Source organism: Enoplosus armatus, chromosome 24 (assembly GCF_043641665.1).
Source record: "Enoplosus armatus isolate fEnoArm2 chromosome 24, fEnoArm2.hap1, whole genome shotgun sequence".
Lineage (NCBI taxonomy): Eukaryota > Metazoa > Chordata > Actinopteri > Centrarchiformes > Enoplosidae > Enoplosus > Enoplosus armatus.
Genome location: NC_092203.1, coordinates 2935578 through 3056280, shown reverse-complemented (window position 1 = coordinate 3056280; position 120703 = coordinate 2935578). Strand labels below are relative to the sequence as shown.

The following is a 120703-nucleotide window of genomic DNA, read 5'->3' as shown; positions in this document are numbered from 1 at the left end:
TGACGTGCCCGCCACCTGTGTGGGTTGTTTGGCCTCCTCATCCAGACCTCTCTGGTTTTAATTAGCCTGCTGCTGAAGTGTTTTCCTTTTTATATTCTCTGAAGGGCGATGATAACGGCTACAGCCGAGATGGAGGCTCTCTGCTGGTTTGTTTCATTAGGGAGAGCATAATGACCCTGCAATCACAACACCAAGAAAATACCTACCCTAATAATTATTTTCCTCCTAATGGTTCAGTTTATACTCTGCTATGGCTTTTGTCATCAGTGCCTCAACAACCAAAATGATTTAGAATCACCATCTTCATCGTCATCGTCCCAAATTTATTATGAGTTTTTTGGGTAAATTGTTCTTTAGCCAGACGTCACTTGAAGGAATAGCTTGATATTTGGGGAATCACGCTTACTAGCTTTCTTGCCGAGAGTTAGATGAGAAGATTGATACCACTCTCATATGTACGCTAAATATGGAGCCGGAGCCAGGAAGTGGTTAGCTTAGCTTAGCATAAAGACTGGAAGCAGGGGGAAACAGTCAGCCCGGCTCTGTTCAAAGTTTAAAGAATCCGCCTACGAACATCTCTAAAGCTCACAAATTAAAAAGAGGCGTTTTAGCATCTTTCAGCTCATTATTTTGGTTTTACGGCCCGCAACTTTACCGGTTTGGTTAATCGCTGACAAAAAAAGAGGCAAACCATCTGCTCGGGAAATTATGAAGTCAGCAAAGAGACAAGAAAGAGACTGCAGTGACCTCCTGGAAATATACAATTGATTGATTTTCTTTGCTTGTGCATCTTGTTCTGGAAGAAGCCCCTCAGTAGAAAAAGAGGGCTGTACTTTACCCAGAATACAGAACAAATAAAGATAAAAAAGTAGACTTTGTGCAACTAAATTAGCTTTGATGTCTATCTGAAGTTTGTTTACATGTTGGATGTAAGCTTTATTCAAGTCTTGGGTTGTGCAACGAGCCCCAGGTAGTATAGATATATACTGAGGTCAGAGCGCTCAGATATCTGAAAATGATCAGTAAAATGTTGAAATAAATTCCAGAGCAGACTGGCTTTGATGTTTCTCGTGGAGGACAAGGAGTTACTTTAGACTAAACAAAGTGATATACAGACATGAAAAAAACCTCTTTAAATCTGCAGAGGACAAACTATAGGACAAACTATATTTTGTTCTACCTTCTTAACCTAATTTTCTTGACCTTCTTGACCCTTATTTGCCAAACCAATTGGCTGGTTTGCTTCTAATAATGACGCTTTTGTGGAGGGATTAGTAAAGAACTCACTATCACCAAGCTGTTAGAAGTTCTAGGACGTCCTGTACTTAACACGACAGAAGCGGTTATTTGGATCATCAGGTTTCCGTGGGAGATACAGCTGGGTGTCATCGGCGTAGCAGTGAAACAAAACGTTATGGATTATGCGGCTGAGTGGGAGTATGAGGAGGAGGATGAGTTGGTTATTGAGAAAGCTGAATTGGAAAGGTAGGAGTTGAGGCTTTCCAAAGCTGGATTTGGGTCGACAGAGCATAGAAATCTGGTTTTCTGTGTTCACAGCGGTAGGGTGAAGCAATGGGGGTGCTGCCAAGGGTTTATTGATATTTTAAGGTGAAGCAGTACAGATGAAAATAGTGACTCTGGTTTCAGTTTTGAGATATGATAATGGTATCTTGCCTCTATAACTACTGCAGTTTCATAAAATATATCACACAAGAATGAAAAGCACTAAAAACTATATATTTCTATACCTGCTGTGCTTGTCTGACACAGCAGGTATAGAAATATATAGTTATATTATACAGTCATAGTCACAGTCATAATACTAAAAGGGTTTGTATTTGTGTCCATATTTTTTCCCCCTTTGTTCACCTGCAATGTCAAGTATTACGGCGCTGACGTTGAGATAATGGCGCCGAAAGATCGTGCTGCTGCTGAAACATCTGTCATTTTCTATCAACATGTCCTCAACAGCAGAGGTGTGTGTGTGTGTGTGTGTGTGTGTGAGGCTGTGATTCATGCCTTTGTGTGTGCATTTGTGGGTGTAACAAAGCTAATCCTCTGTGTGTGTCTGAGAGAAACATCCTGAAGATGCACCTGCTGCTGGGTAATTCCTCCAGTGTGTGTTCGTGCCCTCTTATATATCTTCTTTTTTTTTTGTTTGTTTGTTTGTTTCTTTAAAATCAGCTTCTCGCTCATTTGACAAAAACTCAGTCACTCACTCCAGCACACGTTACAATACATCTGACACTATGAATAGCTCGTGAAGCCTATTTGGACAGTACACTCATATAAAGCCACTATAAACCTGCACATAAAGACGCTGTATTTATTTGCTGTTTCTCTGAATGCGTTTGATTGTTGCATTTACTGGTTGTATCGTCTTCATTACTCTCTATCTGCCGCCTCTCTAAGTTCCCCACAGATGCTATTAAAATTTCATCTGAGCTTAGCTAATCTAGTGAGGAGCCACAACCATGATACTGCATGGTATGTAGAGAACTGGACTGCAGTCAAATATGACTGGATACATGGATCAAATAAATGTTTTAAGAGTTTAATGTTTTTCTAGCATTGTCAGATAGCAACACATGATGAGGTGATCGTGGGTGTGGGACTACAATATCTGCGCATGGCAACTACGAATGTGGTTGTGGCAAAAAAACTATGTAGCTACATAGCTGTGTGCTAAGTATGAGGCTACAGCCAGGAGACGGTTAGCTTTTTTTAATAGCGTAAATAGAGGAAGCAGAGGGAAACTGTTACCATGGCTCTGTCCAAAGGTAAAAACAATCCGCCTACCAGCACCTCAAAGGAGCACATCTCCCCTTGTAATGTTAATCCTGTCAGAATAGGATTCATTCAGTCTTGGCCGGGTGCAGCGACCTCTCGGAGTCAACCTCACGCTGACGACATGACTCTTGTATCTCTGCTAGCAATGTAGCCTGCTCACTCATACACCTGATATGAATCTAGGACATCATGCGTTCAAAGCGACCTAAAAGAAAAAGTTGAATTATCTGATGGTGTGGACTTATATAAACACTGGCACAGTGTTGACTCAGTTTTTACACTCTCGGGATTAACGCCGATGCCTCTGCCATGTGTTAAATCGTCCAACTCTCTGAAAAGCCCTCGCTTCTCCAGGTGTATCTGAACACCTCGGCTCCTTTCATCCCGGCTGGCAAACCTGCGCGCTATCACATAATTAAATAAGATTTATATCATCACATAGAATAATTCTGTGTGGGCTGATGGTGAATGTCGCTATAGCCAACTTTCCCCCTTTTTTCTTTTTTTTTTTTGCACCAGCCCACTCGCACAGTAATTGAGAAACTGGCATAACCGAATATACAAAAAAAAAAAAAAAAAAAAAAAAAAAAAAAGTGGTGTGGGTGTGAAGATGTCCACGGTTGAGTGGCCAAATACAACCCACTCAAAGCCAATTGTGAAAGTACTCATCAATAAATTTCAGTGGACATTTGTGACACAAGTATAATTGGCTTTGCATCTGCATGAAGTCAGATTTACATATATGATGAAAGATTGGTGACAGATTGGTTGCATTTCACTTGGCTACACATTTTCATTCACTTATTTTTAGCGCTCTGGTGAAATCATTTTCTAACTAATCTGACGATGACCCCCATATTTTTTTTTTTTTTGAGTAACATTTGCACACAATACATTCACGATATCAAAAAGAAAGGCACATTCATTGTGGCCATGGTAATTACACTAACTGCTCTTCAGTGTATTAATAGTCCTAGCTCTTTGCTAATGATCCTGCACGAGGGAGGGGAGGCCTCGAAAGAACTTACATCACAGCCTTGGCTGAAAAATGTAAATTGAAATGCCAATATAACTTTGCAGAAAGGGAACTATTGTGTTTTGCTGCTAATAAAAGGTTTCTCCTGCCTTCCTGATTTGATTGGACTAATTTGCTAGCAAGGCACTCGACAACCTCCGCCTCCGCCGAACTACTCTCCAACTTACACCCAAAGAAATCGCTTCCAACACTTCAGGCTCAAGTTAAACTTGTTTGTTGGCCTCTGAAAACTTATTCCAAACTTTTGGAACCAAGTCTGTATTTTTTTTATTGTTGCTAGTTTTATAATTACAGCTACAAGGTGATAATCATCTAGTGGCAGAAATCCCAGATCTGGATCACAACCAAAGGCGAATCAATTGTCGCAGAGTCCAAAGCCAATCTGTCCACCAATATCCACTGAAAGCAGATCATACGGGTTTGAGATACCCTGCTGAAAACATAACCTTTTTCGATGTGGATATAAGAGCTCGGTTTGCTGCTGAAATATACTATCAAAGCTGCAAACCTGTAGCTCTTTTAGATGCATGATGATTTGCAACATGTGCAAGAAGGTGCAAGTGGATGGGGCTAACGTTCCCTCCTGGCATCCATAAAGCATTACACACGGTCTAATGTGAAATGCAGGGAGGTCGAGAACAGAAACAAAAAAGTTATCGGGAGGGTGGAGATTTTTCTAAGAGTTGACATGCCAGGAATTCACAAAATGTTTGACTGGGAACTATAAAAAGACTGCTTTAGTAGATGTAATCCAAGCATGTTTTGCCAGCTGGAAACCCGCGACCACATAGAGGACAGGCTGTTGATATTTCCCTGCAATGACTGAAAAGTGCCCCGATTTATTTCTTGCAGCGTGTCCAGGCATGCTGTCACATGATCTTATTGACTGTGCGGCAGCGTAGGTAAACATCAAGTCAACCAAAAGGAACCAGTGTTTTCAGCTCCGGACCTGCGACGAGGGCACTTTGGCAGATCCCCTCGCCGACTCCGCGGCAGCCGCATTGATGTGTGACAAGATATCCGCCGCTGTTCAGTCGCTCATGCCGCGTGTTCAAGGCATTATGGGATGTTGTACCGACGAAGCAGAGGGCTGATGGAAGACAGTCGCAATCGCCCTCTTCTCATTAGATGCAGGGCTGTCTGAGCTCATTAGGCCGGCGGCAGTGCAGTGGGGATCTATTCTCCTGAGGTGACCAAAGGTGCTTACACAGACCTTCCAAGTCTCAGTAATGATGCCCCAGACCTGTCACTCTTGTCACAAGACTGACATGACCTTTTTCTGGCTCATGCACTGAAAGAAAATAATAAAAAAAAAAAGAAAATCCTAATTTCACACGATGAGGCAAGAGAAGAACTATTTTACCCCCCCCACCCCCAAGATTTGAAAATCCGCCCAGTTTTGCATCAGCGCGCATTGTGAAACTTTCCAAGCAGTTGATCCACTTTTCACAAAGAGTCAACAACAGACTACTTCCTGTGAATTTATTGGCGATTTAAGTGATTGCGATTCAGGTTTTAATCTCAGCACAAAAGGCAGACCTTGCCATTAAGACCTATATAATACAGACACGCTGAGCAGCGACGGCGCGGCTGAATAGATGTCTGGAAGCCATCTATGAAGGATGGCTGATCAATGGCCGCAAAAATGAAATGGGAGATGAAAAGATGTCTTTTAAGGCTCATGAAAAGGGAACTTGTTGGAGGGCGTTTTGTTCAGCTTTCCATTTTTAACCTCAATCATCGGAACACAGCGCACATGAAAGGGGGAAACGGTAATGCTGTGGCCTACTGTGGCTTTCTTCCTCTGATGTCAAGTGCCGCCTGTACTCTCTCTGTGACTGTATGTAACATCATAATGCATGAGCTGTGTGTTTAGTTAATGCTGCATACATTTATGTCTTAGCCTCAACTGCTTTTATGCATTCAGGAGACTTTTTCCATTGAATGCTCAATGTTTTTTTTGTTTATATGCTAACACAGACCGCTGTAAAAGCGCAGAAGAAGAACATCTTAATGATAACAAAACATAAATGAAATTACATCAGTCCTAAATTGCATTAGGTACAGATGCCTTGTAAAACGACATGGTCAGATCCAGTCCTCGCAGGGGCCTTTCCCAAACAAAGCCTGATTGTAATGGGCCACATGAAGCGCCAATTTTGCCCCACACGAGCTCCGACATACAAATGAGAGCGAGCTACAGCGAAGACATACATTAATCCTCGCCAGATTGGGGACTGTATGAATTATGCTAAGAACCTTATCTGTTATTTCCCCTGATCTCCTGCTGGGCGAATTGATTGCGTTTTTGGTCTTAATCCGCAGCATGCCATGCATCTTGGGAGACAAACCAGGGAGCCATCTTGAATAAATAGAATTTGGACTTGACAAAAGCCACCTCCAGCTGAGCAATGAGAAAGCATCCTTTTACCACCGCACATCCCCTACTATGCCGAGTGACATTAGGAAATGGCCAGCCACGGTTTACATGGAATTGCTGTATTGATTTTCTGTTTCTCGCCTCGGCTAAGGTTTCTCTTGGAATATCATTTGCGTGGATGACACTCATCAGGATGGATAAACCCATTTTTGGAAAACTCCTTCTGCTGTGGCGGTCCTCAAGAAACATCTCTGTGCAACCAGAGAGGGTGTTTTAATGAGATTAATTAGATCGCTTATGAGTGATGGTCCTCCACCAATTACCTGGGCCATAATACTGTTTTCCCCCACCCAGGGCGTCGCGCTCTGCCGAGCGGTGCCAGCCTTCTGCAAGCGCAAGGCTGCAGCAGGAAATGATTAATCATCTCATCACCATCCCAAGAGATAATATGACAATAAAGACAAAAGCCTCTCATCGGCTGTGGCTGTTTAAAGCCAAGAATTGCTTCCTAAACGCCGACTCCGGAGTTCAATTAGACGGTGCGGGTGCAGCCTTTTAGAATGCAGGCCCTCGTTGTTGTAACACAACGCCACAGAGGTCTGACTTGAGGTCCGTTCCTTCTCTATAATGAGGCTCTGCAGTTCACATTCCACCAAATGACAGAATATCAGAGGTGCTTTGGCAAGACAGAGACGGTGCCGTTCCTGTTTTTCATTCCTGAAGGAGAGCGGCGGGGGGTACGGCCTCCCTCGTGTCTATTTCCTTTCCCTTGCTGAAGGGCAGGGAGGGTCACAGACACAGAGGGATCACAGTGGAGAGTGTGGCAGCCAGGAATCAAACCACAGCAGGATTCAGCCACGGATTGGAGAGCCGGCGGCTGCACGCAGAGCGCCGTGCGGGCTTTTATTGGCCCTTCTCCATCACACCTGTCACACAAGATTGGGTTTGTAGAAGCGCTTCCTTCAGCTGAAAAGGCCAAAGTAGATTATGGGGGCAGGCGAGGTTGAAATGGAATAACCGATGGAATGGCGCCAAATATAACGCCTTCCTGTCTGAATGCAAATCACGATTGAATTATGAATGATTTGTGTAGTTTACTGTCAAGTTTTGCCTGGTTGGAACAGCTCCTTTCAGACATTTCCATGTCACAGAGCCCTAAAAAGACACCTTTTGTCACCACATCCTATGGGGAGATAATATTGAAAATGAAGCCTCCAATTACAATAATCATTCTCATACATAATGTAATGTCTGTAATTAGAGAAATTCCTATGGAATTGAGTTACAGCGCTATTAATCTATTTCTCAATTTGCTATGGACCCCCAGGAGCCCTGAAAAGGCCTCCCTGGAGGTCCTCTGACCCACATTGAGAAGCACTGTTGCAACTCTGATGTTAGCATGTAGAGGACATGCATTGCTCTTCGAATGATCCTCTCTTCTTTTTGATGTTTGCGAGAAGATCAAAACCAACAACTTGCCCTCTTTGAGTGATCCAGTCTCCATGACTCCATATATCGTGTTTCACTGTGTTTTTAATGGTTCTTGGACAATGGAGCCCTGTGGCACAGAGGATATGATACACACACGGTATTTGTCAGCAAAACCTATTCATTGCTGCGTCTTTTCATGGGATGTGTTGACAAAAAATATAAAATATAATGTGCAGAATGTCACCAAAAATCCATGAGATTTCTGACGGGTTCACTGCTGTGGTGTTCTTGCACTGCACTTTTTAATTCCATTTGTTTGGACTTTCTTCAGATGGCGCTATTTTTCTTTTCTTATCTCATTGTCTTTTCCTTGTGACTATAATGTGATTTTCTAATTATATGTCATTGTTTCCGCTAGATATTTGCCCAGCTAATTTTGGCCATGTGACGTTCAGAGTGTGCTGCGTTGCCATGTAACCCGCTGAAACGTCTCTGCAGAGGTGGCACCGAGGCAAAAGACGCTGATTGGAAAAAGTGAGTTTTTGCTCTGAAGCTGGCTTTAAAAGAAGAGGGGAGGGAGGGGCGTGTTGGACGGAGAGCAAACACGCAAACCTAGGCGGCCATCCGTCTGTGTTTGATTCCATCTTTATTACTGTCATCACCTGCGGAGGTAATGTTTTTCCTCTGGGCCGATAGGTTGTCCAACGCAAACAGTGTCACGCGGCTGCATCGCTGCTCTTTACCCAGCAGCCCCTCTGGGTAGAACACGAGACGGCTTCATCTGGACGTCTGACAAACACACACACCACTTCCTCTCTCTTCCAAAATACACACACACACACCCTCTATTTGTGTAACGCGCGGAAACACACTCAGCTACACTTTTACACTACTTTCCTTCCTCACTCACTTTCTCTCACACACATGCACACACACCTTTTGGGTGTAATAAAACAGCAGATCAGAGTCATTGGCTGCTGACAGGGACTGACACTGAAACCTGCTGTTGTTGGAAGGCTGCCTGGGAGATGTTCATTACTCACAAAGCTTGTCGGTTTGGACAGGAGAGGAACAACGGTCTTATTAAGTGGAGACCTGGAGCAGCCGTAGGGGAAATACACACACACCCACGCTCGCACCCACATGGGCTCCGAGAAAGTTTGAAGCTGAGGCTTCAGCCGAGCGCCCTGATAGGCTGAGGGAAGTTGGGGCTGCCAGAAAAATGTAAAACTTTCCAGTGACGGCGGAATGTGCTGAGTTTGGAGTTTGACACGGCTGACAGACAGACAAATCGTGACATGACGACATCTGCGGAGCCTCGGCATCGAGAGGGGAAGTAAAATTCCGCCGCAGAGGAATGTGACGGCCTCATTTTCACAGGAGCCTGCTGATATTGATTGGAGTTTCTGATGTCTGTCTGGCTCATTGTATAACTCTCACAAGAAGAGATTCAATATTCCCGACATTGCTGAACCTGAAGCCTTGTTTCCATAGTAACTCTGCTCTCCGTCTCTCTAAACATAGCCCTCCTGACTGACTTAAGCCCTGTTCAGATCATCAAGCACAGCTGAAGAGGAGGTAGATGCGTGGACATGGACAATAATGTTCCTGACTCGAGGCGATGAAACGATTTGCTAGCTTGTCAGAACAACCAACGTCTTGGTGTATTTACAGTCCAAACCGTGGTTAAAGCGCCAGAAGAGCAGAAGAAGACGACATGAAACAAAATGAAAATAGGTTTTTATTTCACCAGGGAGCGTTCATCTATCTTCCGAAAAGGAAAATTCACAAGGCGCCACTTGTTGAGGGCGCCAATGAGGACACTTGGTTGCGTGGAATTTTAATCACAAAGCCCCCCGATTCATCTCTCACCTGCTACTTTTCACCAAGTTTGCAAAATCTTAAAATAGCAGCATCTCTCTAAACAACCTGCTCCATTTCAGCCTCGAGCAAAAGGGGGCCGTCATAAATCAAAACTGCCGCACTTGTGACGGTTCGGGGACGAGAGGGGAGTTGGCTGAATTTGCATTCGACGCAGTCGTCACTGTGTTTTTTAGGTAGATCTCCACAGTTACGGCAGATGGACTGATGGACTCTGCTGATATCATCGAAAAGCGAGGTAGAAGAAAAGAAGGGATCTTTAAGAGATTCAAAGGAAATCCGGCCTTTCATCCTAATCAGGATGTCAGGGTGAATGGCATCTCTGATACTTCAATGTGAGTTTTGTCACTGAAGAATCATGAGGCATCTTCATCCGCGCTGTCACCAATCATGCCAGCGAGGATTCAGGAAATTTTACACCTATACAACCATTACTAAACCTTCATTTCATTTCTTGACGAAGAACCTGCTGATGTCTGACGCAACCTTGGAGGCTGCAACACTCTTCCTCATCCGGCTCCGTTCTTTGGCTTGCTGAGCCGTCCTCTGTGGACGAAAGATAGAACATGATGTAAGAGTGAAATGTGCAGTCCGCGCTGAAGAGGAAAGTGAGATCAATATATCGAGCATCTCTAGATTAAAGTGTCTGAGCAGTGGCATAAACAGCGAGAGGATCCCCTTATCAGAAGGAGCAGTTCCTCACATCAGTTTATACACGTCAACATATGAAGCGGTTCCTTCCAAACTGACACCCACTCTGACAAAAATGCTTTCTGGCGTGAAAGTAAAGCTCATTTTAAGGTACAATGAAAGCTCTATTTTATGTTGAAACCTCTGCTCTCCAATCAGTTCTGTCTTTAAGAAGTGAATTGTCTGTGATTATGAAATATTGACTGAAGGAGAATGTTCCCAAGACAGATATATAGCCTTTTACAACAAACGCTATATATCAATATGTCGTACAGCCACACCATGTGATGTTATTACAGGCAATAAATATCTTTGTGAGGGATGGTATGACTTTTGATCAATGTGTTCGACCATGTATCACATTACTGCCAACTCATGTGATCCTCAACATGAGTGATGGGGCTTGCTTTTTATGTGGGGATAAAAGGAGAGGGTCCATCCACAGTGCACCTTAAATGTTAGACAAATTGCTTTTGCCCCTTAAGCCCTTTGGCTCTCAAAGCAGGTGTTGCAGTTGTTATGGGTGCAGCGATGCGGAGTGTGTGTGCACGTACGGCTTTGTGGCAGACGGTGCAGAGCGTCTGCAGGTTATCCAGCGAGCACTGTCCTCCCCCGCTGTAGACCGGCCGGATGTGGTCAACCTGCCAGAAATCCCCTTCGACTGGAGCGCGGATCATCTCATTCAGCTAGAAGCACACACAGAATGAAATAGTGAGCGTCTCAGCGCACTGACTACCCTTGGATGTTTTCTCATACCGCTCTAAATTGCCAAAAACAAGCTGTGATTGCGCTGCCCTCCCAAACCATCCATCTATGCTAAAGTTAATTTCTTGAACTGTTGTGATGTCTTAGTAAAGCTCTGTCTCTCTCCGAGTACTAAAGTTACCTAAATTGTTATTTTTTTCAGCACACACACACACACACACACACACACACCTATCCACACACACACACAAAAACCCTTCGTATTAAACAAATCTCTGCACTGCAGGGACACACTTCTGCAATGCGCTTCACAATAAAAGAAGATAAAAACGACTCAGGGAGTACATGACAGCGAGGCACATAAATGGCAGAAATCTACAACAGGAAATAATGAAAAAAGGGCCTCTGATAAAGGTTTAAAATGCTGAGATTAACATAAGCCTGTATGATTGTAGGGATAAGACCAGTTGATGAAAACAATAATTACACCAAAATCAATGACAGAACTTTGACTTTCTATTATCCATCACCATCGGGTGCCACGGAAGCTACGCGAGAGGCTCTTTGTAACGTCTCGTCCTGTTTCGTCTTATTTTGTTCATGTTTTATGTTTTGTGTTGCACATTTCCTGTTTTATTTTATAGTGCTTACCTCTCCTCTTGTTTCCCGCCTTCGTGATTACCTGCCCCCGCCCTGATTAGTTTCACCTGGTCCTCATGAGTCAATCACCTGTGTGTATTTAAGCTGTGTCCCCCCCCCCCCCTTCTGTGCCAGTTTGTCTTTGTCCTTTGTGCTAAGCGGTCCAGCGATTGTCCTAGTGTTCTTTGTATTTTGACCACATCTTTAACCTAACTCTAACCCTCCTGGATTATCTGCATTGTTTGACCGCTCAACCGTGTACTGAACCCCGCCTGTTTCAGTAAAGACTGAGTCTCAGTCGTTCTTTTTGGGTCCTCTCCTCTGAGAAACCAGTCGTTACATTACATTATTACTACTTAGAAGGCAAAGTCACAGATAAAAAAACACCTACAACTACTACAAGACAACTACATTGCTTTGCCTCTTCAGAGAGCGTGTATACATTAAGAAACAAGTGTTGTAGGAACATCGAGAGAATGTTAAAATGCTAACATGCTCAACTAAGACGATAAAAACGGTGAACATAACCTGCTACCAAGCGTTAATATGTTAAGATAATAAACATTAAATGCTAAACATTAGCATGTTAGCGTGCTGACTTTAGCATTTAGCTCTCAAGACAGTCTAGCATGGTTGTAGACTCTTAACGGATACAATTAGCCTATTTTGTTTAACCAGCAGTCTAAAACCCAAAGATATTAATATAAAACAGAGAAAAGTAGCAAATCTGCACATTTGAGACGTTGGAACCAACAATCTTTTTTCATTTTTGCCTAATTAATTACTTCAGCGATTCATTGGTTAGCAAAATAGTCGTCAGTCAACTTTCTGTTGATTGGTCAGTCATGTTGACCTAAATATATGAATATAGGACGTTTCTAATTCACTTATTAAATCTACACTCGTCTCTCAGGAGGCAATGTTGATAAAAGGAAGCAGAGGAGTTGGATTTCGAAGCTTTGAGACACAACAGAGACTCTGTATTTTATGTAGTGCTAATGAGCTACTCGTTGGATCTTCCTGGGACCTGGATTGCGACCTTTGTATCTTTATAGGACCTGAATACTGAGCTCCAACGGAGCACAGAGGAAACACCGGGAACAAAATGACCTGGAAACTGAACCAGCATGTTGCTTGCTGGTTTTGTGTTTTATTTTATTCTGAAAAAAGTGATGAGATGGAAAGACAGACAAACAAAAGAAAGGAAACTAACACAGAGAAAACTGAGCAAGCAAGTGGAAGAGCAAAAGATGATTGAGAGAATTAGAAGCAGAGAAAGGGAAGCCTGATGGGAAGAGTTCAGGGCAAAAAATCCATTTCCCTGCTTTGAGTGCTACTCTGACGACATTAAGGCAGCGAGGTGGAATTGATCCCAACAGATTTAAAGAACAGGCCTGCTCACGGGGCATAGTTCACGTCTCTCTCACACACTCATACGCACACACTCACAGTCTCCAGTCAATTGAACCTGCTTTTGTGCCAAAACCATGCACCTTGCTACACTACAGACCCCACTACTACACACACCACAAATTCTGCTCACAGGCAAAGAAAATCCACACACCCCAAAATACCAATACACACATGGCAAAATGCTGTACACATACTCGCACATACCAAAAGAGACCCCAAGGTACACGTAAAGACCCACATAGACATGTACACACACCAGGAACACACACACACACACACACACACACACACACACACACACACACACACACCAGAACCCCCAGTATGAACCAAAGAATGAGCCTATAATCTCGAGGCTCCTCCACCGCTGCGCCGTCTTATCATGTGGCTGAGTTTGTTTCCTCTAAAGCTCGGTGCATCGATCGGTGCTGATGCTGCTGCCGGCGGCACTTGGAAGTGGGGGGGTGAGTCTGTGTGTGTGTGTGTGTGTGTGTGTGTGTGTCGAAGGTGGGGGGCTGGCTTTGCAGGATAACAGCCAACCAAATCAAACAGGCTTACTGGTCGAGGCCTGGCACTGGGAAAAAAATCAATGGGCCCAGCAATCCATTTACTGGGAGCTGGCCCCCTGGAGTGCAGATCAACCTGTGTGTGTGTGTGTGTGTGTGTGTGTGTGTGTGTGTGTGTGTATGTAGGTGGGTGGGATGTACTTGGCGCTTTTATTTTTGCACTTACACAAACACACAGACAAAAAAAATGGCTTTCCTTGTCAGTTATTTAGCTCACACCAGGAGACTGATGTTAAGATGATGTGAATGTTGTAGCGTTTTTTTAATACTGTAGGTCGGATAAAGTTGTTACTTACTTACAATGCGCTGAAGGTGTTAGCAAACCTTATCACACCTGAACCCTGAGCCCCTGAAATCATCTAAATCCACCTGATTCTCTGAAGACAAGTCCCATCAGCCTCAGCTATACTTTGTGTTTAGTGCTGATTGCAAAATGTTAGCATGCTAACACGCTAAACTAAGATGGTGAAAAATGGTAAACGTTACATCTGCTAAACATCACCATGTTAGCAGGCTAGTTTAGCAGTTAGCTCAAACCCCGACCTCACAGAGTGTTAGCATGGTTTATTCATCAGAGTTTATACTAAGTTAAGTATTTGTCCTGCCATTGGTGTTAATGATGATTTGACCACGTATTGTTTGACTGTTACCTAGCAGCCAATGGTAGATTCATGTCGACAAAGTTTATTTCCTGCTTTGTTGAACTTTGTGAGGAAAAAAGAAAGATATGGATGAGGGATTCTCCGCACATCAGCCGACTCGGTTGCTTGTTGCTGCACTGTATTAAAAAAAGGTCTAAATATAACTGCGTGCTCCAAACTTCATCACTTCAGTAAAATGGAGTGATATTTTTATATCTGGCTTTCACTGAAATATCTGTCAGAAAACACTGGCTTCCTCTGCTCTGTTGGTCCGACCTGTTTGAGTGACAGTTGGGCGAGCCAAGTGTTCTCCAGCATGTCCTTGCGCTGCGAGGGCGGGGCGTCGTGGACCTTCAGGAACAGGTCGTGGGCGTGGAGGCCGCAGTGCTGACAGATGCCCTGCTCCGCCTCCAGCACCCGCGAGCGCATGTATGTCTGGCTGGAGCGCAACTGGAACTCCTCCTGGCACCTATGGGTGGGGAGACACAAACAAATCTGAACTGGAATCTACACTCCTTAACTATTACAACACTAACAGCTGAAATCCTTTTTTTTTCATAAACAAAAGAACGTTGTTGTGGTATTTTTTCTACTGTAGTCATCTGCTGAGAGGAGCACCGACATCATTTGTAGAAAATAACACCGTGGTGAAGTTTGATAACAAGTAAAGAGGAGTATCTCACCTTGACTGACTGACCTGAAATTGGCCCTTGAAAACCACTTGAGGAAATTGAATTTCTACTTTAAATGGGGAGGGAGACTAAAAGGATGCAACGCATTTTTCAAGTTAAAAGAATTCAGTTGACGGTCTTATTCAGCGTGAGACTGGACCAGTTTTCCTATTTTCCATTCAAAACAAATGCATATTTCTATTCTATTCAAATTCATATTGCTGTTGAACATGCAGTCATTATGAATTGATTGTGAAAATATGACAGGAAAGGATTAGGAAAAGGACCATTATAACTGTAAGAGCTGCAGTCGAATCTATCAATCTATTTTGGGCATCAGAAAACAGTATTCTTTCTGCAAAGCAAAGCCAGTAGAGCAACAAGGTGAATTTGCGTTTGTTTTGCACAAATAAATCTTACGAGCTCTGACTATAATTGAATTTTTAGGTGCCAGATGGGTGGGCTTTGGCATAGAAGACAAGCAGACACAAACTATTTGAAAGTTAATTTAATATGCTTTTCTTTGATTGACATCGTACCAAAGACGGCCTGGATTATCCCCTTGCAGTAAACCCCACCCATCTGGTGCTCGGAGGAGGGAATGCTAAGATTTACATGCATCTGCTATTTGTCTGCTACATACTTTTTATAGCTTTTTTTGTGCAAGACCTGGGAAGGTCCAATTTATCCCTTAGAGTTCCCACATTTGCACAAGGATGCTGATAATTAATGTGCATCCTGTATAAACTGCATGTTTGTAGCTTCTACACTGTACATGTTTAATACCTGTGGCTGCAGAACCGAGTGTCCCAGGCCACACCGGTGGTAGAGCAGGCCTGCTGGCAGGACAGACACAGAGGGACACCCTCACTGTCCACTGCCTGCAGGTAGCCGGACTCTGATGATGGCTGCTCCTCCACTGTCTTACAGGACTCCTTGTCCTGCCTGCAGAGACACAGATAGAGAAAGAAATCTCACTCAATATCTCACAAGACAACAACATCCCCTGAGTTTGTTTGCATATGAGATGTTATATGGGAGCTGCAGTTTAAGTTGAAGCACTTCAAGCAGTTGAAGTGTCAGTTAAAGTTGAAGCACCGAAAGGGTTTGGAGTGTCTATTGAATACAATTATATAAAATGAGGTTCTGTTTACTTGTCACGAGGAGTACTACACAGCCTGTGGGAACAGTTGTATAATGGTGTCAGTAGCCCTGGAGAGAACTGAGAAAATAACCTTGATGATGACATGTGGGTTATCTTGAGTTAGGCCTTAGAACCTGAAATATTTGACTGAAAATCTGTTACAAACTGGAGGCATGGAGTTTGAAAGATGAGGGCATTTAACAGAAAGGGAGTCAAATAAGAGACACGATGTGCTAAAAGTCAGGATATCTCAGCCCCTGCTGCTTCAATTTTGACCATTCTCAAAGTCCAACAACCTTATGGACTAGATCGCAAACCTAAATCGATGAAACATCCCTCTAATTCAAATAACAGCCAGTATTTAAATAATAGCCAAATGTCAAATGAAAGCTGGGAGAATGGCCTGCACAGCACTAATAAAGACCAGGTAAATAACACTGGGGGGATGGGGTAAAAATACTACATGAGAAAACAAGACATCATAGTAAAATGTGATCAAACATACTTGTGAAACGGTGGCATTCAGGCCTAAAAGCCTATTTCTAATATAAGCCTGTTTCTAATAAAACAATAGATCTCTATTTGAAATGTATGATAGCTCTGTCCAGTGCACATGCTAACACTTTAGCATAAAGTATGTTAAGCAATGCAATTCGTAGGTAACTAACATGACTCTAAACATGATGAAAGGTGAACAGTTACTTAAATGTTTTGACAAGAAACGACAAAACGCAGTACTCTGAACTATGTTCAATGTCACAAGATAAGGCACATAATGGCGCAGAATAAATGTATTCTTTTATGTCTTTTTGATTCAGGCAGCACGGCTGCTGAAGATTTTTTAGCCCTTTGTGCACTAAACTTCAAAGAGAAGTTACCTTGACCGGTGTGACAGACATCAATCTGTGAACCAACAGCCACATTCAATGTAGAGCTCGCTTCTCTCAAGACATTTCAATATATATTCATCCAATAAGAAAAAATCTTTGTGTGCTGAAGATGCAGTGTTGATGGACATATGGCTGGTGTGTGTGTGTGTGTGTGTGGGGGGGAAATGTCTACATACTGTGTGTATATACATGATGGTGATGTATCTGCAGACCATTTCAAGTGTGTGTATGTGCATGCCTGTCCTTTTGGCAGAGGACAGCGGGTTTTGGGCATTTGCCATGTTGTCCCAGCAGGGTGCTAGAGCCACGTTGGAGGGGACAGATGGACTAAATTCTCTTTCCCCATGGTTTACAATTCAGACAGACAGGGAGAGAAACAAAGAGCCAGAGATACAGAGCACTACAGAGAGAGAGATTTAATAATTGAAATGGAGAAGAGAAAAAAAAAAACCCTCTAAAAAAGGAACCTTGCGGCTTCAAAGTTGAGAAGATACCAAAAAATTGGAAGTACCAAGAGACAAATGCTGTGCCAGCAACATCTAGTGGGTGAAAGAGAGACAGAAATAGACCTTCTACTGGTGTGCCCGAACTGAATATGGTGAAAACATGGTACTTTTGAAAAAGATGTAACCCAGAAATACATGGTTTGCTCGTAACTGTAAATGCATTAGCCAGAAAAAACGCAATCAAATCAAAGAAATCAAAAATAATTCTGTTTTTAACATGATTTAAAATGAATTATTACACCTACTTTTACATTTAGTACATTTAGCTTCAAAGTCATTTAAATTCATATATGCACAAAGCAAGCGGGCGTGTTGGCAGCTCTACATCGCAGCATGAGGTAACTCATACTTCAAACCCCGGAAATCACGCAACATGCTTTCAGCAAACGGCACACAGCCTGCTAATGTTTACCAGCGAGCTGATGCTTTATACCAAAAGAAAGCAAAGGCGCGCGAGAGAGAAAGACATCTGACACTGGTGAGTCCAGCTGTCAATCCATGGAGCACTTGCTCACTGTTAATCAGGAGGCTGATTCTGTTTTATACATTTTGATTTGTCGCATCCTAAAAATCCAACGCATCTCAGTTTTAACATTAGTAATATCAAAGCCAAACACCTGTGATTTATGGCACATGGCAGTGTTGCTGTTTTACCCCACCGCTATGGCTGGGTATCATACCGCAACACTTTTTTGTTGCCAACTGAAATGTGTCTGTAGCGGCAGGTATCAATTTCCATAGCAATGTTAGCTTTTGCTAATTCCTCTAACTGCACACAGCTGCATGGTGTACAAAAGCACTAATCCTGGATGGCACCTTTAAGACTTCATGGACTACACACAGGCATTTTGTATGGAACACCAGTTGCTGTGTACATGTGAGAAAGAGTGTGTGTTTGCTGCAGGTTTCCATAGTGATACTCCCTCCTGGGGTGAGCTGGCCGTTGCATCTCACCCAGTAGATCGTATTATGGTCTATATTTACTGTACTAACACACTCAGCGGGTCTTTGTGCCTTCTCCCACAAGGCAAATACAGATCTCCATGGAGACAGCTATGGGAAGGAAAATGAAAACACACTGAATCCCAAAGAGGAAGCCAGAGAACCTTCGTGTACAGCATCATCTTTAAAAACTACAAACAAGACTGGACATGATCTATGAACTCTCAGTTAAACCTGTAAACTGTTGGTGATGTAAGAAACCAAACAAATATACAGCAAATGCATAGTTATCAGCGATATCTAGAGCTGAATCTGACATTTACGATTGTATACTTATCTGTTGTGTAAAACTTTGAGTTTCAAGACCTGAGGACAGCTTGACCTCTCCTGCCCTGTACATCCACCCACGTATCTGTCCCTTCAACCTACCTCTCTGAAGCAGGTGGTGACTTCCACTTCGCGAAGTTTTCCTTGGTGACCAGTCGGACGCTGCCTCCCTCCTGCTGGGCCTTGCTCAGGGAGGCCTGGGCCACCTCGTCTTTACTGAGGTACCTGTGAAAATGGGATAAACGGGGCAGTGAAGGACTGGAGGATTTGTAGACATTATATAACCAGAGCGCTCGATGAAGAGAGCTGATTCATATGTAGAGCATGGGGGAGTAGGTGCAAGAACATAAGATTCAGAAGCCGTGTTTCCAACCAAAGTACCCGGAACTTTTAGTCCCAGGAACTAAAAGGTTCCTTCAGCCTGTCTCTCTCTGTACAGCATTAGTACCAGGTAAGATGGGAAAATTGATGTTGCTTAAGCACATCTGTAATCTCAGTCATCTGGTCGGGACTGCGGTGATCCTGGGACTCACCCACATCCATGTTTCACACGCCATCACCCACAGAACTGGCACAACTCAACAAGCTGCCTCAGTGCAATGCCAGATGTGCGTTTATATTTTTCTTGGCACCAAACTGTGCTTAAATGCACAAAATCTTACTTTCATTGCTTATATTCTATTTGTCCTCTTCTCTCGCTGGATCCTATTACTATTGCTGCTGCAGCAATCTAATTTCCCCACAGGGATCGTCAATCATCTAATCTAATCCATCTAGCCCACCACTGGTTTTTATGGCCCTTGTAATACAGATGCTAGGTGTGCAAGTCGAAAATTGCATGAAACACATGTCAATCTGGACAGGATTAAAATGACCCCAGGATGTCAGAGCTGACACAGAATACAGGAGAGGAGGAGTTGGAGGGGGGGGGGGGCACTTGTTTGTTCTGGATGGAAGAAAATTGCTGTGGTCTTGAGAGAAAAGTGACCAATCACCAAACGTCCCCAGGTAACATTAAGGCTTTCCACAGAGGAATGATGCGACACTCTAATGGTCCCCACAGAGCAATTATCCTTTCTCTTTCCTCCTCTACAGGGAGGTCAGAGGTCGGACTTGGCTACTAAACACCAGTCCTGCAGTTGGTAGAGACTCAGCGTCTTGCTCAAAGACACTTTGGCAGAGTGGATGTTTGCCGACTCTGGGAAGTGAACCAGCTGCCACTTCACTATGTCCCCATTTAACAAAGGACTTTATATTACTTTGCAAACCAACAATCGGCCGCTTGGACGGCAGCTTTAAAAAACAAGGGTGAGGTCAGAAAAGAAGGATAGAGAGGCAGCCATTGCATGGCATGGTGACGGAGCTATTTACTAATTGTTATGTAGATTAATAATCAATGTTGCACATTTGTTGTGACAGTTTTGTCAATTCTTGAATGTAGTTTGATGAAACTTTATTGCTGGCAGACAAAAAGTAGCACTGCCACCTTTGAAACAAAATCAATAATTGGAACAGCTCCTAGACCTGTAAGACATGTCGAAAAATAAACGCAACACTATTTAACTACCTACATGGTAAAAGACAGGTAAAACCTGCCTGTGGTTATATGTAGAATTAACTATTTTGACTTTATAAATGTTAAAAGCATCTCGCATCTTCCTGAAAGGTTGCCACTAGTATCAAAATTCACAGAAACAATATTAGATGTTTCAGCCAAAATCTCTCTCCCTATGGGGTCATGGCCTATCAAAGGCTTAAATAATATTGAACATGAATAGGTTATTTAATGCTACTTCAATGGCTACATGATGTGTTTCTATCCCGACTGAGATACTAAAACACCCTGCTATTTAAACAGGAAGGTGTTGCCACTGTTAAACTGTGCTTTTAGTATTTCTACTCTGCCCTGCAGCCTGCGCGGGGACATTTTAATGCATTTCCACCACCTCCATCTGGACAGAATACTTTCTTTGGGAGGGAGATGGAAAGAAGGTGGTGGTGGTGGTGGTGGTGGGGGGGGGGGTAAAGGAAAGATGGATGACAGGAGGCAGAAAGTGGAGGAGGGGGACACATCAAAGAGGAGAAGTTTCTGTGGAAGCTGAGGGGAGATGAGGAAGAAGGTAAGTCTCCATCAAACACATGAGCTTCCTTTGCTTCAAACAGTCCCAGCACAGAGGCTGGATGAAATGAGATACCTTACACTAAACAGGAGTCCAACTGCGCTTCTGGGAGAGTGTGGATGTGTGTGTGTGTTCGTGTGTTTTTATGCAGCTAGGTGCTTGGACAGTATTTCTGTATACTAAGGTGACTTCTGCGCCTTCCTTATGCATTATATTTGTGTTTTCGACCACTAGCCGTGCTGCGGAGCAATGTTTATACAAGTGGGTCTCTTTATTCTTTATATCGTGCACACAAGATACAAACAGCAACACACATTCCTACATTCCACAAAGGCAGAGAAGAAGAAGCTGGCACACTTGGATGTAAACAATGAAGTTGACCACTTCCATGTCTGCGTGCCATGTAAGAAGCTAAGGCTAGCAGCTGGCTAACTTAGCTTAGCATAAGACGGGGAGCAGGGGGAAACAGCTAGCCTGGCTCTGTCCAACCACAACAAAATCTGCCAACCAGCACAGCTAAAGCTCATCAATTTAACATCTTGTTTATTTAATTTGTACAAAAACTGAAGTGTAAAAACGTCAATTCACGGTTTTACAGGGGGTTATGTGCTGGACTATTTCTTGGCCGGGAGCAGTAAATTAAGTCTCCGCTGGTTGCTTGGTAACTGGTTGGCTGTTGGTGGTAGCTTCATATTTCCTGTACTGACATGGCAGTGGTGTCAATTTTCCCATCTAACTCTCAGCAAGAAAGCAAATAAGTGTATTTCCAAAAATGTCAAACTACAACTTTAAGATAACTTTCTACAGTTTTGACAGCTACAGGAAATTTAAGCATGTTACAAAAGGTGTTGGAGGTTGTAGCAGCTCTCACAAAACACAGCGGTTAACTGCGTTTTCCTTCATTTATCATGACATGGTTTTGTGCTGGTGGCCAGTTGATGCACAGCTGCAGGAGGCTGTGGTGGCAGTGGGTTGCTGACAGTGTACCTGCAGAGCCGCAGACAGTAGGCCCGGTTCCGCCCAGGCCAGCCTGCGGTTCAGCTCCGGGGGCCAGACCCTGCTCGACTGTGTGAAATCAAACTAACGAGCTAATGCTCCAGTCTGGCCCTGCTGAAGCTGCTTTGATTGATTGCTGTTGTCCTCCACCGGCCTCAGTGAGACATGGATGGTACAGTAGCAGTCTATTCAATGTCGGACGAAACAAATTCCCAGCTGGTTTATTGGAAATGACATGCACTGCAATGGTCCACCTCAGAAGAACCCAGGAAGAAACATGGAGCCACAATTTTTTTATATATAATATATAATATAATATATAATATTATGAGGACTATAAACATGCTGTATTTTTAGCTATAATCTTTAAGCTTTTAGTCCTGGTTCACACCTGTGGCCACTTGAATCCTACACAGGAAAGGCGGACTCCGCCAGTATCAATTAAAGCTACTATATAGAGAGGCAATTACAGAATGCAAATACGTGCAAATAAAAATGCTGGCCATAAATAGTGTCAAAAATGAACTCTGATATGTTGAAACCTTTAACGATTATTACTTTAAAGTGGCAGCTGAAGTTCAGAGGACCAGTTCAGCCTGTGGAAACAGTGGCTCAAGACAAACAGAAAGCCTTTGTTACAAACTGGAGGTGTGGAGTTTGAAAAGTGTGGGTGTTTATAGGGAAGGGAGGATCTAATGAGACGCAATAAAGTTGCATAATGGGAAGTGTAGGATCCAGTGTTTTTTGTTTTTTTTTGTTGTGGTGTGACTCATTCTAGGGGCTCAACGTCAGGATATGTTGGCCTCTGCTGCTTCAAGTTCAATCTTTATGGAAGTGCAATACTGAATCGCTGTATGTAAGCTTTAATGTAAGCTGCCATAATGACGTGATGCCAAAAAGCGCTCTACACACACACACACACACACATATATATAACGAATTTAATTTTATCCGCTTATGCAGTGTTGTACAATCCAACGTTTTTTCGTTCTTGCAATCCGGGCAAGTAATATCTTCCACTGATTTTGTATATGATTACTGTGTAGTTTGTGTTTCCTCTTCTGTCCTCTGTAGCCCTGCCCAGGTGTGCTACATCTGATTCGTCAATGAGGTGCACCTGGCCTGGGAAGGAAGTGCATAAAAGCTCCTGTGCATCAGAAGGGAAAGGCTTTTGGCGTGGGGACTGCTGGTCTGTGGCTGCTGTGTTCTGACTTTGTGCTTTTTGGTGAAGTGTACATAGGCACAGTGCTAACTGGATTAAAACCCTCTTAACTCTTCTAAAATCACTGTAAATCACCGTGAGTGGCTTGTGATGAAAATAAAAATATCCACTGTATTGGAAACCCAGGCAAAGTGCATTAAGTTGGAAGCGGCTGAAAACTAAGCATCTCAGTGCTGCGAAGGTGAGCCGTGATCGTCCCGCTGAGCCGAAGCTGGAGCTTGATTGGTTCTGATTAGTGAATAAATCAAACAGGTATCAAATCAAGCCGGGCCAATTGCCTCCTACTCACACCTTGATTAGGTTCATGCACCCAAACACGTTCCCCGGTTGAGAAACACTCTCTCTCACTTACACACACACACAAACGCCCGAGTCTACCCTGTAATTGGCAAACTCTCCCTGCCTCTATCCACGCCAGCTGTAATTAGTGTGCCAGCAACAATGCTTGTTTGTCAAAAAACACACATGTACACATACAGAGTGCTCATCCTATCCTCTCTTATGCCTCAGCTGACACCCTTTGATACGCCCACACACGCATGCACAAACGCACAAATGCTTTTCAGCCTTCCATGACGCCTTGGGGCAGTTAGTATTTACAAATCTGCTTGTTTCTCTGTGAAATCTCCCACGTTGCCTCTCGGTTTCTGACATAATGTTGGGAACGAATTCATCTCACTGTTTCCACCATTTTAAAATGTACACTAACTGGCACAACGGGTTGCACCAGCTCAAATGATTTCTTACTGATCAGCTCAGAGGGGAAGACATATTTATTCCCCTGTTATAGTTTACAGATTTATTTTCAATGATAACGGGGGAAGATCTACTTTTTAGGAAAAAATGGTTAAATGTTATCAGGCAGGGGTATTAGGCAGATTGACCAATCACTGCCCTAGGATTTAGCAAATGGTCAATTACTACCAGAATGTTTAATCACAGCTAAGTTATTGAAAGTCAAAGTAGCACATTTCCTTCAAGAACATATCTCCAGCTAGAATCTGACCTCTTGGTGCTCGAGTGAGGGCGTTGGGTGGCGGCCAGCTGCTGCAAGCCTAAAGTGGGGCTGTGGAAGAGGAGGCCGCTGCGTCGAAGCAGTTTCTGCTTCATAGCTGCCAGGCTGCTCCACTCCTGTACGAACCTCAGTACCTGCAGGGGGAGGGGGGGGGGGGGGGGGGGGGGGGGCACACGACACCTCACTTCATATTCAATTTCAAGCTTAAACCAAAACTGCTACAGCCTTCATCTTCATCACAAATTGATAGTTTGGATATTGGAGCCTCTTTTAAGAGCAAAGTATTTTTTTAGTTTTTCAATTTTGAAAATAGACTTGAGATGAAAACAAACAATCCAAACCTGCAGAGCACACACACACACACACACACACACACACACACACACACACACACACACACACACACACACACACTCACTAATACACACAAAGAGACAGTTTTCCAGATAGCTGAATAAAACCCATCAAACCAAGAGAGAGCTGTATGTGCTTTCAGCCAAGTCAAGGATTCAAAGAAAATCCACTGGCAAAATAACAAAGCACCAAGGCCTAATGGGCAATTTACCTACGTATATTACACTGGAGGAGTGTTTCTTTTCCACAGATGATACCCCCTCTCACAAAATGATTATTTGAGTGAAGGTAAAACTCAGTATGCATTATACAGACAGTTTTCACACCCAACCTTGCTTTGTTGATGAACTAGCAGTTGAACTGTGCATATTTTAACAGAAATTGGACTTACTACTTATTAAAAGCAAATGTTAAACAGCAGCAGATCAAAAGCTGGTAAAACACAGCAACAGAAAGGAAAAAAGATACACACAGGGCAGTAGGATGAAAAGATATGGCTTGACCTGAGGATGCAAATGGAGGTTTGAGCAATATGATTTTTGGGCTTGCGCACACCAAAAGAAGGCGTAAAGGGGTTAATTATAGCTTGCTTGGATTCACTCATTTGGACAACAGAAATGTGTCCAGCATATGAGGTTGATATTCCTATGGAAGCACTTGGGAGTGGGCCGAGGTTTGAATTTAGCCCAGGAGGAGATCAGGGGTCAGAGTACTGCAGTCTGGAACGGATGTAATGTCACGACTGATCAAGGGAACCCTGCTCTACATATGCCGGATTGTCTGGAAACTCCTGACAGGGGTACAGATGAAGACTCCGGACGAGCTTTAGAAGCGTCCTGAGACGGCGACTGTTTTGCAAGGTCGTCAAAGGTTAGCCGAAAGTCGAGCAGTCGAATCAGATGTCAAAAAGTCATGACAGAGGAGGAGAGTGGGATGGCGTGTCCGGCTTCTCCAAAGGTCAGATGGGTTAATAGGTGGGCATCAGACGCTGTGTGGGTGGAAACTGGGAAGCGCTTTGATTCATCACTGTGAAGCTAGACAAAGTTTATCACGCTTTTCTCTCTTAAAGGAAAAGGCTGGTGATGTTCTGTACTGGTCTTATTGAGCTGAGTAGTCGGTAGAGAAGTTGGGAAGAGAGACGCGGTGGCGCATTGTTGCTTTTTCATCTTTTCATGGCTTTTGCTGACAGTAAGAAACAAAGAATAAGCTTTATCCTATAAGAGGCATGAGCGCAGAATTGGGAGGATGACAGTGTCGACTCTGCAACCTAACAATTAATAATCATCCTCTCAGAAATGTTTTATTTATGTTTCATTCCCTTGAAAGGCCCTATTTTGATGAAATAGAGCTTTATAATAGTTTCTCCTAGATTCTTTAAAGAAAGGTTTGCTTGGGCAGCCTCTCTCTGGTTCTGCCGATTGTCGGTGAGTTTACACACCACTGCCTCCCCGTCCAGGCCGTGTTGCAGCCCACATTAAACTGCTTGCTTAGTATTGATTTTGATGGACAATTGGAGTGTAACAGGGCGTAAATGATGGGTCAGAGGATGGATGCAGCTCACGCCTTCGCTTTACAAACCAACATAAACAACGCGACAGGCGGGGCGTCTGTCAGCGGCTGCGTTACTGCCACGGCAGATTGCAGGATTTAATATTAGCCGGTTGGCGTGCGGGGTCGTTTGAGGCGATGATCCGTCTCCTTTAACGACCCTCATAAAACGGCACTTTGTCTTTTTCCGCCGGTCTCCTCGGCTGCCCAAACCCCCAAACCGCCCCCTCTCTTATTTCCTCTCTCCATCATCACCCCCAGCCCCTCCTCCTCCTCTCCCTCTATCCCTGCAGGCCCTGCAGTCCCCACTCCCCCCTATCTGTCGGGCTCCCGGTGCTCTTCCTTCTCATGATCAGTGGCGTCATTAGACTCATATGGCAGTAACACACACGTCTGATATCTGTTTAATAACCCCCGTCCAGCCTTGCGCCTCATCTTCACTGGGTCAGTGGAATTGGGGAGATATCTCTTCCGACTGTGATATCAAACTAAGTGATCTTAGTCTAAAATTAAGGCCATCCTTAAAGCAGCCTATGGGCTTACTGGCTGAAAAAACTTTCAGCTACGCTCTTGAGCACGTGTAGAAGTTTCTACAAATCTTAGAAATTGTAGAAAGTCATAAGGTTGAATTTTCCTCGCCTTTCTAATCAATCAAAAGGAGGGAATATTGGCGCATTTTAAAAGCCAACTGCAGAGGAATTCCCCTTTAAGGCGTTTTTACAGTAATGACACATTAAGTAGGTACGTCTCCCTCGTGGAAACACATGCACACCCACACACATTCATGAATATCAAAGCACATGCAGGAGACACGCACACAGACAGCCTGGCGGGAAGGGCAGACCTGCATTCGATTTTCCCGGCATCGGCTGAAGGCCTCGGGCAAGTCGTCCCAGTTGGTGAGCTTGATGTCCAGAGGGACGAAGCTCAAGTTCAACGGAGTACCGTCCTAACAGATGCGGAGACAAGAGAGGCAGAAGACAGCCTTAAGCGAAGAGATTTGTTGCTACTGATACTAACATGAATACCACCATCACTCTCACTAGAGCTACTAATATCAATGATCAAAATCTTTGGCCTGGCTAATAATGATGAATAATGTCCATGAGACGTTACCACCCAGATTACACCTTTCTTTCACTTAAATTTTGTGATATCTCGCCAGGCAGGTGCCTTTTGGTTTTATTTGCCCAGGCTTTGAGATATCTGCCACCACCCCAATACAATGGAGGTCAATGGATTTTCATTTGTGGTGCTCATTACTCTAGACAATCAACAGAGCACGCTGTCAACTGTTTATACAGGGACTATTTCTTCAGTAGAAAGCAGTTCCAAAGAAAAACGTGTTTCAGTCATGTATGCACAAATGCCCCAAAAACATCACAAATACTGCCGTTGAATGTGGTCAAAAGGAAATAGACAATAGTTCTGGCTGAAATGCCGTCACTCTCACTCACAAGGCAGAGAGAGATATCCATGAAACACACTCAGCGGTTCTTTGAAGCAGTAAATGGTGCTCCAGTGCATAGTGGCACCTCTACGCTACACACAGTCCCTTCATGGTTCTTTGGAGGTTCCTGACGGGCTCCTCGTGTTTTCCTGCCCAAACAGTTGGTGAGACGTGGGATTTGTTGTTGAGTCACTGGCGTAACCAAAGCAAACAAACACAACCAACGCACGTTGACTTGCTCGCTGCGCTTCTGAGTGAATGACGACGCAGCGGAGTTGTTGCTTCACTTGCCTGACAAGAATAAATGTCAGGGTATTATTGTAGTTATATAACTTCGATACAAACCAAGGAGGAGGGATGGATTGCAAACGAGCCTCACTGATGCCATCAAATAAATGTTTCCTTTATGTGTCAGAGAAAGTGGGTGTCTTTCTGTTTTCTCATTAGCTACAACAGAGGAATTTCTTTTCATGCTAACAGAGGCAGAAGTTTACGCTGTGTTACCCTGTACTAGCAGGATACAGTCAAATAGGGTCTGTATCCTACTGTGTGTGGTTGGATCCTCTCCCAGTGCATACATTTGTACAGAAATAGCTTATTTTCAAGTCAATTTATTGCAATTATTTGACATTAATTATTGTCTATTTTCATGTTTGAGCTGCAATATTCTTTTCTTTAAGAGTCTGCTCAAATATTAGCGTCAGAAGCATGTTTTGGCATGTTGGCCCTGTATGGAACATGCATGACAATAGCAAGTGCAGCACAAAAACTGTCCCTCTATGATTAGGAGCCTAAGAACCAGTTGCAATTAGTTTCATTGTGTACTGTCGCTCAATCTGTATCAAACTACAGGTATTTTCAGGCAAGCAATGAGATTTTTAATCACTAACTCGCAGAACTTGAATCCAATTACATTCAAGTTCCATAATCTGTCCACACTTTATTGGTTGCCATGGTAATTCTTGTGGTAACCAAGGAGCTCGTTAGTGATCTCTCTTGTTTTCTCCCCTTTATTCTAATATATGTACACTACTTTGAAGATAATGCTTCTCTTGTGACAGTATGCATGCATTAGTAACAAAAATAATGAGGATTGTGGAGAGTATATATGAAAAAACTGCATATACCTACAAGAATGTACCTTGCTGTTATTATGGGTAATCATACTGCCGCAGCTTGGAGGCAACTGCATAATCATTGTAAAAAATAACCACAATAAAGAACATTTTCCCAGCTATTACTGCTTCATTAGCACTAACTACTGACAATTTGAAGCCCGAGAAGCCACTTACACTCAGTGTTAACTTCACTCAGACAACAGTGATTGCGCCGAACACCGGGACCATCTAACATGAAGAGGCTGGCCAGGCTGTCGGAGCCGCAGGAGAACGGAGACAGTTTAAAGGTTAATACCTGCCGGCGGCCGACACATTGGAGACACAAATCAACATTGGGATGTTTTTTTCCTGTGCTGTACCCTCAGTGCACAGAGGCCCGCGTGTAAAACGTTGGCATGTACGAACTTCTTGCTGTTAAGAGCACAGAAGCCCCTTATTCTGGATATTAGTAATGTTAGCATGAACGTCCTGTGGTTTACCACCAAAATACATTTGAATAATAGAAGAATGATATAGATACTGTATATAGCAGTGGTTAAATGTCTTGTGACCCCACAGATTTGTCTTGTGACCCCTTTTGAGGTCCCGACCCCCAGGTTGGGAACCACTGGTGTATATAGTCTATAAATATGGCCCTGATGATTGTGGATTTTTATGGTATCATTTATATTTAGTATTTCAGGGGGTAGTCACATATGCCAACACAATGAGGACCACAAAATATGGGCAGTCACAGCAAAGGATTTCAAACTAACTTCAGCACGACATAATGCATGTCTGAATCATCCTGACGCGGTAAACCCCCGCCCATCTGCTACTCCTGGTGTGGACATGAAACAAACCACCCACCCACCTGAGAGCAGGGACACTGAATCCTTGAATAAACAACTGTTTGATGTGTAGAAAATGGACATCAAATTCCTAATACACTCAGTATTTCTCATTCAAACCCCGGTGACAAATCTCCCTCTGATTGTGCGCTGAGCGGCCCCCTGTGTGAATTCTACGCCTGGTCCAGGATTATCCCGATGTGACAGCTTTCCAGCCAAATTCCTACAGTTTATCATTTAAACGACAGCGGGGGACATTTATCTCGGCGGCTTATCGCCTCAGCCACGCGCGCATGACACTTGTCTATTGCCGTCAGGGTGATATTCCATTGGTGATTCAGTTCAGCGCTTTGGTCTTTCTCTATGTAAAACCCTCTTGTCTCTTATCTACGTTTGTGGCGAAGGGATCTGATCCCTCATGAATGAAACAAAAGGGTGTTAAGTATCACAATCCGATCAATGCAGAGGTCTGCTGGCAAGTGGCCCTCAAGACGAGTGCCAAGAATGCACAGGAGTATAATCAGAGTCAGAGCGGGTTAAACTGTAGTTTGTCTTAGTCTGCTGGGGTGCAGGAAGTGCCAGAAAGTTCAATGACAAAAGCAGAAAGAACATTTTACTTGATTATCGGAATGAAATACCTGAAGTCTTCATACAAAAGCCCCCTGCGCTTTGTTTAAAATACAACATGATTGGTTGTTTAGTGTTATATATCTTGGTCAGCTCTTTCAAAATGAACCGACTGGAGCTTGTTAGAGGATATCTTTATGACTGATACTAACACTTCTTCCCTCAGCGGTCTGCGGTGCTCCGTCACGGCAGCCATTGTTGGTCATCGCTATTTGAACAGAGCAGCAAGGTGTACAATTGTTTTATATTTTGAGCAATCACTTATTTCATACTGTTAGACCCATACTTGGGTCAAGAACACAGAAAACAGTAATATTAAAGGAGTATTTATCATTTTTATAATAAGATAACCCTGACGACATCACTATGACATCATCAGGGTTGTTTTCTCAGACTTGTCAAAGCTCCTCAAGAACCACATAATATATTATACATATATTATAGAGCTATTTTCACAGGTAGTATTTCCCATGACTGGTAAACTGAGCTTGATGTGTAAAATAGGCGCACTGCTCCTTTTTAAATGTATGTAAATAGGTGAAAAACATTTGCGCACCAAATATATTAAATAAAATGTTCAGAAGACTGCCCTCCTAAGTGCTGGGAAATACAGACTGTAGATAAAAGAGGAAAAGTTGGAAGACGGCTTGAAGATCCTTATTAAATCATATCGGTAATCCTTTGGTAATTCCTAAACCTTTAATTTGTATTGAACCAGAGAATATGAATGGATTTGAAGAGCTTTGCTTTCCCCTTTTACCACACAAGAGAAAAAAAACAACGTGAAATGGCTCTTGCTCCTCTGGTAATAGAGAGGAGGGAATCAGGGCTGGTAGCATCAAGGTTATCCAGTAATAGTGTTTTTTTTAATGCTGTGCTGAAACTATAATGACATTATAGCATGTTTTTCAAGGCTAAGTTCATTAAAGTTGGTTTCCGTCGACATGCAACTTGTAACTGGAATCATTTGTAGCTCTGTCAATCCTCATTCATTCTTCCACTTTGACTTTCTTAATGTTGTCTCCAACATCTGTCCCGTTTGCTAATTGGCAAACACTTATGAACTGCACGTCTCTCATGCCTTACTTTTTTAAACTGTATTGTTGTTTGCAGCTCTCTTGATAAAGAGATCTTGATCCCAATGAGACTCCAAAAAAGGGAATTAATTGTGCTTTTGTTCACAGTTGAATATGGCAGGAACAAGCTGGTAAGGAAGCAAACATCAAGTGGATATCAAAACTCTACATGCCCTTTCAGTTTTACTTATTCTTACTGCCTTGAGACCTGAAATAAAAGTTATTACATCAGACACTTCTGACTTTCATTTAAGTAAAAAGAGCTCCTGTTTCCTGACAGTTAAAGGTGCACAGGATAGGTTTGCACTTAAGTATCTTCAAACAGCTGCTAAAAAAAGGAAAAGTGAAGGGTACTGTGGATGTGAGTTATTGATTAAACTGCGACTGCACCATCATTTCACAACATTGACGGGAAAAAAGAGAAGCCAGAAAAAAAAAATCATTAGTAAAACACCTCTGGTCCCCTTACGAGCTTGACCAACCGTGATCCAATATGCTCACACAGGCTGCCGTACCTTGGAATAAAGATATATTCGGTCTGTGTGCTGGCTGGCGCACAACTGCAGGCCCGGGTAGACGGGATGGGCGGCCCCGGCGTCGTCTCCATCATCGCCCTCGTCTTCGTCATTAGCATCAGCAGCAGGAGACGGACGCGCCGCTGCTCCCCGGTCTGCAGGGAGAGAGGAAGAGGGCTGACTAATATCTCGCTGAGTATTTATTATTGGTTCATTATTGGCTTTCGCTGCTTTATTGGTGCCTCTGTTTGCTCCTCTGGTGATGCAGCGACTAGCCGAGACATTAAACTCCTGCAGCTTCTGAGACTCATTACGCCGAGCGCAATATTGAGAAGATATGACATTTGTAGCAGATCATTCAAATGTGTATGCATATACAGTACATGTTTGGAAAAAAAAAAGAAAACGACCTTATATTTAGGTTTATTGCTTTCAAACATTTGATTACAGAATCTGAAATGAAAACGTTCAAGTAATTATCTTTGACATTTTCATATGAGTAGATAAAGTCAATTTAGCTTTTTCTGTCACCAGTTGATATAACAACCAGCCCACATGTGGAGGTCTTAACGCTGACTGCTTCCCTGTCTTTATGTTTGGAAAAGCAGCAAACGCAGATTGTTTTGAACGGACAGAAGAAGAGGAATTTTGCAGCACAGACGAAGATGGCTTTCTAGCACCAAAATGTTGCCAAAATATAAAAATGACTGATATCTCCAATTATGCTTAGTTTAACATTTTAAATGTCTTGTCAATGGTGAGCATGGAATAAAACACTCTAAACTGGACCTGGTTATTGGTCTTAACTTAAGTATCTGAATAAATGTTAAAATGATCCAAAATGCCGAACTATCCCTTTAAAGTTGTGGGATACTGTGCGGCTAACATAGAAGGCCCATTCCTTTGACAGAAACCTCCCCAATTTATTTCCCACAAGTTCACTCAAGAATTTGCTGTACGACAGGATGGAGACGCAGCTAGAGAGCGAAAGAGAGGGAGATAAAATGACAGTCACAGATGGAGAGAAACGGAGAGAGAGAAGAGAGAGAGAGAGAGAGAGAGAGAGAGAGAGAGAGAGAGCAGGTCATTAATGTCAGCTATGTAGCTCGCTCATCCTGCCAGCATCTAGCAAGAAAAGGTCAGGTGGTGGAAATGAGACCGCTGCTGCTCGACCACGCTTCATTTAGACAATGACCTATAACACTCTGATAATACTTGCCTTAAATCACTTCGCGTGGCCAGTTGTCTGCCTTGTCTGTGTGTCTGTGTGTGTGTTCGTGAGAATGTGTGTGTGTGTGTGTGTCCATTTGGCTTGCTAATGGGGGAAAATACTGACACAGGCTGATGTCTGCGACAAGAGTGCTTCCATTGAACAGGTACCGCCATGTACCTGCACCGGGTCTCTGGTGCTTATGGGACAAGAATCGGCTTTTGTACTGGAACACTAAAGAGGGTTGAGGGACAGAGGAACATACCGGAGCAAAGACGCCCCTCTCTGTCATGCTCTGAAGGTGGGCCAGAATCAAACAATGTTTGGGTCGTCGACCTGAATGAGCGCAAAATGTGAACATCATGGTATCGTGACATGATAGAAAGTCATATTACAACTACTTAGAACTGATATCAGCAAGATATTAAAGGCCCTGCAAACACCTCTTCTCAATCAGCTTCTTATTACGAGTGATGGGGTCCGACATGAACACATCGCGAGTGAGAGCAGTTTTGAATCAAAATGTAATGACAGTTGTGGGTTGTTTGATAAATAACACTGTCAATGACGCTTACAAATCAATTCATAGTTATGTTCCACCACTGATTTGTCAAATATTTTTTGATGCAATGTGAATTTTTAACCCTTGACTTTGTTAAAACCTTTTCTTTGTGTCAAGGAGAGATCATCCTGATAAATCCCTTCCTCTCTCTGACCTATCCTGTACAATGTCCATATCTTTCATTTTTATGTTTGCCGTCCTCATAGGTGCAATTTCCCCGGGTCTGGTACACGCCGTTCTGATCTCACCCCGGCTTCAAGCTGGAATGGGCCACTTTGTGTCTGAAAATACCGAGACGACCAGACAGGAGCATCGCGCAGCGCTACAAACCCAGGACCAAAACATTTTTAGGACACTAGCATTTCACAAAATCCCATCTATCTGTCCTTCTACCTCTGTAATGAAACCCAGCAGCTCTGCAATGTGCACCCTATATTTGTTCCCCCCTAGCCCCTTCCCCTGTTTGCAGTGGCGGAACGCGCCAGCTGCATTAAGTGGGCCATTTATACGATGGGGGCAATTCATCTTACAAAGCCGTCTTATTAGACTGTCACTTACACAGTATGAACAGTGCCTTCAAAACACCCCAAGGGATTTATCTGTTATTTTACTGCGAGAGAAAGAAAACAATGCCTAATTGGACTGAGTCATCTCATCTTCTGCAGGATCGAAACAAAAGATATGAAAAAAAAGAGTCGAACTGCGCCCTTCAAGTATGAAGAGGTTTTGGCGAAGCTGACGCTGCTGCAACATTCGAACTGACAGCCAAAAAAGAACGTGTGTCCGTGTTTAAACGTTTGGGTCATGCAGATAGACGGAGGGACAGACAGTGAGGAGAGGGAGACGGAGAGGTGGTGGAGGAGTGATTGCCTGTCTGTGCTCTGAGGAAGGTAATCTCAGAGCAATCAAGAGGTGGGGGCGGCCGACAGCTCTGCGGTTTGCCTTCTAAAACCACAGGCAGGTAGAGGAAAATCATTAGGCAACGATCCTGACCCCATAGGTCACTTTTATTGGACAACCGCTGTGCTTCCTACTAAACCCACGCTGCCGGAGACAGACCGGCAACGGCATGTAACTAACAAACTGACTAATCACCAATGGGTCAGACAGACAAACAGCGAGACAGAGAGATAGAGAGACAAATTGACAACAGAAAGATCGACGGCTACAAAAGAAAGATGGACAGACAGATGTCTATCTAGATAGCTAGCTAGCTAGTAAGCTGGGGCTATAGACAGACAGCTAGACAGACAGATAGATATCTGACTGGCTAGATATATTTAGCCAGCTAGCTAGCTAAAGAACAACAGAAAGATGGACAGACAAATAGCCAGATAGAAATGTAGACAAATAGATGAGAGATAAGACAGATAGATATTTATTAGTCATCTCCAGGGAAAAGCACACGTCTGAAAGGGGAGGTGGGGGGCCAAGTTGGCATCCAGCAGTGTGTCTTTAATGCTGCCATTTCTGATCGACAGTGAAGCTTTTATCTCTCCCCTAGAGTCGGTCTAAATGGAGGTGTTTTTTAAAAAAAAAAGAAAGCAGGTCTTTTGGTCACCTTTTAGTATTTTTTCACCCGAGAGTAGGGGGTGGGGGGGGTGCAGAGAGCAGAAGGCACTGCAGGGGAAGCTGCAGTGGGATTCAATCCTAGACCGGTGCACAGGTAGCTCCAGAGACGGGAAATTAACCACTCGACAATCTCTGGCCACTAATAGATGTCAAAGCGTGTGTGTGTGTGTGTGTGTGTGTGTGTGGCTCTGAAAGGAAAGGGACCTGCCAAGTTGCTGCACACTGATCTTAGGATGTTAAAGGGTAATAGGGGTTGATAGCTTGTCTGTTAAAACCTAAATGACTTGTGCAATATTCCTTCCTATGTTAAGTATTCTACAAAGAAGCTTTAAAAACCGGCCTGAACTGCTGCCAGCTCGGTTTCATCTTTCAATAACTCTGACCCAAAATGTCTGCACGCTTTTCTGAGGCAACACCCAGGTCACAGGCTTTTCTTAGACTCTGCTAGTCTGGCAACTTTTTTTTTTTTTAGAGCTCTTCATATTGCACACGGTGTAATTAGTTCTTTGTAATTAGCGCAATTTATTGCTTTGCGTATCCCTTTGAGACACAAGTACTTGAACGCAGAGGTCTTAATTTGCAATATTACACACTGTGTAATTGGGAATTTGTTTCTTCACATCCCTCGGAGACTTGCAGATATGTGTGCATATAACCAAAGTGGACGGGGGAAAGCAGGTTGTGTTTCAAGGACCAGTCGGTGCAGGGAGGGAACTTGTGCCTTTTATGTAATTAGACCTCAGTTCACTTTATTAAAAAAAAACAGCCAATCAGAAGCTCATCAGGTGTCTACTGGACAGTGATTGAACCTTAAACCTTGTGTGTATTTTGGTACTCCAAGCAGGTCTCTTGTTTCAACAAGCTGCACTCTGGAGATTAGCAAGGTTTTACTCAATATCTCCTGCAGCTTCCTGAGTGCAGAAATAGGCAATATCCCCGACTAGATACTAATAATTGTAAGAATAATAATGCCCAGCCCCATATGGAATGAGATATAGTCCCTTATTGGTTTGAAGTGATCATATTAAACAGCATTATATGGGCAGGTGACAATGCGGCACCAGCCAATTTCCCTAGATATGAAAAGGAGAAGATTGCAGGTGGGATTACCCTGTGTGTGGTCAGGGGGGAGGCAGCCGCCACCGCCAGCGACGTTGTCGCCTCGCTCTCCCGCTGATTGTTTGCCTTTGAGCTGCCGCTTGTCCTCCTCCTCTGCTTCTCCTAGTTTCTGTTTGTCTTTCGGAGGCTCCTCCTCCACCTCCTTGCTCTGTTTGCCTTCGCGCGATTTTGGAGGCTGGGCTTTTCCCCGGCTGAGCTCTGGCTCGCTGACGGAATTGGAGAGGACAACGCATGCCTGGTCCCGCTCGGTTGAGGGGGGTCGCTGAGGCCTGGGTGGCTCTGAGCCAGGAGAGAAAAGAAGGACGGGAGCGAGAGCGAGAGAGAGAGAGAGATGAAGATTACTTTATTGGCCGAGTTGCACAGTGTAATCAGACATTGAAGACTTTCATTCCCTGGCGAGATATCCATCATCTGAGGAGTGTGACAGTGTGACAAAATGACTGCTGACATGAAAGTAAAATTCAATATGGCTCATTAGTGGTGTTATTAGCTATCATAAGTCCTTTACCGACTATTTTAAAAGATGTGATTGTGCAAAATGGATATAAGCTGGGATGTCGTGGTTTTTACATGGAAGCATTTATAGTGCACATAGAGAAATCCTTTTAAAATCAGTTTAAAGTCAGTTTAGCCTTGAGACTCTTGCTCAACAGCACTTCAGCAGTGATGCAGAGAGCTGCAGATGGAACACCTGCTGCCCCCCCCTTTCGCCAGCTCTGGGATCAAACAGCCAATATAATTTTCCAGGAGAATGAATTATGTTTGTGTCACATTGTTTTGTTAATTGCCCGCCTGCATCATGTGCAATCAAACCTAAACAAAATAATTGTCAGCGATTGCTGCATCTGTGCAGGCGCGCTCCAGCCGGGCGCCTGACTGTTCAAACAGCTGAAAATGACGGAATGCCAATCGCATGTCTTGCTTTAAAGCACCGGCTTACGGCAACCTTGCAGACTGGCTCTCGAGCTTCTCCTGCACTTCCACTCTTAAACCATTCATGTGATTTTTCATTCATACCAAATGTGGTAAGTCTGTGAAGGTCAAGCAGAAATCTAATCCACAAAAATGTTAATGGATGCAAGGATTACGCTGTTGCCATTCATACACATTATCTAAAATGTAACTTTTAAGTCGTGTTCTGAGGCACTGCCACTCATAAACTGAGCCTTTTGTCGTACCGATGTTTATTATCAAGGTAAAATTGACAGACAGATTAGCTGCTAAAAGCAAGAAGACAACTATCCATTGCCAAATATAAATGTCACTTTCCGTCTGAACAGAACTTTTTCGAGAGAAATGCTATACAATTTATTTTCCCTACTTCCCTAGTTAATTTTAAATCATATCCTTTCACATTATTTGTTGAACTTGAGGTGTGAAATCTAACAAGACAGTAAGTTGTGAGGCTCGGGGACGCAGAGGGCTAATTAGTGATCCTGCCTCTCTGTGGCTTGTTTCTTCAAAAGGCCAGCCTCTAGTCGGCTCCCTCAAATGTCATCTGAGTCTCCGGGCTCCTGGCCCCGCCGCTGCCCCCCTTCGCTAACAAGCCGAGCGAGACCGCGGCGAGACGGCTCAATTTGTGTTAAGCTGTCCCCACCAAGGAAGATGTTAACAGGGAAATCCTACAGGGCCGCGCCTCGACTTTACCAGTCAACCCCCTTGTTTCCCCCCCAATCAGGGCCCCATTATGTCTGTAGTGGCTTGATAAGGTTCCAAAACTGACTCTGGAATCCAGGCACGCAAACACACTACTACACACAAACACATTCAACAAGCATGTGATCCTACGCATGAGCCAGCGGCATAAGCTTATGAGGATTCACATGAAAAATAACACACTCCAGTAGTTGAATAAAACAGGAAAAGCTTTTATTGCAGTCTGCAGGATGCGAAACAGCTGCAGCCTGCGACAAAAGAAGTATCGCGGAAGAGGAAAGTACTTCAGATACTGTATATCAAAGTTAAAGATTCAACTGGACTTTGTTGTTAAATGCTAAAAAATCAGGAGAGGGATAGAGTGCTAGCTGAGAGGTGTAGAGAGCCAGGAGATAACCAAATTGCCCTCTTCCTGTATACATCTCTCACAGTAGGTGCTGAGAGACAAATTGCTGGTCTACCGGTGAAAGAGCTGAAGGACTGAACCGTGCCCACGCTCTTGGCCTGAAAAAGCTGCAAACACAGGAACTCAACATTCAACCCGAAAATGGTTGAACATGAAGCTGTCTTGTTGTTTGCGGGTGCTAAATCAACTTCAGGAAACCGTTCAGACGAACCCACCTCGGATGCCAAACCCTGTCACATAAAGGCGGTTATAATGCATGACAGTTTGATTAAAAACAGTTCTCGATTACTGACGATGTAGCTCAACAGTGATTCAATTTGTGCCGAATTAATGAAAGCTGTTGTTGTTTAACACCTGGAATTTGGTAGGTCTCCCTCCCTGCCGCACAGGATATCATTTTCTGTGGTGAATATGAGAAGTGATGGCTACCATGGCTGAATAGATAAAGCAAAGGGGGCCAACCTACGGAAAATCCATCTTCAATATCGCCAGAAAGTCTAACAAAGAAGACTGAAAGTTATAAAACAACCACAGCTTCCCATCAAAATGTCTCCTAAATTTCTTGCTTTCACAATTTACCATTCACTAAACCCCTTCCTCCGACAGCAACTGTTTCATCGTAGCTTAGCAACCATATAAAGGCACGACAAGACTGTCCAGCTTTGGATTTCTCAACATGACAAAGTGGTGTCCACGGGAGCAATACTCCATATATAAAAGGGTTTGCAGGATGGTGTCTTTTTATATCCTTTCAAAAGGCAAAAACAAAATGGCAAAGGTGTACGGGATGGATGTTTATCTGCTTTAATGTAGTCTTTGTTAGGCGTTGGCACACATAGCTAACTAGCTTATTATGTACAGCAGCAACCTAGCATTACTTTCATATCATTAGCTAATTACATTAGAAAAGTTCCCCTTTAGGACTGGAAAACGTGCTGCATGGGAACCAAGATGCTATATTAGCGTTTAGGCTAATGTTAGCATTGCTGTCATGCTCTTCATTTGGTGTGGGGGAAGTTTGCACTACAGCAACTCCAGCCAAAGCCGTTGCCTAAGATACGGTAAGGTTAGTCCTCATCCTCACTGCTTTTAAAAGTTAACTGCAAGGAAACTTGGTATGAATCTTGAGCGGTAAATCTACCACTTGTCGTTGCAAACTGCATGTGCAGTTCTAAAATGGAAAGCTTTATAGACGTAGCAACAGTAGCTAAGGGAACAGGGGCTTAACAAAGGGTCAATTTGTCACTTTGACATTTGGTAGCCAGCTTCTAACCTGCCATTTCTCTTTCCACAATCGAGCTTCAATGCATCAAATCATAAAAATCTCTTTTCCCTCTCATTTCATGCATCTCATTCCGTTCCATTCTGGTACAAGCGCCTAATCGTACAACAGATATCAACCAATATCCCTCTGCACGCTGACTATTATTCCTCTACAGCTGCTGTCTTGCTGTGTTTTTGCCACGCTGCTCAAATCCATATGCCTTTGATACTTCTTCTGTTCCTTTCCTTTAAATATGAAGCCCTGATGTCCCTGCGTCATGTGTCAGTATTCTGTGACTCTCTGCAGCGTGTCTTAATACCACTGACACAACTTCTGACACAGTGTCACAACTTTCTTTACAGTCATTGTGAGAAACTGTTGCTCTTGGAAGGGATAACATCTCTCATGTCAGACTATAGGCCCTGTCCTGATTATTTTCTTACATTTCCACGAGCTGAGGATTGCGGTGCCAAGCTGAGAGATATCTCCATAAATACAGTTGTTATTTTTCAGCACAGTCTGTCATTTACAAATTTAGCAGGTTGTTAAATTCCCCATCTAGCGCGCTGACACAGCCTGCTGCTGTGAATGCAGAGTGGCGCTTGTGACAAAGAAGAGAGTGTGATTGCTGAATAGTTATCAAGCATCTGCTGCAGCTGAGCATGAAATGGGGGGTGAATTTCTGTAAAAAAATAAAAAAATAAATAAATGTGTGTGTGGGTGAGTGTGTGGATGTGTGTTTTAGTGCTGCTTAAAGGCTGAGGTACTGGTTGTTTGAACTGTGTGTGTTTTAAGTGCACCATCCTCCCTTCCGATGGGCCGAGCTGCAAACAAACCTTTCGCAGAGCCAGTATTTCCACTACATAGAGATCCTATATCAGCATAAAGAGACTCCAGTGTCATTAATGCAGACGTGTGTGAAACTGAATGTGTATCAATATTAAAATATATTAAAGTACAATTGTTAATTACTGTGTATTTTCCTTCCTGACCTCTAAACCTTTATAGTTTCCTTCCAACTACAAGGACTAGTTTTGGTGCTGAGCAGTTATAAAATATGATGTCTTTGAAGGAATGGTTCGACATTTTGGGGAATACGCTTATTCGCTTTCTCGCTGAGAGTTGGATGAGAAGATCAATACCACTCTTATGTCTGTACATTTAATTATATTTGAATTAATGAGCGTTTTCCTCCATTTTGACCTCAAAAACTTTAACTGAATAGGCAATTAACTCCTTATTTATGAAGCAAACAAAGACCCTTCACTGTTATTTCATTTCAGTATACACTATCTTAGTGATGAATGAATCATCTTTGCCACCTGTTGGTGTAGTCATTGATTGTCAGAATGCAAAGATGCAACAAGATCCAAGTGTGTAGATATGTAGCTAAATTACAAGCACTCAATACAACCATAAAATCCAGTGGAACATTTTGCATTAAATGAAGCACTAAAACTAATGCTGCTGAAATACCACTGCTGCTGAAACTGCATCGAACTTTGGGATATATATATATATTTTTTTTTAAAGTCATCTCTGAGCTGATGCATCGCCAGACATTTAAAGAGCACGGACCTGCAGCCTGCCAGGTCATAACGACTTCCCTCCCCTCTCTTTTTGCGAGATACAATCATAGGCTGTCAGAGATATCAGCCAGAGCCAGCTCAACTTTTCCCAACTTTGTGCGAGACGTTTGCAGCAATAGTAGGCGCCTGTTCGCTCTCTCTCTCAGCTTGACAGGTGAGAATTATACTGTGTCCTTGTCATCTGCAGAGAGAGAGAGAGAGAGAGAGCCAGACAGACAATATTCTCCGAGCAGAGCTATTTCAGACTCTGGCAAGCCTGCCTCCATCTTTTGCTATCACGCATCTCCATCTGGTGAAATCTGTAATGCTGTTCAAAAGTATTATGTCAACAGACTGCTACGATTGATATTGACGGGAAGGAAAATAAAGCAATGAATGGATTTCAGCTTCAGGTGCTTCATTTCAAGCAAGAGATGATGGAGTTATTGTCTTTTTCCTAATGGAATCCAGTTTGGTTTTGCAATCAGTGAGAGGAAGTTTGTGAATTAATAAAAGAAAAAAATAGGGGAACACACACACACACACACACACACACACACAGATGATTTGTTATTACTCCTTTCTTAATCCTACCTGACCTGGCGGCAGAAGAAGAGCGCGGGAACTCGCACATCTCGCAGTAAGGCAACATGCTGCTGTTGGAGTAGGTGCAGGCCCCGCAGCTCCACGTCTCGGTGGGGGGGTCGGGCTCCGACAGCTTCCTCGGGGCCATGAAGGAGGCCGGTGAGCTGCCGGGGCCGATCCCCCCAGCCTTCGACCTCCGCTTCCCCGCGAATCGGGACGTGGGGCTCGGGCCGGGCTGTGGCGTCCGCAGCCTCTTCAGCTTGGGGGAGAAGTCCTGGTCGGGTGTGTCGAGGGTTTGGGAGGCGGGCTTCTCTTTTCTCTCCTCTCTCCTCTCAGAGTTTGCTCCACCAGCAGCTGGTGCAGTCGTCTCTGAGGAGACGGAGGGAGATGGTTCCCCATCTTCTGTTCTCTTCCTCTTCTTCTCCTTGCTGGCGCTCGGGGAGAAGAAGGACCGAATGTCGTGCTGCTTCTCTTTCTCAAACTAGGAAACAAAGACAGGTTTCATCACCACAGCACACAGTTAACATTTTCTTACATGAGCGACAGATTTCAATCCACCTGTACAGTAACAGCGCGCATGACAATCATCTCCCTTTTGTTACAATAGTCACAAGGCAATAATTTTACCCTTTGAAATGTTCTGATGCCAGGTTGCATCCTTGTAACACAGGAAAGAATCATGAATTCTACCTGATGACTAATAACGAATCGACACAGAAAAGTGTTTCACTTCTTCTTCTTCTTCACTCTGACAGTATAATCATTTTCAATGGATCATTCATTTTGCATTTTCAAGACTAAAATCCACTGTACATTAGGTGTCATGCAACCTGTGAGTGTGTTTAACATATAATACTTTCTAAGACTAATTTTTCTCCTCATGCCAGACCTCTTACTGACATACGAATCACAGTTTTTCTAAGTTGCTATAAGTGCCCAATGGATTAAACTAAAGATCCTCACATGCAAAATACCGCAGCCCGATTGTCAGAAACCTCTCAAATGTAAAGGTTTCCCATTTTCAGTAACCTGGCATTGTCATAACACCACAATTAGTGATGTGTTCAGCCACAATGTTTCGTGCGGGCAGACGTCAGAGAGAAACGACAGGCCACTCATACAGAAGGGAAGAATGTCAAAGTAGACTGTACGTGTTGTTTTGATCGGAGTGAGGGGGGGGGGGGCACAGAGGAGGAGGCAACAAAGAGAGGACAGAGACAACATGCTGTCTGTTAGTGACATGTAGGGAAGGGCTGCACAACGCCATAAGCTGTTCTTTTTGTCTGTTACAAGGTCAAATATCAATGAAATGCTGTGAGCTGAAAGGCAGGAGTGTTTGGAGGTGATTTACAGTTTGTTTTTTTTAACTCTAAATAGCTCCTAACTGACATGAATGTGTTGTATAATTGTCACAAATAAGGTACTGACTGTGAGTAGAAGTCATAAACACTGACAGAGAGAAACTTGTGAATAAACTGTTGAAACTGGTGTTTGTAAGACATGAGTTTATTCAGTTGGCTTTAGAGGATATTGGACTTTATTATACTGTATGTATGTTTCTATGAAAAATGACACAGTTCCTTAGACTTCTCTCTGCCTTGACTTGAGCAGTGATGAAAGGACATGTCACTCTAAAAACTGACAAACTCTATAAACATCATTTAACCTCGGACAAACATCCAAATCCCAACATTACCCCTAAGATATAATGTTTTTAAGTACGTTTGGTTTATACAAGCATTCACTATCTGGCTCCTTCCCCTTTGAAGGACTTCATTAAGCTCCACTCAGACAACATCAGGGGAGTGACTAGATCCCTTGTTATGAGTGACAGTGTTCTTTTCCCAAGGTCTTTATACAGTATGCAGCTTTCTCTATGACGGCAACCAAAAGACTTGAAACTTTGTGGCAAAACCTCTTCAGATATTGAACAGTGAAGGTATAAACAAAAAGATATTTCATTGTGACTAACATATAAGAGATTGTGCTCATTTTATTTTGAAAATCAGCAGTCTAGCTATATATCTGAACACTTTCCTTTTTTAATGATCTGAAAAACAAACAAAAAAAGGTCAGTCAAATAAAATCCTTTCCTACTGATGTTTTCTGATTAACTCTGTCAGCTGACTCACATGAGTGAAGAACACGTCATCTTTGACACGTCCCGCGTTTCCCTCCAGCGGCAGCACCATCTCACTCGGCGTCCACGCGTCGGCAAAGCTGAGGAACTCCCACTTGTCCTTGTCGCCCTCGTCGGCCTTCAGGTATTCCTTCCTGCCGTTCAGGGTGCTGCCGGTCACGGTTTCCTGAAGGACACAGGGCGTTCAGCTCAACACTTACAGTTCGCTTTTTGGTTCCACCGTCATGATGGCGTGGTTAAGAGGATTTTTCTTTTTTTTTCAACAAATGTTGAAATGTGTTCTGTAATGAGCGTAAGGAAAAATATATTGGAATGATTCAGTTTTAATTACAAATCTTGACATCTGCGATTATTAATGTAAATCCCCAAAGCCTGTTCTCACATGCAAATCAATTTCACTGATGCTTCTAAGTTTATTCATGAATGCAAACGGTATATAAAACTACATATATCAGTAGGCAGACACATGCATCATTGACAACAAAGTGTTATTTAAGCAGTTGCTGTATATGATATGCTTTGAGTTTGATACTTTATTCTACATACAACACAACAGCAACATACAAGTGAGGTCGCATTCAATTAAATTGCTAATTAATTCGGCAAATGTCATCAATGTTTCGTGAGACTGTCGAGAGTTTTTCCAGTGGTCATTCAAATTAAATATGACATCGATGAGTGCTTAACTGGTGGAACGTGAGGTGATGAATCAGAAGCTTAGCACAAATCCTTCCCCTCGTTCGCTGCCATAACGTCACCCACAGTACCTTCCTGTTGAGCATGGACCACATGGCCGTGTCGAAGGTGCCCTTGGCGATGAGGTAGTGCACGTTGACCGAGGACGTTTGTCCGATGCGGTGGGCTCGGTCTTCGGCCTGCTTGACGTGGCCCGGGTTCCAGTAGAGCTCAGCGAACACCACGTGGCTGGCAGCCGTGAAGGTCAAGCCCTGGAGAGGACACACACACACACACACACACAAATAATAGCCCAATCAGAACAAAAATATCTCACACAACCACCTGAAACACTCCAGCCCACATCCAACGAAATTTAATTTGGTGAAATCCTTTTTATTAGCCACTAATTGCCATACAAGTGCTTCAAGCACCTACTTCCTTTGATTGGACTGCATAACATTTCAGCACATATTTGGTCACTCAGGATAATTGATGTCAATGAGTTGATTAAGTTTGTTATTAAGAGTAAAACACATTTTCAGCATTTATTTCTACTTGCACAAACGATGATTATGATTCACTACAACCAACAACAGTAATGATTATTACTAATATGCACCAAATGACACTATTTAGCCTATTTACTGTTGCATTATAGTAATACAGCACTTGTTCATTTCTCCAACCAATGTCCTTGACAGAGTGTTCATAAATTTCATCCAATTAAAAAATAATTTGCAACAATCTCTTTCTGTGGATGAAATTCAAACATTGTGTGTGCGTGAGTACCTGACCGGCTGCCTGGATGCTGAGGATGGCCACCCGTGTCTCTGGGTCGCTCTGGAACTTGTGGACCAACTGGATTCGTTCTGAGGATGGGACGCTGCCGTCGATACGGATATAACCAGCCTGGAACAACAGAGGAAAGTCAGGAAAATATTTACTTTTGGAGGAAAATTAAGTTCACAATGGATGACAGTTGAGCAACGCAGCGACGTCTGCAATGTGCACAGCTGATGGAACACCTGCAGCACAGAAATCTTTGAATAAATCAATTCTGTTTCATTCAGAGGGAGCAAAAATAGCTTTAAAGCTGCACCCTTTTAGCTGATTGTTTTGTTTTTTTCTGGCCAGCAAACAGCGCTCCTATCAATTGTTGTTTCCAGCCGAAGCTGGTAACAGTTTTCGGTGACAGAGCTCAGGAAAACTCAAACTGCCCAAAACCAATGTAACAGCACCACAATTAAAGAAGAGTCATATTAGTCTGTAGGTCAGTTATACAGCAACATCAGTACAGCAAACTTTGCTAACATTAGCCAGCATAAGCCACTGGTCATACCAGACCAAGTAGGGCAGTAGCAGCAAAACGGTTTTGTTATGAATAGAGCAAGGGTGCGTTTTACTGTCACGAATTCAACTTTTCATTTGTAAGAGGAAGAATGTGTTATATCTTTCAAAAGTTACATAGCCTCACTTTAAAATTCTCAGGTGCAAAGTAAAGTTTGACTGTCATCTGAGGTGCACCGGCAGATAACTGGAGGAGATAATGTAAGCGTGGTTGTTTGCGCATTCCATTGAATTGACTAAAGGTTCACACGATTTGCGAGGGATAGCATTGTCCGCCTCTGAAAAGCAGATTTGTGCAGGAACATTAAAGGCAGGGAGCATTTCATTAACCTGTGTACTATACTGTAGATATTTCAAAGACAGACACGTGAATGAACTCGCCACAGAAAACATGAGCAGAGGAGCTGCAATGAATTAGTTTCAGTAAATAAAAAAGCTTTTTGAAAGAAAATGATAGCAATAGTAGAGTATTTTGTAACATTTTATAAAGCGAGCACTGGCCGCGTGTTCATTAAATCTGAACTTGACATTCACTGAGCTGCTAATGCACTGTGGCGACTGCACTCTTTTGATTTGGGTCCATCGGTCCTGCAGAGCTGCTCAGCGGCCGACGGTGGGAGGGTGTGTTTGTGCCGTGCAGCTCCCACGTGTGAATGTAACTGTAACTGCATGAATATGAAGCAGAACCTTGCTGAGAAAGAACACGGAGGTCTGTTTGACTTTTCCTGGAAAAACGAAAGGTCAAATAAACGCGCTCTCGGAGAACTAAGCACCCACCAGGTTTAAACACGATCTCAAGGCCATGAAAACAGTCAGAAATCCACCTGCTGTTTCATCAGTGTTGTTCCGTCTCTTGCATTTCGCATGCTATATTTAGTTGATTTAGTTTTAAACATTCACAACTTTATCAAACAAACCCTCCAACCAGTTCGACGCCAGGTGAGAAATGCATAAAAGTAGTGATAACGTCGTGTGATTGGAGCAGAGTCACTTGTCTCTGCCGAGCTTCTCATCACAGCGCGTTGCCTGTCGTTCCTTTTTTTAGCCCGTCGCTGTTAATTGGTGAGTGCGAACGCACCAGAGAGTGAGCATCTCACCGAGGAATGTGCTATCACACGTCGTACCGCTGCATTACATTCATGCCACACCACCTCGACCCCTGTGACATACACAAACACACAAACACACACACTTGAACTCTTTCACAGGTTGCCGGCGCCGAGCTAAGAGACATCGCTTGCTTGTGATGACTTGTGAAATACACCTTGGGAGATTAGTTGTGGAAGTTTACTTTCTGAGAGAGACAAAAAGTAGACTTTTCTCCGAGAATGAGAAAAAATGTAACACGCTTAGACGATGATTAATATATACCTTAAATTCTTTAACCTACTTTTATTGTGCTTCAGAATATAATTTGTTAATAATCTAAATATTGTACCTGCAGTACACTGTACACCTGAATTTAGCATATACGTGGAAGACATAAATAATTCAGGACTGCTAACATCTGCTGTATAGCCCCCGCTGAAGAACAAGGCCAACTTGTGAGCTTAGAGCTCAGTGCTCTGTCTAAGTTAATCACAGATATGGCAAGAGTTTGACTTATAAACACAGCAGGACTATGGATGAAGGAATAAAACTTAAGCACAGACCCAATTACCTCTGGTTAGCCAGGAAGGGGGAGTGAAATATGAATATATTCTGCACATTTAGTGCTTCCAGGTTACCGTTAATGGGCAATTCAGGTCTCGGTGGCAAGAAAAAAAACTTGAAAATCTTAAATGGAAATGACAGGAATGAACATTTGTGCCAAAATGAAATATCAATCATATAGAAACAGAGCGCCCCCTTGTTTCAAAGTGATTGATAGTGCAAGAATAACACAAAGTCCAGTGCTTTTTAAACCAGAAACCAGATCAAAGCTTTTTAAGAGACTTGTGTTATAATGGCTCAGCGCACAGGAAGCTGCTTCTCTGACTGATCATAGCTGACAAAAGCTAGAAAAAGAGCAAGAAAGAAAATGAAGGGTGAGGTGACATGATGTTAAACTGACAGCTGCATTTGGTTCGCTTACCTTTTCTTGGTTTAAATCTAACTATTCACATAAGACACTGAGAAATGCGCTAGTACATGACATACCAAGACCTTTTAGTGACTGCACTGGAAAATCGCAATTAAATACTGTTAAAATTCTTATGTTTCAGATAGATAGAGCCATCTAGCTAGCTAGATAGAAAAAGAAATAAATACATTTTAATATGATCAACGAGGATATGTTTGCACCACTTCGCCCAAGTACAGCCTCACAGAACTGCTAGCACGGCTGTAGACCCTTACATTTCGTAACGCTCCTGCAGTGGAAAAGGGCTAATTGTGTGTATTGTCCACACCTCAGGAATGTAGATACATCCATACAGTACATATAGAACCAGAGACACCTGCACAGTAACATCAATGTACCATACATATCCATAAGTACATACATCCATAAATAGATCAGTGTGTCCATGTAATCAGCAGGGTATTATGTTCAGAGCTGCTATGGCAGAGGGGACAAGACTTGCAAAGACCTGCCTTAGCATCTTTTATCTGCATCCGGATTGGAGTAGTGTGAGAAATCGGTTGAGGGGGTGACCAGGGTTGTGTGCTATGGTGGGTGCCGTGCGTGATGGCTCCTATTGAGATCCGAAAGGTTGGAGGGAGGGGAGGCCAATGATTTTCAAGGCAGCACGGAACAATTTGTTCTTTTTGGAGACAGGGGGACCATGGATTTAATTATGCTTTTACAAACTCCAGCTTTAAAAACTTTCCTACAAGTGCTGCTGCAGCCGTGGCTTACTATGCCTTTAACACGTTTTAGAGGATCTGTGGACCGCCTGAGGTTACCTTGGCCTCGACGACGGCCTCGGTGCAGGCCTGCAGCATGGTGAGGTGGTGGGCGAACACCAGGAACTTCAGCTGCTCTGCCTCCAGCATCATCTTAATGTAGTCCTTCACAGCTCCCGCCTGGCCGCACACACACACACACACACACACACACACACACACAGATACAGAAATAGACACAGATGAAAGAGAGCTACTGAATCCATCACTTCACTGGTCGACCACACACAGAGGAATCGGCGAGATCAGTGAAGAAGTCAATTAATCACCGCGGCATCCTTTCTGTGTGATCGATTCTCTATTGAATGCCAGGGATCCAGACTTTAAAAGGAGGGAGCACACCGAGCGACTGGGGCGCATTTGTCAGCCCGCAGATAGTGAGAGCAAATCAATACATCGCAACTCGGAGATATGATTGGTGTGTGTGCTCTCTTTCTTTTGGATTTCAGTGGCACCAGACACAAGAAATCTCACCTTTTGATCCACAAGTGAATGAATCTCAGAATTTAGCAACAACTTCATAAAGACAAAAGGAGTTTATATCAAGTTTTAAGACTTGCGATAATAAATATTAGGCTGGTTACCTGTCCAAGTGACAGCTGCGGTCCAAAATTACTGCAGTGAGCAAAAGTTCTGTTCTCAACTATTTTAGAGTTATTTGCTTGGTTTATTCTTATGTAACATTGTTTTTATTCCTGTCTGGCACTTTTTGTTTTATTTTTTTACCTGTTAGTCTTGTTTTATTTATGAAGTCAAATGGTAACAATGCTTTAAAAACATCACAGTCCAAATCTAACAGCATCTCGCTTGTTTCTGCTGGAGCCTCCGACCCTGATTGACAGTGTGAAGCTAACAATCTGAAAAAAGAAAGCAGCACAAGTGCAAGCGAGTTAACTGTACCCCGCAGGTATCCGTATCTATCATTTCGCTGTGCGCTGCTGCCCAGCGATCACACTGTGATGGCTGCGGCCGTTCCAGCCACCTTCAGCAAAGCTGGAGTGGATGTGCTGTATGAGCGTGTCATTGAGTATCCGGGCTCGGCTCATTTCAGAGCCCCGGGCCAAAAAAGCAACCAAGAATAACACCAACTAGTGAGAAATACTGAGGTTTGATTTGAGTCAAACAGAGCCCTTACTAGACGGTTTTGGAGACAGGCCTTTCTCCGTGGTGTGAATCCCACCCCTATAATCTCCACACCTCCTGCAACATGACAACCTCTGCAGCCATCACACCTGCTCTGGTGGGAGAACCTCTGCTTTGCCTTGCTGATAATTAGCCAATGCGCCTGATAATGAATCTCTCCGCCAGGCCTGCCGACCCTGTTCTGATCTGGGGGGTCCTCATTACTGACGGCTTGGCTTCGCTGGCTTCCTTCCGCTGAGTTTAATTAGTGCACAAACTTCTCGGCTGTCTGAAGCGGCCCGTTAGCTTGCTTTAAAGTCCAGCATCAGAGCTGTCCTCTCTGGGTAATTGGGAGCAGATGCTTGGCGGGTAAAGCAATAAAAATACCCCAAAGGCGTTTTGGCAGCTCTGTCGCCAGGCGGACTGGCAGGCAGGCAGGGGCCGTGATGCTCGTCAGAGTGACATAGATGTGTGAATCTATCACACCATTCCACCCCTCCCCATGATCCACAAAGAGAAGAAAGAACGCGCTTTTTTTTTTCTGGAGTAGAGAAAGTGTGTCTGACTCTGAAAAACCAATAGGAGAGGAAATGAGGCTGGGCCGGCAGTATCGGCTTTGAGGTGGGTGAGTGGGCGGGGGTGGGGGGGGGGCTTTGTAATGAAAGGAGGTCCAGTGTTAGGCTAAACTGAGCAGAAATCCAATCAGCAAACAACGCCAAGCGCAGAAAAAGATCCAAGCTTGGAGGCAGGCTGAGCGAGTAGCGCGTCGATGATTGCATTCGGTGGTTATCTCCGGTCTTCGTTAACCTCGGGGCTGCGCTCCTCATGGCTGAGGGCGTCGGGCTAATTGAGAGGAACGCCAGCCCTCGAACGTGGCAGATGATTGGAGAGGGATACTTATATTTGGGGGAAATGTTTACTCATCTACAAATATAAGAGATCGCGGATCTGCCTATTTTCATAGCGTCAAGATGAGTGAGGCTGGAAACTGATCAGAGGTTGATAACTATATTTAAGGTCTTACAAATGTCTCCACTGAGGAACAGGATATGTAAATGCTTGTTAGATTCTCGACACCAGTTGCTCTGACCCCAAACTCCCTCATACTGTATGCATCCAGCCACCTTCCCACATTGCTTATTTCTCCCTCATTAAAAAGAAACGTCACTTCAAACCGAGAGCCGACTGAGTTGCCATAGCAACAACATCACAGAGATGCTATTTCAGTGCGGTGTGTAACTTTGAGATAAGGTGTAATCATGCCAGGCTGGACGCAACTAAATAATACCTCAGTTATAACTCCCTACTTTGTCTAAGTGCTTTCACTGGCGACCATTAGGCTCTGTTACCATGGCAATGCTTTCCCATGAGATCTCACTGAGTGGTCGGCCAAGCGCTCTGAACGTGATGCTGTACCATCAATTCACCATTTCCTGAAACATGAAAATGAATTAAAAAAAAATGGCATTCTTTAGGCAATTTTTAAGCAATTTAAAGCTTGTTCTGGATAATATATGTAGTTCAGCTTTCAGAGGAGTTATAGAAGTTAAAAATCTTTGGAAGCTCAACCACAGGGTGCATTTTCATCTGTCTGGAAAAGTGTGGCAATATGGCGCTAATGATGTAATGGTGTCGGTTTTCTCCCAGTTTGTGTGGTTATGTAAAGCTACAAGGGATGACTCCATTTGTTGCCGGGTGTCATATTTTCATATTCTAGTAGGTTATTTGTAACGCCTCGTCCTGTTCGTCAGTCTGTTTTGTCTTATTTTGTTCATGTTTTATGTTGCACATTTCCTGTTTTATTTTGTAGTACTTACTCTCGTTTCAGACACTTCACTTCCTGCCCTTGTGTGTTTCCCGCCTTCGTGATTACCTGCCCTGCCCTGATTAGTTTCACCTGGTCCTCATGAGTCAATCACCTGTGTGTATTTAAGCTGTGTTCTCCCCTCCTTCTGTGCCAGTTTGTCTTTGTCCTTTGTGCTAAGCGGTCCAGGGATGTTCCTAGTGTTCTATGTTTTTGACTACCTGGTTTTTGAAGTCCTGTTAGAATACTCTGACTTTGTCTTTGTCTCTTCCCTCCTGGATGAGTCGTGCTTTTGGGTCCTTTTCTCTTGTGTACCAGTCGTTAACATTACTGGCCAGATGCAGCTTACTCAATGTGACATCGCAGGGAGATATTTTCAGTTTTAACTCAAACAATAAAAGCTAAATGCTAATATCGGTAGCTCCCAAACCTTTTGGCCATGCCCCCTATTGAAAGCAGGGAAAAAATCATGCCCCCCACTAATTTTTATTATTATTTTCCTTTATAAACTATCTGCTTTCTTGTCAACAGTTACATGAGGAGATTGAAACCACTCTCTTGTGTGTCTGGTAAATATGAAGCTACAGCCAACAGCTGGTTAGCTTAGCATAAAGACTGGAAGCAGCGGAAACAGCGAGCCTGGCTCTGTCCGTCTACCTCTGAAGCTCACTAATTAACATGTTTCATCTTGTTTGCTTAATACAAAAAACGTAAAAACAACTAACTCTGGTTTTTCCAGGGGGTTGTGTGTGGGACTATTTCTTGGCTAGGTGCAGTGATTTACTGAGTCAAAATAAATTACAGTGCCCATGTTGACAGTAATGAAGGAACATGTCACCTAGTGCAACAGTGTGACTCAGTGATGGAGTGAATGAAGCCTTATCTGCTGAAGGTATACTGTGTAATGACATAGGCTGGGATAAAACAAGATACACTCTAGCACCACCTGGTCTCCCATTACCTTGGCAATAGCTGTTTGCTTGTACATCTGTGTGACCAGGCCCATGACCTGAGTGAACGGGTTGTCTGTGGCGACGACCCGGGACCCCAGTCCCTTCATCAGTCTTTCCCACTCGGCGAAGCTGGCAGAGGCCTCCTGCGAGCAAGGAGAGCGCAAAGACAGTGAGGCTGCGTCCTTTATTTCTTCATCCACCCTTCTCCCTCTCTCTTGTTCTCTACTGTTTTTGAGATATAAAGGGCAAAACAATTAATGGTGCTGCTGGGTGTCCTACTTTCCCTGGAAGAGAAAGAAAGAAAGAGGAAGGGTAAAAAAAAAGAGAGAGAGAGAGAGAGAGATGGAGAATTCCCAAGGAAGCCACCCCCTCCGACTCGGCTGCTGTGTTAGGTGGGTCATGAGCATCTCCCAATTATAGCCGCCTTGTGACAAGCCGGGGTCGAAGATGGAGAAGCAGCCGGGCTGGTACAATAAATCAAAAGAAGCCTCGCGTGCTCTCAAGGTGATTGGCGAGAAGTATTTAAGGCGGGAGAGGAGAGCGGAGAGGATCGCAGTGGGAGAGGCGGCCGGTGAGGAGCAGCATATGCTTCCTCCTGCTCACAAACAAGACGTGCAGAGAGGGCCGCGCATTGGTTGTCAACATGTAGGTTGGCCCTGTTTATCATAAAAATGGGACTCAAATGAAACTTAGTCAACGAACAGCCGGATTCGGCACATTCTTTTCTACAATTTGTACAACAATGCAACATATTGTGTAGAAATCTAACTTGAAAAGCGTCGAACGCTTGTGTTTGATTCAATTTTCATGCAGTAACTCCAGTGTGATTTAGAGTGCTTCAGAAGAGTGCTCAACCTCCCCCCTTGACTTTTAAAAAAATTGTCTAACTTTAAACCACTTTGTCATTCGAGGTTATTTTGTGCCTTCAGTTAACACTCTCAATGGAGTCAGTCTGAATTCAGGCTGCAACACCACAGAATGTGTAAAAAAGAAATCCGACAGGAGTGAACGCTGCATATCAAACGATGCAAAACTGCGAACCATATGGCAAAGCTGGAGGAAGAGAGGGTCCGTGCGTGATTAAGCACATACATACACATAAAGATGAGTGTGCGAGGGGGGTGGAGGGGAAGGGAAAAAGAGCGAGAGATGGAGAGAAGCCTTATTAATGCGTGCACACACACACACACACACACATATATTGGAGGCTTCTTCTGCAAGCGAGTTCCACAACTGCATGTTTGTGCGTTCTGGACTGCTACAATGAAAAGATTTTGGTGAAACATGAGAAGCTTTGCACCATTTCGTGAAACAATTTGCATTTCAGTGGCTCCAAACCTCGTCAAAGTCAAGGACGGCTGAATGAATAAATAGTATCACATTGCAGGAGCGCAAAGGAGCGTTTTCCTTTATGTTTTGTCTCAGATGTTTCACGCGGCAGCACCTGCACAAACACAGTTTGGACTGTCTCTCAATGTTTATTTCTAATTAGAAATCTCACATTCAAGCATTTCATTATAAATAAAAAAAAAACCCGAGTGGCTAAACACTCCACCCCTGATGATATTCACCAGACTAACACTGACAAAAGGCCAGGGCTGAAAACGTAAAGGGCAGGAGGGGCATAAAAAGTGTCTGCTGTGGAAGATAAAAGCCGTCATTAGGGAGAAAATGAGATAGGAGGAACGAGGCCGCGCCGGTGAGTGGTCCTGGTGTACATATATATCGTCCGTTAGCAAAACTAGGCTTCAAAAGACAGTTTGTTTGGAGGAAAATAATGTCCACCCAGTCTTTTATGTTTTATATTGTTCATATTTCCGTGCTTGTGGGAGCCACAATGGCCGTCGCTTTGGGTGACTGGCCACTTCATACCTCCCCTTTTCTCCTCTTCTAAAACCAGTCCACTTAGCTGGGAGGATGAAATGCCTGTCTATTCTTCTCAATGGACAAATACCTGTAAAAAAAAAACAAAAAAAAAAACACATTCATCTCACGAACAAATAAAAAAAACAGCTACAGCCAGCGGTGCTTTTTGTTTCCACCCGAAGACAAATGAACTCTGGGTTCATCTAACTTCCCTGAGGATATTACGCATCAAAAGCTGCTGTTTCAGCTAACTTGAGATAAGAGAGCAACGCGAGAACCACTCCGAAACATGACATGAACTTTTCCAACAGTCCTGCACATACGCTTGGTGGCCTAATTGGCACCGCGATGTAGAAACACTGACCATATTTAGCCCCCAATTAAAGCATCCCGTAACATTTAGTGATTGGGGTAAAGAAAATCCTGCATCATCACTTTTCCAAGCAACTTCCTTATTGTTGTGTCATTCCTGGGATGGTGGCTCGAAGCGTAATTAGCGCTGAAAGAGCTCCGGTGTTTTTTTCTGTCCCCGTCCTGCTGATGTGATATAAAATATAACAAAGGCCTCGCAGTGAATGCTTCTAAGTGTGTGTTCTTGTCGGTGCCGGTTGCTCCCAGCAGGGAAGCTAACCCCCTCGTAGCCTTGACACCGGTGACCCAAACACAGAGAGTAGAGGAGACACACTGACAGGCGCACAGGCCAGGTCAAAGCCACATTAGCATTCACGTGCGCACACACACACACACACACACACACACACACACACATCCAGTGTAGCGTGGGAGGCAGCGAAACTGCAACCATAACTTCGGGGAAGCAAAAAAGAGATGCAAACACCTACACACGAAACATGACATTTATTCTACAAATACCCTGGTATCATCTTTACGATGGTGGAGAGGGAACACACACAAACACACACACACACACACACACACACACACAGACCTCAGTGTATCTCGGCTTAGGCTAAAGGAGACTTATTTAATCCTAAAGCAGCATCTGTGTTAGTTTCAACTACAGGCAATATCCAGCGTGTATGAATGGATGAGTGAACTGCAAACATCACACTCATGTGCAGCAAAAGTCTATGATGCCAAAGGAATTCATTTCATTATTGGTAAATCTGTAGATTGTTTAGACTATAAAATGTCAGAAAATAGTAAAAAAAATAAAAAATAAAATGCACATCACAATTTCCCACAGCCCAAGGTGACGTCTTCAAATTGCTTGTTTTGTCCAACCAATACAACATTTTCTTATTCTTATCCTAAATCTCTCTCCCTTTTTTCTGTGTCGGATTCACCAAACTCTCTGACCTGAACAAACTTCTCAGTCTCTAATCTGTTCCGCTCTGTTTGTGGGCGAGCTTCATTCATAAAAAAAAAAAAAAAAAAAAAAAGGTTACCACAAGAGCTGTCTGCAGACTGTCAGCAGACGAAAACATAACAAACTTAGCGAGTGTCAGTGGTCGGAACAATTACAAAATATTAGCACAGTGACGTGTCGTCAGGGCAGCATCGCACTGTAACGGAATTAAACTGGGAATCCTTTGACGTGAAGCTAGATGCTGAAAGAAGAACGTCTTTCAAAAGCAAAGCGGCCCGTGACTCAGGAGGTGACAATCATGGAAAGGGATGAGGGAATATTACACAGTATGTTTAACTGTCAGCTGTTTTAACGCATCTGTTATGTTCCCGCTGAGACTTTGGGTCCCTGAGGTAGCTGAACAACAGAACTATATAGGTAGCCAGGCCGACTTTTTCCACCACTGCATGACCAAAATTATATGACTAACAGATGTATATTCTTTATTTTAGTCGATTTTAGTATCATATCTAGCAGTAAGTGTTTTTCCGGCAGACTATCTGTGCAGGACTCTGGACCGCCCGTGAATTGAGAATATTTGGCATTTTTTGCTAAAACAAAATGAAATGAGACAAATGTAAAGACAAACTAGGCAGCAAAATATCAAATGGTGACGAGTAGGAGACTACATTTCAATGAACAACTCCCTGCGTGGTGAGAAATATAAATACCTGGAGATAACAGAATCTCATTTTACTAAACAGCGTGAATCTGAGGCATCTCCATTAATCGAGATGTCGCACAACCACTGGATATTTGGCTATAATGCTTTTGGATTTGTGCCGGGCATGTGTGAAAATGTTGGAGCTGAAACGATTAATCATTTAGTCAAACAATAGAAAAGTATTTGGGAACTACTTTGATTAATTAATTAATCGCTTTTGCACTGTTGGACGGACAAAGCAAGACGTGATAATGTCACCTTGGGCACAACATTATTTATCAATTGAGAGTTAATCTGTAAGGAAAATAATTGTTAGTTGCAGCCATAGAAAATGTGGAAACATACAAATGCTGAGTGAAATGAATGCCTGACAACGGGCCACATGTTGTGATCTATACCCAAACATGTACCTTTGCAGCCTCCTTGGGCAGGTCGAAGGGGATACGCTGGCGGATTTTGGGGGGCAGCTGGCTGAGCACCTCGGCCTTAAGACGGCGGATCATGATCCGGCTCAGCCGCTGGTGCAGCTCCTCCAGGTTGGACGCCCCGCGACAGTCCCACTGCCTGCGAGGCCCAAAGTACCTACGAGAGAGTGAATGAGGGGTGAAGCTGCGGCTGCTGATGCATTTTATACACACAGATTTCTAACTGAGAGAAACTTCCTAAGAAAACATACTTATTTACAGCAATGCCCTGAAGGAATAGTTAAACACATTTAAACATTCCCACCTGGGAGCTGCCCAGCACTTCAACAGCCTTCCATCGTTTATCGCTGAGCAGCTCTGCTGGAGCAGTCAGGGGGGGATCAGTTTTTTGCTTAAGGGCACTTTGCAGAGCAGGAAACTATTTTGTCTAATGGCCACAGCAGCAGGTTTATCCCAAAACTCGCCGGCAACTTTCACAATTCATCAGCCAAATGGATTTTTAGAATAGAACTGGCCCTCCACACAAAGGCTGGTTATCTGCCATATTGGCTGGAAGTGTGGACAAACTTAACAAGCCACTGCCAAAATGTGCTGTTTCACACTCCGGTATTTAAACTTGTAGTTGCTAAGGGAAGGGAAACTGATTCACTCCTTCTAAAATATTAAATATGTTTGTGCCTGGTGTGGGGATTCAAACCACAGCAACTTTCCAGCTGTGAGGCTGCTTTTCTGCCTCCTGGGCTGCTACCATTTCCCACAATGACTTCACTATTATGAAGGGAACGCAACAGGAAGATTTGTCACATGACTTTACCTGGTGCCCCTCTGTGTGTAGGATGAACTTGTATGTTTGTGTATTTGTCTGTGTGTGTATGTGTGTGGCTCAGAATGGCATTCCCCAGCCACACCAAGCGCTATTATACTCAAAGTGTAATCATTAATGGCGCCGGGCCCATCCCCGACTGCGTTGCCGACTTTGATGGACATCCAAAACAATGCATTTGATGTGTTTGTTCACACATGTAAGCGATCGTCACTGGCAACTGGCAGCCAGTTGGCATTTAACGCTTGGCTTCAGTTGTGGTCTGGCTCTGACAACAAACCCTCAACTCAGCAGCACCGCCACTCCAGACTCAGGTACAGCCCACCTTATCCCAGCAGACACTTGAAAAGAGTGAAAATTAAATGGTGGGTGAGAGCTATTGAAACTCTCTGCTAATTCCACTAAGCGAAGAATTAAGAGTGTTTAATAAGAACAGACCAAACTGAGGTATTACACTTAAAGGAATAATTTGACATTGACAGTTATGTGGCCCATAAGGGGTTTCAATAGACTATATTAAAGAGCAAAACACTAAAGCATAGTAGTACCACCCCCCCCCCGCCACAGAAAATGTAAATCATGTGCACAGTAGCATTAAGATACACCATGTATAAAGTAGAACATTTGGAAAATATAAGGATAAATATTTGTACAAGGTCAGCTTGTGTGTGTGTGTGTGTGTGTGCTGAAGACTCACCTAAAATGGGCGTTGCAGTATTTCTTGGCGTAGTCAGTCCATGTTCCGAACATCTTGGGGTAGAGGGCATCAATCTGCATGAAAAGCTGTGAAATACACAGGCAGGAAAAAGGACCTTAACAGCTAGCTCTGTACGAAACCACACATAAGAGGGTGTGTACCCTGTGTGTGTGTGTGTGTGTGTGTGTGTGTGTCTGTAAGGGAAAGAGAGACAGCGACTCGGGACAAGCCAGAGAGAATATGTGCGATAATATCTCGGTGTCTCATTTTTTAATTAATCTCCTTTTAAGGTTAGGTTAGTCCTCTCATATATTTTCCTCCCGGTAATATTGACCTCCTCTTTAAAAAAACACGCCGTCTGATTTGTCCTATTTGCCATCTTACCCATTAAGTAACACCTTAAAGTGAAACGATTGAAAGAAGAAATAACATATTCTTGCAATGAAGCGCTGAAATAATGAACAATAAAACCTTGTTTACTCTGGTGCGAGCAGCATCTTATGGCCTCATTTTAGCTCATGTTAGCTAACTTTCAGCAAATTAGCAAGTCTTGCTTTAAGTGAGACAACATATTCTTCCTCAGCCTTACTTGGGTTGGTATGACCACTAGCTTATGGTGGCTAGCGTTAGCTAATGTTAGCTAACCTTATATATATATAGACCTATTGCTGTGTAACTTACATTACTATGGCAATTTGCTCAGCTTTTCCACTTGTGCTACTGTGACACCACGTTTCATGTCACTATATTTCAATTAATTTACTCAAGAAAACAAAGAGCAAACAAAGAGCGAGTACCTCACCAGGAGACATGTTTTATCCTGTAGTTGCCACTTGTGACCACAGCAGCCGCTGTTTAGCAAAAGTTGCTTCGTTGGTCACTCATTTGCCTCTGCTTACTTCATGCTAACACTTTGACATACACTTAAATAAAAATAAAATACTATTTAATACACGTAATGACTTTCACATGACCCACTGCTCATAATCTTCACTTTCCATGGAAACGTGGACAGTGAATGCTTCTAGACTTTGTGGTAAGCTAAGGTAACCTGCTGCTAGCACTAGCCAGCGCACAGATATGCGAGTGGTATCAAGAATGTGAATAAGCCTACTGTATTTCCCCAAATACCAAACTATTTCTTTAAATCAGTTATTTTAGTACCACGTCTTGTGTACATTTTACCTCCTACACCAATAGCCATATGTCATTATGATTGCATGCAGTCTCAGTTGCCACAGCTTTCCACCGTGTAGTTTCCGAGAGCTACACGCAATAACTCAAAGTAGCGAGAGCTTTTTTTGGCTTTAAACACAGACCTTACCTGAGCTCACGATTAGTCTACTGTCAAGCAGCGCATCTTGTGTGCAATTTATTCAAGGTCCTGTTGTCCTTTGCCTAGTTTACAAGTCCTGTGTTGTGCAACTGCGTGGTAATGTGTGTCAGCGCCAATTAACCAGGTCAAACCGCTGTGCAGTCAGACTGGGCAAAGAAACGCTAAAATGGTTTGAAAATGAAACGCAACGTGAATAAAGAAAATTGATACGCTGCTAAATAACTGCTGACATGAAAATTAGGAGTCCTCAAAGGATCTGTGCATCACTTGAGTTTCAAACTACTGACAAATTACACTAAACAAGCTGCTGCTCTCTGTCCTCAATAGATGCATGGCATTTTGAAAAGAGCCTTTTCATACAGTAAGTAGGTAAAGAGTGTTTGCATCACAGGCTGCAACAAAGCCCCCCCGAATGTGTGTGCGTGCAAACGTCAGCGTGTCTGTGTGTACGCACCACATCCCTGTCAATTTTCAGTATTTGCAGCAATTTCTGAAGTAATGACAGGTAATCATCAGCAAGGTGATCTGAATAAGCAGCCCCAGTGAGAGCGCTATTCTAAATTCAGCGCTTGTTCAACAGGAGCTTTGCATTTTCCCCCCTCACACTGTTGATATAATAGGTGGGTGGAATGAGGGCACATCATGAACGGTGCAGCATGCCCTGAGCTGTGTGCTAACTCGATGTCAGAGCCACGGTGAGTAATGATGGCAGTGAGGAGACTGGCACAGAGGCAGGGACAGGGCTTATCAGGTTTATGCTGCGGATGATAAAATGTTATATTCAGTTTCAGATTCTAGAGGCAGAGAGAGGGAGAGAGATGATATCTAAAAACTAACCTCACCACTGCAGGGAGGCAATGGCAAAGACAGGATGGCATATAACACACACACACACACACACACACACACACACACACACACACACACTTTCTCGATGATACACCGTCTCGAGATTTCTTACAAGCACCAACTTCACTCCATTTTGGAATTAATTAGCGGCCTGAATTTCATCAGTTAATTATCATGATCGGGTCTAGGCAATAATTAAGTTTTCCTCACAGCAATGTGGCAGTTTGATGACAGTGGGATCCCAGTCCTGCCTCACATAAATATCTTAACGTAGTCAACACAAAACCTATTATGTCAATCCTGGATAACTAATTATGTAGTTGGTTACCAGCTCACTCTGTTAACCAACACGTTTCCCCACCAACAAGTGCCTTTACACAACAGGGACTGAATCTGAATTACATTGCTAAGATCCAGAGTGTGACCTAAGATTGAATCCCTTTTGACGTGTGTATTTTTAGGCTTTTTATGACCCTATTTCTAATTCTAATGTTCATTTTAAATGTCCTTTTTAAAAGGATAAGTCTGGTGATATTCTGTGTTTTTTCTAATTTGTCAACAAGACCCAAATCATCAATGAATGTTTCCTACTAACAAGTATTGTGTATGTATCCAAAAGCCTGATATATCGTATTCCTCTGTGCCATAGAGCTCCATAGTCTATTATAAATAAACTACTAAAAACACATCATTGAGCCACGCTGTTGCACCGGGTGACATGTTCCTTCATTACCACGGGTAAAAAACACGGGCACTTAAGTTTATTTTGATTCAATCCTACAAGAACACCAAATGTGTATGAATCCGCAGCAGAAAATAGTCCACAATAAATGCACTGTTGGCAAAAAACTTTGAAGGAAATTACTGAATCTTTTTTAAAAGTTAAGCTGCATATTTGCGAGGCGTTTTTTAAAGATTTAGCAACAAATGAGGTTGGCGATGAGTGCCACAAACACAGCAGGGAGTTAGTGTTATTATCAATATGCAACACAGATTCAGATAGAAACTAAACTATTAACTAAAAAGAGCTACACTGCAGGTAATGAATAATTATGGGGGAAAATAAGGCTGAGGCTGTCTTGAAGATAATGAGAATTATTCTCCAAATCAACTGTATAATTTGGAAATACAGAAAATAAATTGACTACTAATACATAATTATTTACGAAGCCATCATAATGATCATGTGAACGAGACAAAAACATTGTAAAAGCCAAAAGCAATGCTGCTCCCGAGGCGGGAGAGGATGACTGGAGGGAAAGTAGAGACAGTGCGCAGTGGACACACAGTACTTGTTATTGATACTCTATTGTGTGTTCACGTTGAGGCTGTGGAAAGATTTTCTATTCACCGAGTCCACGCCATCTTCCACGGCTGCAGTGATGGAATATGGCTGCAATCTACCGCTTCAATATATCGTATATAAAAATGATATAATAAATCATTATGGAGAGGGGAATGGCTCTACAAACACTGTTGTCCTGCGAACAGCCATTCTTATTGTCTCTAAATTCAATAGTACCCCCCCCCCCCCCCTCTGTGTGCTTCTTTTTATTACTTGTCTCATTTATTGCAGCGGAGTGTCTGTTCATATCGGGCTTTGTAAATGAAGTTTTTGCAACAAAAGGTTATTGAAATAAGTCCACGGGATCCTCGAGGATAAGTGATGCCGGAGAGAGTTAATTGACTTTTTGAATGCTGGATCAGAGTATAACCTGCTCTGGAGCAAGTTACCATGGCGATCTACCTGCGCTGTCGAGTGAAACACCTTTGCGAGAAGCCAGAGCTGAGCCCCGAGTTAGCTCTGTGGCCTATAAATCTTTCTTCATGAGTGTGGGCTCAGAATCGCATGGATGTATTTTTGAGTGTGTTTTCTTTTATATTTATATTTGTCCACATTGCTCCTGCACCTCCAGCCCGATGTTTAAATTTCATTAAAAATTCAAAGCAGGGTTTTGAATCTGCATGGATCACGTCGTCTGGGATGAAAAACAAAAACAGCTTACTCCACTCAAATTTGTATTCTTTCCCATGTTAGGTATCTCCCCATGGGGCATCAGTCAATTTTCATTTAGTCAGATTTTATTACCTCTTCAGGCCGACCCAGGGCCGGGGTGCCGGTGAGCAGGATGGCCCGCTTGGCGCCCTGGATGAGAGGCGCTAGGATCTTGGTCCGCGCCGCGTTCCTGGATTTGAGGTAATGCGACTCGTCCACCACGACCACAGCGAACCGCTGCCTGGTCAGAGCCTCCACCAGGGGGCGCGCATCTGTGGTGAGCAGGCCGTAACCCAGCACCGTCACCTTACTGCTGCTGATACCCCTGGGGGGACAAGGACAAACACACACATTGAGGAAACAGTATGCAGATCAATCATATGATATTACCACCCTTATGCTTTAAACTGCTTCTCATAGTATCCACCTTTAACTTTGACAAATGGGAATCAACAGCTGGAACTAAACACAAACTCAACATCGGCTCAAATGTTTAAGTGTTTATTGACTCGGCAGCTGAGCCCTCAAGGTGAAGTACAGCAAACCAGACTGTTTAAAAAGGGCCTGTGGACTTGATAAATGTTAAAGCACACAAAGGAAGACGCACACACACACACACACACACACACACACACACACACACACACACACACACTGACACTGCCAGGCTCAAAATGGGGCGGCAGGTTTTTTTTTTTTTTCCACACATCTCTTCTCCAATCCATTCCTGGGCTGTACTGCGCTCTCCACATTTTTCCAGTTTAACGCGCAGCCCTAACACAAACACACAGACACACAGTCACAGATAAACAAACAAACGCAGCGGCGACATTCAGCCGCACGAAACTCAATGAGAATCTCTGAGAAATCAAAAACATTTCCAGCATCTGGCAGCCTCTAATTCTTCGCTTCGCCACACACACACACACACACACATGCATTCCCAAGCTGAAATAAACCTCAGGTGCCATTCATGTTCTACAAAAGAACAAGGGAGTCAAAATACTGAGAGGAGGTGCTGCATAATTTTTTTCTTGCCTCCCCGTTCAGTCATTAACACATCCAGTTCAAGGACACGTTTTCCCCAGAAGGCTTTCACAACCTCTTTGCGCCTCATCTGTGATGTGAGGTGGAGAGCTTTTTCTCCCCTCCAAGTCACAGATATAGAAAGTTTCTTTCATTCAAAAATACTAACTCAAGAGAACTAGGGGAAAGTTGAGGTGATAATGAAAGTAGCTAAGCTCAAGGCTTATTGGTGACATTAGTCCACAAACACACTGCAAAACGCTGAATCAATATAAACAGCTGTAAAAAAAAAAAAAAAAAAAATGAGACCCATTTCTCTGCGGCAGCACTTTTCCACTTCCTGCGCTGAGAAATTTCAGCTCTTGTTCAATATCGCAGACGTTGCCTTGACATGATTTGTCTGTCAGCGCTGTCAAACATCGGCCCAGGCCGGCTCCCCGACACCGAGGGACACTTTGAGATTAAATTGTCAGCCCGCAACTCCTCCGTCTATCACTTTCACACTATGTGGCCGAGTGTGTTCACCTCTTCAGGTAAATTAGTACCACTTGCACGGGTGGAAGCAGAGGGCTGGAGCGACATTGGACACTGCCACACAGCTTGTTTTAAGGACGACTTCCCTCAAGTTCAAATAATGGCTGCAACATTTCGCTCACATAATCCTATGTACGATGAACATAATCCACAGGATTATGTACTTAAACTAAAAGGAGAGTCAATGTTGTATACAACATTATATGTGTTGTAAATGGTCCAATCTTTCAGTGTTGTGTTTGCAGCTCGGTTCAACTGCCCCAAAAATAAGATCATGCAGATTTAAGAAAGTCAGAAAGGTCTAAACCTTCATTTAATATAATAATATAAGATAAAATACGAAACTAAAAGGCTGATGACAACTGGTTTGAAGGGATGAAGGTGGATGGGGGGGGTGACCTACATGGTGTGGCTCTTGTTCTCCACCAGGTTGATGTCTCCGGGCTGCAGCTCGGGGATCCACCTCTCCAGCTCCTCGATCCAGGGATATTTCAGGGACGAGGGCACCACCACCAGGAGGGGCCACTCCTGCCTGAAGGCGTACGCCACTGCGATGGCCTGCACCGTTTTCCCAAGACCCATCTGGACCGGCCAAATCAACACACAGCGAAGGGAGGGGGAGGGGGGGGGGGGGAGAGAAAAACAAGTCAATCGCGCACCGAGTCCGCGGTAAATTGCATATGACGGCCAAGCTGATGTGAGGCCCAAGAGTAATAAGGTCTCAGAATGATTCTCGTGTCAAAAGCGATTAGGCACGTGGGAGTTCTGCACGGGGCTGACAAATTAATTTGGAAGGCATGCGGCGAAGTACCTGGGTACCTCATTTTTTATTTTTTGTGAAAATAGATTTCCTGAGCCAGCGTTGTGTGTGCTTACCTCATCAGCGATCATGCATCTGGAAAACAAAGGAAAAACTTTATCAGATGAGTTTTGAGACAGGGACATTGTTTCGTTGGGCTGCCGGCAACAAAACGTGGCGTTTGTAGTTTACATATAAAGACACCTGCTCCGCTTATTCCGTCTCCCTTGTCCAGCCATTCCTGACTTGTACAATGGTTCACACCAGAAACATCCTCCTGTCACAGCCCGACTTCTCAGACCTTTCTGGCCACAGGAAAAACACACAAAGTCACCCCCCCCCCCCCCCCCCCCCCATACTCAGCTGCTCCTGGATATATTACAGATCTGTCACTTGTAATATAGCTCTGCACTGGCGCTTTGTTTCAGTTTGTTTCACTGTTGCTGCTACTCAATATTTATGTTGTTGTTGTTCCTATCGAATATTTGTCAGATGCAGCGGCGGAGCGTCTGCGGAGAGAGAGAGAGGCGCTCTGCTGTGTTTGGGTTCATCCAACTCCCAGCAAAAGGAAGTAACATGCTGGGCGATGCAGCCGCTAGAGTTTAATTCCTGAAGTGAAATAATAAGGTTTTTTTTTTCCTGGAAACAAATAATAAATGAGGTAAATAATGTAGCCAGCCGTCCATTAAAGACCAAGTTGATAAAAACGACTTATTTATGCAGAAGGGTGGCAGGTTATTAATGAAATCCTACTTCACAAATGAAGCTATTTTTGTTGTATTGAGGTGCAGATGTTATTTTTTTTTGGTTTTGCGCTGATGCACTTTTGTTTTTTTAGACTCAATTTTTACGTGGTGTGTTTTATGTCGGTCTTTTAACATCTTGGGACCGTGTTGCGAATAAGCGTAAGACAAATTTAACGTGCAATCTCTTGGATTGGCGTGTTTTGTTGATCCATAAATAAATCACAGATTAAAAACCAACTGTTCTTGGGCGCAGATGAGTTCATTTAATGCCAACCAGACACTGTACGGATTAAGCCCAATTTTAAACCCATATTGGTCGCCTTCCCCCCCTTGACTTAATTTTAGAACCAACAATCGGCCTGTCAGACATTTCGGTTGGCTGTCTTGCAGCGTGTGCACTTTCCCAGTTTCCCAAATGGCTGCTGTCAAAAGGTGCGCTCATAAAATGCAGTGAGCTTGTTTTAATATAACTGGAGCAGTATTTTACATGTGTGTGGCTACTGTGGTCTTGACTGGCAGAAATAAAAACTGAACTTCGCTGCAGAACAGACCGACTACAGCATCTTCCAGGAATCTGTGGCTCCATATTTTTCTCCAATAGTATCAAAAATCTCCAGTAGCCAACAATCAATCAGGTTGCTTGGGTTTATGTTCAGAGTGAGCACCCATGTACTGTGTTGACAATCGAATCATTAAAGGTGGGTTGAAAGTTTCCTTTTTTTCTGACATTTGAGAAGCGATTTACAGTGATGAGGACATGTTTACAGACAATTTGTCCAAATCTACCTCTGTTAATCCTGATTCTTTTAGTTCACATTTTCAGGAGAGTAAGATTAGCGTGAAATCCAAATAAAAGTAACAGCTCACCTCTTGCGGCTGTCCCTGACATATAACAGCCAACTGGTTCCCCCTCTACACTGTACTCTGTAAAGGAACAATGAAAGCGTGACTCGTGCCTCAGCTGAAGTTGCCTCTGTGGAAAAAGTGCAGATAGATCAACCTCTGCTTCTCTCTGCCCAGTGGAACTGGGCCTATTGTCATGACCTTGCTTATTCATAAATGCTTCCAACATCATGTCAGAGCAAACAGTGCAACAGAGCAGCTCTGAATACCTCAGACACAGTCTCTCATTATTCTTCCTCCTCCCTCGCTCTCCTCCTCCTCCCCCCATCTCCGCCCCATTTCTCTCTTTCAGCTGAGGAACATGATTAATGTGCACCTTGCCACTGGTGGTTTTTCTAATTGCCAGCACACCGGCCCAGTCAGCGCAATGCGCGCACACACACACACACACACACACACACACACACACACACACACACACACACACACACACACACAGGCCCGTCTATGTGTGTGAAAAATGCACACAAAAGAAAAGATATGCAAAAAAGCAAAAATACACGATATATAGGAAGTGCACACACAAATGCAAACAGCGTGTAAATGTGTACACACACACACACACACACACACACACACACACATATATGTGCTTGCGTATGCACCCACCCACACACACACACCCACACTCACACACTGGGGAGGGAGTGCGGCTGGGGCAGGTGCTTGCCATTTCTCAACACATTAATCATCCTCCTTTAAATAACCTGAGTGTCGTCTTGACGGTTTGAGACTGCGAGGATGCTGCAGCGCTGTTGCCTGACAACGGCACGGTCCCCGTCGCCCCGTCTTTCTAATGTTATCTCTGAAACCCACAAGCCCCAAAGTGTCAGGAAATGGGCTCCCCTCCCTCCCTCCCTCCCGAGCTGGCTACGATGATTTGATGGGTTTGACCTCTGCGCGGCGATGTGTTGTGTGGCCCAGTGTCTAACCCCAATCTTCCAGCCCTGTTAAGGTTCCCTTCTGAGGACCGGACCTGTAGAGCGCTGTGGTCAGTGGGAAAAACCTCTCGGAGGTTGGACGCTGCACAAAAGGCTGACTCGAAGGGTGCTACAGTATGCGGCGCTCGGACCCAGTAGGATCTCACACCCAGTTACGAGGTTCAGAGTGCAGTTTTGCTGTATACTGTACATGAACTTAAAAAGTAGCCTTCAGTGGAAAAGGTTTTGGCTTTTTTTCTACTTGTAGGAGGATGTTTCAATAGTGTGCATGACTTTAAAAGGACAAGTTTAAACCCTAGCTATATGGGGCAACCCACAACTTTAGCTTAGTATGTTTTTTTCCTAACTTCAGAACACCCTTCTGTGCACCCAAATCTATCAGAGAGCTCTTTTAATTTTTTTTTTTTGTCCAATGGTGCCTAAAATAGAAAAACAAACTCAAGTAAATAGTTAGTTGCTCTCTTTTCCTAACTTTGTTCCCAAAGTGATTTATTTCCATTTTTCTTACCGTATATTTTTAATAAAAACCTTTTGTGATTTCTCACAATGCGGTGAATGTGATGCGAATATGTTGCATTATGGTATGTTGGTGTTATGTGACTATTCTCTCACAATATGGCCTTAGATGATCCTTTCTTTCTTTTGCTCTGTTTAATTCTAATCCTCGTCCTCCTGCATCTATTGCAGTAGGGTGTACACAAAGATGTATGAATGCATGTTGTGTTTGGCTCTAATGATGCATTTACTCTGAAGAGTTCAGTTTCTTACAATGATAAATTAAGTTACAATACTTGTTTAAAAGTGTTTCCCACCTGCATAATTCTTCTCTCTAACACACAAACTGACCCAGCAGGCTACAAAGTTTATTTATCGTGCGTCGCCTTTGTTCTTCTATAAATACCTCTTCCGTACATCCTGCGTGGATACTGTCCAAATCGTGGACTGCCGTCTTCATAACTCAAAAATATAATACCCTCCTACATTGAAACCTATAACAAATCTCACGCGTAATTAGGGGGAAATGGAATTTAGAGCCCCTTAGAAAGTAAATACTGTAACTGAGGCGCATTGAAGGTGTAGGAGAGACATTTCCTTATTTTTAAGATGATACTGGACCCACTGTCCCCCCCTCTTTACGACTGGTCAGGTACATGCAATTTGTTTTATCCAGGGACTACTGGATCTCACTGGTGGCTCAATTGGTGACTACAAATTCAAATCCAAAAGCCTATATTACAAATTGGGTAACACTGAGTTCAAATGATGTTGGAACGAACTTGTCAGGGAGGGTCTATTCAAATAATAATGGTGTTGCTGTCCAGTGTTTTTGGAGCTTAACCCATAGAGACTAAAAGTCTCTTATTTAATCACAAATATTTAATGTTTTTAGAGAAATACTCAAGATTTGAAACCACGGTAATATTGTGCTGTCTGAGTGATACCCACCAAGCCTCCCTTAAAAAGTTGTAGCGCTTAATTTATCTTACACGGATGGACTTTCAACAGGGACTTAATTACACTCCCAGTACTGTTACTCCCGATGTGCTGCTGAATAGCTGAAATGATTTTATGGCACCACTCTGTGCACACACTTACGGGCCAGTACTGTACATCAACTTGTGTGTGTGCAGAGACGCTCCATGTCTGCGGAGTTTGACCATCACAGGGAGAGACAACACAGCGTGCTTATTGAGCTCCTCTCGCATCAGCAGAGCAGGCCTTATTCAATAAAAGCACAGGCAGTCACTTGCAATAATATTTTGGACAAATCAGAGCAGGGCGGACATACGCTGCGTAACAGTCAGCCTCTTAATGGAAGTGACCAAGAGGTCTTAATGGATGTACTTTTACACCAAATTGATGTTTGTCTCTTCCAATATCTGGGTAAGCCCGCTCAGAGTACGGCATTTCACAGATGTACCCTGGGTAAATTTCTGTTTTAGAATAGCTGATTATATGCAGATGTCAGCACTCAAATGCCACACTTCTGCTCAACTTTCCAAACAATACAATCAACCACATCTCATGGGTTTTTATTGGCATGCTGTTCCACAACTTTCACACATTATCCCTCATCTAACTCCATAAAATTCACTCACCCTCCTACACAGACCGATACAGCGGGCTCCATAAGTATTTGAATTGCAACAACATTTGATGTTTTGGTTCGGCGCTCTTGATGCTCTGGATGTGAAAAGACACAATGACTATGAGGTTTAAAGGAAAAATCCGCCCACGGATCCTCCCACGCTGTTAGATAGCCGACATCAATCTATGATGTGCAGTGCCTTTCAGGAGTTATTTTATAATGAAGGGCTGCCATTTATTTTTTTTGTCTGTCAGCCCACCTCCCCACCTCGTCTAATTCCACTTCAGGTAGTGATATCCTACATTTCCCAGAATTGTTGTACTCCTTCCTAAAAACAAAACAAGTCTGCAGCTCTACTGTATTGTGGTCTATTCAAGGCTCTTGTAGGTAGAATTATAGTTATTTCTGTCTCCTCTACAATGAGTCTTACAACATCTAATGTGATGTAGATGGTATAGTTATCTAATATCATGTCAGTGCTCATTCTACTGATGCCACGTCTGCTTGTCTCCGGAGAGAAGCCGTGCCCGCGCTGCTCTTACTGTCACATTGATGCCAATTGACTGAGGTAACTGTCCACACGGTGCAGCGAGAGCCAACTGACTTCTGACCCACCCGTGTAACAAAGCAGTGCCTCTCAGTCGTCCTGAATCAATATGGCCGCTCCGCATCACGGCCGCGGCGCTGAGATTGGCTCCCCCTGTGCTGACCTTCCCCAGAACCCCAGCGCACATCGACTGGTCGGGGAGGAGGAAATGGGCAAATCCTGGCCCGTTCCTGCAGCTAATGCTGAACACAGCCAAACACTTACGGCCTTAAGGGCAACTGAGAAACTTCCCACGGACTGGTAATTGTTTTCAGAAATGCAACCTGGACTCTGAATCTGACCTTCTCAATTTAGAATGTATTCACATACACCACTGACTTTTTACTTGCTTCTTGAGCCATCGTAACATATAGCTTGGTTGGAAATCAGAGTGCAGTTGGTTAATGTTGCCCTGATGGATTTATGGATATTTAAAGGTACCCTGAGGAGTTTTTTTTTTGAAAACAAACAAAGTTGTGTTTGCAGTCGCTGTTTCTCACCAAAACAGATTGTGAGTATCCTTGAAGTCTAATAATGTGTTGAATGCACATCCATCTCCATAAAACATTTGTAGAGCCGATTGTTGGAAGGAGACGAAAACCTACATTGTTTACATCCATGTTTGTTTGCTAGCAGCCCTCTTATTTGCCTGTGTTGATGCATTTCTTGACACGTTATCACTAAAAGTGGTCAGAAATGCCATAGGGTATCTTTAAGGCGACACTATGCAACTTATTCTTCTTCTTACAAACAACATGTTGAACTCAAACGCAATAAAACACACCATTTCTCAATTCGACACACTCAGGGGTTTGGCTGCTACAGCCTTACTTGGTCTAGTAGCTTGTGGCGGCTAATGTTAGCAATGTTCAATGTTTAATTTTACTTTATGGGTCATTGCTACTTGTGCTACTGTAAAGCTAAATTGTAGCATTTTCCCTTTAGCATACCATTACCCTGCTATTGTGTCTCGCAACCAAAAGGACTGTTCAGCAAAAGTAATATTGTCTTGCTTTAAATTTACATTTTCTCAACACATTGCAAATGGCAAATGGTGGTCACCAATGTGAGAAGCGACTTGTATTCTTCCATGAAATGCTCAGACAATAGATTTGAGTATAAATCGAAATAAATTTACACACTGCAGACGTGGAGTGGAGGGAAAGGCTGCAAACACAGGATGGCATAAACCCAGAGGGGGACTACGCTGGTCTCAGATGGAGCCAATCATAAAATGAGCAACAGACCTACTCATCTGAAGGTCTACATTCAGTTGTTATTATGTTATTACTTATTATTAATTGTATTTGTGAATGTTGTTGAAGATAAAGATGTTTATTAACACAAAACTTAACATAAAAACCTTAAAAAAATAAAAAAAATAGTCTAATTGACTAACAAACAATAAGGCCGTGATGTAACTGACTGTGCAGCAGCACTACTCACCGTCCATTCTTAGATAAAGCAAACTCCACTCCCTCCCTTTGGAAAGGCATGAGGCGCTGCAGGAGCTTGGGAGGAAGGCCTGACAGTTGCTGTGACCATCTTGTGTCACAGCAAGAGGTCTGTAGGCCATTATCATCCATTTCCATTAGCAAGTCCTCATCAGTTTCTCGGCCCTCGCTCAGTCAGCCGGCTCTGATTTTGAGAGAAAAACAAAAGAAAGAGAAAAGGGAGATGTACATCTGAGTGTGCCCCTATGTGGGTTCAGTCTGAATTAGCGAATAGTCTATACACCATCTATAAGACGCTACCGAGCACTTTGCTTTCCATATTGATCACTGATTCACACATGTTTTATAATAAAGGTGAGAAGCTGTTCTCTGCTGCCGACTAGCACTGACAGGAATAACCATTATTAGAAGCTGGATGACGCAGTATGGTGGACAAACAAAGTCAGAATTTTAGATGAGATGGTAGAAGTTGCCTGTCTAAGCCGCCCCCGCTTCCAGCAACAGCCTCTTTTCTGTGTGTGTTGCCTCACCTGGCCCTGTCCTGGTCACTCCAGGCAGAAGTTTCTTTGCTTTTAGTTATTGGGGAATGAACACAAACAACCCAACAAAATCGTCGCTGTGCCTACAACATCTCATAACGAAAGTGTTGTCCAGACAGAAGTCAGAGAGCATGCTGTGCCTACAGTTACTGGCAAAAATCATATATTTAATGTATGTTTAATATTATGTAATTGGTTGGTATTACATCAAAAATAATTATCATGGGGTTACATTTAGATTTCCTCTCTTTATTTAACGTTAAGTCAACGTCGTAGTCAAGTATTATTTCCACCAACTACACTGAAACCTCAATTACATGTGTGATGCCTTCAACTCCCTTCACTGAGACACAAAGTATAATAACTGTGTGCTCCTTGAGAGGTACTATGTAATAACAACAACCACACGTTTCATTGCCGAGCTGCAGCTTTGTCAGGAACAAGTTGGCAAGTTTAGGGGCCGAATACAACCGCATAAACAACTGAATATGCTCAAATTTGTTGAATACTATGAAGAAGTGAGGATGTAGCGCATCGGCTAGAGCTAGCATTGTAAACCGGAAGTTGGCTGACTTACCTACAGAAATAAAAGCACCATAAACATAGACTATGAACACGCAGATTCACTTTCATAAGCTAATTAGCTTTATTATTATGAACCTATGACTGTTCGTATATGTTGCATGCGACTCTGGTACGTAGCTACCTGGCTGCCCTGTGAGAGGAAAAACTAGCAAGCTAACATCAATATTCTGTTTTTACATTAGTGCGTTTACATTAGTCCTGGAGGCGCTCTGGCCACTGGCGCTGCTATGATATCACATTACATACATATAAAACTGCTGTGTTAGCAAAGCGAAATAAGAAAAGACCCACGTAGTTTTCGTTTGTTTACGCGTGGTTTGCCTACCCGGGTCAGTGGAATGAAGCGCAGAAATCAAATGTTTTTTTTGAAACAGCGGACTGAACAAACACACTGGAAGGTTTCGCGGCAAATTCGAGGTTCACTCGGTTTATATCGCCAGGCATCCGCAGCACGTAGTTATCACTGAGTATTCAATGCAACTTCCTGCCACTTTATGATCTAATTTATGCACAGTCACCTAAAGGTATAAAGACTTTACATCATTGTTAAAATATATGTTAGACAAATGACGAAATCGTCAGACAAACTGCGTGCAAAAAAAAAATAAATAAAAAATATTCCAGCAACGACAAGACGTGACATATTTTCAACACCCTACGTGTCGAACGTGAGGCGCTGACGCACTCTCCCAGACTGCTGGACTCCGCCGCCTCTCCTTCTCTCCGCCACTAACACTAGCTACTTCACCCTCGATAGAGACTACGGCGGTGCACCGACTGTAAACCAAAGCGGTAAGGCAACATTAGATATCTGCAGTATCCTGTCCAACAGTTACCGGTTTGCGAAAAACGGATTGTCAACCGGATTGTTGTAATCATGTAACATGAGCAAGTTAGCAGTAAACATCTCTCTGGCTAGTGCGTGACAGCGCAGAGCGCCGGTGTTTGGCCGTTTTTAAGCGTTAGCAAGCCACAGTGCCAGGTAATAATCGTTAGCTTAGCCCCGACACGACCCAGCGCCAAATGTTGCTCATAATGTTGCCGTGCTCTTCGGCCAAAGTACACACCTCGCAAGCAAACACCGTGTCCAAATTGTAAGCGGCCATCCTTAAATTCGGCGTTCGTCCGAAAACACAAACAGCAGTCTTTTAAAAAATACAGCATAATTCAATAACTTTTAGGCCTGGCTCGACTGTTTCTCTCACAGTAATATGCGGCAACGAACAGTGTGTACTAAGGTTAACTATTAACGTTAGCCATTTCAGTGACTGAGCTTTAATTTCATTTTTGCGCTGCTTAGTTAAACGTCTTATCGGCCGAATTTTAGTTACATGTATCATTTATCAGATTGAAATGTCACATGTTGTCCGTGGTTTGTCGATACCAAGAAAACATTGAAATTGACAAATATGTAATGGTGTCTGGTGTTACGGGCTCGCTGTGGAATAACGACTGAAAACTATCGAGGACAAGTTATATTGCTCTAATGATTAATCAAAACTAATACATTTTACTTTCGATTGATTCTTCACAGCCTTCCTCACTGCTATAATGCGAATCATGGTCTCTTGTCTTTGTGGTAGATGCATAATTAGCAATGAGAGATTTTCTTGGTGTATGGGAGCATAGAAAATCAAGTCATGCTAATTGATAAAGCCCACCTATTAATAAATGAATAATTGAAATGAATGAATGATGCAGTGTGCCTTTGCACATAAACAACCACAGACATTTTCAGCAATTGTCTTTTTTATGTTGAGTGTTGATATAGATTTTTTTTTATTTGAGAGTATTTACATATACAGTAGTTTAGTACAACTTTATAATGGTGGACCGTAAAACCTGATGCTTGTAAAAGGCCATAAATCATACATCTAATAACTCGTTTTGAACTTGTATAATAAGTGACTTATACCCGCTATAATTACGACACTCTAACCCAGACAGTTATAGACTTGAGGTAGAGATGGCAGTGAAGGCTTGCAAGTCGCCCCCACTGAGGCTGAGCATCATGATGGTATCATTTTCATTAATGTACCAGCGGAGCCTGGTGGGTGGAGAGTGGATGCTGGTTTCAGTCCCTCCAGCTGCTGCTTTCAGAGAGTGGAGATGATGTGTTAATCTTTGCAGGGCCGGCAGCTGTGCAGTCCGGCGATAAGCTGCATATGTTGTGTGGGGGAATTGTGACCATAATTAGTCCTTGCGTATGCTGATTTAGAAGTTCACAATCAGGTTCATGTCCATGTTCGAGTGGTATGGTTATTGCAGATAAATATCAACATCTGTTTTTACCTGCTGGGTGTGGTGTAGTGCAATAGGAAGTGGTAGTCAAAGAAAAGTGCACTAAATCGTTGTGCAAATGACGCCCTTGTGATTGTCTACACTCTGTGGCCTCCGAGGCTTAAAATAAATGCTAATAATTGTTTGCCAAAACTGTTTCACCTGCGGCTGCTCTGTTGACCATTCATTACACAGGTTAGGGCATATTTGGAGGTGTTGACATTATCAGATATTGAGGTTGAGGATGCTGTGTAATAGCCTTCACCAAAGATGTGGCCCAAACGACTAAATAATTCATCGCCTTCCAGGGGGAACGATCTCTCTTTCCTATAATATTTGGTCTGGGCCATTAAATAATTAATCCGCCCATCCATAAATTGTTTGTTCAATTGGTGACCTTTACGTGGGATTAAGGAAGCACAATAATAAATTCTTCAGAGACCTGGCATAACGAATGGCACAATTATGAGGCAGGATTGGATCGGATCGGTTGTCGCAGCCTGGTGTTGGTTGCTAAGTGACAGCAGGAACTTTTCCGCCCACTGTGTTTGCTGTTAAAGTCTGAGTGACTGAAAGGACAAAAACAATCACATTATGGCAGTCTAGACTTCGGCTGCGCATAGGTTTGCGTGTACGTTTGTGACCGCCTGTGTCTTTGACAGTCTGTCAGTCACTTAGTGATGAAAGTGCTGTATGAAGTAGACACTCAATCATCACTCCTATCCATGCTGTCTCTGTTACATGTACAGAGGAGACACAAGACTTGATCTTTAACGAAATAAACAATCCAAGTGAATGCTGGTGGAGGCCATGACTATGTATTATTTTTCCTATTAAAATCACAAGATGAAATAGAGCAGGTTAGGGGTGCAGTTTGATCATGCACAAGCAGCTGCTCCTCTTCCTCATGCATAGTCAGTGTATTGTTCTCTAGCTGATCCTACCAGTAAGCGAATCTTAAATGCCTAAAGCTGAAGGTTTTACTGTGGTAATTTCACTTTTCTGTTTCAGTAATGGGTGGTATTTCAGGTGGTGGCTGTCTCTGAGTCAGTGGGATTAGCTGTAGCCTTGTCTTCTTGTGTGAAGAGCAGGGTGCCAGCTTTAATGGGAAGGTAGCCCAGTGAACAGCTCGGCCTCTCAGCGGCTAGCGCCTCCCCATCGACTCTCCACCTGGTCTTTGAGCACCTAGCTGGCCACAGACACGTCGATCCTGTCCCCTATCCTCTCCTTCCTCCCCTGTTTGTCTCCTCTCTTTCTCCTTTCTTTTCCGCACCTCTGTGCTCCTTCCTTCGCCTTTCCTCTCTTGCCGCTCTCCCTCCCACCCTCCCGTTTTCTCATCTTCCTCGCTTCTTCCTCTCAGTCTCCTTCCATCTATCCCATGTCCCTGGCTGCCCTTTCCTCCTCCTCCTCCTCCTCCTCCTCCTCCTACCCCCGCCTCCATCCTAAAGCAGAGTAGCTAATGAAGAGCCCCATTTAGCTGGTGACTTTGGTTCAGTCGGCGCTACCGTAGCGCCGGCCGGCCTCGGCTGCCGTGACTGGCTGTTGAGGCTCTGACATCACACAGGGGCCAGCTGTTGATTTGGCGCTGTCTCCAAGGCTGGCTGGCTTGATGGGTTGTGGCAGGTAGACTTGTGCTCGCACAGCACTCTCCCTCCCTCCATCCCTCGCTTGCTCTCTCTCTCTCTCTCTTTGTGACACCCACTCCCCCTCGCCCTCTCCCTTTACACTCCCCTCTCCCCGTCTTACACTCTCACTCAGTCGAGCGAGCGAACAGGAGGCAGCAGGCAGCTGCCGAGGAGCGAGCTGGGAGGCGACTCCAGCCTCCTCTCCAGCAAATTGTGCCTCCTGTACAATGGAAACTAAGCAGTCGGGTAGCAGAAGGGATGGCGGGCAGAGCTGCCGGGCAGGTAGGTCCTGCAGCTTCAAGCCACTTCGGGCATGAACCTCACATGCCTTTTCTGTATTCCTCTTCATGTGTCTTGTCCTTTTTTATTTTGTTCTGCTTTTTCAACATTTTCTTTTTCATGTACCCTTTTCAAGGCTGTTGATTTTCTGCTGTTTATTACTTTAAAAAAACATGTTAATCCATGAGAAAATCTCTTCCGCGTCAGCCTCTCTGTTCCTTTTTATCATCGCATGGCAGCAAGTCAGTAAGCAAGTGTGCAGCCGTCTTTCTTTGGCTTGTTAAACTGAGCGCAACATGAGATTTGGTGTGCTGTCAGTGCCGTGTTACTCAGCGAGCTGAGCCAGAGCTTTTTTGGGGGGGAAAAACAATCTCCTCGCTAGTTTGCCAGTGCTGCTTCTGCTTTTCATTACGGGGATAATTAACCAAGATCAGCCAATAAGAGGCTTCGCTCTGCTTTGTTCTCCGAGCCAAGCTCATCCTCTGTCTCCCCGTTTCCCTTGTTTGTTCTGCAGGTGTTGTCTGCAAATGGACTTTTAATGACTCTGGCGGACTTTTTGAGTTATTCTCCTCTCATAAGGCTCCACAGATTAAAACTGCTAGACTTGCATGTTAGTTTTCTGTGTTTATTGTTTCTCCTCTAATTGCCTGGATTGATATTCCCTGGAAGCGCTCCTGTGGGATAGGTAATGGATTACCTACATGCTCTGCTGTGGATTTAATTTATTAATGCTGGCTGACTGCGCCTCTGCTGCGCCGCACCGCCTTATGCGACCTGGAGGCAGAGCGAGCAGCGCAATTAGAGGCTCATTTGTGCCTGTTTATGTATTTTTTTTCCCCTGTTAATTCAGTCTGAGCTATTACAGGCAGTTCCTTAAACTGACACTGCTTCAGTTGCCCTGAAATTGAGGCAAGCAGTGTATGAAAGTGATATCATTTCATAAGCTTTACACTAATCGTTTTCTGGTCCAATTATATAGCTCCCCTGTCAGTGCTTTCCTTGCTTTGCAATTAGCAGAAATGGCCAGAAAATGGGAGATTAGTTACTCAGTTTAGCAAAACACTGAAATCAATTTTATTGCGGTGCCATGAGTGCGAACCAGCATTAGTAACCTAATTAACTGTTTATTTGATGTCTGATTTTATTAGCCAGGGTGCACGTCCTGCACTCTGCTGAAGCCGATTTATTCTAAATCCGTCATTTTTTTTGTTGGTTTGTTTGGAAGTCAGGAATTAATTGCAGAGCTGTCAAATGTTTGGCCGCGCTTGCTGGGTTTTTCTGTGGTTTGAAATGTACAATTTTCAAGCCTAACTGTTAATTTCTACCCAGAAATGGCGAGCAGGTGACACAAGGCTGTAGCCCTCAGACATGGCATTACCTTTGTATTTGCGTCTCGATGCTCCACTGAATAAAGCTCTGTTTAGCATTCTACATCTCTGCAGACAATATCCCAGCTGTTTGGCACCGCTCCTACCGTTGTTCTTTTCATGTGACACTTGCAAAAGCTCATCAGCAGCAATAAAGCATGAATTATGGTCCAACGCGTACTCTGCGATTGCACGCAGATGATGCTGCTGCTTCTTATTTTTTATTTATTTTTTTATTTTTTTAGAAATCATCGCTGGGTTTTTCTTTGTGATGCGCACAGAAGCTTGTGAAGGTGACGGCTTGTTCTTTTCCACCCCGCATTTGACTCCTCTCCTCGTTCTCTGACGAGAATAGAGCCGGGGATGGAGTAGCAGATAGAGGGAGGGATTGAGGGTCCTTCACCTCCAGTTGAGCTGGTTATAGCCCAGACAAGAGCCCTGATCCACGCAGAGCCGAGCAGGACAGAAGAGAGCGGAGGTGTGGGAGGGAAAGGTCAGCCTTTGCGAGAGAGAAGCAGGTGTGTGTGTGTGTGTGTGTGTGTGTTCGTGTGTGTTCGTGCTTGTGTGAAGGGGAAAGAACATAAGTATGCTGGAGTGTGCTTGCTTGCCTGTTCCCGTGTGTGTGTGTGTGTGTGTGTGTGTGTGTGTGTGTGTGTGTGTGTGTGTGTGTGTGTGTGTGTGTGTGTGTGTGTGTGTGTGTGTGTGTGCCATCACCGGTAGGCTCTTATGTGCTTCACAGTGATTGAAAAATTTCTCATTAGCTCGCCATTCAACATAATTGTCCGTGAGAGTAGTCCGTTAAGAGCCTGGTGTATGATTAACTCGGCCCAGTTGACGGCCACTCTTATGACCCCACCATGGGTTATTGGAGAATTAATTTCTGTCAAGAAGATATGTGTGCCATGTTGGATTTTTCTTTTTTGACGACAATAATTTCTCTGTTTCCAGTATTCTAATCCGTCTAGTTTAGCATATCTGCATGTTAATGCATTGATGTATTTGATTGTGTGCAGATGGGCAGGTTTGATGCATCTGATCACTTGTGTGCGTGTGTGAGTGAGGTTGCTGATATGCCGTCGGGCACGACGATGAAGGTGGTGTGACACTGAACGGTGCCTAAGGGAGCCTGTTAAAGGCTGCTGCGCTCTGCGGCGACTGTAATACCAATGAACCACTCCCTGTCAGCTACAGCACAATACTGGAGGACGCACAGGCAGGCGGAGCGTCTGAAGTTCACTGCTGTGTGTGTGTGTGTGTGTGTGTGTGTGTGTGTGTGTGTGTGTGTGTGTGTGTGTGTGTGTGTGTGTGTGTGTGTTCGTGTTCGTGTTCGTGTTCGTGTTCGTTCATGTTTTGTGGTGCAAAGTTTTCTTAGAAGCTGTTGAGCACCAATTGAACTGTGATGTTTCTCCGTGTCTGTCGAAACATTTTTTTCAGGGTGTGCATTGTATGCGCCATTAGCATTCATAGGACTGTCTCTGCCGTACCACACACACACACACACACACACACACACACACACACACACACACACACAGGCTCAGTGTGAAGTCCTGAAGCCCGCTCAGCAGCTCTGGTCATAAAACCTGGAGCGCCCATGGCCAGACTCTGCACCGCTGTCAGAGCAACATTTACACTCTGCGTGTGTGTGTGTGTGTGTGTGTGTGTGTGTGTGTGTGTGTGTGTGCGATAGCTGCAGGACCAGCACTGAATTACAGAGCAGGCTCCACATTTTTCCATTTCAGGCATTTAGCTGGCTCTCCTATTCGCGGCATCTTGAATTGGTACCACTTCTGCCTTCAACTACGAGCAAGAAGGGCAAAAAATCCAGAGCCACGGCACCAAGATGATACTGCTGTCACACCGGAATAACCGTGTGAAAAGTGCTGGGTGCTTTTAGAAAGAGATAAGAGGCAAAAAGAAGAGCAGAAGGGTAAAGATAAGAACATCTCAAAAAAAGAGGAATATATATGGTATTGAGAGGAGAGGTGATTCTGCGTTAAGATGATCAACACTCAGTGAGAGATTTCCTGGCTACAAACTGCATATACTGGGTTGTGTACCCTCCAGATGCAAGTAATCATATAAATGACATCAACATTGATGAATGGATCCCTCTCTGGGCCTCACAGACGAGCGTTTGCCAATGCCAGGGAGAAATGCTACAGGCTGAAGGGGACATTTTCCTCACAAATCTGCTAAAATGTCAATTAGAAAAATTCAGATTTCAAGCTTAAAGGACTGAATTTCCCTTTTTTGCTCACATGTACTGACATTATATCACTCAGCGTTTCCCATCCGTAGGCTCTGCTTGGGCGGCCCGCCCAGGTAGATGAAATCTGATTCATTTTTTTATTTTCTGTTCTCAATCAAGACTCAATTGTCGTTTCGTAATGACACCTTCAGCCCATCGTGAACACTCGCATGTGCGGAACAGAAACTTTAGAGTGCAATTTTTACCCACAACGTTTTGTCAGCGCACCAGTTGTTGTCTATCAGCTGTAGCATGCTAATCTGGGTTAGCCAGGTTGGTCAAGCTCATGTAGTTTTGTTGCCATCCGAATGTGTTCACGTCACACATCTTCTTTTAACTTATGAGGGTAATTGGACAGGCTAGCTAGCAATGTTAGCCTCCACACTGAATTGAACACTGCAAACAGTGCAAAGTGATGTATATGTATAAGTTAGCTCGCTAGCTTACACAGCAGCAACCTGTGGGAAACACTATCACTGTGTATGAGATCAAACGACAACAGTCATGGTAAGGAGTTGTGGAGTCTTGGATCGTATTAACACTAAGTAACATTAAGTAGTCTTGTTTAAGGCCAGTCATTAAGTATTAACACTCATTGTATTGGTGGTTGGTTGGGCAGTGCACCACATGGCGACTGCTCCATGGCACGTCGCTCCCACCCATCATCATCTCAGGCTGCCGCTCTGGCTGCAGGCTGAGGTGCCATGAGAAGGAAGATTATAAAGTGAGCAGGGATTCCACTTGACCTTTTTTGGCTGGCACGGGGGTCTCACCAAGACCATGTTGGGAGCAGCAGCCAGGCCTTGGCACCGTTGGGTGCCAGAGTCAGCGTGGCACGTCGCCCGCTCGCTGAGACGGAGATTAGGGGAGAGGAGGGAGAGGCCGAGAGAAATGCAGGGCGACAATGAGAAGCCAGAGCGAGTTCTATATGTCGCTGTAGGGGAATGTACAGCATTGAGTAATTGGATGTAGAGCTGAAACTAATAGCTGATTAATGGATTAGTCCGTGGACAGAAAATGAATCAGCACTATTTTAATAACCAATTCTTTTTTTTTTTCTAGCAAAACTGCCAAAAAAACTTTTCTGTGTTTTCTATCAGTGTAAACTGGTTATCTTTGGGTTTTGGCCTGCTGATCTTCCAAAATAAGACATTATAAGAGGGAAAAGTTTGGAAATTATGATGGGCACTTTTCACAGTTTTCTGACATTTTATAGACCAAATGATTGCCATTAATGGAGAAAATAAATGGGTAGATTAATCTATAATGAAAATAATGGTTAGCTGCAGCCCTAATTCCATGTTTTATCATCCTAATTTGGCAACTGGGACCAACTGCCGCCAATAAAGCCAAGCACTAACATCAGATGTACAGGACACAGTAACATAGCTGAGAGTTCAACAGTGTAGTCAAGTGAGGTGCACAGAAAAATACTGATTTAGTCAGAAAGCTGGAAATCACATTCACTGTATCACAAAAGACTTTTCCTCCAATATGTCAATATTTTGCAGCCCTGTTGTTGTTGTAGGTCCTGCCCAACCAGTGTCACCCTGTAGTTCAGTTAGAAAGGAATTTGCTGGAAAATAGAGATTGTACGCTAGACTATTTGAAATTTATGTGCCACCAAATGGCAGAGGATTTTTTAGCTGAGAAATGCTATCTCCCCCCGCTGCTCTCTGAATTCCTAATGCGTGGTTTTTACGAGGTTGGCAGGGGTGCCTTCTCCTGTTGCCTCCGCCACACTCCCATCTCTGTGCTCATCCATTATTTATGGTGCATCGGCACGCACAGGCCCAGAAATACACACTCGCAACACTTTTACTTTTTGCTCCAACACACAAATATTTCAGAGTTGCTGACAATCCTGACTGCTGTCAGTCCACGCGACCTCAGTGTCTCCTAACCCCTGACCCCCGACCCCCACCCCACCCCACCCCTAGCACCGCAGCGCTAACCCTGCGCCTCTCTCGGTTTGCAGGTCAGCAGGGGTCATGAGGGTGTCGGAGGCCCCGGTTGCTGTTCAGAGCAGCTGAAGCAGACATGGGCAAAGAAGTCTCGAATGGCATCGGTAGGCTCGGCCTCATCGACTTCACCAGCCACATCCTCCTTCGCCACAACCACCACTGGCTACGCAACAAGTACGTACGTTTGTTTCTGTTTGACAAGGACAGTCAGTCAGGGAATATGACAAAAAGAACTCCAAATATTTTAACTGAATTTCCATAACATCATCAAAAGAGCTACTGCTATGTGAATATCAGGAGTTAGGTCATCAAGATAAACAGTTGGTGGCGCTAATTCCCCAATTGGGTGCCATTTCCAGCGTTTCCACAAAGTTTGTGGATGGAAATGCACTTAAATAACGGGGTGGGCAACATGTCGGTAGTTATCCCACTGTCGTCGCTAATGTTATGTTATGATGGAATATTCAGTATCTTATGGTGAGAGTATCTCACATTGTGACAGATTTTTGGAAAATTTTCACTTGGGATTCATTTAGATAAGAACTATAAGCTACAATCTAAACAAGACACATTTTGTCATGAGGTGATAAATGACTATAGCCCTGGTTACAAATGTAGAATGTAGCAGGGTATACATTGTCTGGGTCCTATAAAGATATTGAGGAAAAACAACTATTTTACCAAATATCTGATACCGAATACGTGTGAAAAACTCAACATGAATTTCCTGTAAACCGACACAATACGACGCATGTATTCACATATTGACTCACCAGTTAACGCTTCCATTAAAACATTGAAAATAAGCAATATGCAGTTTCCTGTTATTCTGACATGATACCCGTGTTCATTTTTTTTCCCGTGAGCACCTCGAACCATTTTCCCACTATAATAGTGCAATGTCAAGTCCATCATCAGAATCAGAATCTGTTTTTTGCCAAGTAACATACATTACAAGGAATTTGCTGTGGTCATAAGTGACTAATACCTGAATATGCACCATGCGGAGATAGCCATAACATTAAGTCTCTGTCATTAGACTAGTGTAGCAACACTAAGTACTAACTAGAAACTCAGTGATAACTGGTGTTTTCTCAAATAAACCACATTATTATTTTTCACTTTTTATAATTTGTCATTTCCGGCAGCCAAGCTTTCTAAAACTCAACAAACTCCATTAAAAGTCTGTGTTTTAACATTTATGTAATTCTCAAACCTAATGGGATGCTTTAGTACAGTGTTAACTTGTAATAATAAAGTCAACGTGTGGAGCAGCAAGAAATCAGAATTATTCTGCAATGCACTTGATTGGTTGTGGCTCGAGGCCATTATCCATAATATGACACTACAATATTAAGAGTGCCATAAATATATATATATGGTGATGTCTGTTTTCAGTCTCACTCATAAGAGACCAATTTGGTACCCCCTAAATTCCCTGACGTTTCCTTAATGTAGCACTAAGGATGTAATGATGATCCATATTACTTATGCAGTCAAAACATCAGGGATTCTAAACAGGCGCACAGTGCAATTACCTCCGCCGTGAGAGACGAGGCGGTGGAATTTGAATGCATCAAAGTCTGAAGCCAAATTTAGTCCAACACTCCGGTCCCATGATAAAATGTGTTTGGGAAAATGAGTGATTCGGTGAGGGACAAAATAGCTATCCATCACAAGCCTGGCTCTTGAAAATATCTGTCCAATATTGCAAATCTTCAACAGAGCGACTCAAGAGACTCCACTCATCAAAATGTCAGCAACAGACGCTAAATATTCAAAGGCGTGCGCGGCACTCTGGAGTATTGAGCTGTTTTCCTTCAGAATGTAAAAATAATGTAAAGCAGCAGCCGGCGTTGCTTTTGTCAAACCTCTGACAGGTCATTGAAATTCAACATCTGACTCTCCAGCGCCCGGCTACGTTTTAGCTAACCTCTTAGCCTCGCGCAGCATTGGGTTAGCGGTGCATTTGCCTGGCAGAAGAGCTCCGGAGAGCAGCGGACCTCACTAGCAGTCAATTACTCTGACATAGAGGAATTGGATGCCACCCTTTTCTTTTTTTCTTTTTTTTAAAGAGAGAGCCGCTCCCGCTCGCTGTCTCAGCTCTTGGGAACGGAGATAAACAATCAAGTCTCAGCCGAAGCGCTTTTTGCTGCTCAGCGATCAGATTGGAAAATGGCTCTGATCACTGCCGGGCAAATAGGTTGAGCCCCCCCCCACTGATTGGTGCAGGCTGGAACACACACACACACGAAGCCAGACACACTCGAGCGCAGAGTAAGTGCTGTCATGTGTGGCTCCAGTTTTGATGTGCAAAGTGAATTTGATGAGCCCGTTTCTAATTAACCTATTAATCATAGCTCTCATGTACCAGATGTCTGCCCTCCCTTGTTGTGCGTATGCGTGTATCTGCGCGCGCGTGTGTGTGTTTCGCTGCATGGGGCCTGACTGCATAATTAGGGCGTATCAGCAGGATGAACTCGCACCATGACTTCAACATAGGGAGGTCATGGCATTACACAGATAGACCATAGGTGAGAGATTGGCAATAATGTAGAGTTCTTTTTATTTAGAAAACTAGTTTTTTCCTCTTTCGAATTAGTCAACCCAGAAAGTCTCCATGTTTCATGCACAATGTTTGAACCAGAGTCATTAAAGTAACCACTTTTTTTTTTTTTTTTTAAAGTTAGCAAGCAATTTAATTTGCCTTTGGGATGTTAATCGAAGAAAACACAATCTAATAATATACCTTCATACAGTTTTAATTGTAAAGTTATTTTAGCAGCTTTAAAAAAATAATAGTATTAATAATAAAAGTTTAATAGTAAATAAATAACTTTATAAGGATATAGTAGGAGTGTTTCCTTCACATTTCAATAATTTGTACAATTGGTACGTACAAGTCTCGATGGACACTTGACCCTCCGCGCCTCCTTCAAACAACTCAAAACATCAATGTCAAAGTTTTGTTTTTTTGGGGCCCAAGTGGAGACGGACACGGTGATATGAGGCCGTTTGGTCTCACAGGAGCAGAACTGTCCCCCTGCTGTGTCTTGTCCAGGCATGTCCATTGTCTCTCGCCGAGCAGCTGCAGAGCAGCACAGACAGAAAGCAGTGACTGATGACACAAAGTGCCCCTCTCCTCCTCCTCCTGCCTGCTACTGCGTAGATCTTTTCTCACGGTGTGCAGCGAGTTTGAGTTGTCAAACGCAGATGTAACCAATGACGTTAATAATAGCTGAGATCCATGCAGATATGGAGCCACCAGTGATGTTATCAGGTGCACCTTCTCTAAATGTTTGCCATGAAAACATTTGTTTGGCTTCTTCGTGGGAAATGAGCGTCTTTACGCACGCGGTAAATCACTGCTATTACTTCTACAGTGTTGTAGCTCTCCCTTTCAAAATAAAACCCATAAGAAAAACTGAGACAACACAAACAGTCATTACTGAACAATGTGGATCTCACCACGGATGAAGAGCAGGTGCTTTGCTATGGGCCTGATTTAATGACCCATTGTGAACAAGTAAGTTTGATCTATTACTTTATGCATAAATAGCTTTATTTACCATTTTTAATGTTATGGACCTTTTTAATGGCATAGTAATACACCTCGTATACACACTATGTATTATAATTCTGTTTAATTTTTCATAATGTAGAATAATTTAATAATCACATAGATTGATGTTTATCGTCATCAGTGATATGAACTCATTTTCAACTGTTTCTTTTACACAGTCGAGAGAAGAAGGATGAGGAGACTGACTGCAGGCCTCCACAACCATTGGACACGCCCCAGATCAGCCCTCAGTGTTTTCACTCTTTACTGTGTATTGTCAGAAAGCTGCTTATGCATTGATCATGCCATAGGTGTAATTCTGAATTTTCAAATTTATTTTTTGTTATGTGGTGTTATTTCTGAAATAATAAATCTGCTACAACTAGTGAAAGCCTATTATTGTGTTGGTATATGTATATATATATATATATATATATATATAATCACTTTGCCATGTGCTTTCTGGAGAGTGAAAGGAGAGCAAGCACAAATTTAGAAACTGCTAATGTGTGAGTATTTTAGGTAGTAGAATTCATGCAGTACATTTTGAATGAAAGCCTGACTCATGCAGGATGTTTGAGGCTGATACTGATATCAATATATGTATGTTTTGTTTTGTTTTTTTATTGCTACATGAACACGAGGATCGCTTAAATTGGTTTTCTTAAGGTCCATTGATCATGACACTGTAGTAGAAAAATCAACTTGCCGGTACTCTCAGGTGGACAAACTATGTAACAATGTATGGTGACACAATTTTCTGAAAGACATGCGTTTGTATTTGTACATCTGTGCTGACATATTAACTTATATATCTGTTATAATCTCGGCAAATCAAAACTACTAATATTTGGCCACCTAATGTCATTTTGGGCGCTCATTTTTGAAGAGCTGCCCAGATACAGTATGTCCCTGGGGGAAATAAACATGTAGAATACTTTGTGATAGGTTTCATTAGTATGTTCCTGTTGTTCTGCACCTGCACCAGCGTCAACGTTTTGTCCTAAACATCTGACATCTGTGAGAATGGCCCTCACGGACGTATCCGTCTCTTTCAGGTTCTCTGTATTTGCCAGCATCTCCCAGTAAGACTTTGCAATGAGAATGTCCGATACAGTCGACAGTGAAACGATGAAGGTTTCCGAGGCCGCAGACACGGTGTCCTCTCCCAAAGACAACGGCACCAAGTCTGAGGTCGCTGACCAGAGCGTCAGAGAGGAACACGGCAGCAACAATAAGAGGGACGTGCAGGTAAAGACCTCTGACATCCGCCACGAACATCCTCCCACAACGTGTTGTATAAGTTGAATGATTGAAAGGTCTTTTTTTTTTTTTTTTTCCCCCAACGTTACGTCAACCCTTCTCTTTGACAAATAATCGGAGAGGTGTCAGCCGCCTGACCGAAACCCCGAGTGAGCTGAGGACACTTGACACCTCACCAAACATTTTTGCTTTTCCTCCACGCTCATCTCCATGAAAATTCAGTAACAGTCAACGTCAAAAAACCCAAACTGCCCTGGGGATCTCCTGTCACCTGCGGCATTCAGGATGATTTTCCCAGCTACTTGAGCAAGCAAAATTATTCCTGAAAAGTATAATCTGCTCTGACTGAAATAATAATGTGGGGCCTCGCCACAGCACCAGGGTCAGTCAGAGTCCGTCTCGCTGTTGGGGAAACTTCAGAGCGTGGAAACTAGTGAATCGTACGTATCCTCCATGGGAGACATTAAAGCAGTGGATCTGCTGGGGATTCAGGGCAGCTGAGATCACTTTCAAATAAACTGCTAATTAATTAGGTCTCTATGTCATTGCAACAAATGTGCTTTGGGACTGCAGAAAATTTGCACTTGTTAATTTGGCTTTTAAAGTAAAACTGGTGCTGGCTGGTTTGTGCTTGACGAGGAATGGACGCTAAAAAGCCAAAATGGCGTGAAATCTCTGTGAGTGTGGTCAAGGAAACAAAATCCAGGAAAGGAAAAGGATTGTCTCTTTTGGCTGCAGCCTAAAAATAGGATTCAGGCCAATCTGGCCTTGTGGTTGGAGGCAGGCAGAGCGAGGGAGTCAGGTAGGCAGATAATCTGGAGCTCAAATCCTGGCTTATCTACCAACTTCCTGTGTCTGTGTTACCCCGAGGAACAGAATGACACCAGCATGGGGGGAGCTGCAGGGGAGGGAGGGAGAGAGAGAGGGAGAGAGAGAGAGAGAGGGAGAGAGAGAGGGAGAGAGAGAGGGAGGGAGGGAGGGATGGGTGGAGAGGTTGTAAGAATGAGGCATCAAGGACAGGAGGGACGGTAAGAGAACATGAGAGACATGGTGTGGAAGAAAAGACGGGAAGGAACACAGAGGGAAGAAAAAAAGAGTAGCATGAAGATGGAAATGGGGGAATGATTTCTGCTCCTTAAATCATTCTACTCCACAACGGGGAGGGGGGGTAAATAAATAAATAAATGAAATCTGGTCAAAATAACTCGCCACAGACCGCATTTGAGAGTTTTGCAGCGCCAGTCATTTATAACAGTCATTTAAAGCTATGATCAGTAGCTTATGGGGGCTAATGTTGGCTAACATTAGCCCAGCTACCGTCTCCACTACTACTCCAACAGTACATTTATTTATTGATATATTTACTATCTAACATCTAATATTTCTCAGAGTGTCCAACTGAATGTCCTGTAGTTGCCCCCCCTCCCCTTCTTTTTTTTTTTTTAAAGAGAAACATGAATTCCAAGATACAGCTTTTTATAATTGAATCAATAATAGATTTGAAACTAGTGATTGAAATTAGCAGTGTTCCCCCCCCTCCCCCCCCCCCACCGCTTCTACGTGTCACCTTAAACTGACTTTGCATGTCCTCCTCGAATGTCTTTTTGTGGCCTCTCCAAATGTAGGACGAATCTCGCTGCTTACCTCTCATTCTATTCCATTCCCCCCCCCCCTAAATCTCACCCTGGCATTATTATTCCGTGGTCACAGGATATGCCAAGATATGCTGACGGCACTGAAGTCCCTGACCTTTTTCTGCTCGTAATTTCCAGCAGCAGAGGAGGTGAAGCTAATTCTGTCGATCTGTGTGAGAGCGTCGGTTAAATGCCTGAAATGTTCATTGTGGGAGAAATAGAGGAGGTAGGGAACAGGGATAAGAAACGTGGAGGGGGGGGGGGGTAGCGGTAGGTGTAATGGGGGGTGACAGAAAAGCATTCCAACAGAGGAAAGAGGGAGGGAGGGAGGGAGGGGGGGGGGGACTGGGTGACTTTGCCACCATCTGCCTCCAGCTCTCCAGCTCCGTCCTCTGCGGCAGGACAGGTGGCTGGTGGCCGCCCTACTTCTGCTGACTTCAGCCCTTTCCCTCTCCCCCCCCTTTCCCATTCCTTTATCTCCTGCCGGCATTGTTCATTCCCCACCGGCCCCCACGCCGCTCAATTAGCTGGTGTAGCGGTGCGCTCACGGTCCCAGCCCTCTTCCCCCCACCCCTCCCTTCCTCCATCCACATCCATATTACCTGATATAGAAAGGGGCGCGGCAGGTCACAGGCACTGGAGATGGGCGAACAGCGGTCCATTTCCATTTTTTCTTCTTTCTTTTTTTTTTTATAGGTGTTATTTGGCCCTGGAGCTCAATGAGGGAGGGGAGGGGTTGTCCTTTTTGATTTTTAGAGGACAGGTGGGAAGGACGGAGCTGTGTGTGTGCACATGTGTGTTAGTGTGGATGCATGTTGGGATTAGGAAGCAGAGGACTGGGCTCTGTTACAATTCCAACTGAAATGGCTCCTGCCAGGTCCCCCCCCCCCCCCCTCCCCTTCCTCCCATCCTCCGCTCCTCTATGCGTGCTACTGAGAGACCTTCTGTTTATACACACACACACACACACACACAGCCACTAGTGCGTGAAGCGCAGAGGCACCGAGCTGTCTCACACACTGTTGGGCGGCCGGTCTCTCCCTGCTTTCTGCGCCTCACCTCCAGCGCCTGGGTCTGATTCACATGACAGCTAAATGGAGCCGGGAGCGGCACATAAAACTGACCCGAAATGCTCGTAGCCAAATGTCTGGCTTTCGTTTTTTGCAGTGTGTGTGTGTGTGTGTGTGTGTGTGTGTGTGTGTGTGTGTGTGTGTGTGTGTGTGTGTGTGTGTGTGTGTGTGTGTGTGTGTGTGTGTGTGTGTGTGTGTGTGTGAGAGGAAGGGGCTCTACAGTGCAACCGCTTTGGTAGCATATGCTCGACAAAATTAATTCATGCTCCCAGGAAACGGTGAATGTTAAACTTGAGATTTCATGCTGCACAGAGAATTTTCATTTTTCTTTTGCCGCTAAATTTTGTTGTGTGCGCTCACATTTTTCAGTTAAGGAACAGATGTAAAAAAAAAAATTTAAAAAAAAAGACAACGAAAAAAAAACACAGCATTACAGGAGGTTATTTGTCTTTTTTTGCTGTCTTGGTATGAATTGTTTTGCTCTTTTGCAGAGCTAGTAGCGCACGCATGCACAAAATGTAGGCCAGTCATATTTAATTCAAACTTCTCCACTTCCTTAAAGTAACGCTCCTCTTTTCCCCCTCAAAACTTCTGTGGTCTGTTTGATTTGATTTTCCTGTGCACTTCTTTCCCCTGCACCCCCCCCTTCCCCTCCCCTACCTATGGACAGCCTGTGAAGTACTCTAAGGTACGGTACGCTCGACGTGCATGTTGTGCAAGGATGCTCCAACCTGTCTAATGTGCACTTGGATTGCGTTGTTTGCTTGGATTAAGTTGGAAGTTGTACCCGTGTTTCCTGTCAAGCAAGTTGTCATCGTGCGCAGCAGACGGCCAGAGTTACTTCAGTGCAATGTGCTGGGATGCCATCATATGAATGATAGTGGAGGCAATGGTGTGACTTAAGCCTGAAAAAAAACAGTTTTAAGTGGACATTTCCTGTGTGCTTGCTGCATTGCTGTTGATGTTCCCTCAGGAAAAACATGAGAAGTGCTTGAGTTCATGTGAAAATGCTTACTCCATTTTTTATTTAAGATTGTTCTGATCAAGGTATCTGAGAAGATCTGCAGCCGCTGGTCTGCAATCAGCCTAGCAGCGAATGGCTCAGTCACTCGGGAGGGAAAGATTTGTCAGCTAAAATGTGAAATGTTGAAACTATATGATTTGCTTGCAAGAATCGATCATGCTCGCTGGCTGTTTCTGTATTACGTTGGCTTGTCACTGTGATGATATTGATGCAGTTGTGTGTGTGTGTGTGTGCGTGCATGGTTTTAACTGTGCCCACCTACCTGCACCCCCTCCTTAGTCCAACACCAGGCTAAAGCTCGTGCGGAGCCTGGCGGTGTGTGAAGAGTCCTTTCCTTGCTCTATTCCTGAGCCTTCAGCAGCACCTCAGGTAACAGTCTCTCTGAGTGTTTTCACATTAGAGGTGTGCTGGTACGCCAGTTTTATTACATACCACGGTGAAACATTCCCTGAACGCAGCGCCGCTCTCACGTCTTTATGAGCAGTTTGATTTTAACCACAAGGGATCAGCCAAACGGCGGCAGGACCGGCGACCCAGGCTGCTCGCCCGTCTATTTCTAGCTGCTCCTACTTGCTATGCCAACATTAGCCAGTCGACCGACTGAAGCGCGGCTAGTTTATGGGTGTCGAGTCGGGAGAGAGCATACATTTTACGCGACTGACTAAGAGGAAGCATCAAGAGCACGTGTTATGTTCTTCCTCACCACTCAGTTTCAGCAGCTTAGGGAATTTGTTAGCAGTAATGTGGAAATGTAGACCGGCGGTTGGTGCTAATAAGAGCCCAATATAACTGTAATGTGGTCCGTCACTACTACGTTCTGCCTTCTAACTATTAACACCCAGCAGGAAACACTTACTAACTTACTGAAAGACCCCCGCCAGACATGTTTAAGACATAAAAAATACTTGCTACGCTTTGAATTCTAATTTAACATCCAAGTCAAGTAATAATAAGCAAAACACATAAGTTCTTAGAAAGCCCAGTGTGACATAGGTGGTTCTCTGACTCCTCAGCCCACGCTGTTAAGCTACAAGCCCACATGCATAGCGCTGAAGTTCTGACCAGGGATCAGTGCTTCAGTTCTGCTCATTACAGCCGAACAAGTGGACCTCTGATGGTTGATTAGCGGCCTTTTGTCTGACAGTTATGATTAAATACCTGGCCGTGGCTGCCTGATGAAAACATCACATCATCAAAACAGAAAGTACAGAGCTCCAGCAGCGGGCCGGCCGTTAGTTCGCTAATTCAACTCTTCTTTTTGCGCCGTATCTCCAGGCAAAGCCCCCCCACCCACCCACCCACCCTCTGATCAAACTTTCTCCATTACATGCCACCCTGCACAGCTCCTGGCATGCTTTCACACACACACACACACACACACACACACACACACACAGGTGTGCTTGTTCCAGGCGTTTCAGCCAGTCAGCACCACGCTCCGTAACCAGAGGGCGGTGTTATTCCCACAGCAGTCTCGCATCGTCTGCACTCACACGACGTCCTGTATTGCCGCCATCAATCATGTCGAGGAAATTACAATTTCCACACGTCAGCTACAGAGAGCCGCGGAGCGCTCTAATTGAATACTCCTGATATTTCCCCCGCTACTGTTATTGGGCCCGGAGTCGAGGCTCCTTCTGCGGCAAACTTACCTAGAGGGGCGAGGTAAAGCAATAAAGAAGGGAGAGAAAAAAACACATGTACACATTCAGCCGCAAGATCACCGAGACCTCAAGATTATCTAATCTGTGCATTCATCATTTTACATTATTGTCTCCGATGTCAAAATTGTAAGCTTTAACAAAGGGCTGCATGGATCTATAGGCTGTCCAAGCCGTCTCTGCATCCTGAAAAACTACTGCCCTCACACGGTACGCCTGGATGTCAATTCCAATCAATGGCCGACAGTCGAGGGCCTCTGAATGCACGCTGTACTTTTTTTCTTCTTCTTCTTCTTTTTTTTTTTTGTTTTTAGACTGACAGCATGCTCATTACATATTCCGAAGACCATCATTTTCACGCTGTTTTTCCTTTATCTCGAGGTAAATGGATGTCAGGAAACAAATGAGGCAGCTCGCAACAGCTGCACATCAACCAGGCGGCTTCCATGTGATGCCGAGGGTGGCATTAAGTAGCAAACATCACCGCTTCTTGCCAGGGAAAGAAGAAGAAGAAAAAAAAAAAATCCTTTTGCTTTGACGAACACACACACACACACACACACACACAGGCATACGAACTCGCTGTCACTTATACAACACACAATCCTCGACTCATTTTCGCTCTCTCCCAGTCTCGCTCAGGCAATTAGTCAGTCACGTTTCTCATTAGCATATTACATTTTCACATATATTCCGAGCGTATTGAAATGAAGGAGAACGCAGCGTCTCATTATCTTGCTTCGCAGCTGTTACAGGGATCTAACTCGTGACCTTTTTCCGGTTATGAGCTGCTCTCCCACCACTAGGTCACCCCTTCTCCCACTCCGTCATTCATTCATTTCTGTGTCTCTCTCTCACACTCACACACACACACACACACACACACTCTAGCAGACTCTCTGATGTTAGCTTTCCAGAGTTGTGTTTAATCCACTTACGGTGCACTGGCAACCCCTCTCCTCCTTTCAGCTTTCCTTTCATCCTTTTGTAGAATTGCCTGAAAAGCAAATCAGATACTGCTCTGGAGTCGAGTGTGTGTGTGTGTGTGTGTGTGTGTGTGTGTGTGTGTGTGTGTGTGTGTGTGTGTGTGTGTGTGTGTGTGTGTGTGTGTGTGTGTGTGTGTGTGTGTGTGTGTGTGTGTGTGTGTGTGTGTGTGTGTGTGTTTGTGTGTGGGGCGAGGAAGCACGGCTGGGGTAAACCAAGGCCATTTTTAATAGATCTGGCAAAACATCCACACCAATCTTCTATTCAGATTGCAGCATGGTCGATTTTGAAGAACTTTCACAGTTGCAGGGGGATTACAGCGAACTCCTCCATTTTGTTGAATCTTAAAGAATGAAATGTGCTGTGTGGTTTAATTTTCGGACTCAAATTCATGTTTTATTCAGGTGGTTTATTGAAAACAAGCTAATCTGGCAGATAAATTGCCATCGCAATTTGGAATTCATGGACGCAGGCGCATTATTACCGGCAAGGAATCAGGTTTCGATGATAGACCAGGAGAGTTTATTAAGTGTCTTGCAGTGTCCTCTTTTGCCCATGCTATTCTCTAATTAACCTAGAACCTCAGGCAAGATCATAGAGGATTAAATGCCTCCTTTTCTAAATGAATGACTAATGTCTGCTCATCAATCAGGAGAGACTTAGGTCACATTTAGTATTTGAAGCTCTTGTGAAATGCTGACATTAACACACTAAGTTTGGTAATGAGTCGAAATTGTGAGGCCAGGTGGCAAAAACGCAAACCTCTGAATCAATCCAATTTTTTTCCCCCCTCCCTGAACAGGATGGATTCCTCCTCCAGCCCTTTGAAAAGGAAGAACGAGCCTCACAGGACCCAGCTGAGAAAGAGGACAGCTGCAACAAGGTGGACAAACCTGAGAAAACGCCCCGAAAAATGCTCTCGAGAGGTGAGAAATGCAATTAAACCTGTGGTGAAGTGCTTGTTTCACAGGGTCTATATAGATATTTTGTTTGTTTTTCTTGAATATTTTCACCTTCCCTTCTTATTCGTATGCATTATAACATATTCCACCACCAGTGTGGGCCCTGCTTTGAATATATATTTTATTTAATAAGTATTCATTATTAAATTTGGTTAGATTTTAAAATTGGAAACCTCTGTGAAGACCTGACGAGACCATGAAACAGATTTGCCATCACAGTCACAGGAGCTGAAATATTTCTCTTAACACCTCAGCTGTCTTTACATCATGAACACCTGGGGCCTCATTTATAAACATTGCTTACTCCCAAAAAGGAGCTTGAAAGACGCGTGCTTCTCCCATCCAAAAATTGGAATTTATAAATAGAAAACTTGGCAGGGGTATACGTGCTCATCTAAAAATGACTCGCACCATAGATTATATATATGTGTGTGTGTGTGTGTGTGTGTGTGTGTGTGTGTGTGTGTGTGTGTGTGTGTGTGTGTGTGTATGTATATCCAGTTTGTGTGTCACTGGCGACACTGAAGGCAAAGCAATGAAATGAAGCCAAATGCTTTAATGATACTTATCACACAATCCGTGTCACTCAGCCAAATTACAGCCTTCTAATAATTATATCCTTTACCATGTCACGAGGAACAGCCAATCCTAAACATTTTTTTTTTTTTTTATTATTATTATTCCGGCGCGGTGCCCTCCAGTATGTCCAAAAGCACTTCTCCATTTTAAATGATATCTCATTATGGGCTGATAATTGGCGTGATTCAGTTAATTGCGACAAGCTCAAGGTGTTAAGCAATTATACGGATTCCCACGGGCGAATAAAGGTGTCTGCTTCCCTCTGCGGAGCAACACCACTGATGAGGCAGCCTCCAATTATAGAAACCAGACACCCACCGAGGGGTGCGAGCTCCGGTGTCCCCCGACTCCTACTGAGGGGTCCTATCCTTTTGTTGGTGCACAGATGTTTTTTTTTTTTCTTTTTTCTGTGTCAACTTCGTTATCCGACCACTTCCTCATTTCTTAAGTGGTTCAGCTGGCAGCGCTCGCTGCTGCTGATACAAGCTGCCAGGTTGTTTTTTTCCCCCATATTGGTCACACCAATAACAACCCATAAGAACCAATGTCACCCTCAGGGAAGTTTCTGTCTTCAGATGTGCAGTCTGACTTCTCCATTTTTTTTCTTCACAAATAGTTGAATGACAAGCTGATTAATTTGCATATCAGTATTCACAATGAGCGTTTCATTAACTGTTTATTATTAATTTGGGGAGTTAACAGGGTGGAACATTTCAATTTCCTTGTTATTCATATAAAGAAAGTGATATTCAGAATGGTAATCTCTGGGTTTTATAAATCAGGACATATTTGAGTTTATGAAGATTTCTTTATTTGTGCGCAGGTGACATTTAGGGTGGAATCTGTTTTTATAAATTACATCTGTGATGCATTGCTTTAATTACCTCACTGATCCCTGAAACAAGATCTGTGTCTCTCCTGGTTAGATTCCAGTCAAGACTATACAGATTCGACTGGCATAGATCTCCATGAGTTCCTGGTCAACACATTGAAGGGCAACCCCAGGTAGGCTCAACGTACACACCCAAACTTTGACTGCCGCAGCGAAACGTGGACCCTCAGGAGCCTGCGGTCATTCGAAGTCATTTGAACTCGCAGAAACATTTGCCCGGATGTTGAACTTGAAGCCGTTGTACAAAACAAACAAGGAAGATGTGTTATTTCCGCCTTCCTGTCTTGGTAATGAAGTCGCTAGTTCCCTGCTGGCTAGTGAGTTAGCGGTGAGCTTGCTAGCTACAGTATTCACCAACTAGCCCTGCGTCACCAGGCCTTTCTAACCATGCAGATGAATTTCACTGGTGTGACTCGGCCTTTAGAGATCTTATTATTACCGTCTGATTGTGTTTCTCATGACCCGAGAAGTAAAAAGATTGTTGATTTATAACCCAGTTTTGTGTTTGAGATGTCTCAAAAACTAATCTTTAATATATGTCATTTTTTTAGGGATCGAATCATGCTACTGAAGTTGGAGCAGGACATCTTGGACTTCATCAGCAATAACGAGTAAGAAATAGTCATTAAGATATTATTATTATTATTATTATTAAGCAGCTTTTCATTCAGGTTTTGTATCCTAACCAAATTCAACCAGAGAACTTCATTAGTGAAGGCATGCTGCAGTGGATTTTGGGAATGAAAACCTGCAAACGTTTCCATCGAGTTAAGATATTCCTAGCTCTCAAGAATACCAGCACAGAAGGATCTTCACACTTTCAGATGGGCTGTGTTTGATGTCACACAATTAAGACGAACAGCTGTTTGCCATCCCAGCTGTTTCAGTTGTGTCTGCTGTAGAGTCTGTGGCCCTGTTTGGATGTGTTGCATCATTTTTAGTGGACTTACTGTTGGCTGTGGTCATCAGATTCTCCTTGTAGTGTCTTTGAAAGTGCGGAAAATTCAGTTTGGATCACTATTACTAATGTAGTCATGCTGGTCTAGAATTACTGAGGGCTTAAAGTTCTCCTCCAGCTTTGAAACATTTTCAAAACTGACCCCAGAGCAGATACATCCTGACAAGGTAAAACAACGGACCGGATTACTACCAGATGAAACACTGATGTTTTTCTCCAGCATATCAATTTAAAAGAACATTTCAACTGCAGACCGTTTACTGCATGTCTGTGTCTCCCTCCAGAAGCCAGAAGAGAAAGTTCCCGCCCATGACGTCCTACCACAGGATGCTGTTGCATCGAGTGGCAGCCTACTTTGGCATGGACCACAATGTGGACCCCAGCGGAAAGTCAGTGGTGATCAACAAAACCACCAACACTAGAATGTGAGCCTCTCTTTGGTTTCGTTTGATGTTTCTCAATCTTTTAAGCACATTTGAGTAAAATCAGTCCATGGACTTAACGAGTTAATTGGCGGTGAATTTTCTGCGAACCGCGAGCTGTTGCAATCAATGGACAGAGAAGTTGCTTTCCTGCCCCGCTCGCTGGTTAACATATGTTGCTGTCAGCATCTTCCTGAAATTAAGCTGCCACTAAAACTCTCGTGAATTCCCCCCGCCGACAGACCCGATCAGAAATTCTCAGAGCACATCAAGGATGACAGGGCGGACGATTTTCAGAAACGCTACATTCTCAAACGAGACAACTCCAGCTTTGATCGCGAAGACAGCACGGTAGGTGTTTTTTCTTTTTTTTTTTTTCTTTTTTTTTTTTCTCCCCTCACCAAGCTGTCACTTTCATTTCTGACATGTTGGTAAGAGTGGGACAATCTGGCGTCCCTGACATAGCTGCTAAAGAAGTGTGTGTGTGTGTGTGTGTGTGTGTGTGTGTGTGTGTTTTGTGTCCTTGCCAGATTCGAATGCGTTTGAAAGCTGACAAGAGGAGCAAATCGATGGAGGAGAGGGAGGAGGAGTACCAGCGAGCCAGAGAAAGGATATTTGCACATGATGTGAGAGCTGTTTGTGTAGGCGGGGGTGGGTGGGTTTGGGGTGGGGGGGGCATGTTGCACAAATCTTTGTGTCGTTTCTATTCATGTGCAAATTCGGTAGATTTTTTGCCACCAATTACCACTGCTGGATTTATGAATTTTTAGAGGGAGTCGCTCCGATTTGGAGCCAAATTCATGAAGTCCAATTTATAATGGGTGTACTGGGGTCCCAGCACCTGTGACTGTCAATTCTTTAATTATACGTACCGATAAATGATGAATGCTGGAGAGCAAGAACAAACTGTGCTCTGAATTATTTGAACCACTGTAATTGACTGTAATTTTCATTTCCACTCACAGGGAGATCACTTCCTGCTAGATAGAAGGTAAGTAGTAAAATTACTCCACCCACATGACCACTGTCTTTGCCTCACCTCTCGTTGAGGAGTCATTTTCTTCCAAAAAGCGGTATCTAATATGGATGATGAATTGTCAGCTAATTGGCCGAAGCAGAACCGATTTCATCCTTTAAAGAGCAGCTAAAGCTCTTCAGATAGCTTCGTCTTTAAATGATGTTCAATCACTTTTATAGTTTTTCCCGTCAGAGCAGCAATTAGAACCCCCCCCCCCCCGTTATGTTTTAAAATGGTGGATATCTCATTTTGTCTCCTTCTCCTCTTCAGTGCTCAGGATGAAGACGCATGCATGAGCACCCAACAGAGGCGGCAAATGTTCAGGTAGGCCCCCCCCCCCCTCCCGTCACACATCGTTCAGCTCTTTCAGGGGCTGAACCGCAGGCAGAGAAAAAGCCTTTCAATCGCTGGCTGCCTTAATCGGCTCGCTCGGGAGAAAGAGTGCTGATCTGAGGATTTGTTTTTGCTGCTCAGGAAAGCTTCAGTTAAATAGGATTTTCTGCCCCGGCTTCCTCATGTGGGCCGGCCTATTCGGACCAAAGCTTGCTAATTAAAACATGAAACTGTTTTTTATATATATATATATAGTAAAGAATACAAGAACATAATGTTTGTTATGGGAGAAGATGCAGTCTTCTCCAAAGGAATGAATGACCCTTGCTGAATATGGTCTTAATTTCTTACAGTTTCATGCAGGGGTCTGGTTTTGTTTTGTGTTTTTTTTTTTCCCCACTTTTCCATTAATTTTGTGTGGTAAACTTTGTAACAACTAACTCTTAGAGCTGAAACAATTAGTTGATTAATCGATTAGCTGATCGACAGAAAATGTATTGGCTAATGTGTGCCAAAAGTCCTCTGGTTCCAGCTTCTGAAATGTGAATATTTGTTGCTTTCTTAGTGTTTTATGACATTAAACTTTGGCTTTTTAGCTGTTGGTCACAAACAGGCGCTCTGCACATGTCAACTTTGAATTTGTGATGTGCATTTTTCACTATTTTTGACAATTTATTGACCAAATAGATAGGTAGCATTTTTGAGCATTTTACATTATAAATACAAACAGAATCATCACTTAAGATTAAAATGAGCATCAAATATTTTAAAAACACATACTCTCTCTCTCTCCCCGTGTAGGCTACGGGCCGGCCGGTCAGGCGCCAGCCGGCAGAGCAGCTCCGAGACGGAAACGCTGCCGCGGCACGGCGAGCCTCGGCCGTGGAGCAGCACCGACAGCTCGGACAGCTCCAACCGGCTCGCCCCGCGGCCCACCATCACCAAGGCCAGCAGCTTCAGCGGCATTTCCCCCGGCCTCGTCCGAGGGGACAGCACAGCCAGCAGCAAGAGCACCGGGAGGCTCTCCAAAACAGGCAAGAGGAGGGAGCTCGACGAGAGCTGTATAATACAACTGTACTGCAATGTTTACTCATTTAGACGCTAGAAACAAAGTCCTCAGAATATCCTCAGTGAGGCTGCCTGAAATACAGAAAACTGCATCTACTTGCACTTTAAAAGTGTAGCAGTCAATATATTCTGCCATCTACACATTTTTAATGGATTGTTTTCCGCCATGTTTTATCAGATTCAGCTATTTCTGTGATTGATGGCTCTTGTTCTAAAATGAGGCCGATTACGTTGTACAGGTAACTTCTGAATGTAGATGGAGAGATTTCTCTCTTCAGAAATATCTCACACTTGGAAGCGAGCATGTCATTTATTCCTTCAGTCACGCAGAAGAGGGAGAGGAACCCCTGTGTCCCAGCATGAAGAGGAAAAATGTGCTAATTAGATTGTGCTCTGGGTAAATGGGGAACAAAAATAGGCATTTTGCATATTTAGCTCCAAGCAAAGTCCTCTGGCATTCGGGGCACCTGAGGTCTTATCAGAACAAGTGTTTGTTGTCCTGCCGTAGTCAATAAAGTCTGCGGGCCGCCCCATAGCCGGACAGCTGTCAAAACTAATCACCACACAGCAGCATGGTGATGGAGGAGGCTCTTAAAAAGTGTTGTAGCAGCAGTGGTATAAAACCTAGCAGCAAGGAGTGGCTGCATAATGGATGATAAGTCTCAGCGCTGGGAAGTGCCACGCACATCACCCAGATGAAGTTAGGGCTGCTCCCCAACTGCAGGTGCTTACTCCACAATATGATACATTTGTAACTTGACTGGCTGAGATTAGATGAAACGTGTTCCTCCGCCAGTTTGTCTCCTTTATCTCAGCGAGAGCAGGGTAGAAATCCTTGGTTGGCCTCTGCTCTCCATTTTGTTCCCTGCTATGGTTTCCATCTGGCATTTTTCTATTTTTTGCCAATCTCCTCTTCTTTTTTTCTTTCCTCACAGAGAGGCAGCAGCAGGCTTCTTGCCTGAGCAGTTTTTTTTTTTTTTTTTAAGTTGTTTACGAGGCGGCTGGCTGCCCTCACTTTGTGTTTTGGGACTATAAGTCGAGGAGACGTCTTGCCTGTGCTGCCGTGTTCTCCTGCGTTTGCCCTTCTCCTCCGCCCTCAGATAACCTTTCCTTACAACAGGCTGAGCTCCATCTCTACCTGAGCTTATATAACTTACATATGCCATCTGAAGTGATCTATTGTTTCTGCCTTTTCTGATTGTCTTTCATCTCCCCTTGTTCTAAATTGAGTGATGGTATGTAAACAAAGTACATTTACTTTTTGAGGTGCTTGTACTTGAGTATATCCATTTCCTGCTATTATCTTATCTTATCTTATCTTATCTTCTACTTTACTGCCTTTTAAGAGGGAAATATTGTATGTTTTTCTTCACTACATTTATCTAACAACTTTAGTTGTTTAGTACATTGAAGTACATTAGCCATAATAATCAATTAACACTTAATTAACAGTTTAACACTGACAATGGTCATTTTGCTCCATAGTGAGTACTGTTACTTTCATAGTTTTAAGTACGTTTTGCTGATAATACTTCGGTACTTTGGTAAGATTTTTCTTATATTGTGATACTGCTACTTTTACTTCGTAAAGGATCTAAATACATGAATTTGAAAAGGACATTTAAAGGAAAAACACATTCTCTGTGTTCCTGATATAACAGGTAAAGTGACATCATGGTGATATTTATTTATAGTTTGATGGCAGCGACAGTATTAAACTCCTCTAAAAGCCGAAACACCAGATTGCCAGTCCCTCCTCCCAAAAACCAGGGGCTTCTATGCGCATTCACCATTTTGCACACCACTCGGTAATTATCCAGGGAGACATCCATCACCGTCGGTGCAGAGATACCAATTTCTCCATCAACAATTGCCTCAAGAGACCAGAATGCAGTGCAGCCACAAGAGAGGCTGCATTATTAGCACGAGGCACGACTGCTTCATTATCACCAACTCTCTGCGCCCACGTGAAAAACAAACGAGTTAACAAGTTAAAGCTCCTCCTCTCAAACGATATCTGAAAGTCATTCTGGGAAATGTAGGAAACAGATGATAAGAGTCTCTTTGTTCTTTTCCTCAGGCTCAGAATCCTGCAGTAGCGTCGGTTCTTCGTCCAGCTCGCTCTCCCGTCCCCAGGTGCCCCTCCCAGTTTCAGCCCCGTCCTGGTCCAACATCCCCAGCGCGCCCTTGATCCACCCGGCTGCCGACACCAGAGGCCCTGGACACCCTGAGATGATCAAGGGCGTCCCCTCACAGCCACCATCAGCTACAGACGCAACAAACTACTATGTGTTGCCGCTGGAAGCCTCAGGGATACCACCCGGCAGCGTTCTGGTCAACCCACACACAGGTGGGTGGCACGAGTTTCGATTTCAAAAACATTTCACTAAATCAAAAAATCACACCAAGGCACGGGACTTCTTTGTCGAGGGTGGTGACCCAATCTCAATCTGCTGCATTAAATCAAAGTAAATGTTCCTGTCTTGTAATTTTCTGGCTTGCTAATAAATATTCATGACTAGGGCACAGAATAACAGGTTGGCGTGGGGCTGCACCCGGTTTGTCTGTCAAATTAGTAGTCAGACTGAAGCATGCTGATCAAAATGCACTGAACAGATGGGAGAAATCTGTAAATATTCATCATGGGCCGAAAACACCAGTTGTACACTTTTGGGCTGCGAGCTGAACTTCAAATGCTGCCAAGGTTGTTAAATTCCTGGTGACTCTCCTCTCGTGGACCACGTTCGGGTGTGTCCCTCCCTGTCACGAGGAGCATAATTCAAGTGTTTTCCCTTTTGTGTGATGCTGAATTATTAGTGTGCGTGCACAGCTCACATCGCTGTGGCTTTTCTTCTGCTCTTTCTTTAATTTTATTTGACAGGCAAGCCTTTCATCCACCCCGACGGCAGCGCGGTAGTTTATAACCCGGCCACGGTCGTCCCCGCTGCTGGCAGGAACCCACAGCAGGGGAAAACCCCGCAGCAGCCAATCCCTGCCCCGACACAGCAGCAGCCAACCAATCACCTCCACTCCCAGGTCAGTGGGCGGGACTACATCTGACTATTTTTTTTTCCTCATTCAAACTGAATTCATCTAAAGACTAAACTCAAGTTTTTTCTGACCTTCACTAACCTCACTAACCTATAGTGCTGAAATGGGAGCTGATAGGATTGTAGGAGCTTCAGCCATTTAATTGACCTTTTTAGCTAATTAGCTTATTAGCTAGCTAGCTACAGCAGATAAAATCTACCCACTCAGTCGCAAAATAGAAGTGAGAAGCCTTCTTTTGTCTACCTCTGGGTGGAATCAAGGATGTATTGTTTCATAAATGATCAATTCCGACTGTTAAATCTGCCCGTTATTACTCTGGACACACATAGCAACAGTAACTAAGTGGGGCGGAGCTTAGCAAATGGCCAGTTGAGGCTCCCACTATCTTACTCCCTCCTTCGCCCAGTCTCATCTCCTTTCCCTCTGTCCATCTCTTCTTCCTTTCACTCCTCAGCCGATATGTCCTCCTCTCCAGCTGTCCTCTGAGCCCGTCCACAGCCCGACGGTCTCGTATCCTCTTCCTCCTCCTCCTCTTCCTCCTTCTCAGTTCCTGCCCATCTGTCCTAACCAACAGTACACTGTGGTACAGAACTTATTCCTTTCCATTTTATTATTCTTCCCCCCTGCTCCATCTCCTGTCAGACCTGGCTCATTAAGAGTTTATTTATAGACCTTTTTTTTTTCTCTGAGCAGTTAAATTAATAAATTAGACTCTGACACAGATGTCCAGAAAGTTGGCTCGGCTTGTGTCAGGCTAAAGAAATGCTCTGAGCTCTATTTTGACCCAGGTCTTCATACTGTATCTATGTGAACATGTAATATAAAATCTAGCCCCATTATTTGCCACATATGTTACATTCTTTGTTACCAGAATCTTTTTCTGTCTTAAATTGTGAATTTAACAAGCAGAGTTTGGTATAGACATTCATTGTCGTTCTTAACTGACTGTACTTAACAAGGTTCTTGTTAATTGTATGTAAAATCAAGCCCAGCATCATCTCACCTTTTCAAACTTCAAAACAGACCTTATTATTACCCCAATTAACTATTCAGTTCGGGGTTTTTTTTGGTGGAAAGGTGTATCTAAATCCAGCAGGAGCCATTCCCCACATATATAGATCATGCATTCACTTAACCTCATTTTTGACCTGGTTTTAGTGAAAGACATGCCTCTGTGACTAATTATGCCTGTGGAAAGTTCCATTAATATTTAATTCATCACCAGATGTTGGCGCTGAATAATCCATGACTAAAAACACCACTTTTCCAACAACATGTCAGAAATGACCTGAACTGGCGTGCCGTGGCGATGCAGATAAATAGTTCACTTTAGTCTCCACTAGTCTCCGCAGACCTGGGTCAGATTTAAACTCTGTGCATTTGTTTAAACCTTCGAGTCAGTCAGTTTAGCAAATACCTTTTGATTTAGCACCTAGCTTAGAAATCAGCCGACTGTCCCTGGTGGTTGGACTGTATCGATCCGCATAGTGATTAAAATGCGGTGTGACCCAGGTTCTGAGTCCCAGTGTCCTTCTGCTGTATGTTTGCGTATCTGGTGTTGCATTGCATTTAACACGAAATTATCTCTCCAGCCCGAAGCCCTCAACGCCCAGTTCAGTCACATGACTCTGGGGCAGCAGCCGCCCGGCGACGGTGGGGCTTCAGCTCCGGACGCCCGCCACTATCCTACTGTATACCACCACCACCACCACCCCTCCCCCATGGTGCTGCAGGGGGCTCCGCAGCAGCAGCAGCAGGTTGCCAGCTACATGGTGGCGGGGCCGTCGGGAGGACACCCAAGCGTGCTGCAGGGTCAGCACGTCCCCCTCCCGACCCCCGGCCCCCACCATGCATATGCCAGCTCCACCCCGGGCCCCGCTGCTTTTTCTGGGTCCACGCTGAACCAGCAGCTACTCCAGCAACACACCTACATCCAGCAGCCTGTCCAGCAGGTAGAGTGTGCATCTTAAATCATGCTGGCTGACTGTTTCAAAATGTGGCAGTTTGTCTGTAGGTCTCAGCCATGAGTCACTCCTGCAGTGGAAACCAGCTTTATGACTAATCCTTCTCCTGTTGCTGTGAAGTGCATTCAAATGGGACTGCTGATGTGTCCTTGACTTCGTGTTGTTGGTCTCTTACAGATGTCCTCGTGTTACTGCTCTTCAGCCCACCACCCTCACTGCTCCAGCCAGCAGCAGCACTACCGGCCCCCCGTCAACCCGCTGCCCTATAACTGCCCTCAGAGCCAAAACCTGCCCCAGCAACAAGGTGCGAACACGGCCATTTTCAAGAAGATCCATGTTGAGTTTTTATTTTCATGAGAGAAAATCTGTCAAATCATTTTCACTCCTGACACATGATCATTTGTGTCATGCTGGATTTTTACAGCAGTTGGGAAAGTTTGAGTAAAATGTTGAAAAATCTGTGAAAAATTAGACTGTAAATAAGCAGCCACACAAGACCCCATTTAAAAAAAAATATATATTTTACTATTTTACATTAAAATGATCTTTAAATCCAATTAAGAGTTGCGTTATATGACAAACACACCTGGATGCCAAAAAACAGCAGGTTCCCCTTCATTCCTCCAGACTGATGTTAAACCAAAGCTTCAATTTATTCAAGTAAGGCTTTGAAATAGTTGCACGATGGATCTAAAGACAAATCAAAGCATGTTTTAATGAATGAGGTCTGCAGCCTCTGATGTGGAGCAACAGATTCTTCCTTGAATTTTCAGACTTCATGTCTCGCCGCTCTATCTAGAGTGGTACTATATCAATGGACTTTGTTAACTTCCCTCTTCCAGCTCTTAAAGAGTGTTTTGTTGTTGTTGTTGTTGTTGTTGTGCGTTTCTTCACAAGGGAGCTATGCCAGCCGCAGTCCGACGGCTCTACTGAAGGACAAATATTTCTCCCTTTCTTTCCTCTCTGTTTGTTTGTACGAGTTCAGATGTCTCCCCGGGAGTCATCCACTTGATTATTCTGTTTCTGGGTTTTTTTTTGTTTTGTTTTTTTTTTTGCTTTCACCACAGGAGTTGAGATTGTTAGCTCCTGCTTGGTCTTTCTCACACACACACACACACACACACACACACACATACTCTCTTGCTTAACTGGATGTAACGTTAGCTCTACTATGATTTGTACAGCCGCGCACACACACACACACACACACACTGGTGCACACACACATCTCTGTAAGTGGCTGCGGCACTATTCTGTCATCTGTAGGCTGCAAACGCGGCTTCCCTGCTGGGGACCTGGGGAATAGACAGCGGACAAATGAAGCTGACCTACAAAGGCAAAGGACAGCAATTATTTCACAGGGAAACCGGGGAAAAAAATGACTTCAGTGCCTCGTTTTCCCTTCTGTTTTTGCATTAATTAAAAAACAATATATAAGACCAACTAAAGGTGAAGGTACTGTGGCGTGGGTTGCACAGATAATAAATAAGTTGTCAGTGGGAATTCTCTCCCGGCCGCAGAGAAACCTGTGAGTCTTTCCACTCACTTGCATCAGACAGTCACCGCCACCACAGGGCTTCGGCTTCAGTCATGGTCATTCTGGGGAAGCAGCTTGTATCATTATATGTGAAGGGACTGAAGGATTTGTCTTCCTTTCTCTTTACTGTTTGGTGATGCGAGAGTTTATTAAAAGGCTCGTTGGTGTTGCACCACAAACTTCCTAGAAAGGAAATGCGACGTATCTTATTTTCAGAAAGAAAAGCACCTTTTTCTTTTAAGGAACGATGGAAACCTCAACAAAATTGAAATGGTGCTTGCATATAGAGCTGAAAATATTGGCTGATTAATCAATTAGTCGAGTTGATTTATCGTTTCAGTCATTTTTCCATCAAAAATTCCAAACATTCTCTGATTTTAGCTCCTCCAATATGAAGATTTGCTGCTTTTCTTTGTCCTGTATGATAATAGACTGAATATCTTTGCGTTTCAGACTGTCGGCCATGATAAAACAAGAAATTTGAAGATGCCACTCTGGGCTCGGGGAGATTATAATGGGCATTTTTCACTATTTTCTGACATTGAAAGATAAAATGATTAACGAGAAATGAATTCGGCAGATTAGTCGATAATGGAAATGAGTTGCAACCCTAATCGTAGTAGAAACTAAACACCATTTTTTAGAAAGAAAAGCCGGCAAAGTGTAAGGACAGGATTCCTTTTTCATTTGAATGCTTTACAGCGTCTCTACCAAAGAGGAAGCGCGCTGAGCCTGAGAGGCGGGATGCGGGGCCGGGACGCTGTCTGAGAGGCCTCTATGAATCTCACAGTGAACCGGTCTCTTTTTCAGCCCCTCACTCCCTCACCTGCAGGACATGCAGTAATCTGTGGATGGATGCGATGTGTGCACCCCTCAGCCTCTCCTCACTGGATGGCTCTAATCCCTAAGCTGCGCAAAACCCCCCCCATCCTCCAAAAACAGGACGGTCAACAACGCTCTCGTGATATTACGGGGAGAGTCGGGTCATTATCTGCCTCTGAAGGAATTTCCTAAGTAGAGAAGCCGCAGTCGTCCCTCATCTGCTGCCTGCTGGGATGGAATAACATCGGGTGCGTTTGATATTACGGCCATTTCATGCTTGGTTTGTAAGTGAAGGTGGGAGACGAGGGTGGATAAAAATAGTCCTCCCCCCCCTCTCTGTTCCTCGCGGAGCACTTTCATTGTCTAGTTGTACTTTTCTCCCAGGGCGGCCGACTGTAAAGACACCTTCACAAAAGGACGTCCTCTCCTTTGTCACTAGGATTACTGTGCGTGTGTGTGTGTGTGTGTGTGTGTGTGTGTGTGGCGAGGGACAGTATTTTCAAATGTCTCTTTTTGTCACCTTGACATTTAAGTGTCTTATTCTCCCCTCCCCTCCAGCTAGGAATAAGCGGCGCCATTTTAGGCCATTCGGAAAATGGACGGATCGGCGCGACTTTGTGTCTTCTTTTGGGTCTTTTGTCTCCGGGCGCTCCAAATGGGTTTTTAACAAGTACTGTAGAAACGTGATCCCGTTCTCTGTTTACCCCCTTGAACATAATCACTCGTTGAAGTGAAGTGGAACTTGTTTGTTGTTTTCCTTTTGTTCAGGCAGCGGCTCGGCCACTCAGGTTACAGGTTCGGGCCACCGCAGGCTAAATCAAAACTATTGACTTTCTTATTTATTCCAAGCGCCGCAAACCTGCTTAGCTGCAACAGCTAAACTCCCCGAGCCCCGCCGTCCACAGTCGCTCAATCTGCTGCTCGTTCTCTTCTCTTTTCTGGCGACCAGCACATTTCCCTTCAATAAGCAGTCAATAAAATTAATAACATCTTACACCATTTCCTTGTTAAATCTTGATAACCAAGCTTTTATTCCTGCTGTCTCAGGAATAGAGAATATGAATTGTCTTGTTGTTATTAAGTCTCTTTTCATTTGGTCACAGCGCTGTGCCTTCTCTCATTTCGCCTCAGTGCACCAAGCCGTGATGCCAAACCCAGCGTCCAGCTACCCGACCATAGTGGGCGTGCAGCCAACCCCCAACCTCGCGCTCACTGGCAACCAGCAAAGCAATATGGGCAACCAGATGCAAGGCATGATGGTCCAGTACCCTCCAATGCAGTCTTATCAGGTATTTGTGATGATGAGTGTCGGATTAATATCGCCAGCTCAGTTCATTTTGTTATGAATGAGATTTGCGGTTCTTGAGGCCGCCGCTCTCAAAGGAGGCGAGAAGCTCCATATTCTCCTCAAGGCACAGGAAGAAGGAACAGACCTTCAAAAATATAAGCGTGCACTTGATATTTGTGGAGAACGCCATTGTTGACTTCTGAGTTATTTGTTATAGAAAATACAAAACTACGACTAAGAGCTCTTATACTGGTATTCATGGCAAGAGGAAATCTCTTCTCTTTCTTATCCAGATAAGGAAGAGAATCTATTTGAAGTTTTTTTTTTTTTCTGTTTGAAAATGAGTGAACTGTCTCTGTGTTAGAATGAGCCTCTAAAGCTTTCTGTATTTCTTGGCCATATTTGCTTGATTTCCATATTTACCTGCTGCTTCTCCAATCTCCTTTTTTCTGTTTTCGGCAGCAGGTTTCTGTGCCACAGCAGACGTACCAGCAGCCAGTGTTTGTGTCCTGTCAGCCAGGACAGGGGGCGATGGCTGTTGCCGGCATGCAGCCCTGCTACAGCCTGCTCCCCCCCAACCAGCACACCACCATGAGGTAAGATCTCAGATTAAACACTGGGATAAAGGCCACAGGAAAGAAAACAAGATCACGTGATTTCAACACACACTTTACATTACTGACATTGTAAGTACTGGAATGAGCAGAGGTAGTTTGGCTGGAGTCAGTTGGCTTTAAGGTGGGGGGGGGGAGGGGTGTATATATGTACAATATCACCATAATTAAGCCCATACATGAAGGTAGACTGAATCAGGAGTTCCATATGGGTCTGAAAGGTGAGTCTGTTATGCAAATATTTGTAACAATTAAACCCCAACTCATACTGCTAAATAGTATGTGTAAAATGAAGTGCACTTTAAAAAAATAAATGAACTCTAATCTATCTTTTGGCGCTGTGAACGGAAAATATGACACCCACGTGATTCGTGCAGACAAGACTTTTTTGTTTTTGTCGCCCTGCTTTAGTTCGCGGGCCTGAAATAGTTTTTAGATTGTTTCATTGCAGCGGAAATGGTTCGGTCGTGCTATCCAAGACAGCCGTTTGCATGCGCGTCAATACTTTGATATATGGGAGTAATTAGTTCGTATTACACGTTTTTATGTTTTGTGTTAACATGATTTGTTGAATGACCCAGTTTACATTGATCCATTGAATAATTATTCTAAAGGAGCTCTCTGAAAAGCTAAAAACTTGTTTACACTGATAATAAACTCTGATTTATGTTCCTCTTTTTTATAATGACAGCTTCTAATAGCTGAAGTCGCTTTAATCGGGTTTAGATTCGGTTATCTGCTCGCCTGTAGATGTGCTCTGTCCCAGAAACCGATTTGCAGGTGCTGGATGCTGTTTCTCACTCCTGAAGGTGCCTCTTATTTATAGACCTAACAGGCCTGATGAGTGAATCCCCGAAGCACCTCCGAGCCAAGGTCATCTTTGTTCACCGTGGGGGGAAAGAGAAAAAAAAGTTATTACCGCGTTGCTTTCGGTGAAGCGGGTCTGCGTATAGCTGATGAATGTCGACTCTGACGCCCTCTCAGAGAGCCTCAGTCATTTTCCTCCATTACTCTGCCGCCGTGGAGGAGTGTGCAGCGCCGCGCTCTCTCTCATTATAAGCTGATTGATAGAACTAGTTCACAGAAAGCAAAACATGTAATTAGTTTCTACCTCCACGGACCCAATCAATCTGGATACCGGTGAGCGGCGCACTGCTGGGACTGTTGTGCACGCTCGTATACCTAACAAACACCCAGACGTGAACACGCAGTCGTCACCTGCAGAAGAACAATGCAAAGACACACACACACACACACACACACACACCCTCACACACACTCACATGCGAGGAGAGGTCACTCTCTCATTGTCCCAGCTGTAAAACGAGGCTGCTTTAGTAGGGCAGTCGGTGTGGAAGTGATTTATGCGGCTCAGTCTTCTCCCACGAGGACCGACCGTCCACCTGCAGCCTGCTTCTTCACCAGCTGCACGCGAGTCCCCGCAGGCGGGTTGCTTACGGAGCACAGCGCAGCTATTTCGCAGATGGACTTGAAGTTAAATTTCAAATTTAATACCCCAACTGCAGCGCTAACATCTCGCAGCTCCTGGAGATTTACAACTGTGCAGGTTTAGAAGTGATTATTAAGGTTTTTTTCTTATCACTTTAAAGGCCTGCTTAGGTGTGAGCATCGTATTTTTTTTTCCAGCACTCCCACTGATAAATTTAGCAGCATGTAGATCTTAAAGTCTTTTTGGTTGGTTAATCCATCCATTCATCCATTTTCTGCTGCTTATCCAGGTCCAAGTTGTGTTTAATGATTAGTTAATGACATGATTAGGAATTATTGTTATTAGAGCTGCAGCAAACTATCATTTTTATTGTCCCTTAATTTGCAGATTCGGTTTTTAGATGAATCATTTGGTGTTTACAACATCGGGAAACATGACATTTTCCTAGAGACCAAGTTGAGTTTGTCTCCTGTCTTGTTTTCCAGTTTACTGCACTACAAGACACCGACAAGCAACACATTCTCACTTTTAAGAAGCTTAATATTAATATTGGGCAGTTTTGCTCGACCAATGACTTAAAGGATCAATCGAATATCAAAATGATAGCTGTAATTGTTCTACACTGCTGGGAAGTGCTGACAGAAATGTGGTATAAATGTCAATGAATTCATGCAGTTGGTAAATAATTCCATATCTTTCATACTGTGGCTGATATGACTGTAAATTGTGTTCTATATAGTAAAAAAAAATGTGTGTTCCTTCACAGTTCGACAGTGAGTTTCCTGCCCGCCCAGATGATGGAGCAGCTCCAGTTTCCTCAGACCTCGTCCCCCTGCGTCTCCCAGCAGCACCCAGGCCAGCAGTATGCAGGTACGCGCCTCCCCACCTCTCAAGCCGAACCACAGCCGAGGTCTAGAATCGAGCCCACAGTGATCTGCAGTCGCATCACGCAGTAAAGTGAGAATATCCACTTTTCAGTCTCTGACATTAGCCGCCCTGGAGATTCCCCATCACTGCCAGCGCTCCGACATCCTTTATTCTCCCCCGTCTCTCAACGTCAATAACTGCAGAATGTATTCCTTCATAGCTTCGACCCGGGCGTCTTAATGAAATAATCTTTCCCCGGGTTTACTTTGCCATTGTATGTGCGTCAGACGCGTGATTAGATTTACACTCCGGATTTTCAAAATGAGAAAGAGTGAGGCGTGGTGATGACGGCTCCCTGGAGTTTGGATAAGCGAAAAGCGATTTTGCACATCCACCTCTTCCTCCGGAGCCGCGCGGAGATTAAACAGCTAGCGGGGTCGACCGCTGCACATGTTATGTTGACAACAACTCCGTCAAAATGGTGTTTTGGCACAGTGAAGAACTGTTAAAGGAAGAAATCACTCCTCAGATGAAGTCGTTGCCATCTCCAACATGAGTCATGCTCCAATGGTTGTATGTGTAAATCTAATATTAATTCCTGGTCCCAACTGTCCTACTCCTAAATGATGATTCTCTGCTTAATTTCTTGATAAGGATACATTAGATTTGGTTGGGGGGTTTTTTTTGTTTTAATTGTGAAAATCAACTCCTCAATGACCTCAAACCTCTGTGCTGACTTTTCTTGCCACTTGTCGGCTTGTTGTATCAGATGTGTTGGTAAACTGGGAGACGAATAAGTGAAACTGCCAAAGTGACATTGAAAAAAAAAACATATAAAATTAGAATAAAACTTTGCTCCTAAGTTTGAAACAATAGAAAAATCACCATGTATTGGCCTTTTGGAGGGCTCACAGAATCGCTGTCCAGAGGCCCAGGTGGGGCAGTCTCCTTACTAATGACCTTTATTATTCATGTCTGATTATTATGGGAGAGCAATGGAGGGAGCCTTCATTTCCAGGCCGTCAGTAATGAGGTCAGATGAAGGTCTCGCGGCGGCCTCACCTACAGCGTCACCAGTAAACATTTTTAATTGGCTAGGCCGGGGCCAGAAATAATCTGCAGATTAAGTCCAAATATCCGTCGTCCTTGCTACTGTTGTTGGGCAGTAATTCATAAATCAACAGTGGCTGTGCAAAGTTTGCAATATGATCTCCACTTAATGGGACCTTTATGTAAACAGGAATTAATTAGATGGAAATATATTGTGTTTTTTTTGGGGAGTTTTTTTTGTTCATTTGCTTCTCAGCGTCTGATTGGGGGTTTTTTTTGTTTTTTTTAAGTCATATCCGTCACGTTGATGCGTCACAAACTAATGAGATAATTGGATCTCCCGGATCATCGCAGAGGATTTAGGAGGAAAAGGGAATGGACTCTGTTATTGCCGCTCCGGATGTGCCCTTATAATCAAGGCACTTAAAAGCTAATTGCTCAGCAGCTAACGGCGTGAGAGCGCCGTTCTCACTGATGAGGTGTGCAGCTGAACAAAAGTGCTGAAAAAGAGCTTTTGGGGCGTTTAGTCTGTCAGTTTACTCTGGTGCATAAATGATGAGTTTATGTCATGAATTCAATAAAAAAGAAGTAGTATTAAGTGTTTCACGTCTGGCCCGATTTGCCTCTTGTCAACACTGTATTTCAATACCAGCTCGTGTTTGTTCTTTTGTGGGGGGTTTTAATGTCGTGTGTGTGTGTGTGTGTGTGTGTGCAGGGTTGTTACCCCCAGGCCCCAGCAGCGGCATGGTGATGCTGCAAATGACAGCGCCCCCCTGCCAGCAGCCCCGGGCCCCCTCCCCCTGCCAGCGGAAACAGCCGAGCCACAAACACCCGGGCCCCGAGTACCACCGCAGCCGCAGGCCTGCCGAGCTGCCCCCTCCTCCAGACAACACCCAGGTACAAACGCAGCCCGTGTGCATCGATTGTCGGCAAAGACTGACACTGGTTCAAATTAAGTAGCATTTTTGTATTTACAACCTTTTAAAAAAACCTTATAACTTTATTGTATTATACTTTTGAAGGGATTTAATTAGCTCAGTGGCCCAGAGGTTTTGACTTGACAACAACAATTTCCAAATTTCAATTAAATTAGGAATTTGCCACATAGGACAATACACTACGTGTCAGAAAGTTAAGACGGTCACAAGAAAGCAATTTGAAAGCCAATTTAGTTTTGTTGTCTGAGTCTGACGGTGACGGGAGAATGGTCCCTTGGAGCTCAACTCGGCCTCCCCGCCGCTCCAGGCAGGTTAAATGTCGCCGTAAATAGGCTCCGCAAATGAAGTCAGCGCTGGAGCAACCTGAAAATGAGGAGAAAATAGTCCTCAGCATTAGGGTGTAATGGTACATTAGGGGGACTGATGTGGAGGGAACGGTACATTAAAGCAACAACAGAATGACTTTGCGAAAGAGAGAAATAGCCACGTTTTTTTTTTGAGGGCGGGGGGGGGGTTGAATGAAAGTGATTGTGTTCCTCCCCGTAATCTCTCGCCGCACCGCCGGTGTCTTGTGTGTAGAGCAGCTTGCCCTCGTCTCCGGCACTCACTCCCTCGCCAGGCCAGCCGCCCAGCGTCAAGGGCCTCCCATCAGGCATCTCGTCCATCCCTGTCATGGCCCACCACCCGCACCACCACCACCCGCCGCTCCCTACAGCCTTCTGCCACAGTGGACAAGGTCAGAGACACATGGGCCACCGGGGCGTTTCCTCACTCACACACCAATATTACAGAAAAGACTCTTGGTAGCTAGCTAGCTGGCTAACTTCTGCCAGGTCAGCAGTAGTAGAAAGTTTTTAAAGGAACTACATTCATTATATATAATGCCAAGTGAGCTCGCTACCTAACAAAGGGACTAGATCGCAAGCCAAGAAACTACCAACTTACAAACGGAAAGTCATAAAGGTTCATAAAAATAAATATCTAACCAGAAGTGTACAAACTACCTAACTTCCCTAGCAACCGATATTCCTACTAGCAATTTCATGAGAGACGTAGCGAAGTAGCCAATCAGACATGACCTATGTTTTGTAATTTATCATTTCTATACATGCAATTACATATACATTCATTTTAAAATGCACAAAATGAATGTGCTCTAAATGGCCCATCGTTGGCTCGGGATTAAGGCACAGATATAACTAGTTTCTCTGTTTTCCTACTGAGTCTTTGATAACTTTGTGTTTTGGCTGCGACGTCTAGGTGAAGCACACTTCTCTCTACTGGGCCAGCCTCTGCAGTACAAACCCTCCATCAGACCTCCGCTGATCCACACTGCCCACATGGTGGCCAAACACCAGGTCAGACACACACACACACACACACACACACACACACACTGCTTCTTACACTTGATTCTAAGTTCCAAGTCTATTTTCTGAGCTTGCAGTTAGAAAGTTCTTCATCAAAGTACCGTCGTCTGCATGTTCTTGAACTTTGTATATTTTGTGCATATGTATTTTTCGAAAGAACCATCAAAACTAACCAGTACACATGATAACGGTCAGCCGGTGTTTTAGTATATAAACATCAGGGTGTCCTCAGGATTCGTGATTGATATTATATTTCAGGTCAGCAAACATCCCTCCCTGCCTTCCACAAATAACCTAACCGTCGTCCTCTGTCTCCTCAGGGTCCACTGGGGGTTTGGCGTAGCGGTCATGGGAGGAAGGCCGGCAGAAAACCTCTGTCTTCAGATCTCAGTGTAGGTGAAGCAGGTAATAGGAAGTCCAGAGGGAGGCTTGAGTTTAGTGAACCTCGAGTTAACAGCAGTCACTTTCAGTTTATCAGAGGCTCTGACCGAAATTTGACCTTCCCTCTACAGAGAGAAGCACCGAGTGTAAACCTGGTATATTATGAAGGGATTTCTGTGCAAACAGTTTCTCAAAACATGCAGCCCTGAGTGGAACATCAGGTCGCAGATGTCAATCAGAACAAGACAGATTCATCACATGATAAGTTCAGCTGCTGTGTTGCCTATTTAGCAGATTAACTGAAATAACGTCAGGTTTTTATTGTGCGGAAATGTGCTTGCCGCGCTCCGTAGCTGTGGAGAAAGCGTCTGTTTGTGAATGTAAGCAGAATAAATCACAGACGGGGCAGAATTCACACCTGGCAGTGGAACCTGCAGCCCCGGCGGGATTGTGCCCGAAAGAAATGTGCTGATTATTTTGAATATGGCGTCATATTTTTGCACTCACCAAGATATTTTTTATATATATATATATATATATATTTTTTTTTTTTTTTTTTTTTGCATTATTCAGGTGCTCTTGTCAACAATCCCACTAGTACAGTCAAAAAAAGGGGGGGGGGGGGTTCAACATTAAATCGCTGCCTCGAAAATGTCACGCTTTGTGGAAATAAGAAAAACAGCCTTATTTTTAGACTAATCATGCGGTTTTGAAAATGTAAAAAAAAACATAATTTCATATCATATATATATATATATATATATATATATATATATATATATATTCAAGTCATATTTTTCTATAGTTTAGCTTGAGCACACTGTGACAGGTTTGACCGCCCTTCCACCTAAAGCTGTAAAGCTGACAGCAGCAGTTTATTGAAGCCTCCCGATGGTGCAGGTCTGATTTTTCTCTTCACCCATGACAGTTGTTTTATTTACTGGCTCTGCTGCTCACAGTGCTGTCTGTGTGTGTCTGCAGTGAGCAGTCAGATCCTGGAAGTGACAGATCCTCCGGAGGGGATCAGCTGTACAGACTCCCACCACCTCCTGGCAGAGCTCTGCAAAGGGGGCGAATTGATCCAGCGGCTGTCGGACCATCAGCCCAGGCTGTGCAACATAACCAGAGACGCTCCCAGCGGGGACCTGGCCTCATCATACTCCATCTTTGCCATGCTACCCCCCAGATACGCTGCCCCGGGCTCCGCACTCCACCACGGCGGCCCCCAGGCCACCTTTAAACTCAGAACTAGCACCAGACACAAAGGGGAGCTGTGTGACTCGGACAAGGCCGGCTCATAGCTGCTAAGATCTCGGTGCATCTAAGGAGCGCCACATGAACGCACATCCAACCACCTGCCTCTGCTGCCTCAGTCTGGACTGTCTCGGTTCAAGTCCCAGACTGTCCAAATCAAAAACCGTATCAAACGTTTGAAGAATGAATGTTCACTTTTATTTCGTTTTAGTTAATTTTATCTTTTTTTTTCTGGCCATCAGGTTTGTGCAGGGTGGGAACTGAGCACCACCTACCAGTTTGGTTTTGTTTGTCAAATGCGTTCGTGGCTGCTGAGCTCAACTCGAGGCCCCCTCCCCCCCCCTTCTATTCTTAAAAACCTTGTAGTGAAAGTGTTTGGAGAGCTTTGGGATTCATTGGCCAGATGTTAGTGACTCCACTGTGGCTCTTTTTAATAGCAGGTTGACAGCACCATGCGGAGCAGAAACAAAACACACACATAATCTACTTCTGGTCTCTGGTTCAAGACTGTTTTTGTGCCCACTTTTGGAAATGTTACATGTGAAATTGGGGCTCTGTACCATTATAATTGCATTTAAACTGAGCATTCATATCAAAGCAAAGTGTTTGATTTTATCTGACATTCATCGATACTTTCCGCCATCTGTGTCCTCGCTTGATCCCAGCCACCGACTCGTGAAACTGAGCAGCATTTCTCTCCCGTCAGGTACACAGGAATGGGTTTCTTCTCCCGTGTAACACGCTCCCAACAATAACACGCAGCTGCACTTGTACAATGTGAGCCCATACAATAATAAACACTGAATAATAGATATACTACCTGAATTATTTAAAGTCACTTTTATACACAGTGAATGTTGGATTTGCACTGAAGTGATGAAGGAGATGGAGATTTGATTGGTATCGGACAGGGCCTGGATTTTCTTTTATTAACCCCCCCCCGTACCTGTTTGTTGCACTCGACCAGGCCACTTTCTTTTATATTTAATTAAAATGTTTATATGCACAAGAAAAATGCAATCGAGTTTGTCACTCTACTTGGCTTCTTTTTTTTTTTTTTGGATTTGTTTGTGTGAATCATGAGAGGTGTTCTGTGTCTGGTGTGACTTTTCTTTCTTTCTATTTTTTTTTTTGTGGTTTTTTTTTTTTTGTTTGACTCTAATAAATGTTTGCACCACACGTGTTGACATAACTTTTTCCCCGAGCTAAAAGCTGAGCAATAATCTAGTCAGCAAACTGAGGGTGTATTAAAATGTTTCCTTGGAGGAAGATGTTCCTTCAGTGTGTGGAGGTGTGGAGGTGTGGGGGGGGGAGAGAGAGAGCAACAGATGAGGCAACTCGTTGGAAAATGTTGCCATGGAGTGTGTATCTCTGCCTTTTGGGCATTGCAGAGGTATTTGCTCTGCTTAGCAGCCTAATTTACAGCTTCATAAATAGCCATTTTGAATAAACAAGTCTTCTCTGCGAGTGAAATGAAGAGAAACAGAGACACCTAGTGGACAAATGCTGTTACTACACCTGCAAAGTGACACTATAACCGTAGCGTTAGCTCTGGTGTGTGTATGTGTGTGTGTGTGTGTGTGTGTGTGTGTAGCAACGCTGGGTCGTTAAGCATGCTTACAAAAAACGCGCGATAGCCGCCAAGCTAGCCGTGGTGTTTGCTAGGCTACATGTCCGCTGCAGACGTTATGGAGACCGACGCCTGGGACAAAAGCAGGGCGGTGGTTGTTTCCGGGGTGCCCGACGTGTTGCCCGTGAGCAGGATGGTCGACAAGCTCACTATTCACTTCCAAAGCTACAGGAGCAGTCGAGGAGGAGACGTCGAGGTGGTCAAGTATCCCACCAACATGGGCGGAGTCGCGTTTGTCGCTTTTGACAAAGCTGAAGGTAAATGAACGGGTTGTAGCTAAACACCCGGAACAAGCTAATCACAGTATAGTGTGTGTGTGCGTGTGTGTGTGTTAAACTGTCCACACTTCATTAATAAGGCAACAATTGTTAACACGCCAAACTTTATTTTAAAACTGGCCATTTTTCAGGTGGACTTCCTCCCTCAGTAGCCCCTCTTGTATTCACGTTACCATTACATACCAGTCACAGAGGTAAGCATACACAAACACGGCCATGTTTGGAAACCCCAGAAGGTAACACTTAGGGACTACTTCCTGTTCTTAGGGTATTTCCAGAAACCATTTAAAAGACTCTTCTGACCGCCTGGATCAGAAATGTTTCCGTCTGCTGCACAGTAATAAAGATTTCAACCCAAGTTGTTCCTCTTTTTCTTAAATCAAACAAAAGATGGTGGAAGGAAATGACTCCTCTCCTTGTTCAATTAGTCCAATGTGAACAAGAATATCACTTATATTGGTTTGTATTGGTGTTCCAACATTGTACACAAGTGGACAGACGGAATATTTTCCCATCCAGATCAGGTCAGTAGAGTCTTTCTGGATGTACATTCACAACAGCAGCAAAGATGGCCTTGTATTTATTCTCAGGAAAATCAGATGCTTATTAGCTGTGACTGGGATGTAATGGGGATGAAAATACATAAAGGCCTTAAACCAACTTGCAGTCATTGTTCATCATATCTCCTGCTTTATGCTATAATTGGTTCCCATGGGATGTAGAGAGGTATAAATCAAACATTTACTTGCATGAAGTGCTGCCTGGATGTATGCCGAGCTGATGAATGGTTTAATTTGTCCCAGTATCATCATAGTCGGGTACTGTCGCAAGTACGGCATCAGACTGGTAGATAATGAGTTGGGCTTTGTGCACTCTCTGTGTCAAGAAATAACAAGCATCATTATAATGTTGACGTGGTTAGAGACCATAGCAGAACAGTACAGTACTCTTGGCAGATGCAGAGAGGGTGGTGCGGAAGGAGCAACAGATCATGACTGACGACGAGTTTCCTGAAACCTACCTTCTCACCGTGTTCCCCTTTACCAGAGATGTAAGTACGGCCATCAAGAATACTTCGTTGGATTTTGTCTCATCAGTAGCTTATATAGTACCGAATCATCTGTCTCTGTGTCAGAATTTTGACAATCAAGCAATAACAATTACATTTTTATCCGATGATATAAGATACTGATACGACTGTGTTGTGCTGCAGGTGTTTGCCTATGTCCCCAGCGCTATGGTCGATCTCTCCACATTCAGCACGGATCAAGCGGGGCTGATCCAGAGTCTGCAGTCAGCCCACAGGTCGCTACGTTTCCGGCCTTTGCTCCAGCAGAGAAAAGCCACCATTGAGGGGCCTTTTGCCGCCGTCCGGGCTCTGAGAGAGGACCTCATCTGCCGGGCCAGCCGGCTTAAATCCGCAATCTCAGCCCAAACTGCTGCCGCCAAGCTAAGAGAAACTCCTCTTAATCCAAAGTTAATATCTCATCGCGAGTTTGTCGGCTCTGTAAGCTGTGGCGGTTCTAAAGCTAAGCTGGAACCGGCGAGTTCAAATGGCTTATCAATGGCACTGCAGACCACAGGTGAGGGAACTGAAGTCCAAAGCCTGCTCTCAAATGCAAAAACTCAAAATGCTTCCCCGAGGCAAAAACTTTCTTATGAGAGTTTGACAGCAGGGAGCTTTTGCAACACACAGGGTGATGAAAAGGGGGAGCAGGGAGCTTGGTCCAGGCTCAAAATGCCCACAGAATATAGAACTGAGCGAGCAAAGGCCCACCCCAGACAAGTGTTCGGGGAGGAGATCAATGCGGGTATTAGACCTTCCTTATCAGGCATGGACTGGCTCCCTGCAGAGGGAATATCAGCAAAACACCCAGGAGAAGACGATTTTTCACAAAGACACACCAGACTAGACAGGATTTCGGCAACCAAGACCAGAGGAGATAATCATTTGGGCTCCAGCTACAGCAGAACTGACTATCTGCATCAGAGCAGCTCAGCCGTCCCCGCTAAGCTCCTCCAGACCGGACTTAAAGATGTCTCGACATCCTCAGAGAGCGATGCAAGTGGTGTCTGTCCAAAAGAGAGATTCTTCTGGGTCGACTCATACATATCCAGATCCGTCGCCAAATTTGACGAGAAGGATTTCGACTGATGCTAGAGAGGCCTTGATGCGACCGCCGAGTACGCTGGCGGAACCGACCTCATGTGAGCATTGAAGCGAGAAGTGAACCTCCAAGGCGGCCTCAAGCAGGCCGCGGGAAACCTCGAGGCTTTAGTGGCGTTTTGGCTGTCGATATTGAGAGTTCATCAGCCCGGCTATGACATGAGAAAGTCATCGGCCCTTCAGTGTCTAGTCACCTGTTCTATAAGACCAGTGGAGGATAGAAT

General features: G+C 43.9%; 3 protein-coding genes across 3 annotated transcripts; 2 read left to right on the top strand and 1 right to left on the bottom strand.

Annotated features, from left to right (window-relative positions):
- Window positions 1-9941: 9941 nt before the first annotated feature.
- Window positions 9942-71636, bottom strand: zranb3 (zinc finger, RAN-binding domain containing 3). Its single transcript, XM_070930737.1, has 21 exons — window positions 71491-71636; window positions 64857-64875; window positions 64384-64562; window positions 62514-62745; window positions 58240-58325; window positions 56705-56876; window positions 52404-52538; window positions 48517-48636; window positions 45073-45192; window positions 44373-44552; window positions 43598-43771; window positions 41475-41946; window positions 35978-36265; window positions 31524-31678; window positions 26752-26856; window positions 23997-24139; window positions 18755-18877; window positions 15630-15788; window positions 14449-14641; window positions 10763-10894; window positions 9942-10064 (listed from the first exon to the last, which is right to left on the bottom strand). The coding sequence occupies exons 1-21, from the start codon at window positions 71634-71636 to the stop codon at window positions 9966-9968; spliced, it is 3432 nt and encodes a 1143-aa protein (XP_070786838.1). The 3' UTR covers window positions 9942-9965.
- Window positions 71637-73366: 1730 nt separating this feature from the next.
- Window positions 73367-117583, top strand: LOC139306623 (R3H domain-containing protein 1-like). Its single transcript, XM_070930523.1, has 27 exons — window positions 73367-73414; window positions 82403-82562; window positions 87009-87201; window positions 90588-90605; window positions 91221-91310; window positions 94389-94512; window positions 96054-96132; window positions 96571-96630; window positions 97262-97402; window positions 97642-97750; window positions 97930-98025; window positions 98365-98390; window positions 98688-98741; window positions 99552-99784; window positions 101899-102168; window positions 102700-102854; window positions 103324-103452; window positions 104462-104821; window positions 105011-105137; window positions 108324-108481; window positions 108943-109076; window positions 111311-111414; window positions 113177-113358; window positions 113979-114135; window positions 114660-114757; window positions 115090-115174; window positions 116132-117583. The coding sequence occupies exons 3-27, from the start codon at window positions 87049-87051 to the stop codon at window positions 116449-116451; spliced, it is 3462 nt and encodes a 1153-aa protein (XP_070786624.1). The 5' UTR covers window positions 73367-73414; window positions 82403-82562; window positions 87009-87048; the 3' UTR covers window positions 116452-117583.
- A 491-nt stretch (window positions 117584-118074) lies between these two features.
- LOC139306982 (uncharacterized) lies at window positions 118075-120467 on the top strand. The gene is made up of 3 exons (XM_070930943.1): window positions 118075-118291; window positions 119269-119363; window positions 119526-120467. Exons 1-3 carry the CDS (start codon window positions 118075-118077, stop codon window positions 120465-120467), a joined length of 1254 nt encoding a protein of 417 aa, XP_070787044.1.
- Window positions 120468-120703: the final 236 nt, after the last annotated feature.

What these genes read in the sequence shown, in the direction of transcription:
- zranb3 (XM_070930737.1), bottom strand. Translation starts at nt 71,636, where the DNA reads ATGGAAATGGATGATAATGGCCTACAGACCTCTTGCTGTGACACAAGA. An exon ending in AGGCCGTCGTCGAGGCCAAG is followed by an intron (nt 45,193 to 48,516) that starts GTAACCTCAGGC and finishes CTGTTGTTCCAG; the next exon opens with GCTGGTTATATCCGTATCGA. An exon ending in GCACCGTCTGCCACAAAGCC is followed by an intron (nt 10,065 to 10,762) that starts GTACGTGCACAC and finishes TTTCGTCCACAG; the next exon opens with AGGACGGCTCAGCAAGCCAA.
- LOC139306623 (XM_070930523.1), top strand. Translation starts at nt 87,049, where the DNA reads ATGAGAATGTCCGATACAGTCGACAGTGAAACGATGAAGGTTTCCGAG. An exon ending in CTTCTGCCACAGTGGACAAG is followed by an intron (nt 114,136 to 114,659) that starts GTCAGAGACACA and finishes TGCGACGTCTAG; the next exon opens with GTGAAGCACACTTCTCTCTA. An exon ending in TCTCAGTGTAGGTGAAGCAG is followed by an intron (nt 115,175 to 116,131) that starts GTAATAGGAAGT and finishes GTGTGTCTGCAG; the next exon opens with TGAGCAGTCAGATCCTGGAA.
- LOC139306982 (XM_070930943.1), top strand. Translation starts at nt 118,075, where the DNA reads ATGTCCGCTGCAGACGTTATGGAGACCGACGCCTGGGACAAAAGCAGG. An exon ending in CGCTTTTGACAAAGCTGAAG is followed by an intron (nt 118,292 to 119,268) that starts GTAAATGAACGG and finishes TACTCTTGGCAG; the next exon opens with ATGCAGAGAGGGTGGTGCGG. An exon ending in TGTTCCCCTTTACCAGAGAT is followed by an intron (nt 119,364 to 119,525) that starts GTAAGTACGGCC and finishes GTTGTGCTGCAG; the next exon opens with GTGTTTGCCTATGTCCCCAG.